The sequence below is a fragment of the Sceloporus occidentalis genome, unplaced genomic scaffold (genome assembly GCF_023333645.1).
Source record: "Sceloporus occidentalis isolate IW3139 unplaced genomic scaffold, rSceOcc1.0.p SCAF_4, whole genome shotgun sequence".
In the NCBI taxonomy this organism is placed as follows: Eukaryota; Metazoa; Chordata; class Lepidosauria; order Squamata; family Phrynosomatidae; genus Sceloporus; species Sceloporus occidentalis.
Genome location: NW_028316984.1, coordinates 197,630,047 through 197,765,627, shown reverse-complemented (window position 1 = coordinate 197,765,627; position 135,581 = coordinate 197,630,047). Strand labels below are relative to the sequence as shown.

General features: G+C 42.6%; 2 protein-coding genes across 6 annotated transcripts; one reads left to right on the top strand and one right to left on the bottom strand.

Moving 5' to 3' along the window:
* Positions 1 to 15,905: 15,905 nt before the first annotated feature.
* AP5M1 (adaptor related protein complex 5 subunit mu 1) lies at positions 15,906 to 41,459 on the bottom strand. 5 transcript variants are annotated; one of them, XM_089522834.1, is made up of 9 exons: positions 41,361 to 41,456; positions 39,929 to 40,171; positions 29,349 to 29,997; positions 26,775 to 27,002; positions 23,685 to 23,824; positions 21,302 to 21,387; positions 19,626 to 19,741; positions 17,815 to 17,911; positions 15,906 to 16,084 (listed from the first exon to the last, which is right to left on the bottom strand). In XM_089522834.1, exons 2-9 carry the CDS (start codon positions 39,994 to 39,996, stop codon positions 16,002 to 16,004), a joined length of 1,467 nt encoding a protein of 488 aa, XP_089378960.1. In that variant the 5' UTR covers positions 39,997 to 40,171; positions 41,361 to 41,456; the 3' UTR covers positions 15,906 to 16,001. The 5 variants fall into 5 exon arrangements, 4 of the variants coding, with proteins under 4 accessions (XP_089378960.1, XP_089378961.1, XP_089378962.1 ...); XM_089522835.1 differs by having other exon boundaries at positions 39,929 to 40,132; positions 41,361 to 41,448; XM_089522836.1 differs by lacking the exon at positions 41,361 to 41,456 and adding an exon at positions 40,726 to 40,964.
* A 72-nt stretch (positions 41,460 to 41,531) lies between these two features.
* Positions 41,532 to 80,612, top strand: EXOC5 (exocyst complex component 5). Its single transcript, XM_089522833.1, has 18 exons — positions 41,532 to 41,675; positions 49,141 to 49,235; positions 52,632 to 52,779; positions 53,675 to 53,869; positions 63,576 to 63,640; positions 66,737 to 66,765; positions 66,888 to 66,997; positions 68,503 to 68,547; positions 68,954 to 69,094; positions 70,313 to 70,395; positions 71,525 to 71,734; positions 73,120 to 73,267; positions 74,434 to 74,542; positions 75,065 to 75,185; positions 76,226 to 76,312; positions 76,603 to 76,711; positions 78,149 to 78,364; positions 78,652 to 80,612. The coding sequence occupies exons 1-18, from the start codon at positions 41,532 to 41,534 to the stop codon at positions 78,838 to 78,840; spliced, it is 2,244 nt and encodes a 747-aa protein (XP_089378959.1). The 3' UTR covers positions 78,841 to 80,612.
* The last annotated feature ends 54,969 nt before the right edge of the window (positions 80,613 to 135,581 follow it).

Below are 135,581 nucleotides of genomic sequence, written 5' to 3'. Positions count from 1 at the left end.
TGTGCAGTTGCCATGGTCCTGATCTGGCGAAGACAGAAGCGGCTGCAGGCCACCCCTTAGGATGGTCTGTTCAACATCTGAATCCAGGTAAGACGGATGTACTTGTTATAGGAAACCCAAGCCCAGGTATGGAATTATGTCAGCCAGTTCTGGATGGGGTCACACTTCCCCTGAAAGACTCTGTCCGCAGCTTAGGGGTGCTCCTTGACTCGTCGCTTCACCTGACAGTTCAGGTAGATGCGACAGTCAGGAGCACTTGTTATCAGCTTCGGCTGATACGCCAGCTGCGCCCCTTCCTGGAGCAGGGAGACCTTGAAACAGTTGTACATGCGCTGGTCACCTCTCGATTGGACTTCTGTAATGCACTCTACATGGGGCTACCTTGTGCCAAGTTCAGAAACTTCAACTTGTACAAAATATGGCAGCCAGGTTAATTACAGGTACTCGTCGTACCGATCACATAACACTGGTTTTGAAATCCCTTCACCGGCTGCCAATTGGTTTCCAGGCAAGGTACAAGGTGTTGGTGATTACCTTCAAAGCCCTACATGGCTTGGGTCCAGAATACTTAAGAGATCGCCTACTTCCATACTGTCCGTCCCGCACTCCAAGGTCCTCGGAGAAGAATCTACTTCAGCCAATAAAATCTAGGCTAACTTCAGTCACCCAGAGGGCCTTTTCCATCGCAGCTCCGAAGCTATGGAATGACCTGCCGAAAGAGATCCATGACATTTCTACTCTTACAGCCTTTAAGAAGGCTCTTAAGATGGATCTCTTCCAGCAGGCCTTCCCTACCTAGTTCTACTCCCCATTTATTGTGACTTATGTCACTCTGTCCACCAATTCTTCTCTTAAATTTAATGAGAAGAATTAAATTAAAATTAATTAAAATAAAATCCTTGCCTCAAGAAGAAGAGCCCTCCCTCCATGACATCATCATCAGACCTGGGAGGGAGTGAAAAAGAGAGGCCCAACTTCCATCAGGCCTAACTGTGAATGTTCTCACTTCGCTCTCTTTAATTTTATTGTATTTTATTTATTTATTGTATTTTATTTTATTATCTTTATTTTTACTGTTGTAACCCGCCTGGATTCCTTGTGATTGGGCGGGCTATTATTATTATTATTATTATTATTATTATTATTATTATTATTATCTAACTGAAAGAAAGAAGTTAGCAGCATGAGCTTTTGTAGACTTCAGTCCACTTCCTCAGATCTTTCAAGCCTGATATAGATAGTGGTGTGAAAGTTTCAGCCTGGTATAGGGTTCGATTCCCAGCTTAGCCATGAAACCTATTGGGTGGCCTTGGGCAAGTCACACTCTCTCAGCCTCAGGGGAAGGCAATGGCAAACCTCTTCTGAATAAATCTTGCCAAGAAACCCCCCCAATAGGGTCACCTTAGGGTTGCCATAAGTCAGGAATGATTTGAAGACACACAACACACACAACCTTAATAGAGGATCTTGGCCATTGTCATGGAATAAATCAGTTATAGGTCTGGTTCTGCATGGATTCTGCAACCAAACATGAAAAGAGCGGGACTAAAATGTCCATGACATAGGAATCAAAAGAGCTGTTGGATGTTGATGAAGAGAGGCATTTTGTATAACCTGCAGTTAGGCTCTTTGCTTGGACTTCTATCAAGAAGTGGGTTCAGATTAGGGTGGCCAATTTCCCTTCAACAGAATGGTAGTCCTCTTTTTGAAGGTCTCCTCTTTTCGAGGAGGGATTGTGAAGTTGTCCATTGCAGATGGCAAATTCAATAGCTTCCAAGTCTTTGGGCTCCAGGTTTTGTTCTGAAATTTAAAGGAACTATCCAAAGTGCATTCCCTATTTGGAGGAGAAAGGGTTCAGCAGCATGAACAGCAACATTTGCATTAAATGCCTAAGTGGAATCACCCATCCACCCTCCTTACTCGAGAGAGATGTACTGTAATTCTGTTAGGTGCTGTCTGTTTGATTTCCACAAATAATTTCTCTATCAGCATCAATCAGCACATGCTTTTTATGAAAATAGGAGGCCTCCCCCCTTTCTCTTTGAGCATGTGCCCTTTGCTATCTTTGTTTTGTGATCCAAAGTGACAGTGCTCCAAAAACCTCATCCATATAGCTCTCCAAGAAGGTTTGTTGTTTTTGTTGTTGTTGTGTACCTTCAAGTCATTTCTGACTTATGGTGACCATTTTCTTGGCAAAGTTTGTTCAGAGGAGGTTTGCCATCTAACTGGGGAACCATCTGTTGTTGTTGTTGCTGCTGCTGCTGCTGCTGATGTGTGCCTTCAAGTTGTTTCTGACTTATGGCAACACTAACATGAACCTATCATGGGGGTTTTCTGGGCAAGTTTTGCTCAGGGGAGGTTTGCCTTTGTCTTTCCTGAGGCTGAGAGAGTGTGATTTGCCCAAGATCACCCAGTGGGTTTCATGGCTGAGCAGAGAATTGAACCCTGGTCTCCAGAGGTGCAATGCAACACTCAAACAACTCTGCCATGCTGGCTCTCAACAGGCATGTCTACCCAGAAGTAATTGCCCTATATTCAGTAGGACATTCACCTCCTATTTGGGGGTGCATCTACATTGTAGAAATAATGCAATTTGATATCACTTTAAATGCTGTAGCTCCATCCTATGGAATCCAAGGATTTTTAGTTTTATAGGGTCTTCAGCCTTCTCCTTAAAGAGTGGTGGTGCTTCACAAAGCTGCAACTCCAAGAATCCTGTAGGATGGAGCCATAAGCAGTTAAAATGGTGTCAAATTGGGTTATTTCTACAGTGTAGGTGCACAAACGTGTATAAAATTGCAGGCTCATTGAACCTGAGGATGGGGTGGAAGAGGAGCAGAAGGTAACTTTTTAGCTCCTAAGATGTGTGCATGATTGAAGAAGCTTAAAGTGGGCCAAGAGCTGTAACTAAAGGAAGACAGTTTTTTATTTAAAGAAGGGATAAAGAGGTTTATGCTTTTGAGCCCCTCAAATTACAGTCCCTATTCAGCTGGTACTTTTTTTTAACGCTAGCAATTCATAGACTTTACACCTAAATGTCTGCTCAGCTCTTGGCCAGTTTGCTTTTTGGACTACAATTCCCAGAATCCCCTGGCTGGCTAGAGGGATTCTGGGAGATGTAGCAAAAAAATAGTCACTATTGCAAGCTCGGCACTTGATCTGGCTCGCAGGCCTGTAGAAATTTCTGCTGGCTATGAGGAATATATAGATTTCAATTCCAGCCCTCCCAATTCCAATTAAAATCTAAACAGGCTCAATAAAGTATTGCTTGACATAATACAGTTTTGACACCGCTTTAACTGCCATGGCTCAATGGAATCCTAGGATGTGTAGTTTTGTGTCCTGGGGTTTACAGTTTGTTGTTGTTGTTACCTTCCTTCAAGCTTTGACTCATGAATGAGAAACCTCCAGGTTACCCTATCCTCAACAGTCCTGCTCAGGTCTTGCAGACTCAGGGCAAACGTGTCTTCCTCGATTGCGTCTATCCACCTGGAGGCAGTCTTCCTCTTTCTTTCCTGCCTTCTACCTTCCCAAGCATTATTGTCTTTCCCGGTGAGTCCTCTGTATTCTCTTGATATGAGCAAAGTACAACAGCCTCAGTTTAGACATTTTAGGAGCTTATCACTTGGTGTTTTAAATTGGCTCCAGCCTCCCGGGCTGCAGCCAGGACACAGGATGGAGGCAGGGAATTATCACACACTAAATTGCCACCAAATCGCCAGCCACCATCAGCCCAGGTCCCAGCCGGGTCCAAACTGTGCTCCGTCAGCACTTTTTAGAAGTTAGAAAGCGGAGTGCAGCTTGGACCTTGGCTAATGGCAGATGACAATTCAGCGGTGATTTAGTGTGTGATAATCCCTGCCTCCATCCTGTGTCCTGGCTGCAGCCAGGAGGCTGGAGCTGATTTAAAATGCCAAGCGATAAGCTCCTTAGATTACTATTATTATTATTAACCTTTATTTATAAAGCGCTGTAAATAAATAAATTACTTTATTTATTTATAAATAAAGCTTATTTATAAATAAATAACCTTTATTTATAAAGATTGTAGGGCCTTAGGGTTCTTATAGACTTAGGGTCACCATGAGTCAGAAATGACTTGAAGGCACATGCAGCTAATGTATTTGTATTATTATATGTAAGCTGCCTTGAGCAGGATGGGAATGGTCACTGATTTAATTCTCAAATGCAGAATGGCAAGGGCAACCATCTCTGAACAAATGCTTCCCCCAAAAAACCCGGTGATACTGATAGGTTTGCCTTGTCATTGTTGTGAATTGCTGTCAAGTCAATGTTGAGTTATGGTGATACTGTGAATTATTATTATTATTATTAAACTTTATTTTTAAAGCGCTGTAATTATACACAGCGCTGTACAAAGTCAGTAAAATTAAGGAATATATAAAAGCCTGCCCGAGGCGTACACTCTAAAATTAATAACAATTGGATAGAGGAATAGATAAAATTACAATATAGGAAAGAAAAAACAAGTTAAAAAACATCAGATATAAAAGCAAATCACGTCAAACATTATCAGACAGACAGATGACAATCACAAATTCCCTGAGAACGCTTCCCTAAACAATATGGTTTTCAGCTCAGCCTTAAAGCTGGTTAGGGAAGTGATGAGCCATGCATGCAGAGGAAGAAGGTTGCAGGAATGAGGGGCAGCAAGAGAGAAGGGACGGATCCGGGATGGGGCAAAGAAAATCCTGGGTTGAGAGAGGAGACTTTGGCTGCCAGAGTGGAGAGTGCGAGTAGGGATGTAGGGAGAGAGGAGATCTGTTAAATAAAGAGGGGCCAGCCCATGCAGGGCTTTAAAGGTGAGTAGCAAAAGTTTGTACCTGATGCGGAAAGGAAGAGGGAGCCAGTGAAAAGAAGACAACAGAGGGGAGACATGATCATAACGGCGAGCGAGTGAAATAATGCGTGCAGCTGAATGCTGAACAGAAATTAATGGGTGGAGGTGAGAGAGAGGAAGCCCTGCCAGGAGGAGGTTACAGTAGTCTAGTCCTGAGACCACTAAAGTCTGTCCATCTAGAGGTCAATCTTCTTCTCTTCCTACTGTCCTTCACCTTACTGAGCATTGTCTTTTCTAGTGAGTCCTGTGACGCCTGTCTTCTCATGATATGGCTAAAGTACCACAGTATCAGTTTAGTCCTCTTGGCTTCTAGGGAGAGTTCAGGCTTGCTTTGCTCTATGACCCAATTGTTTGTCTTTTTGGCCATCGACAGTATCCACAGAACTCTTCTCCAGCCCATTTGAAATGAGTTGATTCTTTTCCTATCAGCTCTTTTCACTGTCCGATGGCCTGTACCATCCTAATTTTAGTGTTCAATGATATATTGACTCTTCAGGATCTTGCCTAGTTCTTTCATAGCTGCCCTCCCAAGTCCTTCTTTTCATTTCATGACTGAAGTCTCCACTCTGATAATGACTGAGACAAGGTATGAAAAATCTCGAACTATTTTGATATCTTCTTTGTCTACGTTAAAGTTATCTAAATCCTCTGTGGTCATTATTTTTGTTTTCTTTTAACATTCGGCTGTAGACCTGCCTTTGCACTTTGAAGTGTAGGGAGGGTATATAGGATATTGCCACCTCAGTTACATTGGACATAGTGTGAAAGGGCTGCTGGTGAATATATTTGTTGCAAAGGCAACTCAGAGGAATTACACACAGGTGAAAGTATTACTGAGGATCAATTTATTCACTAGGGTTAGCCATTTTTCCAATGAGACTTGAAAGCAATGAGATTTGGAAAGTGTGCTCCTAAGAGGAATTGTTTCGAAATAAGCATATACATTTCCAGAAGGGAACCTGAATGCTGAACAGAACTGAATGACTGAGAATTTTTCACTCCATTAGGCCAGCCTTTTAAAATCTCTAGCATTCATTTCAAAAGTCTGTTTATTTTTAAAGTTTAGTGGTATCTTCTTAGATTGTACGCCATAGGCAGGTTTACTCTTTTATATTTGTTGTTTTTATGTACAGTGCTGTGCAAATCTACAGCGCTATATAAATAAATAATAATAATAATCTTCACTCTTACACTTTTGGTTTAGCTTTCCGTATTGCAGACTTTTGTTTTTGGGGAAAAAACCCCAAACCAAACCAAACCCCTTTTATTTTGTTTTTCGTAACATAGCCAGGCACTATTATCAGTTATACACATACACTTACTATGTCAGTCCAGTTACAAAAGAGTTGCAACGAATCAGTCCAAAATGACATATATTTTGATGGTAGTCCCTGGACAAAATTCCGTGTTATCCTTTTTCTGAGTCCATTTCCAGAAATAGTAGCCTGAATTATCTTTTGAAAAGGACCCTTCTGGTACTTTATCTATTTACGTATTTTGCCATTACGAGAGTGGAGCAATTATGAATATTTGGTATTTTTGGAGACCTATTGCTGTTTGGATTAGGGAGCCAAAAGGCTATACTAGAAGAATAGATTACACCTTCCTTACATTGGGGTGGGCAAATGTGGCCAATTTGCCCTCCATGGGCCATGCTCCCACATCAAGCTCAAATGCCTCTATTTTCCTCTTCAGTACCTCTGAAAATGGCACCATTGCATTTTTGCCACCATTTTAAGAAGGACTACAGAGGAAAATGGTAGTATTTGAGGATCTCATGGGGTTCTGGTTTGCTTGTGGGGAATTGGATGGGGTATTTTGGGATGCTTTCACATGTTCGATGGTCTTTCTGTGCCATTTTGGGGCAAGCTTTGCCTAAAAATGGCACAAACTTTTAAATTTTTTGGGTGGGTTGGGAGTTTGGGGCCATAGTAGTAGGGTTGGGCCACACTTTGCCCACTCCTGCCTTAATTGGTAAAATATATGTTCATTCCTATTGCTGGCTTTTATCCTGAGGTTCACGGCAAGCTTTCCCTGCTGGTGGCCAGCATCAAGAATGTCCCACTTCCTTCATCTTTTATATATCCGGCGACATGCTAGGCTATATGGCAGGTGTCCGATTTCCTAATCATCTTTTTCTTGACACTAAACGGAATTTACCCATTTCTGTCTCTAGAAGATGTCTGACACTTGCGAGACTCTGTGATGCTGGTACAGTTCATACTTGCTGCCAGTGCAAAGCATCTTCTCTCTCATATATATATATATATATATATATATATATATATATATATATGCAAAAAATAAAATGCCAAAGAATGGCTATCAAAGAAAATGAATAAAATCCATATTGAGATAATTTTTGAGAAAATGATTGAAGTTTTAACCCAAGAAAGGACTCTAAGAGTTTCTTATAGCTTAGAATAAGAACGTGTCAATCACGATTAAGCCTCTGGAATTGGAATCCCTTTGAAATGCAGCTGTTTCTTCTTTAATTGTGGCAGCGGACTCGGAAGAAAAGAAAGGTCCGGCCTTCGAGATGAGTCAGGAATACAAAATAGCTCCGGATTAGTTGGGGAGTTCAAAGGTCGGTAATTACACTAAGGAGTTCCCAGACACAGAGAAAACATTAAACAGGTCACCTACCAAACGGGAAACAGACTTTTGTCTTCCCTCCCCCTCCCTTTCTTTTTGTTTTGTGAAAGAAATTATCTTGGAAAAAAGGATAGGTTTCTAGACGGAATCAAAAGCAACCTTGGGGTGACTAGTGGATCCCTGGGGGAGGCAAAGAGGGGCGTCTTTGCCTCAGACGGGCCCAGAGTTGGATAGAGAGGTCACTAGGCTCCCTGCCCCTTCCTTCTAAAAATGCCGCCATTTTATTATAGGTGGCGTCAACCCATAAAGATGTCTTCTGCTTCCTGGTGTTCGCCCCGGATTTCTTCCCAAGGGGACTGAATTGGTGCTTTTTACACTGTTTTTGAGGTCTAAAGACCACAAAGGCACCAGATCTGGTCTGATGTTGGAAGCTAAGCAGGGTCAATCCTGGTTAATGTTTGGAAGGGGGACTGCCAATGAACGTTGAGAGATATATATCAGAAGAAGGAACTGGCAAATCCAGCTCTGACTATTCCTGGCCTAAGAAAACCTTATAAAATCCGTGAGGTCACCATAAATTGACAGGCAACTTGAAGGCACAACAAATACACTGCTTTGGATTTTATGTCACTCCAGACAAAATTGAAAGAGGCACCAGAAATGACAAGGCTTGAGGTGAACCAAAAACATAAAAACACTTTAAGGGTATCCCACACTGGAGGGCCAAATGTTAAAGTTTCCCACAAGTTTCCCACATGTGGCCTTGTGGTCTCTTCCAACTTTACGATTCTATGATTCTGTGATTCTGTGGGAACGCCAAACTAGACAATTGTGATGGGTCCAATAGTGAATTCCATGTCCTCCAACATTTTATGGATGAAAGCCAGGAAATGTGTGGGCAAGCAACAATTCAAAATCTTAGGAGTTTATCACACTGGGGATAATTTCAACATTAAAGTGCAATTAAAGCACATTTAAAGCATCCTGCAAATAAAGTGAAAATGACGAGTAATTGAGCGAATGATTATCACACACAACTGTGCTAATAAAGTGATATTGGAAATGCATTGTCGGTGAAATCCCAAAAGTAAAAAGATGTGTGTTAATGTTTCTTTGTGACCACATTAATGGCGGGTTTTGTGCAACATTGTGTGAAATCGTTTCATGTAATTACACGATTTTCCCGGGATATTCCCGGGATAAACTCCCAATCTCCTTCATGTGATAAATTCCTTAATAGATTAGAGAGCTGAGCCAAAACTATCAAAATGAATTTAAACGGGGAAAATATAGGTTACTGCACTTTATCACACTAGCGAGATCCTGCTGGAAAACAGGATTTAAACAAGAGTTAAATTAAATTCAAATTTAAACAGAATCCACAAATTTGGGGAGTTTATCACACTGAATTGCTGCTAAATGACGCAAAGTTAAACTGAAGTTAAAGCCGAGAAAAACACCACCTTTTTACTTTTGGAATTTCCTGAAAGTAAAAAGCTGCCATTTTTCTCCGGTTTAAACTTCGGGCATTTCTGGGTTTTCTCTAATTTAACTATTGTTTAAATCTCGTTTTCCTGCAGGATCTCGCTAGTGTGATAAACTAGGCAGAAAAAATGAAATGCACCGATATAGGATATGAGACACTTGGTTTGACAACAGAAAACATGAAAGGGAACTAGGAGCCCTAGTAGACCACAAGTTGAATATGAGTCAACAGCTCTATGCATATGAGCAAGTAGACTTTAGTCTACAAAAGCTCATGCTGCCAACTTCTTTCTTTCAGCTGGTCTCAAAGGTGCTACAAGAGCTCTCTACATCTCTGATTCTACAGACTAACACAGCTATATCTTTAAATGAGTCAACAGTGTGATGTGGCAGCTAAAAAGGCCAATGTGATTCTAGGCTGCACCGACAGAAGTATAGTGTCTAGATCAAGGGAAGTAATAGTGCCACTCTGTTCTGCTTTGGTCAGACCTCACCTGCAATAATACTGTGTCCAGTTCTGGACACCACAATTCAAAAAGATGTTGAGAAGCTGAAGCATGTCCAGAGGAGGGCGATCAAAACAGTGAAGGGTCTCAAAACCATCAAGCCCTATGTGGAGTGACTTGGGGAGCTGGGTATGTTTAGCCTGGAGAAGAGACGGTTAAGAGGTGATATGATCTCTTTCCTTGGAGGTCTTAAAACAGAGGCTGGATGGCCATCTGCCAGGGATGCTGTGATTGAGAGTTCCTGCATGGGAGGGGGTTGGACTGGATGGACCTTGTGGTCTCTTCCAACTCTATGATTCTATGATAGACCTGTTTAAATATTTGAAGGGATGTCACATTGAGGAAAGAGCAAGCTTGTTTTCTGCTGCTCCAGGGAGAAGGACACAGAGCAATGGATTCACATTACAGGAAAGGAAATTCTGCCTCAATGTTAGAAGGAACCTCCTGAGGGTAAGAGCTGTTCAACAGTGAAACACACTCCCTCAGAGAGTGGTGGAGTCTCCTTTTTCTGGAGGTGTTTTTAAAGAGTCTGGATGGCCAACTGTTGGGAGTGCTTTGGCCATGTCTTGCTGCATGGCAGAATGAGGTTGGACTGGATGGCCCTTGTGCTCTCTTCCAGCTCTATGAGTCTATGATCAGAGTATGGTACATCAGAGTATGGTCAAAATGGCAAAAATGGTTCATGAGGAAGAACACACAAGGCTAGAGGCTGCAGCAGTCTACAGAGAAAGGCAAGATTCCACTTCCTCTGCTCTCCTGTCTCCGCTGTGGAGCTAACTGAGTGCAAACTACTTTTGCACTTGGAACTCAGTTTGTAGCAACTGAAGTGAGCTGAGGACAAAGGGGAAAAGTGGAAGGAGGAAAGAAAACTGGGACATCTTAAAGGCAGCTTCAAAGATGGGAGAAGAGATGCTTAACCAGGACTGTGACAAATTGGGACAATTGGTGGATATTCAGTTCCAAGGGCCACATGGAATGCTAAAAATGCCCCTCCCAACCCCCCTAGAAATACTCCCAGTTTTGGAGAAAAAATGTATATAGCTGGCCCTCCATATCCACATATTCAATGGATTGACAATATATGAGGGAGCTGACCAGGCAGCCCAGCTCCATCAGGACTAGCCTGAAAGAAGAGACCCCTCCCTCCATAACTGTCATCTTCCGGCCTATGAGGGAGTTGACCAGGCAGGCCCAGTACCATCAGGGCTAGCCTGAAGCAGAAGAGCCCTCCCTCCAGTCCATCTGCCTTGGTCCAGGCCTCCGAGGGAGAGAAGAATGCTGGACCTGATCCCCCCCACCATTCCCTTCTCCTTTTGTGTCCTGTCTTTAAGATTGTAAGCCTGAGGGCAGGGAACTGTCTATTATCCCCTCTGTTGTAAACCGCTCGGATTCCCAGTGATTGGGCGGTATATAAATAAATCCTATTATTATTATTATTATTATTATTATTATTATTCCAAAAAGCAAACCTTATTTTTGCCATTTTATCTAAGAGACGCAAATTCAATTGTACCATGCCACTGTATTTAATTGGACTTGAACATCTACAGATTTTGGTATCCACAGATGGTCCTGGAACCAAACACCAGCAGATATCAAGAGCCCATTGTATTTGGAAATAAAACAGTACAAGGCATCCCTGAATCCTATTTAAAAGGCAATTTGCTCCTCCTGTAGCCGTCTGGGTGATGTCCTTTCAGCCAGAAAAACAATTGTCTGGGAAGTCCAGAGGAATTGAGGGCCACAAAACAGTCTTGTGGGCCCCATGATGTGGCCCATAGGCCATTCTATGTCCACCCTTGTTCTGGTGAGTTCTGCCATTTTAAAAGGTCAGTTCTCATTTGGAACAGACTCCGGGTGGTGGGGGTGGTAGGTGCCATGACAATGGTGCTACAGGCATTAAAACAAACAAACAAACATTGACTGACTGACTGATTGATTTTTATAATAATAGGATTGACATTTGGCAAAAGTGAGTTATGGAGTTTTGAGTAGGAAAGAAAGAAGAGGAAATTACAAGGGACTATGGCAGGCCATTCATGGGGAATCAGTCAAAAGGGACGCATCATGGGTCACAGCAGGTCAGGAAATACAGGTGTCCCCTGCTTTTCAACAAATTGATTTTTGCTGATCTGCTCTTTCAACGCTATTATATTATTACCAGAACCCATTTATTCGACATGTGATCTGCTCCTTCAACAAATATAAGCACAAATAAAGTATGAATGCTTGTGTAGCATTGTATTATTAGCACACAATGACACTGTGAATGATTTCTATAGTATAGAGTACACAGACTGAACAAAAAAATAAAAAGATGATGCTGAAATTAAAAAAAAAATGTATTGTGCAGATAGAAAAGCATCATGCAGTTGCCATCTTTTCATCCAGTCTGTGTACTGTATAATGGACAAGTCATTTGTAATGTTGTATAATGCTTACTACACTGTACATGTATTCATACTTATATTTGTGCTTATACATTCTGCATTTTGTGGGTTTTGTGGTTTTCCATGGCTGAGAGGGGAATCGAGCCTTGGTCTCCAGAGTCATAGTCCAATGCTCAAACCACTACACCATGCTGGCTCTCATCCATACATTATTTTAAAATTTAACCAATCAACCCTTTGCAGATCTGTCCACACACTCTATGGCCCAGTGTAGCACAGTAGTTCCACTTGTAGACCTATGATAGCCAGAGCCATATACCACCCCCCCCGGATTTACCATATACTCCCTCCCCAACAAAAAGCCATTCCATGCCTTGCTGGAGGCAAGATTTGAGAGCTATCTGGCTATGCCCCTATAGCCAGGCTGGAAATGGTTGCAGCAATGCTAAGACCTCCAGAGGCCCCCAATGGATCTCAGTGCTGATTTAATTTTGCATTGGGCTACAAGGATGTAGCCAGATGCTTCTATCCTGTTGTGCAGGGCAGCTTGTGGGGTTGTACAGCAAATGCAATTGAATAGGGAGCAAGGGAATACCAACCTCTGCAATATCCATAAAAAGGACAGACACAGGTGCGAGACAAACATATGCATGTGTATGCCACTAATAGGATGTCAGCCTTCCTGTATTATGTCTGTTTTGACCCTCATATTTGTTGTGCTTATATTTGTTGAAAGAAATTCTGTGCAATGAGGGCCTCATTACTTGCCATTGTTTTCAGAGCAGATGTCAGTCTATACCAGTTGTTCCCAAACATTAGTCCTCTGGATGTTTTGGACTTTAACTCCCAAAATTCCTGATTGTTGGCCAAGCTGGCTTGGGCTTCTGGGAGCTACAGTCAAAAACACTTCAAAGACCAAAGTTTGTGAACCTCCAAACTATACAGCTAGCAGAGGCATATGGTAGGATCTTACCTCCTTTGGCCCACAGGGACTATTGTGTTTGACTTAACCCCCAGAAGAATGAAGTACATCCCTGCATAGAGAAATCTAGCCTAGAACTTTCCCCAGCATGCCATCTTTCACGAGGGATTAACATATCGTGGAGAAAGCCAGGCTCTGTTTTCATTTCTGTGATATGGAGATGTTCTTGTGATCTCCAATGGCCCAGTCCGGGATCAAGTGTGGCACCATAGCTGTTGTGTGTGTGTGTGGACTACCCAAAACGAGACTGTGGGCAACAAAGGATTAGCTGAAATGAGTACACACACGCACGCGTGCACACACACACAAACCTTTTTCTTGCCACCCGCCTCTCCTTCACACACCCCTCTCAAAAAGTAACTAACGTCTGTGTGGTATCTCCCAGATGATATCTTGGAGAAGCAGGGGATTTTAATTTCAGCACACCCTGGCTGTCTTTTTAGAAGTTTTGCCAAGCAGTTTCAGCTGAACGGCATGGTCGGTGCTAATCAAGGTATTCTTTATGATGTTCGACCAGCTATTAGATTACTATCTCAACCTGGGCTCTTTTTCAAATTACACTTTATTTTACTTTTAAAAGTTCTGCACCGTACACAATCCCCCATCCTATTTAGCGCACAGCATACAATTAAACAAAAGTTATGCTTTTGTGCCAGATTATGAAAGATGGTGTTTGTCTTTTCTTTTGTGCCACTCTCCAGGTTCCTACAGTTTTGGCCACCTACCTTTCATAAATTTGCTCTTTTCCTGTTATACTGCTAGAAAGCCATTCCCTCTGTGCCTACCGATACTATTGAAGACAGATGAAAGAAATGCACAAACCCAAACAGAACAATTGTGCAAGTTCTCCGATTTCATTGCTCCTTAAAATTCAGAACAGTCTCTTTCTTTTGTTTGCTGGCTTGCGTTTGGAGCCGTCAGCAAATTTGCAAGTATTGTATGACTTTCTATTTTTAATATCCTTTAGATATTAAGCATTATTCCCAGTGAGCAGTGTTGGTTGTGACCTAGAAAACCCTTTACAGCTTCGGTGCAAACTATCTGAAAGACTATAGTTTTTTGTGGGTTTTTGGGCTATGTGGCCATGTTCTAGAAGAGTTTCTTCCTGACGTTTCGCCAGCATCTGTGGCTGGCATCTTCAGAGATCTGAAAGACTGTTTTCTCCAAGTATGTACCTGCCTGAGTTTTAAGATCTTTGGGAAAAGGCCTTCCCTCATTTCCAACACTATCACAGATATATCTGTGAGAACATAAGACAGGGTCTTCTCAGTAGCCGCTCACAGATTGTGGCATTCCTTCCCATGGGAGGCTTGGTTGGGTCCCTCTCTGCTCCCATTTCACAAACAGGCAAATCACTGCAGGTGAAACATTAGGAATAAACTCTTCCAGAATGTGGCCACATAGCCCAGAAAACCCACAGAAAACTATTGGCAAAGAAGTTGTTATTTAAGCAGCCACTACCTGTTAATAGGTTGTGACAAAAGGGTATTTTATGGCTTGTGTGCCTTCAAGTCTCCTTATGGCAATTTTGACAGTGTTTTGTTAGGCAAGTAACACTCAGATTGGAAAGAGAAACAGCAGGGTTGGAATTCATCCACAAACTACAGTCTATCAACAATGGGTTGAACAAAGATAATGGTTTCCTGGCACACTACACGTTTCAACACCAACCCCCATCCTCATGAGACCATCTTTGACCTGTTCATCACATCACTCTCTGTTTCCAACACTCATTCATTCTCACCTGCAGGCTACAGCTTCCACTGCCATTCTCCATCGTTAAAACTGGACTTGCCATTTCATTTCCAGAAATGAAATTTCTAGATGAAATTTAAATTGACATTGTCACCCACCAATGGCATATGCAGCTCTGTCCCTGGCTTTCCACTCAAAGAAATGCATCTTAGCCAGTAGATGTACTGTAAGTCTATGAAAGATCATGCTACCAACCTCTTTCTTTCAGTCTCAAAGGTGCCTCAAGATCTCTTTACTTAGATGGTTATTTGCCGTTGTCTTCCACTTGGTATTCCCTGGCAATCTTCCATCCAAGTACTAACCGGGTCTGATCCTGTTTAGCTTCTGAGATCAGATGGGATCTGATGCCTTTACGGTATGGGGTGCATTGACTTTTTAATCTCCTGGCTGTGTTTTAAATACTATTTTAAAATCATGATCTAAAAAACTGATGTTTGCCTTCAAGTCATTTCTGACTTATTGCAATCCTAAGGCAAGCCTATCATTGGCATGATTTGTTCAGAGAAGGCTTGCCATTGCCTTCCCCTGAGGCTGAAACCATGTAACTTGCCCAAGGTGACCCAGTGGGTTTCCACTGCTGTGCTGGGAATCTATCCCTGGTTTCCAGTCCAACACTAAAACCACTACACCACGCTGGCTCCTAATAAAACTGTTTAAGGGCTTTGAAATATATTATGTATTACGTTTCTAATCATACTTTGTTTAATCCACATTGTGACTTGGGGAAAAGTGGCATATAAATTGAGTACATAAATAAATCTAAAAAAAGCAGAATTTGCCATATATGCTTATCTATAAGTCAAGAAATTTATGCTCAAAAATTGACCCCTAAATCCCAGGTCGACCTATTTACAGGTCAGTATGGTAATGTGATAGCAGCTCTTTCAGCTTTCCCCATACAGCCAGAAGAGCAGTTTCTTTCTCTTTTGAGCCAAGCAGAAAGTCCTGGGTGATTAATTGCTTTTAAAAAACAACCAGAGTCCCTTTCCTGCCCATCCTGCTGCTGTTTGGGGAGTGAAGGATGAAATGAAAGCTGAAACAAAAAGCCTCAGTTAAAAAGCTTCTTGCCGTGGGCACACATACTCACACTGAAAGAGTCTCCAAGTTTTACCCTCAACTTATCCACGGGTCATGGCAAAATCTATACAGTACTCTTGACCCCCAAACCTGCCTTCGACTTATATATGAGGTTGACTTATAGTTGAGTGTATACGGTATATCATTTCAGTTTTGGTTATCTAAGGATTAAATAACAGTGCTTATATAGCCATGTCCTATCCTAAACAGTGCGGAAAGTAGGCGTTTCGAAGAATTACAATATATACGTTTTTATTGAATTGGTTGTTTTCTTCTCAAGTTGTAAATACATAGGTTAAAATATTTCAAGAAATTTATGTTTTCCTTTCTGGTACAAAGGTGAAGGGAAATTAGAAAAGTAATGTTCTATACACCACAGGTGCAGGGGCTTTAGAGTTCCAGATGTAGTAATCTGAAGCAAGCACCTCTCGAGCTAAAATTATAAGAAAGGGAAAGAGAAAATGAGCTCACAGATATTACTTTAAATACATGAAAGGTACAAAGAAGTCAACTACATATATGTAAGATTGTGAAACAAGCACTGTTCCTCACCCCATCCCATTACAATGAACAATCTTTGTCATTTATCAGCCAATCTATATCTATCTGAGGGTCCCTTTTATCACCTTCTGGTCACCTGGGTGTCCAACTTGTGACCAGTGGTAAAATCTAAACAGACATTCAAGTTGCCTGGCTTTTGTCTCCTCTTGGCATTCCCATCTGGGGTGCCACCTGAGATAACAGTGCCCCCCATATCTTTAGATTGAGGGTCCATTGTCAGCTAATCTGCATCTCTTTCAAGGTCCTTTTTATCACCACTTGGATGCCTGTGAGTAACAGATATAAAGCTTAAATTCCTCTATGTGTAAAGGCAGAGATGCCTGCTAAGGAAAAGCAGAAGATCTACAGATTCAGTCCTTATGAGAGTGTAACATTTTATCTGCCATATATTATTATTTAATTAATGTAAGATGCTTTACTTGTAATGTAATATAATGAAAGCAATATGTCTAGGCATTGAAATGTCTATGTTTCTTCCTAAGGGGAGTGTTTTGTAGTTCTGTGACTTCAAGTCACTTTCAACTTATGACGATCCTAAGATAAACCTATAATAGTGTTTTCTTGGCAGGATTTGTTCAGAGGTTTGCCACTGCCTTCACCTGAGGCTGAGAGACTGTGACTGAGCTGGGAATCGAACCTTGGTACCTAGAGTCATAGTACAATGCTCAAACTACTACGTCACACTGGCTCCCATTAAAAACATACTAACTTTGGCCTGTTACAGACTGCCAAAATAAAGCTGCTTCAGGTCTCTTTGGAGGTATGCTATTTAAATGATGCATGGATCCTAAGAGTCCGGAAGTCGCGCCAAAGCCACACTCCATTCCTAAGCACTGGAGTGCAGCTTTGGTGCAGCTTCCGGATTCTTAGCATGCATGCATCATTTAAACAGCATACCTCCAAAGAGACCCGAAGCAGCTTTATTTTGGCAGTCTGTAACAGGCCTTAAAAATGAAAAACTATTAAAAACATAGAAAAGCAAACACCCCAATAAGGCCTCGAGCCTAGAGAAGAGAAAGAAAGAAAATGTATTACATTTATTATTATTTTCTTGGCAAGATTTGTTCGGAGAAGGTTTGCCTTTGCCTTCCTCTGAGGATCCAGAGTCATAGTTGAACATTCAAACTACTATTCCATGCTGGCTCAAGAGGAGTGTATATGTTTGTGTATGTATGACTACATATAATAAATAGCCCAAAAGACTAACAGAGGTCCTGCTCATTTTCCCATGTAAATATTGTGTGATTCCAATACTTAAGAAAGCTTATTTGGAGTGTTGATGCTAACTCTATTTAGATAGATGCCAAGGTGACAAGAAGGTGAGAAAAGGGACCTCCAGATAGATAAAGATTAACTGACAAGGGACCCTCAATCCCTCAGTCTAAGGAGGCTGGGGTGGGGAACTATACCTGTTCCAATCATAAATATTTAATATCTCTTTTAAAAATATATATTTTTATGTAAGGCATAGTAAAATGTTACTTAAAACATTTCATTTAGAAATTTACAATCAACTCTGCATGCCAAGTTCCCTGGCCATATTATATATTCCTTAAAAACATTTTGTTTTAGTTCAAACTATCAGTGAGAGCACCTGCTCACCTGTGCTGATCTTTGGCTTTCCGGAGGAAAAGACCTGGATAGAATGCTGGTCAGTGTAACATCCAGTCAATGTGAAGTCCAGGATTCTAAAATAAAGCTAAAGATGATCAAGCAGAAAAAAGAGGCACACACATGAATTTTCAGTACCACAGAGGGAGAAAAAAAATTAGACTGTCAATTTACATGTGATTTTTGTACCTGAAGAGCAGCAGCAAACAACAATAAAACTGCAGTAAAGTTAAATGGACTGATTAAGTGGATTTTTAAAAATAGTACTGTTCTTAATCTTGTAAACTGCTCTTTGGGGATAATAATCTCCTTTCACAATGCCCTTACTCCATTTGCACAATGGCAGCCACACAATTCTGCACCTCTGGCTATAAGGGTGCAGTAGGTTGCAGTCTGGTTGCTACTGTATAGCTGGGACAAAAAAAGAGTCATCATTCCAGACTTTCAGTGTAAGGAAACTCCCAACAGTAAGGAAACTGGACCAGGCCAATTTCTGTGATTAGTTTTTACTTAGTAATCAATGTAAGAAATTTCTCCCCCTCGCAAATGATGGTTGGAAACCTCTATCATGGTGAACGTTACATAACTTTATGCATACTTAGCCTTGTAGCAGAGGTGTGAAGAAACCCTGTTAGTGAATTGCAAAGATGTGTAACAGGACATCAGCAAGTGTCCTGATGCATGTTGGCACTTCCTATCTGGTGTCCCAGTGCATAAGGGGACTGTTGTGCACTGGTCTTCACTGCTCATCAGTCATTTTTCTGGCTTCTCTGTGAAGTAATATAACAGCAGCCCTTTACTGGATACAGATTTTAATGAACTGCCCAATTCTAATCCCTGCAGACCTTAGTCCACTTATGAAGACATAAGATCCCAGCAGAAGTTTGGACAATAACTTCCAAATGTACTGGGTGTAAATGCCTATCTATGAGGTGTGTTCTTGTGATGGTGTACCTCTCACACAGGAAAAGCTGGAGAGATGACTCCAAGTGATCAGTAGAAGGATGCTTTATCTGTATATATTTTATTGTCTTCTTCAGAGGCTACACAAACACATAAAATATGCTTCAGAAATTTCTGCAGTCAAATTTCAAATCTGAACATACAGGCCCCAGTCAGTACTGGGACAAATATGAAAATGATTTTTCTTATGTATTATTACGTATGTTTTGTCATATAATTATGTGCAGTTCTTTTATATTTCCATTTCTATTTTTTTCTGTTTTAGCCCCCGAAGAAGGCCATAAAAGTATGCAGAAGCCAAAATGCATTGGTCTTTCTCTATAGTAAAGCAGCCATTAATTGAGCACTTTGAGACGTCTCTTTGACCCTTCCTGTGGATTCTATTGGGTGCTGTCTGGTTTTGTCTCTTTTGGTTACTTCTTGCAGCAACTGAAAGCTAAACATTGGAAAAGCTAATTTTTAAGACTACAGCTCTCAGATCTCCACAGTCAGAAGAAACAAAAAGGAGTACCTAAAAACATTCATTCTTGGGAAACAACCTACTTTCCAGGGGCTTCTGCAGCTGGACAACTAAGGCTGTATCTGTACTGCAGAAAGAATTCGGGCTGACATCACTTTAACTGCCATGGCTCAATGCTATGGAATTCTGGGAACTGTAGCTTATTGCAGCACCACAGCTCTCTGACAGAGAAGGCTAAATGTCTCACAAAACTACAATTCCCAGAATTGCATAGCACTGTGCCATGGCAGTTAAAGTGGTGTCAAACTGTATTGTTTCAGCAGTGCAGATGCAGCTTACGTTTCAGCTGCTTCAGCTTCTTTCGGAGATGAATGCTTACTTTGACATAGGCAGTGCCTCCGTTACACACAGGTTCAACAGGCTGCTCCTGATTTGCTGGACCAAAAGTGACAGTCCCAGTGAGGGAAATTTCCAACGTTTTGGGAAACTTTTGCCCTTTCAAAGAGATAAAGATGATTTCAGAATTATATGGCATAATCACAGCCTAATTCCAATTGTCTGTATCAGCTAGACTAATAATAATAATAAATAATAATATTTATTTATACCCCGCTCTTCAGCCAAGGCTATCAGAGCAGCTTACAATTTGTAAATTAGACATTTCCCTGCCCTCAGGCTTACAATCTAAAAAAGACAAGACACAAAAGGAGAAGGGAATGACAGTAGGGTAGGGGAAAAGTCCAGGAAATGCGCTCTCCCTCGGAGGCCTGTTGGAGCTAGCCTGTCTCTCTCCCTCAAGATGGCGGATGAAGGGAGGGCTTGTCTTCTTCCAGGCAGGCCTGTTGAGTCAGTGCGAACTTAAGTAAGGCTGCATCTGCTTTGCAGAAATAATGCAGCTTGACATTGCTTTAGCAGCCATGGTTCAATGCTATGGAATCCTGTGATTTGTAATCTGTGGTGGCACCAGAGCTCTCTGACAGAGAAGGCTAAATATACAGATCCCACAATTCCATACTATTGAGCCATGGCAGTTAAAGCAGCACACTTGAGTCTCACTGATTTAATAAGTCAACTCTCGATTGGACTAAAAATTGGATTGGGTGATGCAACTGCAGGCCAGAGTCAATGGCTACAGAGCCAAAATCTCAGACGTCCAATGCCAGGGGCATAACTTTAGGGAAGCTTTGGCACTCATCTGAATCCATATGTGATTTGCAGATAGTTGAAAGAAGAGCGGTGGTTGAGCAGTAGGAAGTGGGCTGTATTACTTCCTGCACAGAAAGGCTGATCTGCTATTAAGTACACAGTAACAGAATTTCTCTAAAGTCCCTGGTTAGTTCACTGCCTTTTAGGACACTCCCTCTGCCAAACCCCTGGACAGCAACTATTTACTTGATACTGGGGGAAATGGTGAGTCAGTTGTGATTTGTTATACAATAGGTTAGTTTTTGACTGGAGAAGGAAGAAATGATAACTTCAGGCCTATGAAACCACCCAATAGGGCTCATCTTTCTCAGATATGTGCATTAGAAGCAAGGAAAGCAAGAGAAGGAAATGAGGGTGATAAGGTAATGGTGTAAAGATGGTAAGGAGGAAAAAACGGGATGGGTTGATGGGAGGAAGAATAGCAATAAATCTTGCCCTTTACAACTGTATCTTTCCCTTATGCTAGCCAAGCCTTCCTTGTAATGTTCTTTTGAAGAAATCAGTATTGTTATCCACATATTACATGAACTTGGCCAAAGGAAACATGTTGGCGTCACGCAGCTCCTGGGCTCACTGTCCATACTCCGGGCCATCAGTTTGACAATAGAGACATAAAAGAAGTGCTTGTTGACACTGAGAAAAGAAATGAAGATCTCGCCTATCTCTGGGACACCGTTTTTGAAATACTGTTTCAAGTATGGTTAAGTGGTATACAAATTCATTAAATAAATTAATAAAGCCCCCTTGGTCAAAGTAAGGCAGTTCTTTCCAGGCAAGCTCCATAAGCTGTCCTGCTTCATCCTTGAAATAAAACAAAGAAAGGGAGTGAGTGAGTGAGTTTTGATTTACCTATGATCCAAACCAGTAAGCTTTTCTCTTTTGACACTTCAAGTTGGCCATAGCTGACTTTATATTCCAAGTGTGTAATGGGTCCCCTGTTACCAAGAGAAAAGCAAATCATGGAAATGTCACAGCAGCCAATACCTGGACCTGCTTTGTTCAACAACAGACAGATGAGGCAATACCACCCTCTTTCTCTATACAGTGTACTCAATGGGAATTAGTGGTTTACTGAGTGAGGTAAGGGATGAATGATGCCTAAAATGGAGCCTCTCTCACTTCCCTAGAGTAAATAGTTCTAGGTGTTGTAACAGTGAATATATAGGGACCTGTCTGATTAAGCACATGTGGACAATCCCTGGCATCATGAGCCCTGGTGGCGCAGTGGTTAAATGCCTGTACTGCAGCCATTCACTCGAAACCACAAGGTTGCGAGTTCAAGACCAGCAAAAGGGCCCAAGCTCAACCTTCCGAGGTCGCTAAAATGAGTACCCAGACTATTGGGGGCAAATTAGCTTACTTGCTAATTAGCTTACTTGCTGTTCACCGCTATGATCTTTGGAATAGCGGTATATAAATAAAACAAATTATTATTATTACCATACCTGGACTGGACTACACTCAAATATTAAGAAAACAACAATAATGGCCCCAGCTCAAACAGAAAGTCCACTCAGATGTGGGCCTCCTTGGGCCAAACACTCTCCTGCTTCTTGGGTTGGTAGAGGCCACTTCATTTAGGCCACAAAAACCAAATACACAGCTATACCATCGATAATGGTTCAGTAGTACTACATGTAAAAAAGATCTTGGGATTATTGTTGATCATAAACTGAACATGAGCCAGCAGTGTGATGCTGCAGCAAAGAAGGCAAATGCAATTTTAGCCTGCATTAAAAGACACATCATTTATTTGGCAAGGGAAGTAATAATACCGCTATATCTGTGCTGGTCAGGCCTCATGTGGAGTAATTTGTTCAGTTCTGGGCACCTCATTTTAGGGATACAGACAAGTTGGAGCAGGTTCACAGAAAGGCAACAAGGATGATAAGAGGTATGGAGAACAGAACATATGAGGAGAGGTTGAAGAAGCTGGGCTTGTTCAGCTTGGCGAAAAGAAGACAAAAGGTGACATGACTGCACTCTTTACATATCTCAAGGACTGTCACAGAGAGGAGGGGGCAGGTTTGTTCTCTGCTGCTCCAGAGCGTAGGATCAGGTCTAAATTACAAAAGGGTAGATTTTGATAGAAGGAACTTTTCAATTAAACCAAGAGATGGTGGGGTCTCTTTCTGTGGACGTCTTCAAAAAGAGGCTGGACAGCTACCTGTCGGGATGGTCTAACTGGATTTTCTGAATTATGAAGGGGGTTGAACTTGATGACCCATGAGACTACCCTTCCAGCTTTATGATTCTAGGACCAAAGGACATGCTCTGTCGCAGTAGAGCCCTGATGGTACAGTGGTTAAATGCCTGTACTGCAGCCACTCACTCACAAACAACAAGGGTGTGAATTCAATACTAGCTCAGGGTCAACTGAGCCTGGCATCCTTCGGAAGTTGCTAAAATGATTACCCAGCTTGTTGGGGGCAATTGGCTTACACATTGTAAATCGCTTAGGGGGTGCTTAAGTGCATTGATAAGTGGTATAGAATGTACTTGCTATTGCTATTGCTATAGGACAGGTGAACTTGTAAGAAAGCTGGCTGACAGTTAAGAAGGATAATTAGGTCCAGGGAACTAATTCATCAGGCCTGGGGGTAATTTTCTGCTACAGACTCCCTAGAGACCACAAGTACTTCCAAAAAACAAACCCAGATATTGATGGACATCCACTGCTAGTTTGAAAAGGAGATATTTACAGATGTTAAACAAACCAAGGGGGGAAAACACGAGGAGGTGATGCCAGCCTAATAATCAATGCAAAATTAAGCCCAGAAAACTGGCACATGAATGTGAATGTTTTTTGTATTATTAGTTTATTTAAGATTCACAAGATATCAATCCGTTGGTTGATGTGGGTGCTAGTTTTCTGGGCTTAATTTTGCATTGAATATTAGTTTGTCAACAATTCCTCATGTTTTTTTCTTATTCTCAGAGGTAAACACAGGGATGTTACATCCATTTTGTGCAAAGCAAGGGCCCACTTGTGATCTATTTAAAAGGTGAATTGCCAGAAAAAGGGCAGTCCAGGAGAATCAGATATGATATTTCCTTCTCTCTGTTAGCTGGGTTGCCTCTGCTGTTGAGAACTGATTTTTACAAAGGGAGATTTTCAAGATTATCTCCAGTAACAGCTTTCATCTCCACCCAGCCCAAAGGAAACACCCTTGCTGTGGTGTTTCTTGAAATACTACTCACAGGAAAGAGTGGAAGAAGATGTTATTCTCACCTGTTGAAAAAGGGAACACGGGCTTCACAGTATTCAAAAGCATTTTTCATGCTCTCATGGAGCTTCAAGTGAATGGTGAACTTCCATTGTGATTCTTCTTCTTTCAACTGGTAAAATCCCAAAATAGGAGGAACAGGGACCTAGGCAGAAAATTGAATATTTTAATATTGCTACTTTAAGATCATTTTAATGTATGTCTGTTTGTTTTAATCGACGGTTGGTTTCTGGTTTTGGTTATTCTATGAGCTACCCCAGGGCTTCTTTGGAGGTGTGTGATAAGAGTGCAGATTCTAAAATGAAATAAATTAAAATGGGATGACAGCTTACAGATGTCAGATATAAACTCTCCGATTGCTAAACAGTAAGATAATTAGGCAGAGAGTGCTTAATTCAGATGGAAAATAGGAATTAACAACTCATTTGCAAGCTAGATTCTCTAAACCACTGATCAGCAGGGTGCTGTAAACATTTCTAGGATGAAGGCCAAAATCGCACCCAGTGCCACATTCAAAGCATGTAATGAGCTGAAGGGCCATTGCTTACTTAGAGATGCCTATCAACATCCCAAAATTGAAGAGGGATCCTTCCATTGTTATAAGAGGCCAATTTATTCTACAGATAGGCATGGTGGCCATTTTGTCTTTTGTACCTGAAAATCAGAAAAAGATGAGCAGGCACACAAATTCCATATCCATTAAATACTTCTTTTCAAACAAATATTTTGACATAGGGAGTGGGTCAGGCAGACATTTCTTTGTTGCTTGATCCTTCACAAGCCTGTTAAGCGTATGCTGCCTGAATAATCTTGCTTCTGTATGGACGCCATGTAATTTATGTTCCTGTACTAGTTTTCAGTGTGATTTTATTTTAAGAATCTTTTGTAAGCCTCTTTGAAAGCCTCTGGGGACATGGATGTAAGTATTCTAAATTAAATTAAAATAAAAAAAATGTGTAAAAATCCTCTGTTCATCTTCCCATTCAACCCTCCTCCTCCTCGCTTTATAGTAGGTCATGTGATAAAATATCAGTGGACAGTTACTCCTTGGTGACCTTTTTAAGATGATCCACATCCCTTTCTATAAACCAAGCTGGCTAAAAGGCCTTGAAAATGCTCTCTCTCCTCCCTACCATGGAGGTGGCAGAGAATACAGGGTTTTATAAAAGAACATGTTAGCTAGTTTAATTTTTTTTAAAAAAATATCATCAGGTTTTTAGTTGTTATTTACAACCTTGTTGCAAGCCATCTTGGGTCTCCTGTTGGACAAAAGGTAGGATATAAGTTGTTGTTGTGTACCTTCCTTGTTCCAATTTATGGTGACCCTAAGGCAACTCTATCATGGGGTTTTCTTGGCAAGATTTGCTTAGAGGAGGTTTGCCATTGCTTTCCCCTGAGGCTGAGAGTCTGTGATTTGCCCAAGGCCACCCAATGGGTTTCATGGCTGAGCTGGGAAATTGAACCCTGGTCTCTGTCTAGAGTCCTAGTCCTAACAGTCAGGCCACCACACCACAGATATAAGTTACATAAATAAAAAAAATATTTTGCATTAAAGATTTCTAAATCAATTAGAGATTAGTAAACTAATTGAGAAGACTGCAAATATCTTCTTGCTACATCTGGTAGATGTGGACTCACATGAAATCCCATTCTTAGGAGGAGTTGGGAATCTTGGTCAGAAGGTAAGGTAAATGCCAAGAAGAATACTGTGTCATTTAAAAATAATATAAAATTATTTCAAAAACACAATTACAAATAATTAATATGCACACATATGCCATATGAAAACACTTTCTTACAACTAGTTAATTGCCAAATGCTGTTGGAAAATCCCATCTTAGCAGCTGAGTTGATCAGTATCTGCATTTCCAGATCAAGAGAAGGGAAACTTTGGTCTTCCAGCTGCTTTGGACCTCAGCTCCCAGATGCCCCTGTCAACATGGTCAATGGCACAGGAGTGTGGAAGTTCTAGTCCAAAACATCAAAAGAGCCAAAGGTTCACCCTGTCTGTTCTAGATGCTAAGCAGTGATGGGGATAAGATAGTGCCCAGTGTTCACTCGGAGTGGGTTCAAAAGCATGTTAATTAAAGCACTGGCTGCAGGGGCACTGGGGCAAGGCTCTCATTCTCCTCAACGCCATTCCCTGTCAACTGCTCCTTGTTTCTGATGCTACTGCCACTCATTTGCTCATCCTAGCTGTGACGAGCGGGCAAGTAAGCCTACAGGCAGTAACAGCAAGCAAGAGCTGTGGGGCCAGTAGCTTCCAGAAGCAGGCTCCCTTCTGGGTTGTTGACTTTGGGAACTATTTACCATGCTGGTCTTCTGATGCTGGTCCTGCCTGGTTAAAATGACCCATCACACTGCCTGTGACAGACTCACTGGGCACGCTTGGTTTCCTGACAGTCAATCACAGTTCAAGCAGACTGTGAGAGAAGGACTACAAATCTACAGCATTATATAAATGAAGCATAATAATAATAATAATAATAATAATAATAATAATACAAGGGAAGGAGAGGATATAAAAGCAGGAGTGAGTGACTTCAGTAGAGGTTCAGGGGGAGGTTCGAGTTGAGTCCCTGAGGGAGAGATCTTGAGAGAGGGTCAGAGAGGGAATCTGACTGGGCCTTAGAGGAAGTCAGACAGGTATTCTGACAAACCAGTAGGAGAAACTGGGAAGAGAGACAAAGGGTCTCAGTACAGTCTGATAAGGATTCTGACTAGATAAGGAAGTGTACTTGAAAGTAAAGAGGAAACTGTGAGAAGCCTGCAACTGTTATTTTAAAATAACCACACTAAGATAAATTATTTTAACTAAGCTACTTTCTTACTAAACGTTATTCAAAAAAGTTATTGTCTTTTTGTTATCACAGAAGTCTCTGTCTTAATGAATTCTAGAAATTATAGGCAAAGACAAACACACTAACTAATACACTGAATTAATTAGAGGAAGACATTTGGGACCCTAGCCTTTGTACATTGAGAGAAAATGTGTAAAGGGTGAAAGCAGGGAGGTGTCAATGACCAGGGACATTCGGTAACAAAGAGGTAAAGGACATATCAAGGCATATAAAAGTCTCATCACACTGCTTTACCTGGGAAGTATAAAAACAGAGATTGAACAGGTCTGGAGGAGGTATTAAAGGAAATTTGTAAGGTCCATTGAAAGCTGAGTCATCTATGATGTCAACACTACTGGACGTCAGGACAGCAGAGTCAAGGGATGTAACACAAGGATGAACCAAAATATCTTGGAGAGGAGAGCCATTGGCAGGGAGGTTCAAGCCGACAGTCACATTGGGAGCAGTGCCTTCTATATCACACTTCAAAAACAACAGAAGGACATCAAAACATTTTTATTTATACATTTATGTCCTTATTTATATATTTATATCCCACCTCTCCAATGAGCTTGCAGTGGCATACATGGTTCTCCCTATTTTATCCCATGAACAACCCTATGAGGTAGGTCAAGCCAAATGACAGAGTGACTGGCCCAAAGTCACCCACTGGCTCTCATGGTTCAGTGGAGATTTGAAACTGGAGAACCAAATCCCAGGCCAACAGAACAACCCAGGTCTAGGAGAGGTGTGGCTTTCCAGATGCGGTTAGATTGCAACTCCCAACAACATCTGAAGGGCTGCACTTTGCTCAGTCTTGGGTCAGAATGCTGGAATAGTCCACAGTTTCCTAGGCTGGCATCTTTTGAAACAGGGATAATGGCAAACTTTGGGATCTTTTTTCAGGGGCAAACCTGACAGGAGCCCTAGCTTCGTTTTTTATAGCTCAAAATAGAGAAGGCTGCAGAGGGTTAGCCCTGAAGGTGTATGACAGGGAAGCTCCATGACACACTTTCCAGTTTCAAGCTGTGAGGCTTCCTAGATAAAAAACAGGGTGCTCCAGAATTTGTTTGGAGTACAACTGTTATTTGTACCCTGCATCTCTGCACCCTATTTGGGGTCTGCATGTTTTCATACTTTCATATCTGGGTCCAGGCATGTTTTTGAGAGGTCACAATGACTTTAGGAACACCAGGTGGATTTCCCATGGGAAGGACATGGAGGCCCGAAGACATGTGGAACAACCTAGTTAATACCAGGACAACAGCTGAATGGGTGTGCTGATCACTCCTTGCTCTCCAACCCCAGGGTCCCTGAATATCCTCTTGCACAACAACAACAAAAAAAATGAGGGAAGACTCACTGCACCAAGACAAGTAAGCCAATGCTTCCTACCTACCCCCTGCTATGTTCTCAGTCAACCTACCTATCATTCATCTTGGGATTGTCCTAATCCAATCACTGTTTTTGTAACTCTGAAATTAAAGCCATCAATCCATCCAGAATCCCACTGTCGATTCATGGATAGACCATCAGGTCTTTGTTATATGGCAAGATAGCACCTAGCACCCCTTGAGGCTAGGATCTCAGATATAAGTATCAGTGCACAGACAGTGCACTCATGTGCACAGACAGTGCACTCACTGTGTCACTCTCAGACTTCATCTAAGCCACTTCTTGCTTTTCATGGCCTACACTTTAGGACAGGTAAATATTGTCCTCTACAACCCTGATGACGCAGTGGTTAAATGCCTGTACTGCAGCCACTCGATCACAAACCATAAGGTCCTGAGTTCAATACCAGCCAGGGCTCAGGCTTGACTTAGGCTTGCATCCTTCCATGGTCTCTAAAATGAGTACCCAGCTTGTTGGGGGCAATTAGTTTACAGTTGTAAACAGCTTAGATACTGCTTAGGTGGTATGAAGCAGTATATAAATGAAGTTGCTATTGCTATTGCTAAAAATCTGCTATCTGCTAAGCTTTGATTAGTTTTGTATGGTGTGTCTGTCTGAATTACTATCATGTGTTTGATTGCACTCTTGCATATTTCTGCATAAAAACCTTCTTAATTCACCCAGGCGTGGCGTTCTCCTCAGTTAGTACTGTTGTGGTAACAATCCTCAAGTTGCCCAGCCTTTCACTAGCCTCCTTGAGCTAAGCAAATTCCCCCAACTTTTAAGGAACAGCTGACACAGGGGTGAGGGAGACCCAGTCCCCACACTTTTCTTTGAATAACACAACTCTAAGCATTGGTTATGCTGGCTAGGGCTGATGGGAGCTTGATAATTCAGATAAAATGCCAGTTTAGCATGAACCATAGTTTGCAAACACAGTTCAAAGAATGTTGGCTGATCACAACTAGTAAACATAAGAGTCTGTCTATTCTGATACAAAGGCAAGCCACTGTTAAGCTTATTTAACTATGATTCGATGTCTGCACTGAGTCACTGTCTCTCAGCTTAACCTATCTCACAAAGCTATTATAAGGATAAATAATAAATAACATGAGGGTTGCCAGCTGAAAACTGTACAGTGAAAGGCGATACAGAAATGATAAAATATTTGTAGCAGCATCTTTCAACTCTTATTTAAGCCAGCAAAACGAGGAGCAAGGTATGCAAGAGCATAACCGTAAAGTGAGATTTTCCATTTTGGTTTAATTCACAAATCTAAAAAAAGCAGTATCCCCTCTAAGACATGCTGAAGCATTAAAAATATTAAGTTCAGCTTCCCCATATACCAAGATAAAAATGAGCTGAATTTTTGCTTTTCCAGGTGCATTCATGTGTCAAATAGGTTAGAGAGATTTGCACTGAAAATTGTCTCACCTTGCAAGTTACAGTTCCGTAAACCTGCCACATGTCAGCCACATCCCTTTTGTCATATTGCACAGACTTGACTTTTTCAGTGATACAGACATTAACGTGAGGCTTTCCCTTGTATGTGCTGGTTCTCCAAGCTGGTGGTTTGTGAGGGTGGCTACTTGGAGCAGCATGAATGTTTTCCAACAATGGACTGTTCAGATTTGTATCTAGTGGGGTACCCAGAGGACAGGTCTGCATAAGCAAGCCTGGGAGCTGGCCGGTCTTGATGTTTCTCTCTGCTTCACTTTTCTGACCAGAGCTCATGAAAGCCAGCAGTCCTGACAGTAGATCAAAAGCCTGAGAGATCCCGCTGATGTTGAAGAGAGGTGGACGGGGACTTACAGATTGTTCAACCAATGGGAGGGCAACATAAATCAATCCACTCTTCTGGAAGGCCACCACAGGCCAGAGGTCTCCTCCTTCAGCCTGCAAGGCATAGACAGAAGTCTTGTTGATTTGGGAACAGCCATCCCTTCGCTCGACAAAGTGTTGGTCTCCATCTGTCAGCCTCAGTTCAAAAAGTAATGCTTTGAGGAAAGGGACGTCTTCTGGTACGGGCACATAACTTGGCCCATTGAAGAATTTTGCTCGCTTTTCAACGGTGGGGTAATGCCTGCCACACAGAAACAGAAGGACAGGAGCAACATTAACATTCCATGGCTCAGATAATGATTCAGCAGATTAAACACTATCACTGACTGCTCAGAACTGGCCTCAAGTCACAACTCCTGTCAGGAGAAGTTCACTTCACATCTGTCTGCCACCATACTAGATGACATGGCATAGAGTTAATCCTACAGTGTGATGACACTACAATCTGGTTTGCCAAATTCAGATTAATTTCCACTGTCCAGCTTCCCAATATGCTGTTACTTGAGAGATTGGACTTCACTGGCACATACGGGTATTGTGTAACATACACCTTTGTGTTTCCTGCTCGGTCACAAAACCCACTGGTGTCCTTGGGCAAGTCAGATGCTCTCAACCTCAAGGGAAGGCAATGGCAAACCTCCTCTGAACAAATCTTGTAAGAAGACCCCGTTATAGGTTTGCCCTAGGCCCGCCATAGGTCAGAAACAACTTGATGGCACACAACACACTCACACCTTTGTGTACCACACACCCATATTAAATGACAACTTTGCACAACAGAGTCGCAACTGCAAATGGGCAGCAGAATGCATAGTCAAATGGGGGATATACATCCACGAGTCAGCCTATCTCCATAACCCTGACCTGAATGTAGAGATTCCTCATTGGACAAAAATGTCCAGCTGCTTCCAAAGGGGAATGTATGCATGCAGAAGACACCAAGAGGCTTCTCCCAATAGTATTATGTATGCCAAAGGGAACTGGCCCCTCTAAGCACTCAGTGATCCCTGAGGTCATGATCCCAAATTCCTGGAAACCAAAGAGCCTTGATTGTTTACCAACCTATTATCAATAAAACAGGCAAATCATTGGGACCTTAAGCCAATGTTCTTCACCTTCCCTTCTGAATCTGAGAAACAATAACATGTGTTTGTATGCTGAGACTGGTAGACTCTCAGCTCTCCTGCCTTGAATCCCATTGTGGGAGAAAGGTAGGATATAAATCCTTGAAATAAAATAAATAAATTGTTAACCACAGTCTTACACTTAATTCTGTCCTTGTTCAGAGGTGTAAAAGAAACGCCAAACCCTTGTAATAGCAACGGGAGGAGAGAAAAACCGTATTTTTTTTTTAAACAAATGGATTTAACTACTATGTTGTACACCAATTATTTTAAAAAGACTCCACTGTCAGAAATTAGGTTCCCACCCAAAAAATTAATTTAATTCCAAAATGTCAAGTTGACAGTGTCATTTTAAAGTACAGTAGGAATGAACAAAAGGGGATAATTGGCACTATGTAGAATCGATGTTTGAGCCTGGCATGGTGGAAGGTTTTTATTTGTTGTCTTTAATTCCCTTTTTGGCTGAAGGATGGCTGAAGTGCTCCCAAGTCTACAATGCAAACTACAATTTTTTGTTATACTGTACCTTGATAACCACCATCACAGTTTGTATACAGATTATAGTCTCTTTATGATTCTCTCTTCAATTATCCCAGTATTCACCTGATGGGCTCTAGCTCAGTGAATAGTTATTCATTTATTTTTATTTCATTTGTATATCATGTTGCCCCCAGAGTGGGACCCAAGGAGATTCTCAGGCAGAGTTGTCTACTACTACTTCTACTACTACTACTATTTATATTGCGCTTTGCCCCCACAATTGGGACACAATTGTCCATTTAAAAAAGTCACAATAAAATTAAATAAAAAAATTTTAAAAATTGAAATCACCACATAAAACTGCACAAAGTTATTTAAAAGACATACAGAAGTTAAAGATGGACAAAGAAAAGTTTCTAGTACAAAGTTCCACTGCTTACACATTAAAAGCCCATTTAAACAAAAAACTCTTTGTTTGCTGGCAAAAGGAAAGTAGGGAGGGGGAAAGCCTAGCCTCCTGCGGAGTGGGAGCAGCCACTGAGTAGGCTTTTTCTCTTGTGTCCTCACCAAACAAGTCTGTCATGGTGGTGGGAGGTAGAGATAGCCTTCCCCTGTAGATCTTAGGACCTTGCTGGTTGATATGGGGAGATAGGGTCTTTCAGATAGTCTGGGCTTTGCATGGAAAATGTCTCTGGTTCAATTCCTGACTGTGAATATTACTGTCTTAAACCCTAGACGGCTGCTGGCAATACTGAGCTAGACAGACCAATGAATTGACTCAGAAAATGCTCTGCTATGTCTCCAAAGCAGTGTAGATCTGCGGATGAAAGAACATGTTCTTGTTCACACATTCACTTGGTCTTTGCATACCGCAGGGTTCATAGCACAGAGAAGCAGCCTTTCCCTCCATACACACACACACCTTTTGAGGGGGCTAAATATGATTAGGAATCAACATGGCACACTTATGCCATATATGTATGGCTTATTGGGAAGGGTCTCAATTACCTTCTGTGATACAAAGAGCTAGAAAATTATTGAGTTACAACGGACCCAGACTCCAAGGCATGGTAGGAGAATAGCCGCCTGATATCAGAGCCAGACCACAGACACTGTTTAGCACGCAGACTGCTTAACTCAGTGCCTGATCTAAGCCACCATCATGCCATTTTTCCCCCAGTGGGTGGTATATTTTCCATGCCTACAATAACAAACTCAGAAAAATGGGTCTGGGGTCTACAATTTTGTTTGCTACTATTGGGTGTTGCCCTGCTTCCTTCTCTCCCTGTATGAGCCTACCCATGTTTTGAGATTTTTGGGTAAGAGTTTTCTCTTGGTCTCATCATGACTTCAGACACATTTGGTGAGGACATGGGAGAGACCCTCCTTGGTAGCTGCTTCTAGGCTGTGGGAACGGGGTCAGTTTCAAATGGCAGGCAAAGACCTTTTAACTTGTGCAGGCCTTTGGCTCTTATCTCATGTGGCAGAAGGCTTTTTTTAATGGGGTGTGCTGTGCTTTTATCTTTTTTAAAAATGAGATTTTAATAGAATTGTTTATTTAATTTTTTTAATTGTATAATAGGATTTTTAGCTGTACATTGTTTTAATTTGCTGGGTCCTGCAAAGGGTCCTGAGACAGAAATAAAATCAATCAGTCATTCAATGAGCTTATGCTTTCCTTCCAGCCTTGATGCTGAGGAGGGGGCAGGGACCATTCTCGCAGTGGCACTAACTTTGGGAAGCTCTTGGAAAGCTGGAAATGTGCAGCAATTGCACGAAACATCCCCCAGTCTCTTCCCCAGCTCCAGGTAGGGGAACTGTCCCCGTTCTTGTGCTAAATTTCAGAGGTACAGAGCAAGGTGAGAATGAGACTCTGCTGCTTGAGAGAAGAAGTTAGGTCCTGATAACTGGATTTTTGTGGGCTTTCTGTATGGGGTGAAGGCACCTCACTCAAATATAACAGAGAAGTAGAGTGTGATGACCACAGAGATCCTATATTCAACCTACAGAAATGAGGAAATCAAAATAGTTACAGAATCCCTGTATCTTGGATCAAACGCAGCTCAGAAAGAGAACTGCAGACAGGAAATCAGATAAAGACTAGGAATGGGAAGGGCATATGAAAGAGCTAAACAAGATCCTAAAGAGAAAAGATATACTAAAGAACTGAAGTTAAAATCGTACAAGCCATTGTATTCCCCATCACTATGTATGGATGTGAGAGCTCAGTAAAGAAAGCAGATGGAGGGAAAATAAATGTATTTGAGATGTGGTGCTAGAGAAGGTTGCTGAGGGTGCAGTGGACAGCCAAAAGGACAGACAAATTGGTCCTTGAACAAATCAAGCCTGAAATACCCCAAGAAGCCAAGACGATCTAGTTGAGGATGTCATACTTTGGTCACATCACAAAAAGGCACAACACATTTGAGAAGACAATAATGCTAGGAAAGGTGGAGGGTAGAAGAAAGAGATGAAGACTAAACACCAGATGGATAAATTTTATTAGGAAGGTCATGGGTATGAATTTACAGGACGTAAGCAGAGCAGTGGAGGAAAGGGGGTCTTGGAGATGTCTCATCCACAGGATCACTGTGAGTTGGGATCAACTTGAGGGCAGTTAACAACAATAAAGTGTGTGATCATTTGGTTCTGTTTATGGATTATATCAGCCTGGGCTGGGGATATCTGTCTGATATCTGCAATTCCTCACCATTGGCTATACTGACTGACTAGGACTGATATGAGCTGCAATCCAGCAACATCTGGACGGCCACTAGTTCCACTATTCCTGAATCAAGGAACTGTACATACCAGCAGGAAAAGGCGGCCTGGGGGCAGAGCTGGGGTGTGGCATCCATATGAAGCATGCCCCAGCTCTGCTGGAAGGCCAGTGTGATGCTGCGCACTGCACCACATGATGCAGCGCCAAAGGAGCACCATAAAGCCATGGCACTGTGGCTGTCACGCCCTTTGTGGTTCCTTTTTGCACCCTGGAAAGGCCAGATCATGGCCGTGTTGTGCGGTTGCCATGGTCCCAATCCAGCATAGCTGGACGCGGCTGCAGGCCGCCCCTTAGGGGCAGTCTGCATAACCTCCAAGTCATCATACAGAAGCTTGATTTTGAGAAGCCTCTGTATGAAATGCACAACATGTCTCTCTGGATGCCTGGAAAAAGGTGGTGCAGTCAAGAGAAGGAACCTCCTGTCCTGAGCATCCCTTTAGAGAAGTGGTTTCTAATAAATAAATAAATAAATAAATCTTTTATTTTTATCCTGCTTTTATGTGATGAGACAATCAAAGTGGCTCACAACACATTAAAATATCCACATTCAACATTATATCCCAAATTCCCCCCTTAAAACAGGATTAAATATGATACAATTAAAACTGGAGATTAAAATATCTATTAATAACACAATAAAAATGTAACGAAGACAGAGTGGTGGGCTAATACATGATGTGAGTGGCGATCATTCTGTGGCCGGATACTTTTATTCAGGAAAGGCCTGCCGGAAGAGATCCGTTTTGACAGCTTTTTTAAAGCTGTCTAAGTTGGCAATTTGACAGATCTCGTCCGGCAGGTCGTTCCATAATCTGGGAGCAATTGCAGAGAAGGCCTTTTGGGAGGTAGCAGTTAGTCTGGTTTTTAAAGGCTGCAACAGATTCCTCCCAGAGGACCTGAGTGTGCGGGGCAGATTATATGGGAGTAGGCGATCCCTCAAATAGGTTGGACCCAAGACATGTAGGCCTTTAAAGGTTATAACCATCTTGAGGGGAGAGAGGCAGGCAAGCTCCAACTGCCTGCCTGAAAGAAGAAAAGCCCTCCTTCCAACCACCATTTTGGGGAGAGAGAGGCCTGGCCTGAAAGACTAAGAGCCCTCTTCCGACCACCATCTTGAGGGGGAGAGAGGCCTGTTATGTTTGTTTGTTTGTTTGTTTACTTTGTATTGTACTTCCTGTTGTACACCGCTTTGATCTAATTTGGAAAAGCGGTATATAAACAAACATGATGATGATGATGATGATGATGATGATGATGATGATGATGATGTCTGGAAACTAATAGGCAGCCAGTGAAGAGATTTTAGGACAGGTGTTATTCGGTCACTCCTAGTTTTTCCGGCGACCAGCCTGGCTGTCATATTTTGCACTAAATTGGGTTTGTGTGTGCTGCACTAATTAAATAATTTTAAAACTTCTCCTCATTAACCTAAAATTCCCATTCATTGCACAGTTCATTTTATTTTACTTGCTGGGGTGGCAGAAGGGGAAGAGTGAGCAGATGGGTGCTAGTCCTGCCCCATTAAGTGCGAGTGGAAATTTACACAGAACAATTACTGCCACCCTGTGCAAGACTGCCTGCTGTGTCTCTGCATGAGTCACTGCTCTGGCCTCATTTTCTCACAATCAGCCTCTTGCATTGGGCACAACTGAATAAACCATACACTACTGAGATGCAGAATTATGCTTTCCCTTATGATAGGCTGCTGGTTGTTGTGACTTTGCGTAAGTCACTAATCTTAAGGTCCCCCCACTCATTCAGCCTGCACCAGAAGATAGTTCTGCTAAACTGAATGATACATTTGTTCTAGAGATTTACCTATCCCCAGGGACAGGCTGTCAGCTGCATCTGACTCTGTGCTTGCTTCTTGTGACTCATGCAGAAACAGGAAGGGGACTCCATTAAGGAAGGCCTTTTTTTTTCATTGTTAAACTCAGGTGTGGCATGTGGATCTAGCTGCTGGCAGCAAATTAGAAAAAAAACTGCCTCAGCAAACCAAAGTTTGGAGACTTTGATTTAAACTATACAGCTCAACCATTCAAACGGGCTGAGCTGATAGTTCTTGTTTGTAGCACTGCATTAGCTCTGTTGAGGAGTTTGCTGTCTGCAGGGTTGATTAGGGTTCGAAACCAGTATTGCCAATTTCCAGGGAATTCCCCAAAATCTGGGGAATTTAATTAATTTCTTTCTGGGGATTTTGACTGAATAATAATAATAAATATTGGGGAATTCCAGGGATTTGAGATTTTGGTAAAACATTTCGGGGAATATCTTTGAGGCAACACTGTTCAAAACACACTGCAGAAATAATCCATTTTGAGATCGCTTTAACTGCCCTGGCTGAGTGCCAGGGAATCCTAGGAATTGTAGTTTATTCTGGCCCTAGGGCTCTCTGACAAGAGGCTAAATGTCTCACAAAACTAGTTCCCAGAATTCCCTAACACTGAGCAAAGGCAGTACAAGCGGTCTCAAACTGGATCATTTCTGCAGTGTTTTGGACCTAGATATACCTTGCTATCTCCTCTGTACTTAAACAACACAAACTCCAGGACACAGCAAAATGAGCACATTATGGATAATAAAGCACCACAGAAGGGGCAAGTGGTCTAAAGGCTATACTGTATATACCAAGTGAGAAAGCTCCCTGTGGCGTCTTCGTCATCATGCCAAAGCTGTTGTTGTTGTTTTTGTCATTTTCAACTTATGGTGACCCGGCCTAAGGCGAACCTAATATGGGGTTTTCTTGGCAAGTTTTTTTCACAGGGGGTTTGACATTGCCATCCTCTGACAGACTGAAATCCAAGGTCACCCAGTGGATTTTATGGCCAAGTGGGGATTCAAAACCTAGGCGTTTATCAGTCAGGGTTTCTGCAGCTGAGATCTGGGGCTTCTGCGGATTGGGCAATTTGCATTGACGTGTTATCCAGAATGTAATATAGATCTACCCATTGCAAAAAAATGTGAATTGACAGAGAAAAATAATTAAAAAAAATAAAAACCAAAGGGAAAGTTCCCTGCTGGAGACCAGAGCCTTGCCTTGCTCTGGCCCTCTGACCTGCCCTGAATTGACCCTGTCAGTCACCCCCTTTTTGCCTCTTGTCACCCTTTTGCCTCCTGTCAGATTCCCCTTTTTTGCATTCCTCCTTCGGCTCTTTCCTCTCCTCCTCCTCTTTCTCATTCTCGGATGAAGGGGAGGGAATGCTCTGACCTCTATCCCTCCCTGGATTTGCCCCGATCATGATAAGAGAAGGCAACTGCTACAGAGAACTCCCAGAATTCCATAGCACTGAGCCAGGACAGTTAAACTGGAGTTAAACTGGATTATCTCCCCGGTGTGGATGCAACCTAAGAGAAGGCAACTGAATGACAGGAGGATGGGGCTCTGACATTGAATTTCGCTGCCAGGGATGGGAAACTAGAAGGGAGAAAGAAAAAAGGGGAAGCTGTCATTGACATGAGGCTAACATTCGCATGAAAGTGGAGGCAGGCTCCCTTCTTGCCCCTGGAAGTGCAAAGGTTCAGGATGCCTTCAGGGCCCCATTGGGCATGTGAAAGGGTCCCAATTCGAATAGTTGGAACCCCCATGTTATGCACCGGTGTGGAACTACAATTTGCACTCACTCCGCTTTGCCTGAATCCGCATCACGTGACTTCCTTCAATTTGATTTCCCGTCAGTCCGGAAGGGTAATGTAACAGCAACCAGGTATGAAAATACATTCTCATTATCACGTCAATGCGAATGGCCCAATCTGCAGAAGCCCCAGATCTCAGCGCGTCTGATAAACGCCCTAGTCTCCAGTAATAGTCCAATGCTCAAACCACTAACATTATCATATATCCACCAGGCTGGTCAATTTGCTTTTTTATCTAGCTACTGTATATACTCATGTAGAAGTCTACAAATTTTGGTCAAAATGACCCAAAAAACCTGAATTGACTTTTCCATGGGTCAATGTAGGTACTGTACTTTAACTCTCATTTTTTAAAAAGGGAAGCATCCCCTGGTGAATGGAAAGGGTGTAATTTGTCCTGGAAGCACTGACCTCCCTCTATTCTCTCATCCATCCAACCTTTAAAGTGAACACAAAGCTATGATTCCTGGAATTTTGTAAGTTCTTTGGCATTGTTTTCCTTTGCTTCGTCATTTAGATCCTTTGTTACATGTCCCTATGTTTTACCCTTGACTTATCCATGGGTTATATAAAAATCCATAACTTTGGCCCCAAACCTGCCCTCGACTCACACATGAGGTCAGCTTATAGTCAAGTATATATGGTACCTCTGACACACTGATTTTAACATAATTCCAATTATTATGCCTTCCCCCTTGTAGCATCTTGAGATCTGTAGTTCAAGGAAATACAGAGACCTCTGTGTCAGAGAACTGCAGCATTTGGAAATTACAATAGTGTAAATTTGTGGAAGAACAATTATTTTAAGCAAAGGGACATCTGTATGTTATCTGTGCTGTGTTTTCAGATGTCTCGGCTCAAGGGTCATGACATGAAATCATAACAGAAGTCCCTGTTACTGGACTCCTCTGGTACAGAATACTTCAACCTAGTTGGGTCATCTTTAGAGCCTTTATGTCATACTAGCAATCCAAGAGGAATCCAAGAGGAAACTGTATTGTACAAACATACAAACAGTTGTATTGTACAAACAGCTGTTAAGTTCTAGGACATTATTTCTTTAATAGAAAACTTTGTGCCAGAGGTAGAAATAACAAAGAAAGACCAGGGATAGGTTCCTAAACCACAAGAATGGAGAGCAGTTCAAGATGTTTGGGTAAATTCATGCTTGAAAACCAACAGCATATATCTGTGAAATGAAATAACTGGATCACACAAGCCTTGCATAGAATCATAGAGTTGGAAGAGACTGCAAGGGCCATCCAGTCCAACCCCCTGCCATGCAGGAAATCACAATCAAAGCATCCCCGACAGATGGCCATCCAGCCTCTGTTTAAAGACCTCCAAAGAGGGAGATTCCACTACACTCCGAGGAAGGAGTGTGTTCGACTGTCGAACAGCCCTTACTGTCAGGAAGTTCTTCCTAATGTTGAGGTGGAATCTCTTTTCCTGTAGCTTGCATCCATTGTTCCGGGTCCTGTTCTCTGGAGCAGCAGAAAACAATATGACATCCCTTTAAGTATTTAAACAGGGCTATCATATTACCGCTTAACTGTCTCTTCTGCAGGCTAAACATCCCCAGATCCCTAAGTTGTTCCTCACAGGACATGGTTTCCAGACCTTTCACCATTTTAGTCACCCTCCTTTGGACACGCTCCAGTTTCTCCACATCCTTTTCAAATTGTAGTGCCCCGAACTGGACACAGTATTCCAGGTGGAATACTATCTGCATGTAAAGCACATGCTCTACCACTGAGCTATGGTCCCACCACTAAATAGTGGCTGATGCTCACTATGGTCTAAGACACACTACACAAATAATCCAGTTTGAGACTGCTTTAACTGCCCTGGCTCAATGCTAGAGAATTCTGGGAACTGTAGTTTTGTGAGACATTGAGCCTTCTCTGTCAGACAGCTCTGGTGTCATAATAAATTACAATACCAAGGGTTCCCTAGCACTGAGCCAGGGTAGTTAAAGTGGTCTCAAACTGGATTATTTCTGCAATGTGCTTTGGGCCTGAGCGACATTCCAGCTATTCTGCTTCATCACATGGACAGATACAGGTAGGAAAACCACCCCAGGATTCCAGTCCTTTTGGGGACTACAGAACAGTGATCTCATAAAGGTTGAAACAGGCAGCACAATCCATTACCTGGAAAAGAGCACAGTGCCATGTGTCCCTTGTTCGTGGCCGATGAGCCACAATCCCCTCAAAGCCATTGCAGGCTGCTAAGGAGTGACAGCATCACGACGTCCATGACAGTTTCACAGCCAAGAAGCCTCCTGTTCCAGAGATCATCTTTGTGGGTGATCCTCACCAGTTCTTTCTCCTCCTTGAGGCCAGGACTAAGACCTGCTTTAGGATGGACAGACAGCTCCACTGATCCTTTTATTTCTAAACCAGAATTACAAACAGATCCACTGATCCTCTTATTGCTACACGGAATTTATCTTACTGGTCAGGGCACAATTTTATTCTTTCAGTTATACTCCTGTCCTGGTCTGGGGGTCGACTGGATGCCTAGTAGCCCCCCAACTCTTTCCTCCCAAACATAGACCTATCCCCCCATTGCAGAGAGTTAACACTCTAAGCAAAACAAAAACAAAACCAAAACCCTGTTTTGCAGATCGGCTTCCTCCTGCTCCCCAAAGCAAGAAGCCCTTGGGTTGGGGTCCTAGCATTAAGTTGGGGACCCTCTCCCCAAATACTTTGCAGCAAGCAAGGTTTTCAGCTACCAGGCCTAGCCTTTGCTGAAGCTAGCACCCCCTTGCTTTGAGAAACAAAAAGAGTGTGTTTAGAAACAAGGGACTATAGGCCCCAAATACAGAAACAAGGGCCCTGTCCTGCAGCAGATGCCCCTATAGCTCCCCTCTCTTTCTGCAATACATAGGGCTCCCACCCCAAAATCTGAGAGCATGGATTCTGCCTCCCCTTTAGCAAAGACACACCTTGAGCCAAAGGCTGTGATCAAGAGGGGGATTCCTCCCCTCCCAGCAGGAGCCCTGACCCACAATTTCACCTCTTTGGGGAGGGAAATGCAGCCCATGACTCCTTTGGCCAATTGTTCGTTTTTCCTTCTCACACCCCACACCCTCAAATATCATGGATCAAATCCTCTCCTCTGGGGCTGAATGCACCACCAGCTCCTTCTTCCCCACTCAGAACTCGCTCCTAAGTTCCTTAGGCTGACAGGCGAGACCCCCAGAGGCCCCCCCCCTTTAATCCCCTATTAAAATACATCCCAAAGGCCCTCTTCCTGGGGGTAAATAAGCCCCCTAAAAATGGGTCATAAGGCTGACACGCGCCCCCCCCCCTTAGCCTGAATACCCCCCTAAAAATGGGACCCCAAGTCCCTTAGGCTGATAGGTAAGGCCACCAAAGCCCCCCTCAAGGGCTGAATAAAGCTACTAGAAATGCACCCTCAAAGCCCACCCAGGAGGGAATAAACCCCCTAAAATGCACCCCAAAGCCCCCTTCGCTTCGTGGCGCCCTGCTCGGGGTTGGAGCCCTCAGCCTGACAGGGCCTCCCTCCCTCCCTCCGCCGCTGCCGGCGCCTTCGCTGGCCCTGAGGCTCGGGGCCTACCGGGCGGCGGGAGTACTCTCCATTGAAGCAGGCCTCGCTCCCTGCCTGGGAAGAGGAGGAGCCGCGGCCTCTGGGCCTGCTCCGTCCTGGGAGTCGCCGGAGGAGGCGGAGCTGAGGCCTGCTGCTGCTGCTGCTGCTGCCGCTCGAGGGCCCAGGCTGTCTGGGGCGGCCATGGAGGAGGCCTGGGGCGGCGGCGGCGGGGGGCGGCGGGCGGGGGTCCCGCGGGGGCGGCTGCTGAGGGACAAAGACCGCGACGGAGGAGGAGGAGGAGGAGGGGGCCTGGCCATGGCCGCCGTCACGCCGGAGCTCTTCGAGGTGAAAGCGGCAGGAAGCGGCGAGGAAGGAAGGAAAGAAAGGGGCTCTCGCACACTTTGGGGCCCCCTCCCTCCTCCAGCCGAGGCTCTCCAGGGGAAGGGCTCTCGTTTCGTGGGGCACGGCCCCCTTCCAGGATAGCCCCATTCGGCCCTATGGAGGGGAAGGGGCTCTCTCTCTCCCCCCCCCACATATATATCCCTCCATTTTGTGGGGTGCACCCCCCAAGTATAGTCCCACTTGGCTATATTGAGGGGAAGGGGGTGTCTTTCTCTGGCCCCTACTTATATCCCTCCATTTTGTGGGGTGTATTCCTCAATATAGACCAGGGGAAGGGGGTCTCTCTTCTTATCCCCCCCCACATATCCCCCCATTGTGTGGAGTGCAGACCAGACCTCCCCCCTATATTGAGGGGAAGGGGTCTGCCCCCCACAGATATGTCTCCATTTTGTGGGGTGCAGCCCCAGTATAGTTCAACATGGCTATATTGGGGGATCCCTCTCTTTCTCCCCCTCCCCACATATTTCCCCCCATTTTGCAGACCTCCCCCCCAATATAGCCCAATTCTGCTACATTGAGGAGAAGGTGTCTCTTCTCCCTCCCTCCCTCCCTCCCCAGATATATATATATATATATATATATATATATATATCCCTCTATTTTGTGGGGTACAGTCCCCTCAATGTCGTCCAGTTTGCTGATATTGAAGGGGAAGGGTCTCTCCCCAATACATCTGTTCTTCCATTTTGGTGGGTGCAGCCCCCCAATATAGTCCAATTCGGCTATATGGAGGGGAGAGGGGGGTCTCTCTGTCTCCCCTCCCCACATATTTACTTTGACAGAGGCCTTTGAGGTAAAAAATAAAAAGGGGGGCCCTTTCCATCTCTTCTTGTTAGGGCCCCATGAGGGGTTTTTTGGAGCTGTCAAGGGGAGAGAAAACCCACCCACTGATGCAAGAAAGCCCTGAGGAGGGAGTTCGGGGGGTTGTCAATATTGGGGGAGGAAAAAAGGGGGAAATCTCAAGAGCTGGGTTGAGGGGGCAAACGATGGGGAAGGAAGCTGTCACAGGGTGGGATATATGTGGGGAAAGACCCCCTTCTCCTCAGGGGTGTCCCTGCTGAATTGGACTGTATGGGGGAGGGACTGCACCCCACAAGATGAAGGGCAGGGCAGATGTCACCCAGGTATGCTTTGGGGGGGGGGTCTACAAAGTCTATGTGGGAAAAGAGGGTCTTTCTGCCCCCCCCCCCCCCAATCCCTGCATTAGGGAGACAGGAGGGAGAGAGATATCCAAGATGATGATAATATTAAGAACCTGATGTGTTGAACTATATGGGTGGGAAAGAGCACCCCATAGGATGGAGGGCAAGCCAAATGTCACCCCTGTGTGTTTGGGGCTATAGCCTCTGTGTGGGGAAAGAGGGTCATTCAGTCCCCCTTGGATTCCTGCAGAAGGTGACAGGAAGGAGAGAAATAAGAATAGATAAGAGATGATGATGATAATAAAAAGAGCCTGATGAATTTGATTAAAAGGGTGGGGAATAGGACCCCATAGAATGGAGGGCAGGGCAGATATAACCCCTGTGTGGTTTTTTTGGGGAGGGTGGGGCTATAGCTTCTGTGTGGGGAAGAGGATCATTTTGCCCCCCTTGCCTTCAGCAGCCAGGAGGGATGGCAATAAAAATACAGGGAAAATGATGATAATAAAAAGGCCTTGCGGAATTGAACTATGGGGGAGGGAGCCCCCATAGAAGGGAGGGCAGGGCAGAAGGCATCCCTGTGTGTTGGGGGAGGGCTGTAGAGTCTATGAGGGGGGAAAGGGTCTTTCTGGCTGCCTTAGGGAGACAGGTGGAATACAAATCAAATATGATACAGGTTGAGACTCCCTAATCCAGTATTCTGAAATACTTCAAAATCCCAACCTTTTTCCCCCTGGGAGGCTGAGATAGTGACACCTTTTCTTTCTTGTGGCTTAGTGTTCACATGCACAATGTTACTAAAAACAGTGTGTATAGCATTAACTTCAGGCTCTGGATATAAGGCAGTGATGGCAAACCTATGGCACGTGTGCCAGAGGTGGCACTCAGAACACTCTCTGTGGGCACATGTGCCGTCGCCCCAGCACAGAGTTTGCCAGAGTTTGTTACTGGAAAGCCAGAGGTACATGGCACTTTGCAATAAATAAGTGGGCTGTGGGTTGCACTTTGGACACTTGGCCTCTAAAAGGTTCACCATCACTGATATAAGGTGTAGATGAAGCATAAATAAACGTTGTGTTTATGCCTGGGCAAATCACACTCTCTCAGCCTCAGAGGATGGCAAGGGCAAAAGCCTTCTCAAGAAACTTGTCAATGAAAGGGTTGCCATATGTCAGAAATGATTTGAAAGCACAAAACAACAACATCAACCCACCTCCAAGGTATCTGTGTACATATATGCAAATCTGAAACCCCAAGTACTTCTGTTCTAAAGGATTTCAGACAAGGGAGACTCAACCTGTAATGATAATTAGGTTCTGTGAGTGAGGGATGAACCGAGAGAGTGGCAAATGCATGAGGGACCCCTCCTCCCAATTAGTTATAATTCATCTTTATTTCCTGTAGGGGTCAAGGGGGGGGAGATAGGGGTGTCTGTTAAGATCAAAATGGTCTCTGAGGTAAATAAAGGGAAGAGGAGAGCCTTTCCTTGACAATGGGACATGGACATAGTAGGGAACCAAAAATGAGGATAAGAGAAAGTTGGTAACAACTTGAAGGCACACAACAAGAAGTGTGTAGAAAGTTGTCACTGACACAACAGGAAAATATGAGAAATGTGGGACCAAGAAAGAAGACAACAGGAAGCCTTAAGGGAGGAAGAGGGGTTTTTGGGGTGCAGTAGGGATATGCAGTGGAGATAATTTCTTTGGTTGGGTTCACAACTAAATTTCTTTTGCATCAGATGGAGGGATTTTAGGAAGAGCCACGAATATTTTGTTGACAGCCATTCCAGAACAGATGCTGCTGTTGTTCCATAACTGTTTATTTTTATATACTGCTCTGACTCTTTTTATGAGGAGGGGAGAAAGTGTTAGTACTTCTGTCAATAAATAAACAGCCTCTTAGCCGTTGACTAGCTAGGCCCCAGCCTTGGGTTCTGTGAGGGAACTTGAAGCACTGAAGCTAACCAGAGTTGCTTTGCTCTCTTCTTGAGATCCCCATTTATTACATCCATGACTTGCTGTTGTGTGCCTTCAAGTTGTTTCTGAGTTACCTCGACCCTAAGGTGAACCTATCATGGGGCTTTCTTGGCAAGATTTGTTCAGAGGAGGTTTGCCATTGCCTTCTCCTGAGGCTGAGGGCACATGACTTGCCCAGTGGGTTTCATGGCCGAGCTGTGAATCGAACCCTGGTTTCCAGTCATAGTTCAACACTGAAACCACTACACCTTGCTGGCTCCCAATAAGACTGTGTAATGGCTTTTAAACGTATTATGTATGACATTCTTAATCATACTTTGTTTAATCCACATTATAAGTCACCTGTGGTGACTTGGGGAAAAGTGGATTTCATGGTCTCCAGAGCCATAGTCCTACTCTCAAACCACTACTCCACAAGATTTAAAATTTCTGATTTTTGTGAACAGTTTATCTAAGTTTGATCCCAGGGCTTCAAGGTTGACTCAGCCTTCCATCCTTTCGTAGGTCAGCAAAATGAGTACCCAGCTTGTTGGGGGCAATTGGCTTATATATTGTAAACTGCTTAGATAGTGTTGTGTTCACTATTAAGTGGTATAAAAATGTAAATGCTATTGCTAAATGCTGTTGGGCTTGCCACCAGTTTCTTTTCCTGTACCCCACAACAGCTGTGTGTCAAATAGTAGGTAAATTGGCATGGTGATGGGAATTCATTTGCTAATTTTGTTCTCATCCTATAGTGGTTCAAGACACAGGAGGCTTACTAGGAAAAAGTGGCAGTTCAAATTTATATATTTGGCTGGAGAAAGAACAGTGAGCTTTAGACTCAAACTGAGAATTAAATTATATAGCTATCTTTATATTACACACTGCTTTTGTGAAGGATAATATGGTGTAAAACTCGGCTATATCTTTGAATGGTGTGAAATGGTGCAGGATGCTGTGCAATATGCAGGATGATGGACTATACATCTGTTATAACTGAAGGATTTAGAAATGGAATCTCAGTGGGGATGGGAGTCTTTTACATTCATGGAATTATAAAGTACTGTGAGTTTACTTTAAATGTGGTGTATTCATCCTGTGGAATTCACAACCTGAAATGAACATCATCATTCCAGCCTACTGCAGTTGGGCCAAAACCAATATCCAGAGTATAGACCAATGATTCCTAAACTGGTCCTCCAGGTGTTTTGGAATTCATCTCCTAGAAGCCTTAGCCATCTTGGACAGTGGTCTGGGATTCTGGGTGCTGAAGTCCAAAAACACTTGGGAGGCCAGAGTTTGGGAATCACTGATGTAGACCATGGGCATCAGGCTATCCCCATTCAGGCAGGCTCATAGGTGGGGTGTCAGACAAAGGTGGTAGCTGGCACTCCAAGCCAAATAGGCTGCTTACGCCTTGATGCATTCCAAAGCCATGTACTTGTTCCTCAAGAGGAGTGTGGTCTGTGTCTTCATCAGGTTCAAATTATCTCACCTGTACCAGTGAATTACCTACCAGCAGAGCTTGCAGACTGAGCCTTCGTGTATTTCCTCCCATCTGGTTCATTACTAAGGCCAGACACTAGTTCAGCTCTTCTCTGGTCAACACCTGCTAGAGCTGAAAAGAGGTAGAGTTGCATGTCATCAGCATATTGGTGATATCAGCAGTATCACATTGCACATCTTTTCTCCCTCACCTGTGTAAAATGGGTTGGGAGTCCAACAGGTATATGAACTATTAGCCAATAACAGCCTATCCAGCTGATCTTTTATAGTGGATCTTATAAAATTTCCTACACCTGATTCAACAGTACAGAAACAGACAACGATTTGGCTATGTTAATGATTGTATTACATCTCGGCGTGTTTTAATTGATTATTTTATGTATTATGGTATTGTGTAATTGTATTGTTTGATTTTATCGGTTGTAATCTCGCCTCGATCCACAGGGAGAGGCAGGAAATATAAATTATTATTATTATTATTATTATTATTATTATTATTATTATTATTATACTGTAAATGGGCCAGTGGGGTGTAGTGGTTTGAACGTTGGACTGTGGTCCAAAACACACTGCAGAAATACTCCAGTTTAAGACCACTTTAACTGCCCTGGCTCAGTGCTAGGGAATCCTGGGAATTGTAGTTTATTGTGGCACTAGAGCTCGCTGACAAACAAGGCTAAATGTCTCACAAAACTACAGTTCCCAGAATTCTCTAGCCTTGAGCCAAGGCAGTTAAAATGGTCTTAAACTGGATTATTTGGACATATGGCACTGGAGACTAGGGTTCCAATCCCCCCCTCGGCCATGGAAACCCGTTGGGCGACCTTGGACAAGTCACATACTCTCAGCCTCAGTGGAAGGCATTGGTAAACTCAATCTGAAGAAACGTGCCAAGAAAACTCCATAGTAGGAGTGCCTTAGGGTCACCATAAGTTAGAAATTATTTGAAGGCACCCAACAGCAACAAATGTACATACCAATTTTCATGGTGATTTCATTTGTCAAAACAGCATATGATATAAGTTGCCATTTCCCGACTGAAACAATTTTGAAGGTCAAAATAGGGTTTTGAACTTGAGGTGTAGAAGTTTGTGTTGACCACATATAATTTTATCTTAATATCCCACAGTCTCACGTAGTACTTGGCAGTTGCACTAAGTTACAGGATGATAAATGGATGACTTAAAAACCAAGGTTTTATATATCAACCAATCTTGCCGTACCACTTGGTTCAGTGTAGGTGTGAAGAAACTTGTGTATCCTGTAAGGTTATGTGTTTCAAGATTTTATGTCTGTCATTGATATTAAAATGCCCAGAGCTGAATTCTACCATAGTACCTGCCTCTAAACCCACTGCATCAAGAAGTCTTAATTAATCTTAATGGACTATTTGTAAAACCTCATGTTTCCTTCGACTAGATCAGATTTTTATATTAGGTAGAAGAAATAATACTATTTTACCATATTTCTGCTTATAGGGTAATTATAGTAATTCCTCTATTGAAAATGTTTTATATTGCTGTAAAAAAACCCCTTCTTGACAAACTGTACAGCTTTACATGGAAATGATCTGGCTAATTTACTTGGATATGTTTTATAAATGTAAGAAATAAGTAACCTTCAAAGAGAGCACATTAAAAAAAAGATTTTTGTATAATACAAACAGTGCATCTTGTGTTGTGGAAAGATGCAGTTTTCCTTGTGGCTTTTTCATCTACATAAATTTATTGGGGCAACTTTTAAAAAAGCACATACTACTTCATGCAAGCTTTCGAGCCTCCACTGGCTTCTTTGTCAGACAAAGATGTTAAAAATCATACAGGAGAAGAAAAACATGATCGCTACATTTTGTCACAAGATGTTACCTCTTATAAGATGTGGATGCATTCAGGATTTGTAGTTTATATATCAATAGCAGGGGGTGAGAGTGATAGGATGAGGATCACAGCAGTGGAGAAACATGGATGGCAAGTTAACTGGTGACAAATTGTTTTTGAAATGGGATTTGCTGAAGTATCTGGCTCCCTGTTCTTAGAAGCAGTGGGCTATGGACTATATGGACTGTTTGTATGCTACAGTGACTTAGAGGAACAGGAGGAGGAGTGTGTGCAGCTGCCTTGTATTGAAAGAGATCATCTAACTCACTCTTTACTCTGAGTAATGACAACTCTCTGAGATCTTGGGGGGAGAATTTTAACTCTGCTATCTAAGATCCTTTAAACTGGAGATACTGAAGATTTTACCTAGGCATGTGTGAATGCAAAGCATAGAACTTACAGCAAAGTTCTGTCCCCTCTATCCCTAAAGTGTAGCATGATGAAAAGGAACAAGATGAGTGTGGGAAGGGCATAGCAGAATCCTATGAACTTGAGAAATGATTTGAACATTTCCTTGCCCAATTCACACTTTTTTTTGAGCTACTGGATGGGAAGGGATCTGTGTGCAAAACTTCAGCATCATCCTTGAGTGACAACTCTGTTGAATTCTTTCAGCATATATTATGACAGAGCTTTGAAGTAAAGGATAGGCCTGGACAGTAGAAGATTAGAAAACACAGCTTTTTCAACATACGGTAGTTTTGAAAGCCTTGGATGAGATGTTCTCTATTTTTAAAATAACTCATTTTTACATTTGGTGCACAAAAGTGAAAAGTGCTGCTGGATAAAAAGTGCCTTTATGCTTTATAAAGCATCTGCTGCAGAAAAAGCTTACTGCTATCTAGGCTGACATGTAATCAGTATGTATCTTGCATGTCTCACTGCTGCTTCCTTTAAAAAAGTATTTTCCTTCTTGTGTGGGTAGGAGCCCTTTGTGGCAGATGAGTACATTGAACGCCTGGCATGGAGGACTCCCGGTGGAGGTTCCCGAGGAGGCATGGAAGCCTTTGATCCCAAAAGGTAAAAGTAGCAGCATAATCCAACAAAAGAATGAGTATTTTTTATCATCTCTAACATAAAGAACAAGAATTCAGAGACATTGCCATGTTCGTCCGCAATAGCAGTACACAAAGGGATCTTGAAGCACCTTTGAGACAAGCAAGTTCCCTTTGCATAAATAACAATTATCATGTGTATCAAATAAGTATCCATAAGCTGTGAGAGTTGCTGGTTCTCTATGATTACCCTCTCCCACCCCCATCATCCATGGAAGCTCCTAAGAAAGTTTTCAGTACAACAAATTGAATATGTAGAAAGGAGAATTTATTATTATTATTATTATTATTATTGTTATTATTGTTATTATTATATAAATTAAAAGGCCATATAGAAGATCTTCTGAAAGCCCAGATTGGGGAAGGAATGAGTTTTTGATCAGGCATTTTCTGGCAGATGCTACAGGTAGCATTGAGGACCTGATGAGTAACTTTGGGAAAATCTCCTGGGCTCCCATACACCATCAGTTCTTGTAAGTTGCTAGTTCAGGATAGAATTCAGGATGACATGCTTGTTGATTGTGTATGCAGTTAGAGATGTGAAGGTACAGAAAACAGCTGGGAAATTGTTTTCCCCGTTTACTCCAAGGGCAACTTTTTGGTAAAGAAATTCTGATGAAACATGTTCTCTTTACTTGTTCAAAATGCCAGATAGTGCGTAGACTGAACACATGTATGCTATGACTGGGTTGTCATTTTAGGCCTCATTCACATGTCATTTTTTTATCGGACCGATGCAAATAAGCTGACTCATGCATTCTGGGTTTGTTATTCACACCATGGAATCGCATCTTTCTGGGAATCGCATCGCTCCGCATCTCTGTGAGGTTGGTTGGTCACATGTGCGGGCACACTTCCTTTGTTCCTGCACCTGCTGGCAGTCCTCAGCTGGACAGAAGTGGGGCAGCATTCTTTTTTTTCTCCTCAGTTTCCCTATCTCTTTTCTCAGCAGCTGTTACACTGGGGAAGGGGTGGCACTTTCTCAACCATGTGGTCTGTTGATGATGCAAATGCATTTGAAACCCATTAAAAGCATGTAGAGTTTTATCCTGAGTCTATTCAGGTCTATTTGCATTGTTGTTCACACAGCCGATGCAAATCTTTTGTAAAAACTCAGGAAAAAGCCCAATATCGATTATTCTGGGGTAAATGGGGTTTTTTGGCAGCCCCCTCCAAACCCCCTTAATTGAGTGCATTCGGGATGCTTGTAAACAACAAAGATTCATCCCGAATTCATCCTGGATTACTTTCATCATGTGAATAACCCCTCAGTGTAAGGTGCATACAGGAAATCTACATTACATTTGATGATATTACACAATTTAAGAGCTCACTACTTCAACACTGAGTTAAACTTGATTATCTAAATATTATCTCAGCCTAGTTCTTAAAATTGTGAATCCATGGGATTGTTTCTGTCCTGTATACTTAATTTTATTACAGAAGGTCCATTCATTTCCAGCACTCTCTCTACTAGATCAAATTTGCAGATGACACCAAATTAGGAGGAGTAGCTAATACCCCAGAGGACAGGATCAAGATTCAAAATGACCTTGATAGATTGGAAAGCTGGGCCAAGGCTAACAAAACAAACTTCAACAGGGAGAAATGTAAGGTACTGCACTTAGGGTGGAAAAAAGAAATGCACAGATATAGGATGGGAGACACCTGGCTGAATGAAACTACATGTGAAAGGGATCTGGGAGTCCAAGTAGACCACAAATTGAACATGAGTCAACAGTGCCATGCGGCAGCTAACAAGTCCAATGCAATTTTAGGCTGCATCAATAGAAGTATAGCATCTAGATCAAGGGAAGTAATAGTTCCACTCTATGCTGCTCTTGTCAGGCCCCACCTGGAATATTGTGTCCAGTTCTGTGTCCAGTTCTGGAACATGTCCAAAGAAGGCAACTAAAAAGGTGCCCTATGAGGAACGACTTAGGGAGCTGGGGATGTTCAGCCTGGAGGTTAAGAGGTGATATGACAGCCCTGTTTAAATATTTGAAGGGATGTCATATTGAGGAGGGAGCAAGCTTGTTTTCTGCTGCTCCAGAGACTAGAACGCGAAACAGTGAATGCAAGCTCCAGGAAAAGAGATTCCACCTCAACATTAGGAGGATCTTCCTGACAGTAAGGGCTGTTTGACAGTGGAACAAACTCCCTCAGAGTGTAGTGGAGTCTCCTTACTTAGAGGTCTTTAAACAGAGGCTGGATGGCCATCTGTTGGGTATGCCTTGATTGAGATTTCCTGTATGACAGAATGAGGTTGGACTGGATAGCCCTTGCGGTCTCTTCCAATTCTATGATTCTAGCCACAGTTTTGTTTGAGCAACGCTAAGGCTGAAGTCCTGTTGGTCCACTAGCTAGTGTAGCTACATTGGTGTAGCAGCAGTCCCAGGAGGAAAAAGATTGCAGGTATAGTAGCCATGAAGGAAGCAAGGCATTGGAGGAATAGGCAGCTCACAACAAGCAGATTTGTCAGTTTTCTCTGCCACCATTGTGTGACCCTGGAAAAAGTACAACTGTTAGTCTAGTGCATGAACAGGATTCCAGCTATTGGCTTACATATGTTAATTTTTTTTAAAACATGACAAATACAATTCTACGTGATAAGTTATAAATGAAATATTTAATTTAAAAGCAGTAAGTACATTTAGGCTAGATAGGAAAATGAGTGCTGCATACAGTTCAGTTATCTCCTCCCCGCTCTCAATTGTTTCCACACACACAAAAAAAAGAATGCCTCCCATGGCTTCAGAATTTCAAGAAATTTTGCTATTTCATACACAGAATTTTACCTGTGGGTTTTTGTGTTTTTAGTTGTGTTTTGTATTTTAACATGCTGTACCCTGTCTCGAGCCTTGAGGAGAGGCAGGAAAGGTTATGTCGTGAAGCCTGCTGGGGCAAATTTCCCTACCTACTCTGTTTATATTGGTGCTGAAACATTATGGCTCTTAATTGGTCTAATTTTAGGCCAAAAACATGCTACAAAAGTGTCCTATGATGGGCCAAAATGAACTTTAATATGTGACTACAGAATGATGTTCAAGAACTGTAGGGGAAGAGAGTAGAATAGAAATGCTGTTGATATAATGATGATAAAGTTAGCATTTTTTTTGAAATGTATATTACTTTTGAATACTTCCATGGTGTATCTGTCTTCTATACTCATTTATAGTTCTGAAATAATACTGTATTTTGCAACATCATGTTATGATTTTAGTGTTACAGATAAAGCTTTTGCATAATAAAAGCTGCCTTTTCAAACATCTATCTATCTATCTATCTATCTATCTATCTATCTATCTATCTATCTATCTGTCTATCTATCTATCTTATCTATCTATTAATACCTCATCAGATTGCAAGAAGAATTTGTAAATCACATCAATGAGCTGAAGTTGCTTGATGAACGAATCCAGAGAAGGGTGGAAAAGTTAGAGCAGCAAGTCCAGAGGGAAGCCAAGGAATTTGCCAAGAAAGTTCAGGAACTGCAGAAAAGCAACCAGGTAGGCTGCCAAAACACAACCCATTTCTTGTACTGATGCTATTTGACTTTACAGGAAAATCTCATGTTGTACCCTGAGGTTCTTTGTCACATTCACTGAGCTAGGTTTTTTGTCTCCTGAAAGTTTAATCTGGGAGTCGTAAAGTCGTATTTGAGCACTCTCATAGCAATTACCTCTTGCTTCTCGCACATCTAACAACAAACAAAATCTGAGGGAGAGGTATCTATTCTTTATAGTTATGCTGGCTCATGGTGGTAGTCGAAGGCTTCAGCTAGTCAAAGGGGGCACCCACATTTGCAGTGGAATCAACCGCTTATCTTTCATCAGACACCATCAGGCAGGAATGGAAGATGAGATACAAGAACTCAATTTACCTTGTCATCTATGTTAAGTATTTTGTGGAAGTGGGTATCTGTATGTGCATGTGTTTTTCCCCCATTTGATTTGATTGCATCTGTTGGTTGTGCGTGTGTCTGCAACAGTGGGACTAGACATTGAAACTATCAGGGTCAGTGATTAAGACAGAAAGCCTTGTATATAACACAAATTGCATCTTAAAGCTGAATGATGTGAAATGCTATGAAATATTTTGTACATTTCACTAAATCCTTAGTACCAATCTGCCTGAGTGTTTAAGCACTAGCTGAATGAAGTCAGTGTGATCATCCTTGCCATGTCTTAGATACCAGTGGAATTACAGTTATTCACATTTTGTCAGCTAAGGCCCTGATTTTTCATCAGCTTGCTTTGGATTTTCCCGGAAAGTGGCTGAGTGCTGTATCTTCCAATGTATTGGCTTCTCTGTGTCTTTTTGTTCTTTTGAATGCTGGTTTAATAACTTTATTTAATTACTGTAAACACAAACAGTATTGCTTTGTTAATATGCTTCTCCCAGGTTGCCTTCCAACACTTCCAAGAACTTGATGAGCATGTCAGCTATGTGGCAACTAAAGTCTGTCACCTTGGCGACCTGCTAGAGGGGGTAAACACGCCGCGGCAGCGGCTAGTGGAGGCTCACAAACTGATGAAGTACTTTAATGAGTTTCTAGATGGAGAGCTGAAGTCTGACGTTTTCACCAACCCTGAAAAGGTAAGACCCATCAACAGGATTGAAAAGTATTGCAAGCAATAAGCTGAGTTGCCCTAATTACAACTCTTGCAGTAACTTTTCCACAGCTTTGGCTCCCCAGTGAGCAACTTGTCTGAGCACCATTGTTCTGGAGTGCAGATTAACTTCATTTACCTGCAGATTCAGCTATTCTGAATGTGGTGGCAATGCTGCCACATTTTCATTTTGCAAAATCATAAGCGACTTGGAAGAATGCTGAGAGAGTAACTCTTTAGAATACCTTGGAAAGCTCTTGTGTTCTTTTCTTTTTTTCTGAACATCTCGCCCTAATTCTTCTCACTTATGAATGAGCATTTTTGTGCCTATATAAACTCCATGAGAGATCTCTCTTTACAGAAATAAGTATTGTTAGACTATCTTTTAGGCTCCACATTTTTTTAATATGCTGCTTTGTTTTTTCCTGCATCTGTATAAACTGCAATGGAATCTGAGGCACATTGTTCAAAGAAATCCTGCATATTTAGGAATAGCTCTTTCTGCATTTGACTTCATAATTCTGAACCACGGTCCCTGATACTGAGATAGATATAATTGTTTGCTAAACCAGTTTCTCACGATTATGCATAAAGTACAGTTTCTGAATTCACCCATCATGGAATTAGCCTGTTGTAGCACTTTTAAGTGTTTAATACAGTTAGACCTCAATTAACAAATTAATTGTGTTCCTGGTTATTGCTACTTTAACAGAAAGTTTAGTACCAGAGATTGAGATAACATGAAAAGAATAGGAATAGGTTCCTATACCACAAAAAAGAAGAGAATTTAACATGTTTCAGCAAATATTTTAGTCAAAACAAAGAATATGGGTATATGAAATGAAACAATCAGGTCATGTGAGTCTTGCATCAATTAAACAAAACATTTTAACTTCCTCCACACCATGTGAAAGTTTCTCCAGGACATCCAGGGAAGAATATTTCTTACACTGGCTCCCACTTTTCTTTTGGTTTCCATTTTGGTTGTCAGACTTAATGCTTCCTTAACATAGTGGCTTGGGGAGATGGTGAGGTGGGCTTTTCTACTTTCCCCCCTTTCTCTGTTTTGCTGTTCATGCATGGTCAGTAAGGGATTCTGGAGAGAATGCTGTTTATCTTGCTTGTTGTAGGCAAGCGCACACAGTTATAGGACTGGCTAGAGTAATTGCTGCTTTTATTGTAGCATTTATTGCAGACACACTGCAGTCAGCTACCAAAATACCATTTCTCCAGCTCTCCATCATCCTTCCAGTACCAAAGTTGCTAAAAGAAGAAGAAGAAGCTTTCAGCTAGACAGAGGAGGAAAAGGGGACTGAGAGATACAAAAAAGACTTTGTAAAATGGAGGTTCTTTTGTCAGAGGGTTTGTTAACTGAGGTATGCCTATATAGAGTATACGGGTTTACCTTCTTCAAGACATATTTCTGAGCTTTTCCTCTTAACAAGTCCTGAAATTACTCTATAGGGGGTTGGACTGGATGGCCCTTGTGGTCTCTTCCAACTCTACGATTCTTTGAATCTATAATTCTAATACATATGTTAGCTTTTTTGACACATTTGTCATAATTTATACATCTGTGATAGTATTTTCATGTCTGTAAATATATTCTTCTATATTCTGTAAAGTTTCTCATCCATATACATGATTTAACAGGTTTCTAATTTAAAGGTAGTACAGTGGACCCTTGTTATACGCTGGGGTTTGGTTCCAAGATCTCCCGTGGATAAAAAAATCTGTGGATGCTCAAATCCCATTAAATATAATGACATAGCAAAATGGTGTCCCTTATAAAAAATGGAAAAACGAGGTTTGATATTTGAAATTTATACTTTTTTTGAACATTTTCAAACTGTGGATGCTTGAATCTGTGTATAAAAAAGTCCGTGTACAAGAAGGGCCGACTGTATATCTCAGAGTTACAGTGGTATAGTGGATTGAGTGTCAGACTAGGACTCTGTGAGTCCTATGTGTGAATCCTCACTCAACCATGGAAACTCACTTCATGACTTTGGGCAAGTCATGCTCTCTCAATCTCAGATCTTGCCAAGAAAACCCTGTGATAGGTTCATTGTAAGGTCATCATAAGTTGGAAATGACTTGAAAGCACACAGCAACAACATTTTTCTTCTCTTACTTTCTTAATATGCATGGATGAGTTCATATTTTTTTTCCACTCAGGTCCATATATTTATTAATTCCAGAAGGGGTGCCCATTTTAAAGCACCCAGTCTTCCACAGTCCTTTGAAATTTGGATTGGATATCTAGGGAGAATTACTTGGAGATAATTTGTTTGTTGTTGTTGTTGTTGTTGTTGTACTGCCCTTGTGTTTACCCATAGCAACCCCGTGAATGAGACACCTCCAAGACCCCCTATCCTCTGCTGCTCTGCTCAGTTCCTGCAAACTCATACCTGTGACCTTCCTAATAGAGTCCATCCATATAGCATGTGGCTTCCCTCCTTTTCTACTTGCCTCCACCTTTTCCCGGCATTATTGTTATTTCCCAATGATTACTTATCTAAATTTATCTGAAACAATCAGTAAGGGAATTACAGTGAATTCTTTCCATATCAATTATAGTCTGCCTTTAGATTTTCAGTGCAGCAGTGCTGGTAATGGTATCCTGCTAAAAGTTTTGAAAGCTACATCCTGCCTTTTTCAAAATCCAATTCAAACAACTTGTGTTATTAATATAAAAATAGTTAGGCTATCCCTTTTTCCTTGCTATTTTTACATAAAGGCTTTAATTCTAGCAAATCAGTGAAAAGAATAGGACATGGCACATCATGTCCTTTCCTCTGACGTACTACGTGGACTCACAGATTTTCCCTTTGGGGTTAGGCAATCTTTGGTAGTTCCCTTTGGAGTTGAACAGTCTTTGGCCCGTTACAGACAGGCCTAAAAGTGCGCGCTCTGCGCGTGCTAGGGTTAGAAAGGAGTGTCTTTTCCGGACACTCCCAACCCTAGCATGTGCGGAGCGCGCACAAAATGGCGGCGGCTGTTCCACCTGGCCGCCGCAATTACGACGTCATGACCAAACGAGGCAGCGCGGACATGACGTCCTTGCACCGCGCGAGAGCGCTTAGAGCACCCTTACATGGCGTAAGAAGGAGCTCCGAAATGGAGCTCCTTCTGGAGTTTGCATCGCTGGCGTAGCCTTCAGACGGCTGCGCGAGCGGCGCAGAGGAGAAAGGGGCCAAGCGGCCCCTTTCTCCTCCTCCCTGCTGCCGCGGGGCGTCCTTAGGGCTTGAAGCCCCAAGGACACCCCTTTCCTGGAAAGCGCCTGGAAAGCGGCGGATCGGGGCCTCAGAGGCTGCCGGTCTGGCAGCTGAGGCCCTGATACAGCAGGGAAAGGGGCGGGTGCAGGCCGCCCCAAACGGGCGGTCTGTAACCCGCCTTTGTGCTGATGGCTGCAGATGAATGAAGAAGTTCAGAGAACAAATTGCCTACTGCCTTATAAGAACAGAGACACTATCTAGGATCTAAACCATTATTTTGATGTCCCCTACTAGTTTTGTCTGTTCACCAAGGTTGGGAATCATTAAAAAAGAATCAGTTTATCTAACAAGATTGTCACACTACATTCTTAAAATGCTGCTAGGTTGCTTTAACTGCTCTGTCTGCTTCCTGTTGCACTTTGAGGTTTGTATTTCAGTGAAGCTGAAGCTGAATATTCTAAATGCCCCTTCCTAAACTACAAGTCCCAGAATTTCAGGGGGTTGGACTGGATGACCCTTGTGGTTTCTTCCAACTCTATGATTCTATGAATGCAACAGGAGGCAACCAGAGCACTTAAAGTGACTTAGCCCCATTTTAAGAGTGTAGTGTGATCATGTGGTAGATCTGACTTTAACCTTTTCATCAGATCTCCACAGTTGCTTTTTCTAGTATAATAAACAAACTAATTCTTCTGACTTCTGAAATGAGTTTCTTCTTAATGATCCAGACTTTTCCAGCCTCATGTCCTAGACTCATTTCAGACTTCAGAAAGTACTAGTTTGTTTATTTTATTAGATAAAGCAACTTGAAACAACATGGCCACCATAATAATAATAATAATAATAATAATAAAATTTTATTTCTATACCGCTATTCCAGCGATCACAGCGGTGTACATCAAAGAGTAAGACAATTGAAACATTAGCATGAAATAATACAAAGTTAATAATTAAGAACAGTTAAAAAAAAAGTTAAAAAAAAAACAAAACCTAACAACACCCTATACAAGTGGCTGTGTAGAATGGAATACACAAAAACATTGCCACGGGGAAAAGAATGACCACAACGCTCACGGGGGGAAAGCCTGGCGGAACAAAAAAGTCTTCAAGTTCTTCTTGAAAGCATCGAGGGAGGTGGAAGTACGGAGCTCATTGGGGAGGGAGTTCCAGAGCTGAGGGGCTGAAATAGAGAAAGCCCTCTGAGCTGATACATATCGAGCGTCTGGAACTCTTAAAAGATGTCTTTCACCCGACCTGAGAGTGCGGGGCGGATTGTATGGGGAGAGGCGGTCCTCCAAGTACCCTGGGCCCAAGCCATTTATGTTGGATGGGTGAGGTACAAGCTGTAGTCCTAACACATCTGGACCGTGTCAGGGTGGGGAAGGCTGTGTTATGATATCAAATGCTGTAGTTTTGTTGTATAACCTGATATTTCTTTTAATTAACAATCTGGTTGGCTAGGAAATAAATGACTTAAGGCTCGTACAGACAGTCCAAAATAAAGCTGCCACGGGTCACTTTGGAGGTATGCTGTTTAAATGACACACACATCTTAAGAGGCCAGAAGCTGCGCCAAAGCTGCACTCCAGTCCTTAGGAATAGAGCGTGGCTTTACCATGGTTTCTGGACTCTTAGGACGCATGCATCATTTAAACAGCATACCTCCAAAGTGACCCAAAGCAGATTTATTTTGGCCTGTCTGTATGGGCCCTTACTTACTCATCTTTTTAATGTTGTTTTCTAAAATTTTGTTCTTTATAATAATTTTTTTATAAGTGGGGCAGGTGTCTCTGAACTTAAACCAAGCTGGTTGCAAGAAACAGCCCTGCCTAGTTCCACAGGTGGATTCAGTTTTATGTATTAAATTGTCATTCACAGATATGCAAGCAAGTAGGGCAGTGATGGAGAACCTTTTAGAGACTGAGTGCCCAAACTGCAACCCAAAACTTACTTATTTATCGCAAAGTGCAGCATCCCTCTGGATTTCTAGTGAAACTCTAGTGAAGTCTGTATTGGGACGATGGTGCGTGTGCGCACAGAGAGGGCTCTGAATGCCACCTCTGGCACATGTGCCATAGGTTCGCCACCACTGAAGTAGGGTTTGCATATCAATTTTCCCTGCTTTTAATCCATGAAGGACATGTTTCTACTCCATTCGGTCAAATGCTTTCTTCCACAAATGAATGATTTTTAAAATAAAAAAATCATTTTACATCAGATATACTAACACAAACTTTGTTCTTTGAGTGCTAGTCCTTATGTAGCCAAGGGAAGTATCAGCAGGCTTTAGACCAGGGGTCGGCAACCTGCGGCCCGCGGGCCGGATCCGGCCCGCCAAGGCCTTCCTGCCGGCCCCTGCGCAGTCCTGCCGCCGATTGCCGCCGATTTCCCCCGTTTTCGCGCCGCTGTGGCCGCCATTTTGTTTTTCAAAATGGCGGCTGAAGTCTCGCGTGACCTCAGGATGGCAAAGGTCACGCGAGACTTTGGCCGCCATTTTGAAAAACAAAATGGCGGCGCCCATTAGGAGGCCTGGTGCAGCCCCTGGAGCACTCCAACAGGGCTCCAGGGGCCACAGCAGGCCTGCATCGGGCTCCACCTTGCCCTCTGCCCTCCTCCTCCTTATGAATAGAAGAGCAGGGAAAGGAGGAGGAGGAAGGAGGAGAAGCCAGCCGGCCAGCAAGAGCAAGCCAGAGAGAGGTTGGTTGCATCCTTAGGGGAGGGGGGTTAGCCTTCTATTCTGAATTGCATTTTAGTAGTAACTTGTTAATATTATTATTATTTATTTGCCCTTGGTGGTCTCTTTGCAAAAACTCCTTTCAGCTCCTTGTGCTTTTCTGGGTTGAGACAGTGGTGCATGCTTTTCCCCTTCTATTCTGAATTGCATTTTAGTAGTAACTTGTTAATATTATTATTATTTATTTGCCCTTGGTGGTCTCTTTGCAAAAACTCCTTTCAGCTCCTTGTGCTTTTCTGGGTTGAGACAGTGGTGCATGCTTTTCCCCTTCTATTCTGAATTGCATTTTAGTAGTAACTTGTTAATATTATTATTATTTATTTGCCCTTGGTGGTCTCTTTGCAAAAACTCCTTTCAGCTCCTTGTGCTTTTCTGGGTTGAGACAGTGGTGCATGCTTTCTCCCTTCTATTCTGAATTGCATTTTAGTAGTTTCCATGCTAGTAACCTTTATTATTATTATTATTATTATTATTATTATTATTATCATCATCACTCCATGGGCGGAGCATGCGGCCCCACCCCTGGAGGGTGGAAGCTCCACCCCCAGCATGTGGCCCCGCCCCCAGAGGGTGGAAGCTCCACCCCACTGCTTCGGCCCCCCAGTTGTCCGAGGGACAGCAACCCGGCCCCCGGCTCAAAAAGGTTGCCTACCCCTGCTTTAGACAAACACATAAACAGAACAAAATGCTAAGTAGAGGCTGGAGACCAGATCTAGAAGCAGCCCAAGGAGGGACTGTGTATGCTCAGGAACAATTGATTGCTGAGGGTCAAAGTATGGGACAGAAAATCAGGGCAACAGAGCGTGCAACATTCTGTCTTGTACCTGTACCTGTTACTATACTTTGATATATAAAAGGTCTGTTCTAGAACATGATTCAGATGGATATGAAAATAAACCATAGGATTGGATCCAGATTTAAGCAAATTAAGCTGGGTTGGCAGAATCAGTCCAATCATAATCTCTTCTATTGTGTTGTCAGACACCCCTTTTATGCTGTGATCCCATACATGTCTACTCAGGAATAGGTCCAGTTGACTTTTAACCCAATGAGTATGGCAAACAGCTAGCCTAGAAGTGGACAAAGATCTTTCCAATAGCCCTGTGAGTTTCTCCCACCAATTAGACTGAATCGTATTTGACAGCTCTCCAACCATGACATCCAGAGTGACTTGACCCTATACAACTACTTTTCCAGCTCTGGAACAATAGGAATGTAGGAGATGGGGAAGATCATTTAACATACCTAAATGCATCATGTACCTTTGTCCAACTAGCCACTGTCTCCCACCCTTCCTTCTCTCTAAAGAAACCCTCACTTGAAAGCCTTGGAGTAACTTCAAGAAGGAATGCACAGGCAATCTTTCTAAGGCAGTTTAAGTGGGTCTGGATTATATTATGACATCTTTCTTTCCACACTATTAAAAATTACTGTTGTCTTGTATTTATGCTATACCTTTAGCATGATTTCTTTGCAGTATGGATGACACTTAGCTCTAACATTGGTGTGTGGAGGATCTTACACCAAAGGCCCAATAGTTTACCCCTGCCCCTTACTTAAAAGCACAGGTGGCAAAACTGGATCTTAGGAAGAACAGCCCCCTGCGTCCTCATTCAACCCTCCATGTTTGCCAGATACAAGGTACCTGTGCTCGGGGCCAGTCTGCTGGACTTGCTGAAGTGAAGCTGGATGGGAAAAATCTCGTTCCTTCAATCTCCCCATCCCAGTTGTTTTTCAAGTTTTCCTTTTATTGTGAGGTCTTGCAAGGATTTTCGTCACCACTTCCTGTAGGCTGCCCTGTAGTTCCTTGTCTGCAACAAATGCTTGTATGTCTCACCATGTTTCCAGGGCCACTTTATACTTCAAAGGGTTTTGATTGCCTGCTAATCTTGGCAGTTTTCAAAACTGTAATTTTTGCCTATTTTTAAACCAGCTTTGCAAATCTCACTTGCCTGGGTGATAAGACCTGCTCAGCTACCCTTGCCTGTCATGACAAGTAGTCATGAAAAGACAGATCTTTTCACTTCACTGTGGCACCACGGAGACTGAAACCCTTTTATGCACCCTAAAACTCTTTTAGTGTACACTATGCCACTAAAAATGTGCTTGGGAAACAGGGGAAGATTTCCTTCGTACAGGCCCAAGACAAGTACTAAACATTTAAAAATTGTACCTCTTCATTAAGGGCTGCCTCTTGATTTTTTTTATTTTTATTTTTGGCAGTTTCTACTTCCCAAAGAACTTCAACATACACTCTCTGTTTAGCTTCCCGGCCTGTTTTCTTTCCCCTTTTTTTCTCAAAACAGAAAAAAAGAGCTCAAGGCAGTTGTTATGTTCTCCCTCTATAATATCATGCAGCAACTTTGTGGGGTTGCTGAAGTGCCCAGGGCCTTCTAATGAGGTATGTAGTAAATTGACAGATATTACCTGAGGTCCCGTATGGTGAGCATAATGTAAGAATTCTGCTCATGGGACTCTGCTGCAGTGCCCCTGTCATCACAATAGGATGTGATGTGCTGCGATAGCAAACCTCTGTCCCTGCCATACCATTGCTGGTAAAGAGTGGAAGGGACTAGAGAAACATCTGTCTCTATCCCCAAAGCCAGACACAGACAAAGGACAACCAAGATATGTTGCGGTCCTCTGGATGTCTCAGTGAACAGTGTCATCTGTCTGTATTTGGTTTCGGGGACATAGCCAGATACTTTTCTGATCCCCTCTGCTCTTCAGCAGCAACAGACTGGCTTTGGGAGAGAGGTTAGCATAGTACAGCAGTAAGTCTGGAGTGAGGGGAGCTTTGGTTGTTGTAGTGGGTGAAAGAGAATACTGACCTCTTTAATGATCTAAAAGACATATGCAAGGATAAGGTGGACTTACTCCTGCTTATGTCACTAATAGGACGCCACTATTGAGTCAGATGTATTTGGCTCAGTGTTGCTTATACTATACCGAGTGGCATTCAACTCTTCCTAGACTATTAGTAGCCTTTCCCAGCCTTACAATGCCAGGGATTGAATTTGGGAAATTCTACATGTAAAACATTTGCTCTGTCATCCATTATGAGCTGTGGGGGTTGGAGATGGAGGAGAGTAAGGTGTAACGTGGGTTGGAGGATTTGAAATTTGAGGGCCTGTTTCAGATTTCTTGTCTGTATTAGATACATTATGGAAATATTGCTCAGAAGTGTTTCAGATTTTCAATTACCGTATATATACTCATCTATAAGTCTAAAAATTTATGCCCAAAAATTGACTGCAGGTCAACTTATTTACGGGTCATTGTAGTAATGTGATAACAGCTCTTTCAGATTTCCCCATGCCTTGACAGAGGGGAGTTTGTTTGTTTCTGGAGCCAAGCAGAAAGAGTCCTGGGTGATTGATTCACATTGCTGTTTAAGAGTTGCTCTCCCACCCATGTGTCTGAAGTTGAACGTTGAACCACAAACCCTCAATGAGAGCCTCTCTTGCCATACACACACATGCACACACTGAGGGAGCCTCCAAGTTTTACCCTTGACCTATCCACAGGTCATGGCAAAATCCATAATTTTGGCCCCAAAATCTGAGCTCGACTTATACATGAGGTCAACTTATAGTTGATTGTATATTATAGTTGAGTGTATACAGTGTATCATTTCAGTATATAAAGAATGACACTGGTAAATGCTTTTAGTTGGAAGGAGAAAGTGATCAACTTAAATAATTGTTTTTACAGTAGATTGTATGTCTTTCCCCCCCTAGATCGAGGAGGCAGCTGATATTATCCAGAAGCTGCATCTGATAGCGCAGGAATTACCTTTTGACAGGTGAAGTATAATTGACATTTATAAACTGTTTTTGATCTTTGTCGCTTTCTTACGGATTTCAACTGACTTGGTGGCTTTCTAAAGAAGGAAAATAGTAATTAATGACCTGCAAGCCTAAGGACACAATTTGGATCAAGAAATAAACTTTATTTTTAAAAAACATATAGCTTGTTTGAGGAGCATAAGTCATTGTGTGCTTAATGGTGTTTTGTGTGACATATGACATGATAGGAGATTTACAGTGCAGTCCTCTGCCTATTCACTTATAAGTTAGTCTTGCTGTGTTTTGTAGGGCTTTCTTAAAGGTAACTGTACACATGAGTGCATCTTCACTCCCTCAGCCAGTAGGAGGCAGACTTTACCCGAGATACTTGAAATTAAAATGTTTTTGTCCTACTATATTTTTATTAACTTGCAGCATTTTTGTCCTGTCTAGTCTCTGAAGCTTTGCAGGCAGTGCACAGTATAAGCTAAACATTATAATACACAGATAAGATACAACTTGATAATGAAATTAAAACAAGTTAAAGCAAACGCAAAACAAAACTGAGCTAAAACTGAAAGTGCAGGACAACAGAAATGGAATGTCCTAGCAACACATAATAAGTTATACTGTATCATCCAGTTCTAGTTAACATCTACACTGTTTGACCTATCTTAAGTTTCCAAGCCACTTTCAAAGTACAGTGGGACCTTGTTATACGCTGGGGTTTGGTTCCAAGATCCCCCGTGTATAACAAAATCTGTGTATGTTCAAGTCCCGTTAAATATAATGACATAGCAAAATGGTGTCCCTTATAATAAATGGAAAATCAAGGTTTGATAATTGAAATTTATACTTTTTTGAACATTTTCAAACTGTGGATGCTTGAATCCATGTATAAAAAATCCGTGTATAAGAAGGGCCAACTGTAGCCTCACATGGAAAACATTGCAGCAATCCAACAGGTAATTTATTAAACTATAGCAAGGCTACCTCTATCCAGATAGGGTTGCTGTTTATATGTTTGCCTGAATCAGTGATGGCAAACGTTTTAGAGACTGAGTGCCCAAACTGCAACCCAAAACCCACTTATTTATCACAAAGTGCCATGTCCCTCTGACTTTCTAGTAACAAACTCTGATGAACTCTGTGCTGAGATGATGGTGGGTGTGCCCACAGAGAGGGCTCTGAGTACCACTTCTGGCACTCATGCCATAGGTTCGCCATCACTGACCTAAATTAATGTTTAAAAAGTGCTCTTGGGCATTAGTACCTCCAGTGACAATGCTGGATCCAAGAACACTTCAGACTGTGAAGTTGGTCCTTTAGATGGACTGAAACCCCTTCCAGTACAGGTTGAACACCAGCCATCCAGGGAAGAGTCTGTTAATTGGTTCTCATCCAGTTTATTACTACATGAATGAATGAATGAATGAATGAATGAATGAATGAATGGAAATTACATAAATGAATCATAGAATCATAGAGTTGGAAGAGACCACAGGGGCCATCCAGTCCAACCCCCTGCCATGCAGGAAATCCAAATCAAAGCATCCCCAACAGATGGCCATCCAGCCTCCGTTTGAAGACCTCCAAGGAGGGAGACTCCACTACACTCCGAGGAAGGAGTGTGTTCCACTGTCGAGCAGCCCTTACTGTCAGGACGTTCCTCCCAATGTTGAGGTGGAATCTCTTTTCCTGCAGCTTGCATCCATTGCTCCGGGTCCTAGTCTCTGGAGCAGCAGAAAACAAGCTTGCTCCCTGCTCAATATGACATCCCTTCAAATATTTAAACAGAGCTATCATATCACCTCTTAACCTTCTTTTCTCCAGGCTAAACATTCCCAGCTCCCTAAGGCATTCCTCATAGGGCAAGGTTTCCAGACCCTTCACCATTTTAGTCACCCTCCTTTGGACACGCTCCAGTTTCTCAATGTCCTTTTTGAATTGTGGCACCCAGAACTGGACACAATATTCCAGGTGGGGCCTGACCAGAGCAGAATATAGTGGCACTATTACTTCCCTTGATCTAGACACTATACTTCTATTGATGCAGCCTAAAATCGCATTGGCCTTGTTAGCTGCCGCATCGCACTGTTGACTCATGTTCAACTTGTGGTCTACTTGGACTCCTAGATCCCTTTCACACGTAGTTTCATTCAGCCAGGTGTCCCCCATCCTATATCTGTGCATTTCATTTTTTTCACCCTAAGTGCAGTACCTTACATTTCTCCCTGTTGAATTTCATTTTGTTAGCTGTGGCCCAGCTTTCTGTCTATTCAGGTCATTTTGAATTTTGATCCTATCCTCTGGGGTATTAGCTATTCCTCCTAATTTGGTGTCATCTGCAAATTTGATAAGTATTCCCCCAAATGTTGTCTTACTAAATTCTCATTGGTTCAGTGTGTCAGCTTTAGTTGGGATTTACAATTAGATTTAGGATTTCTTTGCCAAATTGAATCTTTTTCCATTTTGAACATGGAAATTGTTATTGGGGATATAATTTTGCTAGTCATTTTCCACCTAGAAGGTTGCTTTCATAACTTGACTGGGAAACAGAACCTTGAATGTATGAAATCTGCTGGGAACCAGCATGACCATAAATTGTTTTTCAGCCTGGTAGGAGTTTTATGCATCTCCCAGTGATGTATCTGAGTCCTCACTGTTAAGTGCTTCCCCTTACAGAGGATGAGTAGAAGGTTAACAAGTGTGGGAATAATTGTAAAGACAAAGAACTGACGTTTAGCTCTAGTGACTTTCCCTTGACTTTCTGTTGGGAGTCCATGATTTGAAATGGTAATTGAAAGCTAGTCTCCCAGGTCCAGCTCTTTGTTGACAGGATTATATTGGTTCGCTTCCTACTAACCTTGTGCATGTCATGCTCTGGGATGCTGTAGTTTTATGTAGAATAACTTGACAGGGCATGCCACCCAATTTTATGTTCTGAGAAGGTATATGTAAGTAGTCTTATATGCCAGAAAATACAGTATATGGTATTATGCTCTACATTTGAGATGTGTGTTTTAAAAAGTGTAATGTGTAAAATGGCTCTTGATTGTATGGTTAAAACTCCAAGGCATGGATTTTAACTCTTGATATTTATTTGTTAACAGATTCTCTGAAGTAAAATCCAAAATAGCAAGTAAGATTCTCTCTCTGTTATCCTTGATTTGTTTAATCTGAGTGAAAATGGCTCTGTTGCTTTTGCTTCACCAATGCTAAAATGTTACTTTTTATTTTATCTACCCTCCTCTTTGCTCTCAGGTAAGTACCATGATTTAGAGTGCCAATTAATCCAGGAGTTTACCAGTGCACAAAGAAGGGGGCAAATCTACAGAATGAGAGAAGTAGCTGCAGTCTTGCTTCACTTTAAGGTAAGAAGCCATTCTTTGTAACTGCAGTCCCATGTACACTTAGGTGGGAGTAAGCCCCAGTGAAAACAGTGGGACTTACTTCTGAGGAAACATCCATACATTTACAACTGTGCTGGGTACAATTTGAGGCAAGGTTTTTGACCTGTAAGCATCTGAATGATTTTGGCTCAGAATAGGGCGTTCCAGTGGCTGTTCTTTTCCTCCAGGGACTTTGCAGCCATTGTTAATCCACCCAGATGATTTGGCTCCAGCAGGCTGGTTCCTGGCAGAAAAATCAATATATTTTGCTGCTGGAAAAAGTAGTTTCTTTCCCCCCTGTAAATTAGACTCCCATGCTGTTTATTGTATGGATGGTAATTGCACTCATGTTAGCAGGCAACAGTGAATGGCCACTGTCAGGCACATCACCTTCTTATCTGTGCCATTTTGAAAACTTCTGTATGGTTCTCTCCCCAGCCCAGATGGTAGAAACCCTTGCTGTTATGCCCCTTTCTGAAAAGGCCATTCCTTAAGAGCTTGTTTCCACCCTCTGTCTTACTGTGATCTCTGCAGTTGATTGAGAACCTTCTATTTGAGTCAAACCCCTGTACGCAAGTTCAGACTGCAAGAACACATAAAAAGGAATTCTCAGTGGCTATCCTACAACTGTGGATGCTTTTTCTTCTAGACACTCATTTTTTAGGACTCAAAACTGAGTATCTTTTACATGTTCTTGTAAGTGCACAGTTTGGCGGTCATGGAAGGAAATGCTATGTAGACCTGTAAGTTTAAGGATACGTGTCATTTTCTCTTTAAGATGAAGTGGCCATGTCCTAAATGAACCGAGCAGATCCTTTAGTACCAATTTGGTCAAGTCAATAAGGGGTCTGAAAGCCTGTTCAGCTGGCAACTTGAATTACCATATCTCTGCAGTCCATGTCATAAATGTGAAAGAGACATTTCCTGAGGGACTGTTGAACTGATTAAAAGGTAGCTGTGTGATTCCCGAGTAGAAACAAAATTTAGGGTTGAACAATACCTTTGTTAGATTGTTAAAATAACATAAAGCACACTTTTTGAGTTCACTAGAACTCTTCTTCTTTAGATCATACAAAATTTGAGGTACTGGAAAAGGAGTAAAAAGTCCAAAAATCTGGCTAGATTTATTGGCCATTGTTTCTGTAGGCAGATTGACTTGCAGTATGGAGTTGAGTTTTCAGTTTATGATTGCTATCTTCTCTGTAGACAAAAGATTGGCTATAACCCTTGCAGGTCTGTCAGTTGCCCTAGCAGAAGCACACAAGCTCCCAGATGGCTTAGAGCAAAATCTATATAACTTTTTGTCTATTTTTGTTCTCCTGTTGTTGTCTTTGCTGGTAGTATAGAGCTTCTAAGGGGCTGAGGAAGAACAGGAAGAGCCAGGGGGAAGTGCTTCATGCCTAATGCTTTTACTACAATGTAACTTGACAGATTCATTAACAGTAGTAACAATATGACTGACCTGCAGTATCTTTTCCCTCCCACAGGGCTATTCCCACTGTGTTGATGTGTATATAAAACAGTGCCAAGAGGTAAGAGTTTGCATGAAAAAAACATGTCTGGATGTATGCAGGAAATATCCAAAAGAAAATTTATAAAGGATATGTAAATATGTTATTTTTGCAGATATGGTTATATTTATTTAGGAATAAAGGGCTCTCAACATGATGAACAAATAAAAACAATTAAAACAGTGCTAAAATAAAAATATTTTAAAACACAGTAAAATACAATGTAAAAACTTTAAAAATGATGTAAGAACTGTATTAAAATACAATTTTAGCACCATTTAAACAGAGCAGTTTTGTACATCAGAGGCCATACAGAGCAGCACTGTTTTGACTGTCTGTGAGAAGCTTAAAGAAGATGGTGTCATCCTGATTTCTTTGTTACAGAGAATGATGGTAGAACCTCACGTCTAACTTTTCCAATATTCAGGGTGCCTACTTGAGGGGTGACATATTTGAAGATACAGCAATTCTCTGCCAGAATGTGAATAAGCAGGTTGGCGACATATTCAGCAGTCCAGAGACTGTCATGGCCAAGCTTATCCAGAATATCTTCGAAATCAGACTTCAGGTGACTTGCAAAAATCCATGCTTTTAAAAGCCATTTTCTCAGTCTTAAGTATTGTTTTGATTTAAAAAATGGATTGTGGATTTAATTTCTTCCTTGTTTGTGTAGTACTTACCTTTGAGCATTGTAGGTTGAAGGATGTATCATGTCTGTTACTTGCCATGAAGTTCTGGCTCTGTACTGTTTGTCCCTCACTTTCCATCTCTCTATGCCAGAGTAGTCCTGGGTGGGGAATATTAATGTGACACTTAGGTGTCACATTACAAATTCTTAATATGAATATAGTCATACTGAGCAGTATTGGGCAGATATTTATTATATTATTAGTTGTATATTTCTGTGCTACCTTTTCTCCGAAGAGCTCAAGGTAATGCAAATGGTTGTTTTCCTTCACATTTTATTCTCACAATAACCTTTTGCAGTGGCTCAGGATGAGAGAAAATGACTGGCCCAAGGTCATCCATGCCATTTCATTGGGGACTTGCACCTGGATCTCCTAAGGTCTCAATTACCATACCACCTTTCCACTTCATACCAAAACATCCTAAACTACACATCTGTACTTGGCCAGAATCCTGCTCAGGCATTTATTGTGGAATATTTTTGCTGTTAAAATGGAAAATTGCATGAAGCATTTGCCCAATGAGCCCTTTATGCGGCAGAAGATCTACTTCTGCATTGCATTGGTTAGCGTGATATTGCCTGCTGCCTTTCCTTATCCACTTGTGAACCGCATTGTTATTTTACCTCTGAGACCTGGGATTTTCTTTGACTGCACACTTGAGTGTAGTAAAGAACAGAAGAACAATGTATGAATACTAGGTTGCAGTCTTATGCCTGTGATGACAGTCAATACTTATCTGTACTTATTATCCTAGAGCAACATTCTGATGTACTGGCACTTCATTTGTATTGGGATATACATCGATTAATACATATAGTTTTATTAATGGAGACAACTAGAACAAAAAGAATAGTGGTAGCAAGAACTCAAGAGCTGTAATTTTAACAGTGGAGAAAAGAAACCATGGTAGATGAAGATAGCATGACATCATCAGTGATTACAATGGAAGTTTTCCATTTTTAGAACCATAATTGACTTGGATCAGAAGTATCCCAAAACTGGATTATATATATGCGAATGTGTACAAAATGCATGCATTCCTAAAGGTGATAAAAAACAAAACGAAAAACAAACAACTGCTGGCCTTCATTTCACAGGGTTATATAAAAGACCAGTTGGAAGAACATAAGAAGTCAGATGCGGAACAGTATCTTCAGAGCCTCTATGAACTGTACACAAGGTTGGTGCTGTTTTTTTAATTCTTCCAAAATCATAGGATGAGAAGAGCAGAGGCCCAGTTCTGCTTTTTTAATTCCACTAATTTCTCAGAAGTTTTACCTAGGTATTTTTTTCATAGATGCTGCCTTCTCACAGGACAGTGGACTGTTGTCTGAGTGCACATTTGTTATATCTTATTTGGATGGTGATGCCCTACTTGGGGCTGCCTTTGGAGAGTGTTTGGAAATTTCAGCTGGCCCAAAGAGCTGCAGCCATACTGTTAACTGGGACCTGTTGCAGAGACCATACTAAACCCCTGTTAAAACAGTTCCACTGGTTACCAGTTTGTTTTCAGGCACACTTCAAAGTGCTGGTAATGACATATAGAGCCCTATACAGCTTAGGTCGTTTTTTTTGGCAGACTATAGCTCCCTGTATGAGTCAGCCCGGGTTCTGAGATCATCAGGAGAGGCCTTTCTCTCAGTCCCACCACCATCACAAGCTCAGTGGGTGGGAACACGAGAGACAGCCTTCTCTGCCTAGCCAAGGCTCTGGAACTCCCTTCCCAGGGAGACCAAAATGGCCCCCTCCTTGTCCTTCTGTTGGCCGGCTAAAACCTTTCTATTCCAACAGGCTATTAAACAAAGTTTTTAAAGAAAGTGCTTTAACTTGAAGCTTGAATTGTTTTGATACTGCAAACAACTCTATTTTAATGTTCATTATTTTTATGTTTTTAATGGTATTGTTCTTTTAAATTGTGAGCTGCTTTGAGACACAATTTTGCAGAAAAAAAATAGTGGTGGTGGTGGTGAGGAGTGTGAGGATGAGGATGATGGAGAATGCAGTGTGGCCCCTATTGGTTCAAGGGGGTGGGATTCTGAGCATGCTACTATTCCTGCCTTAAAGGAAGATGAAGATACGATTTACTGAACGAAACTTGCAGCTCTTATGTGGGCTTTTGTAGTCATTTCAAATCCAGTGGACTGACCATGGTCCCTCTTGTTGAGTTTTGACAATGCTGAGACACTAAATGCACCCAGTGCCTACTCTGTGCCCACTAAGAAATGAGCATTGCAGTTGCTTTATACCTGTCTTTCACCTTCTACAAATTCATTGCTTCCTTCTCTCCCCTTGCCCCCAACAACATAAAGGACTACTAATCTTTCAAGCAAATTGATGGAGTTTAACTTGGGCACTGATAAGCAGACTTTCTTGTCTAAGCTTATCAAATCCATCTTCGCTTCCTACTTGGAGAATTACATTGAGGTAGAAATTGGTTATTTGAGAAGCAGGAGCTCCATGATTTTACAGCGCTATTATGACTCAAAAAACCACCAGAAGAGAGCCATTGGGAGTGGAGGGTAAGTTATGGCTTTCTCTCTTTTTACTGTATTCTTACCATTTTAAAAGTGCAGTGTTCTTGAGTCTGCCTTAAGGACACCATTGTTGTTTACCAAATAAAATTATAAAGGGATGCCTAGCCCTTACTGTAATGTTTGCTTGCATATGTAAGATGCATTCTGAGAACTCTGTAGAGACATTCTGTGCACTTATTTTACATAAACAATAATATCTTCCAGCTGAAACAACTTATTTAGTCTCTTTTGAATTGTGTACTTAGGTGCCTGCTGTGAATGTCTTGTGGAGAAGGAATAAAAACAAAACCTTTTTATGCATTACAGAATTAGTGGGTATGGCACATGCATACCATAATTGTTGTGTGTGTGTGTTTTTTGCCATATGGATTTTACTATGATGATCCCATGGCAGGAGAGAGGGGTTTTGCTGTTAGTGGAACATCCACCAAGATTCACATTAGTGTCTACCAAGACCATCTCTTTTTTCTTGCCTGCCTGCTGTAGATAAGATGATGATGCTAAGGCCAGAGACAACCAGTAAGTTTTAGGGAGAAAAGGAAGGTGGGACAGGTTAAGCCTCTCTTATCTGGAATCCGAAATCATTATTGAAAACTCCAAAATCCAAAATTGTCTACATGTGTGGCTGAGACAGTGACATCTTGCCTTCTAATGGTTCAATGTACACAGACTTTGTTTCATGCACAAAATTATTTTAAAAATTGTGTATTAGGTGCATATGAAACATGAATGATTTTCATGCTTAGATTTGGGCCCTATCTGCAAGATATCTCATTATGTATATGCAAATATTCCAAAATCTGAAAGAAATCTGAAATCCAAAACACTTCTGGTTCCAAGCATTTTGGATAAGGAAGTCTCAGTCTGTAGCACAGAACTGTTGTTGCCTGCTATGGGCACTTTTGCATCTTTTGTTTTACAGTTATCTCCAGTCGAACAGGATTTGCTGTATTTGTGATGCTTGATGACTGAGCTGACTGTGAAGCTTGATGAAGGAGGGCAAAAGAAATGGTTACATATCCCACAAGCATCTTTGCTTCTGCAGTACTGTCTTCAGCTATTTAGATGTTTGTCTTCAGCTGAATAGAAGTGCTCTTGGTTATTTTGGTAGATAAGGATGAAGGATCACGGGGGAAGTAGTTGATTTCACTTACTGGTAGACATGTGGATGCTGGATACTTTTGTAGTGAAACTTCCCCCTGCCCCAACAGTTTTATTGATATGGAATTTGTTGGTATTCCTCAAGAATTCAAGGCATTTGTTTGCTTCATGTAATATATAACATTGCTAGAGATGGTCCTTATGTGACTGAAAAATGAACCACAATAATACTTGATTTGAATGTCCTTGTTTGGTGCATCTCTTTCTAGCATTCAAGATCTCAAAGAGAGGATACGGCAACGGACAAACCTACCATTGGGCCCAAGCATTGATACTCATGGTGAAACATTTTTGTCCCAGGATGTAGTGGTTAATCTCTTACAAGAAACAAAGCAAGCTTTTGAAAGGTGTCACAGGGTGTGTATATGCCCAGTATCTGAAAATGCCGCAGGGGTGAGGGAAGGTATAGCCCCTGATGCCCCCAGACCACCTGCTCCTACAATTTGGAGTTTTTGGGAGGCAATTTTTCACTTCACGATTACCCCCACAATTCACAAAGCTCCCCCCCCCAGGGGGAGAAATGCAAGGGGGGGGGTGTTTGAAAAATTATCTGAAAGTTGATGTAACTTTTGGTCACTTTGAGCACACTGGTCCCATGCAGATTGTGAAGTAAGTGAAAAATGGCAACACACAGAATATAGGACATGTGTGCAACACAACTGTTTTAGGGCACAGTTTTATTTCAGTGGTTTTTTTTTTTAATCTTTTAGATTTCAAATTAATTTTAAATGTTTTTTTGTGAACCATGTTGTGAATGGTTTTTAGTAATAAAGTTATAAAATAGATGGATATATGTTTCAGTTTTTTTCCTGTCAGGAGCAAAGTGAAGTTGATGGGAATGTGAAGGTAGTATTTTTGGAGGGTGGTAAGAATCCCTTGTGATATGGATGTGTTCCCATCCTCTGGCATTATACCAAGGTCCCCAAGCCCATCTTAGAGTTCAGCATTTTGAACTGAATTCTGAGTACATTTTCAGAAATCGTTGAAGGAAAATATGATAGCACTGAGCACAGAAAGGGAAAAGTGCACAAATGAGAGAGACAGAGTGGAATCTAAAAAAACAAAGAACAGAAAATGTTATTTTGTAAGAGCTGTAAGGGAGTTAATGCAGGGCTGTGGGGAAGAATGTAGAATAGTTCTGCAGATGTTTTCACACTGCAGGTTCCATCAGTTCAACCCAGCATGGGCACTGGCGAGGAATTGTGGAGGTTGTAGCCAAACAACATCTGGAAGGCCACCCATTGCCCAGTCCTATTTTGGCAGATGCTTCCCACACATGCTCAAGTACTGCTACAAGAGCTGTTAATTCATAAAAATGATGCCAGGATACATAGGTTGCCATTTTCATGTTGCCCTACTTCCCACAGTTAGTTACACTGGCTCAATTAGAAATTGTACAATCAGCAATGTGTCCCAGCAATTCTTCAAATCTCACTGCTAACAGGTGCTTCTCTCTCCCTCCTTCCCTCCCTACCTCCTTCCCTCCCTCTCGCTCTCTCCTTTATTTATTTTTTTTAAAAAAGCTTTCCGATCCTTCAGATTTGCCAAAAAATGCCTTCAGAATTTTCTCTTTGCTTGTGGAATTCTTATGTATTGAGCACATTGATTATGCTCTGGAAACTGGACTGGCTGGTAAGCACAGTACTACCTTTGTGTGACAACTTTTGAAAGGAATTTCTAAAAGCAGTAAATAACTACTGAGCTATACGCCTTGGAAAAGACTGGAAATACTTTGTTTCAAGTTATTCAGTATTTAATATTCGGTGTTTAGTAAATAGCATTTATATTGGGGCTGAACATTAGTCTAACTTAACATATTTTATGTCTAACATTTTGATTTTTAGCCTTCAAATAGGTAAGTGCAGTGTAATGAGCACCCTCCTTAAAATTACTGATAAAAGCAATGTGCTGCTTAAACAGACTGGACTAGTTTCATGCTTAACAAATTTTTTTTAAAAAACAGTTTATTTATAAATAAAGATATATATACAGTCTGAAGTAATTTTTCTTACTCTCTTTGGTAATGAGCTAGTTGGCAAAGGTTACTTTGGATTCCTGATGTTAAGGTTATTTAGGACTGCTAATGCTTTTGAAGTGGATTGTTTCCTTAGCCCCTCTCAGATATTTTTATCATTACTATCAACTTGCTTCCAGGTATTCCTTCTTCAGATGCCAAGAATGCAAATCTTTATTTTCTGGATGTTGTGAACCAAGCTAATACCATTTTTCATCTCTTTGACAAACAGTTCAATGACCATCTGATGCCATTGGTTAGGTAGGTCATTTGTTATGTATTTGAGACAAGAAAGCATGTGGAGTTTGTCCTTCTGACTTGCCAGTATTTCTTCAAAAGTTGTTGTTGGTGGTGTTGGGGGAGAATGGGAAATCTCACACCAGAATTATCTCATATAAAAATAGCAAACAGCTACCTTTAGTATTCAGGATGCATTACAAGCCCCCTTTGCATTTTGAGAACCAAGATTTGGCTTCACTGTCCACAGCCTTTTGGTCTATTGTTAGAGTCTAGACCTTTTCTTGATGATCTCCAAGTTTTTGATAACAGAAGACCCTGAGAGAATTTCTGTCCATTTGTGTACATTTGCTATACAAACAGAAGTGCTGAAGGATTGAAGTAAAGGCAGGTAGAAACAAAGGTGCTATGGACATCATGGAACATTGGATGTGGGACATGCAGTGTTGGGGTTTCCTTTTCCTTGACTTACCAAGAAGCTCTGTATCAGTTTCTGAGCCCTATTTTCAAATAATTCCCCTTGCTCTTTTAAAAATGTATTTACTTGGTTTTATATCGTGGAGAACTGAGTAATCTCTGATTTTGGGAATAACAAAATGAATCAGTCAAATTATTGGAACATAAGACTATCAATTGCTATAAGTTGTGATGACTACATATTTCTTACAGGATCAGTGTCAACATGGTTGTGAATACTAGTTTCTAGAGAACAAAAGCCTGCCTACTGACAAGCTTCTCACAGGTATCTGGTTGGCCACCACTTGTGAAAGAGGATGCTGAGCTAGATTGGAAGAGTTCTTCTTATGTCTTGATGGCTATGCAAAGCTTTCCATATTTGACTTCACACTGGAACACTTCCCATAGTACACCCAGGTTTCCCCATTCAGATGTTAGGTTGCTGCCTATGTAACTGTGATGTGAAGGTTTCTTATGTGAGAACTAAGTATAAAAGGGAAAAGGAGGTGGAATGTCCTTGTAGGTCAAGTTTCTTGGAATATAGATAATTTGATGGTTACCCTAAGATGAATACTGGTAATGAGTACTTATGTCTTGATTTATCATAGCTCTTCTCCTAAGCTCTCTGAATGCCTTCAAAAGAAAAAAGATATCACAGAACAAATGGAGGTGAAACTGGACTTGGGCATTGATAGGCAAGTGTAGATTTCGTCATTCAGTTTCTGCTTCTGCGTCATCTGTTCATTGTCTGGCAAATAATGAAAAAAATTGCTTGTGCATGTGTTTGTGTGAGAGAGTTATAGTGTTTCGTATATTCTCCCCTGTTATAAAATGATCTTTGATTCTCTCTAGTGGTCCACTATTTTTGGAAGGCCACTTTAGCACAAGTTAGCAATTGCTTTGATAAGGGATCGCATTGGCTGGGGCTTTGCAGTATGCAGAAACACTCTCTTTAAAACAGCCACCTGGTATTTTAACTTTGAAGGACGCTGAATTGCATGATTGGGCAGATGAAGCACATCTTGGCGGCTGAACAAAAGAAGACCGATTTCAAACCAGAAGATGAGAACAATGTTCTGATTCAGTACACTAATGTGAGTAACTATATATAGATTAGTCAGTGACAAGTGGCACAGCAAGTAATTGGACTGCCGCTGGCACTTTTCCTTGTGGGCTGCCGAATCTGCTTAGCATATACGTTTTATCACACGTCTGCCTCATTTAATAGTTGAGTTTTCTTTCATTCTTCTAGGAATTCTGACACATTTCTACTGTGTGATTTCAACTGAGGGGAACAATGACAATTCCTGAATGCTAAGCATCTTTAGTTGTTTGTGACCTGTTGTGCTACTTAGAATTTTTTTAAAAAAATGTATAATTGATTTGGGGGGAGATCTACAAAAATGTAGTTTTTTTCTGCAGTAAAGCTGTTCCTTTTACAACATTGTTAACCACACTATTCACTACTGTGATTAAACATTTCCATACTGCCAGCAGCCAAATTGTGGAATAACTCCTGGTGTCTTCACTATAGTAGCGTTTCACTAACAAGGAGCAGTGAAAAAATATTTCCAAACTCAAAGGGAAAGGAGTGTGTTCTAATCAATGGAGTCACAATATATGAAGATACTGAAGTTGTGTATAACCTCAAATATTAAGCACCTATTAGAATATTCAAAATTAGCCTTATATTGCTGAGTAGTGTGTTTCAAAATGTATTAATTTTATTGCATGTATTAATTTTATTGGTTCACTTGCATTCAAATTCCCCTTTGTGCATTATACACAATAAATACAGTACAGTTCTGTGGTTCTGAATGGACTTGAGAGCAGCCAAAGTGTTTGGATAAGTGCAGTACATGCCATTTCTTTGAAGTGGGTATGTGGTGAGCTGGAAGGGAGCACACAGAAGAGCACTGCAGTGGCTCCCAAGCTAAGCCTGCAGTCTTAAACAGAATTATTTAGTATTATAGTTCCTCTGGAATCAGTAGGTTTTACCTCTTGGTAAACTTTGTGTATTGAGATGTTGGGTTACATTAGAGATATGAAATTAATAAAGTGGTTGTTTTACCATGTCTCCAACTATGTATGCACACAAACATTTGGGCTACATAGATTTTTTTCCACATCGTGGAAAATTTATTAAATAACTTGTATTCTTCTTGAGAAAAATAGTTGTCAGTTCGTAATATTTTTCTACTTCATGAAGATGAAGAGAAATGGTATGATCATAAACGCTCAATAATTAAAATTTTTTTATATATATTCAACAAGATAGGGTGGTTTTACTTTGTAGTAATGCAGTATAAAATTATTTTACTGGTCTCCTCTGAGGATGGCAATCTGATGACTGGAAAAAGGAGAAGTGCCCTGATTTTTGATTCAGTACGAAGGTTAAACGTTCAGCATGTGAGTCTGAAGTTTAGTCCAGCGAAAGATGACGCCTTACCTGTTGGGCCCTTTTCAGTTGTCCAGGATCTCCCTTTTTAGTTTTCAGTGGTTTTGAAATCTTTCCCCCATTTTCATTGCAGGCCTGTGCCAAAGTCTGTGCCTATGTCCGAAAGCAAGTGGAAAAGATCAGGAATTCTATGGATGGCAAGAATGTGGACAGTGTTCTGATGGAGTTTGGTGTTCGTTTCCATCGGCTCATCTATGAGCATCTTCAGCAATATTCATACAGCTGCATGGGTGGCATGCTGGCAATCTGTGATGTGGCTGAATACAGGAAGTGTGCCAAAGAGTTCAAGGCAAGTGGTAGTTACACTGAAACCAGGTGCAACATGGGATACAGTCCCTTGGCTCTGTTTTTAACTGCAAGACCTTTTGTAAAGCTGCAGTCTTGTATTAGTAAAACAGAAATAATGAAATGACCTACCTCCCAGGTTTGCTGTGCGGATGAGCAAAACAGAGCCCATGACAGAGCAGCTGTGGACATAACTTACTACTAATCGTTTCTGAGCTAATCTCAGATGTCTGAGAAGCACAGTTTGACATTTACACTGATTTTTTGCTTGTCTTTTCCCCATTGCCACAGATTGCGTTGGTACTGCAGCTTTTCGACACGCTCCATTCCCTTTGCAACCTCCTTGTCGTAGCTCCGGATAACTTGAAACAGGTCTGCTCAGGAGAGCAGCTGGCTATTCTGGACAAGAACATCCTCCATTCCTTTGTACAGCTCCGTCTTGACTACAGATCTGCTCGCCTTGGCCGCCACTTCAGCTGAGAGCGCACCATGGAGCAAAACCAGGCATTTGCTGGGACTCGGCTTACTAGATATCACATTTATAGTGGCTTTTGAGGGGGAAATGGAGTAGGGGTGAGGAGTGGTCAGAATGAAAATGGCAGCCATAACTGAAACTGGGTCTTGTCCTCTTTTTCAATTTCCTTGTGACATAAGCGGTCTCCAGAGATCAAGCTAACAGCTTTCATTTATCAGTTTGTGATGGCACCTCAAGGCTGCAAGGCAGCAAACAATGCATCAAAACTTTTTAAAAATTCTCTTCTGAATGGAAAAGCAATGAAATTCCCAGCATTTAATGAAATGGGATTACTTGGACGTTAGTACTTTTCAGTGCAAACAAAATAGATTCTTGTGCTACCATTTTTTTTTCTTGTGACACATGATAACACTTTATAGTCACCCAGGGGGCACGAGAGGGTGCAACTCTCTCAGTGATATTCTTTAAATAGCTTTGTGCTATTTCAGAATGAAATACATAATGGAATACATGTAAAAATTGCTCTGCTTAAACCTGGAATCTTGTGAATGAGGTTGTAAAACACTGGGGAGGTAAATATTCTTGATGGAGAGCTCTTGTTCTACAACAGGCTCCTCAGGAGTGGGCAAAGTGAGACACTCCAGATGTTACAGAAGTGCTGTTCCCACAATCCCTCCCTAATGGCTGTGCTGGCTTGGACAGAAAGAAATTATGGAACAGTAACATTTGGAGGACTGCACTTTGTTGACTCTTGGTTTTAATGAACAAGTCTCTTCCTGTGCTCCTGTTCTGAAGTAGGTGAGGTTCTCCCACTCCTGTCTCTTAGTTGAGAGATTGAAGGTTTTTGTTGCCTTATGCTTGTCAATCTGTATTTAGCCAGAGTTCCTTAGAGTTTACCTTTTTGGTCACCTAAGCTCCCAAGGCTGTTAACAGTATTGTCCAGCAGGTAGTTCAACATGAACAGTCCCCTCAAAATCACATAACCGCTGGGATTTCAGGAAATGTATATGACAGGGGAATGAGTATGTGGCTTTATCTCTTTTCTATTTCACCCTTCATTCCATTCCCTTTGTCCCCCTCCTTTTGCGCCTGGAATCTCATTTCTTACAGTCCCCTTTTCCTTACAGTTTTGTGCCTGTGTGCTTTCACCTGACAAATATGTGGTGATGGGGCTTGATGTATTGGAAGCAGGTGATAGCAGGCACAGTTTCTCCTTTTTTTCTTTCCCTGGCAGAGTTCTTGTGCCTTTGACAGCTGCATCATGGGCAGAAATTCAACAGCCAAGCCTTTTCCAGACACAAGAGATGCAGTGCTGGGGCTGGGGGAAGCTTCACAATAACCAGTTAGTGCTTGATATGTGAGCGTTAAAAAAGATGTGACATTAAGAAGTTAGCGGCATACAGATTGCAAAGTGGGGCTGACATTCCTGAAGTTGGTAACACCAACTTTTTAAAAACACCATCTTGTTTGTTTGAAGGCTTTGGAGGTCAGGGTAAGAGTATGTCTGCACAGAGGCCATTTTGTTGGCTTTGTATCTCACTCAGTTCAAGACAAGGGTCTGTTCCTTTTTAAGAGGTCTGAAACTGGACAAAGTTCAACTTGGTTTTCTGGTTACTGCAATTTTGTAAAAGCAACTGCCTCTGCAACAGGCAATGGTGACTCTTCTCAGAGTTGTTGAAAGTGACAGAACTTGTGGTCCTTTCAGACTACGGACCAGGGATGCATCTGTATAGTATCTCCTTTAATTTTTAAAATGGTATTAAACTAATAAACTTGACTGAGTTTTCATGCTTTCCTGTAAGATTAAGAAATATCTAATGAGACATTTCTTAGGATTTTTTCCCCCTGATAGACCCATGTTTGTTGGGGAGCAAGAAATAACACAGCCTTGATTTCTGGTACTTTGAAATCACGTTGGCCCATAATTTAAGGCAAAGCCACTACATTGGACTGTCTCCCGATATTCTAAAAGTTGGATGAGGATGGTGAAGTCAGTGATGATAATGATTATGGTGGTGGTTATTGTTACACAAGTGTCCCTCACTTTTTGGCGACTCACTTTTCAACAACCTGCTCTTTTGACCATTCTAAATTATACACAGGACATGTATATTCAACACATGCTCTAGAGTAGTCTCTGACAACACTGGCTCTTTGGCTTAATAACAGGTATGAGCACTGCTTCCTGTGGTCAGATATGACTTGACAACCTTGTCAATGGGACCTTTACATTTTCCACTGTTTTGACCAGGTGTGGAAATAATGGTTCTGGTTATACAGTACCATATATACTTGACTATAAGTCGATCTCATGTATAAGCTGAGGGCAAGTTTTGGGGCCAAACTTAATGGATTTTGGTATGACCTGTGGCTAAGTTGAGGGTAAAACTTTGAGGCTTCTCAGGTGGCTCTTCAGCATTTCCCTGGCAGTGAACAGAGGCTGTTTCTCTGCCTCAGGGAAGAAGCACCAAAGAGCCTTGGCTGCAGCCATTTTTTTCCTTTGAGTGAAGTTAAACAGTCACAGGTGCCCTCTGCCCCTTCAATCCTGCCATGAAACCTACTTTTACAATAGACTCTTCCCGGAATAGAAGCTCTTTACTGCTGGCCCATCCACAGTTGTTTGCAGTGGCCGGCTTGTCTTCTCACAGAGGAGGAGGTGGGGGTGAAGAGTCAGTTGTGGGAGAGCCAAACGTAAAAGGAGCTACAACAGGAAGGGGGAGAAAGTGTGTGTGTGCGCGTGCGCACATGCTGGGCTGGGGAAAGTGGGGAGGAAAGGGGGGCTGTTTGTGACTGGATCAGCTGTTGCCTCCAAAGAAATGAACAATCACCTTCACTCTCTTCTTTCAGCAGCCCATTCCCTTGCAGGAAGGGAAAGTGGGGAAGAAGGGGTGTATGTGTTTGTGACTGGATCCGCTGTTGCTCCCATAGAAATAAAAATCGTTCTGCACACTCTTTCCTTCCAGCAGCCCTTTCCCAGGCACAGAGGGAATGTCAGTAGGAAAGTGTGTGTGTGTTTGTCACTGAATGAACTTCCATCATCAGCATATTGACCCATATATGTTGACCCAGGATTTTGGGGTCAATTTTTGGGCATAAATTTCTCAATTTACAGATGAGTATATACAGTAATTTAAGAGAGTTGAAAGAGTAGAGGTGGGGTCTTGCATACGTAAGACATAAGAGACAAGCCTGATGGATGCTCTGGCTCCTTTCTGCTGTCTCCTCCCTTGCCTGGGGAAGGACCTAGGATGTTGCTCCTATTCAGAGATGGTGGCCGTGAGGAAGAGTGTATGAGCCTGTACCATTGTGGGGTATGCAGGTGGGGTTGGAGAGACAAAAATACCATCTGGGTTCAACGGAAGGGTTTCTTTCTCTGTATAGTCAACTTCAGAAGACTAAGAATGAGGAGGGCAGCTATGAAAGAACTAGAAAAGAACTACGATCCTAAAGGGTTATCAGTGTGTGAACTAGGTTATCACTGGCTAGGACTAGGTTATCTCTGCCCAGGACAGGTCATAGCTGGCACACTAGTCAAAGCTGATACCAAGTGGTCTGAGCTACAGAGTCCATTTGGGCCTCCTATGACAAAGATGGATGCAGGAGTACTTCGAAGCTGTTTCTTCAAGGGGGAATGTAGGCTCATTTGGAATAGGCTGTTTACCTGAACTCAAGAATCAACAATTCATAGATCCTTCATCTTACTGGGATTCAGCTTAGATACAGTGTCATCTTTCGGCCTCTGAGGGAGAGAGTAGGCTGGCCCAGTTCCATCAGGGGCTAGCCTGAAGAAAGAGGCTCCTCCCTCCCCAACTGTCATCTTTCGGCCTCTGGGGGAGAGAGTAGGCTGGCCCAGTACCATCAGGGGCTAGCCTGAAGAAAGAGGCTCCTCCCTCCCCAACTGTCATCTTTCGGCCTCTGGGGGAGAGAGTAGGCTGGCCCAGTACCATCAGGGGCTAGCCTGAAGAAAGAGGCTCCTCCCTCCCCAACTGTCATCTTTCGGCCTCTGGGGGAGAGAGAAGGCTGGCCCAGTACCATCAGGGGCTAGCCTGAAGAAAGAGGCTCCTCCCTCCCCAACTGTCATCTTTCGGCCTCTGGGGGAGAGAGAAGGCTGGCCCAGTACCATCAGGGGCTAGCCTGAAGAAAGAGGCTCCTCCCTCCCCAACTGTCATCTTTCGGCCTCTGGGGGAGAGAGAAGGCTGGCCCAGTACCATCAGGGGCTAGCCTGAAGAAAGAGGCTCCTCCCTCCCCAACTGTCATCTTTCGGCCTCTGGGGGAGAGAGAAGGCTGGCCCAGTTCCATCAGGGGCTAGCCTGAAGAAAGAGGCTCCTCCCTCCCCAACTGTCATCTTTCGGCCTCTGGGGGAGAGAGAAGGCTGGTCCAGTTCCATCAGGGGCTAGCCTGAAGAAAGAGGCTCCTCCCTCCCCAACTGTCATCTTTCGGCCTCTGGGGGAGAGAGTAGGCTGGCCCAGTACCATCAGGGGCTAGCCTGAAGAAAGAGGCTCCTCCCTCCCCAACTGTCATCTTTCGGCCTCTGGGGGAGAGAGTAAGCTGGCCCAGTACCATCAGGGGCTAGCCTGAAGAAAGAGGCTCCTCCCTCGCCAACTGTCATCTTTCGGCCTCTGGGGGAGAGAGAAGGCTGGCCCAGTACCATCAGGGGCTAGCCTGAAGAAAGAGGCTCCTCCCTCCCCAACTGTCATCTTTCGGCCTCTGGGGGAGAGAGAAGGCTGGCCCAGTACCATCAGGGGCTAGCCTGAAGAAAGAGGCTCCTCCCTCCCCAATTGTCATCTTTCGGCCTCTGGGGGAGAGAGAAGGCTGGCCCAGTACCATCAGGGGCTAGCCTGAAGAAAGAGGCTCCTCCCTCCCCAACTGTCATCTTTCGGCCTCTGGGGGAGAGAGAAGGCTGGCCCAGTACCATCAGGGGCTAGCCTGAAGAAAGAGGCTCCTCCCTCCCCAACTGTCATCTTTCGGCCTCTGAGGGAGAGAGAAGGCTGGCCCAGTACCATCAGGGGCTAGCCTGAAGAAAGAGGCTCCTCCCTCCGTAACTGTCATCTTTTGGCCTCTGAGGGAGAGAGTAGGCTGGCCCAGTTCCATCAGGGGCTAGCCTGAAGAAGAAGAGCCCTCCCTCCGGTCCATCTGCCTTGGTCCAGGCCTCAGAGGGAGAGAAGAATGCTGGACCTGATTCCCTCCCTCCCTCACCATTCCCTTCTCCTTTTGTGTCGTGTCTTTTAGATTGTAAGCCTGTGGGCAGGGAACTGTCTGTTATCCCCTCTATTGTAAACCGCTCGGATTCCCAGTGATTGGGCGGTATATAAATAAAACCTATTATTATTATTATTATTATTATTATTATTATTATTATTATTATTATTGGTCCTGATCCAGCATTCGGGCCTTGGTCCATGTTTAGCTGCATCCCTTTCATAACTGACATGAGACTAACTCTTATTTGGCTTTAAGAAAACAGAAAAATGGCCTGTGAAAATATTTATAGAAGTTATAGGTTGAGTCTCCCATATCCAAAATGCTTGAATGGTTTGGGTTTTGGAGTTTTTCCAATTTTGGAACATTTTACATATACATAATGAGAGGTCTTGCAGATGGGCCCCAAGTCTAAACATGAAATTTATGCTCTGTATATACTTTGTACTACAGCCAGAAGGTAATTTCATACATAATATTTTTAAAAAATAACTTTTGTGCATGAAACAAAGTTTGTGTAGATTAAACTATCAGAAAGCAAAAGTGTCACTGTCTCAGGCATCCATAGGGACAATTTTGGATTTTGGAATGTTTTGGATTTCAGAATTCTGGGTGAGGGACATATACAGCCTGTGTATAGAAAAGGTGACTGTACCATGATCCACATATAATTTATAATTTAGTTTTCTATGAATTTTAAAGATCTCCCAGCAAGGCAAATATGCCACGCCATGGCTCTTCCCAAATGTCTTGCTCAGTCTGAGCTAGAATTGAACTCTTGCATCATATGGCAGGACTTAGATAGTGGTGGACAGATGGATCAAGAGAAGTAATAGTGCCAATATTCTGCTTTGGTGAGACATCACCTGGAATATTGTGTCCATTCTGGGCACCATCATTCAAGAAGGATGTGGACAAGCTAGAGCGGGCCTATGAGGAGTGGCTGCGGCAACTGGGTATGTGTAGCCTGGAGAAGAGAAAGTTAAGAGGTGCCATGATATCCATATATAAATATTTGAAGGGGTGTCATATTGAGGATGGAGCAAGCTTGTTTTCTGATGATCCAGAGAATAGGAACAATGGATTCAAACTAGAGGAAAAGAGATTCCACCTAAACATGAGGATGAATTTCCTGATGGTAAGAACTGTTTGACAGTGGAAGACTCTGTCTCAGAGAGTGATGGAGTTTCTTCTTTGGAGGTCTTTAAACAGACACCGGATGGCCATCTGTTGGGAGTGCATTGATTGTGTATTCCTGCAGGGAAGAATGGGCTCTCTTCTGTGGGCAATTCAAGTTTCCTAAGGCTTCATTTTTTTAGAAAACAAAAATATTTAAACACTAAAAATATCAAAGCAATCATATTAAGATCTAGCTTTAAATCAGCAGAGTAGCAGTGGATGGTTCTTTGTCTTAAGATGCTTCTCTAAGAAGTGAAACTGACTTGAAACAACACAAGTAGCTTGCAGTTTAAACAAAAGTTTACTAATCGATTGAATCTACATATGCATAGATGCTACATCCTAACCTAGCAAATGAATAGATCAGATAGAAGAAGTAATCCTTATCTCACCATCTTTCTGAGGTTAAGTTAAGGGAGGAGAAAGATGGGGGACTGGATAGAACAGGGGAACCTCTTTTTTTGTTTGAGAGAAAAAATCCTAAATGAAAAAGGCCTGAATCACACAGTTTGTTTACCATTTTACAAAGATATTTCTTGCTCTGTGCTTCAGTAGGAGCAAATGCGATATTTGAATGAGGAGAGACACCAGAATTTGCATGCAGGAAAATCCTATTTATCTGAGGAGGGGGGGAGAGAATGGTGAAGTTTTCCAACATCTTCCAATTCTGTGATTCTATTATTCTGTAACTGTGGCATCAGTAAGTCAGGAAAAGCCTGTGAATTTCTTCCCAAGCTTGAGAATAAGAAACCAGCCAGGACTAGATGCAACCGGTTAAAGTCAAACCAAATGAGATTTAGGTTGACTCATACACAAGGGTATGGAATGCTCCGCATGGCAAAGCTGCAAACTGCCGTTCTGTTGGGGGTCTGTTGCTTAATCCCACTTGGATTGCCCCCAAGGAGACAACTGGTGTATATTTTCTTGGTGCATCTTACAAGAGGCTTTCTCTCTCTCCATTTTAAGCAAGCAGTCTGCTTTTGACATTTCAACCTACATGTATCCTCCCGCACGCTTTTCAATATCTCCAGGCCCAGCTAAGTGAGAGTGCGATTTATAATGCTCTAGATTTAAATCCCCCCCTTAAAAAGCCAACCACCAACAAAATGAGCACCGTATTATAGTGATAAAAACCAGAGCGGGAGAAGCATGCCAAGCTTTCTCAAGCATTCTGGGAAAAGGCCTGCTTTGTTCAATTGCATTGCTCTCTTCGTCGGCCATGGCAGAGGCACAAAGGCTTCTGTGGACACTGGAGGAGGCGCGTGCTGTACGGCTGCCATTTTCCAAAGCTGTGATGTGGATTCCAAGCCTACCTCTCTGATACCTCTGAATCTTAGAGCCAGCTTTTTAAAGAAGTAGTTTTCCTCACCATTATAAATCTTTGTACAAAAAAGTGGATAGGGAGGGGGGAGAGTCCATTTATAGATTTCAAAATGGCAAGCAAGTTACATCTGGCATAGTCGTAAACTGGCAAATGGCATCAGAAGAATACTTCAAAACTCCTTGTGTTGTACCCCCCACCGCTTCTAAAAAGTTTTCAACTTTATAGATGTTCTTTTACTCTGTTTCAGAAGGGTTATTCCCCAACTCCATGTTTGTTGCACTTCTCTGTTATAATCCCATGTAAAAGAAATGGGGACAGAGTTAAGAGATGCATGGCTTCTTTCAACCAGGCATATGCCCAGAGTCACCCAGAGAGTGCCCCTCTGGTCATGTTTGGAGTGGGTTCAGAGAAGGGCAACAAGGATGATAAGAGGTATGGAGAACAAAACATAGGAAAAAAGGTTGAGGGAGTTGACCATGCTCAGTCTTGGGAAGAGAAAACAGTTGCTATGACTGAGCTCTTTAAATATCTAAAAGGTTTGTTCTCTGGTGTCCTAGGGGGTTGTTGTTTGTTGTTAGCTGTCTTCAGGCTGACCTCGACTCATGGCAACCCTGTGGATGAGACATCTCTAAGACTCCCTGTCCTCCACTGCTCTATTTAGGTCTTGGGTTCAGGCCCATGATCTCTCTAGTTGAGTCTAACCATCTTGTGCATGATTTTCCTCCCTTTCTACTACCGTCTACCTTTCCCAGCATCATTTTCTTTTCTAATGATTGGTGCCTTCTCATGATGTGGCCAAAGTATGACAGCCTCAGTTTCCTCATCTTGGTTTCCAGGTAGGGTTCAGGCTTGATCTGTTCTAGGGCCCTTTTGTTTGTCTTTTTGGATGTCCATGGTATTCCCAGATAGTAGGGCCAGGTCTAATGGTTTTAAGTCACAGAAGGATAGATTTCAACTGAACATTAGAAGAAGGAACATCTTGACGGTAAGAGAGGTTCAATAAAGAAACCAGTTTCCTTGAAATATGATGGGTCTTCTTCTCTGGATGTCTACAAAAAAAGGCTGGGCAGCTACCTGCTGGGGATACTCTAGCTGGAGATCCAATGCTGAAGGGAGTGGGTGGCAGGGTTGGATTCAATGGCCTATGGGGCTGCTACCAACTCTGTGATTTTTGGATTCTATGGTCTGGACATGACCTTGGTCCCTGGAAGGCAATACCAGTGGGATACAAGCTGTGTCAGGTTTTACCAAGTTCGTGAGTTGTGGAATGTTATTGCGGAGTACCTGTTTACTGTCCAAAAACCAGTCTAGTTAAGTAAAGGGGCAGCCCTCCAATCAGAAGAGGAGTGTGTTGACTTAAAATTTAATTAATTTAATTAAGTAACTAACTTCAGCTAACGCAGCAGAGGGGAAGAGGAGAGGAGGGGTGGAATGTTTCCCTTCTCAATAGGCTTGGGCAAAAGCAAACTGAGGCAGCCTCTCCTAGATTATATGTGCTTCTGCTTTATTAACATTTGCCACAATTGGTATTGCTTGGCCACATGTGTCCTGGTTTTCATTTGTGAAATGTTGGAGGGTATGGACCCAAGCAAGAGGGCCTAAATAACCTAAAGGCACATGATTCTGTCTAATCTTGGGAGCTAAGCAGGATCAGTTCTGGTTGGTAGTTGTATGGGAGACGATCAGGTGCTGCAGGTGATATTTCAGAGGAAGGAACTGGCAAAGCCACCTCTGGATATAATTTTCCTAAAATAAAATTTAAAAAACCTATGAAATCCATGACTTGATAGGTGACTTGAAGGCACACACACACACACACACACACACACACACACCCATGGCATAACACACCTGTTCCTGAAGTTGCAGAAACCTATAGGTGGAAGATACACCAAGGGCCATCCAGTCCAACCCCCAGCCATGCAGAAATACACAATCATGCACCCCAACAGATGGCTGTCCAGCCTCTGTTTAAAGACCTCTAAAGAAGGAGACTCCAACACACTCCAAGGGAGTGTGTTCCACTGTCGAACAGCTCTTATTGTCAGTAAGTTCTTCCTAATGTTTAGTTGGAATCTCTTTTCCTGTAACTTGAATCCATTGCTCTGGGTTCCAATCTCTGGAGGAGCAGAAAAGAAGCTTACTTCATCTAGGGTTGCCATAATTTGCTACCACCAAACCGGGACAAAACGTAGAAAAAATGTAAGACACAATGTAGGATAAAATTTGCCCCAAAATGTAGGACATTCAAGAAAAATGGAGGACACAACCAACTAAAAGCCAGAAACATTAATATTTTTTAAAAAATTAATATAAATCCTTATTTTTTTTAAAAAAAAATCAAGGCGATTTTGACACTAGACAGAAGGCACACAACAACAGATATAATGAAAAATACATATGTACCAACCTATGAGACGCATCTGCCGCTGCTGGAGGACACCTCTGGAGGATTCCTTGGCACAGCGGCCTCTCTGTAGAGCCCAGCCAGCTGGCTAGGCCCCTTACAGAGTCGTGGCTCCCTCGAGTCGCAGGTGGCAGAGCTGCTGAAGGAGACCTCGCCATGGCAAGACCTCCTTCTTTGGGACCTAGCCAGCCAGCTAGGCCCTTTGTGGCTCGCTTGCAGAGTCGCCGGCAGCGAAGCCATTGAAGGTCTCCTTCTTTGGGGGCTAGCTGGCCAGCTAGGCCCCTCGCAGCTCCCTTGTGGCAGCGGTGGCGGCAGCCTGGCCAAACCCCGGGAAATTTTAAAAAGCGGGACGGGACCTTCCCAACCCCCTAAAAGCCAGGAAAGTCCTGCCCAAACCTGTGAAATGGCAACCCTAACTTCATCCTCAATATTATTTAAATAAGTGATCCCCACACTCTGGGCCTCTGGGTGTTTTGGACTTCAGCTCCCAGAACCCTCAGCCATCTTGGCCAATGGTCTGGGATTCTGAGATTTGAAGTCCAAAACACACAGAAGATTAGAATTTGGGAATCACTGATTTCAGTGGTCTCAAGGTGAAACTACTTAATGCCTATATAGGTGAAATGATGGCAGTGATCAGACTTGAGGGGAAATAGAAATTCTTGCCAACAAATTGTCCCTAGAAAGAACAAGTGTAATTCCAAACCAATTGTTCAGGGGGTCCAATACACCTTGTCTCCTAATGCTGCAACATTTGCAGGTGTGTCACTTGTCCTATAAAGACTATGCCTCACTTCCTACTTATGTCATCTTACCGTTGAAGCAATAAAAATATTAAGGAGAGGCACAGTTCAGTTGGGATTTGCATTTTAATGCAATTTTACCTAATTCCACTTTCTTGAGCAACTCTAAAAACTAAAACATAGTTATATTTGGAAAGTTGCATTTTTCCTGATTTTTGCAGTGCTGTTCTCTAATTAAAAATTGGGTAGAAAATTGCACCTAGTACAGGACAGAATGCACAAGAAGAACAAAAACAGATTAGGGCAAAGTGCTTGCAAAAAGTGCTTTCTTGGGGAGGAATGCACATACAAAATCTGTGTTTCAAAAATGCCAGTGAAAGTGTGTAACTTTAAGCCTGATGCAGGAATGGGATGAAATAAACTTTAGATAGAACATACCAAGATATTAGCAAATCTAGAAAGAATTGTGAGACAGCATTGCTTAACATTAAGAAGGTCCCATTTTCAGTTTTTGGAATCTCCAGCCCTTCGGCTAGTAAAGATGAGACAAAAGACGTCCTTCTTTGCATACTGGAAAACCAGTAGTCATCAGCCTAGCTAATCCTGGGCTAGATACACCAACAATCTGACTCTAAGACTCCATCTACACTGCAGAATTAATGCAGTTTGACACTGCTTTAACTGCCAGGGATCAGTGCTGTAGTGGGACTGAGAGAAACCTCTCCCCCAAGGGCATTATGATTTGGGTAGGCTCATATAGCGCACGATTTGTAGTTTTGTGAAATATTTAGCCTTCTCTGTCAGATTGCTCTGGTGCCACAACCACTACAAATCGCATAGGATTGAGTCATGACAGTTAAAGCAGTATCAAACTGGATTAATTCTGCCCTGTAGCCAGCAGTCTCTGCCTATGGAAGCTATGAAGTTAAGAAAAGACTATCATACTCTGAGAGACAACATAGTTTAGCAGTTTGACTGTTGGACTTGGATTCTGGGAAACCAGGGTTCAAATCCCTCCTCAACCATGAAAACATACTGGGCAAGTCATACTCTCTCAGCCTCAAAGGAAAGCACTGGCAATCCTTCTCTGAATAAATTGGGTCAAGAAAAAAAACATGATAGATTTACCTTCAGGTCATTTTAAGTTGGAAATGACTCCAAGGCTCATGAAAACAACAGCGTGGTACAGTGGTTTGCGTGTAAGACTGTGACTGGGGTTGGGACCAGGGTTTGAATCTTTGCTTGGCCATGGAAAGCAACTGGATGACTGGGCAAATCACACTCTCTCAGTTTCAGAGGAAGGTAATGGCAAACCTTCTCCGAAGACATTTTGCCAAGAAAACCCAAGGAGCGGTTCAACATATTGGAGCCAGCACATAATAATGGTCTGAATGTTGGACCAGGATTTCAGGGCATCAGGGTCTGAATCCCCACTCAGTCAGAGTGACTTCAGACAAGTCACATTCTCTCAGCCTAAGAAGGCAACGGCAACCCCTCTCTGATGAAATCTTGCCATGAAATCCCTAAGTTAGGGCTGGCAAAATCAGAATTGGTTTGTCAGGCATATGGCAACAACAGTGTGCTCTTGTAATAATGATAAGTACAGATGTACAGTCACTGTCATTAATCAAAATGGAGATGACAGTCAAGAAATTAGAAGGCTAGGGCTTGGAAGAGCAGCCATGAAGGAACTAGGTAAGAACCTCAAGTGAAAAGATATATAATTGAATACCAAAGTCTATGCCATTGTATCTCTGATTTCCATGTATGGTTGTGAAAACTGGCAGTGAAGAAAGGTGACAGGAAGAAAATCAACTCATTAGACATGTGATGCTGGAGGACAGTTCTAAAGATAGCGTGGGCTGCCAAAAAGACAAATGAATGAGTCCAAGAGCGAACAAAGCCTGAACTTTCTTTACAAGCCAAGATGATTAAACTGAGATGCTTGTACTTTGGACATATCATGAGAAGACTTAGCTCTCTAGAAAAGGCAATAATGCTTGGCAAGGTGCAAGGCCAATGTGATGTAGTGGTTTGAATGTTGGACAAGGACTCTGGAGACCAGGGTTCGAAACCCATTTGGCCATAAAAACCCAACTGCTGGCCTTGGGCAAGTCACATGCTCTCAACCTCCTCAGGGGAAGGCAATGGCAAACCTCCTTTGAACAAATCCTGTCAAGAAAACACCATCATAGATTCACCTTAGGGTCACCATAAAAGGGAAAGGACTTGAAGGCACACAACACACACAAAGTGGAAGGCAGTAGGAAATGAAGGAGACCACATTCCAGATGGATAGACTCAGTCAAGGAAGCCACATTGCAAGACCTGTTGATGATAGAGGGACTTGGAGGTCTTTCATTCATAGGGCTGCAATATGTCAAAGTCAACTTGAAGGCAGTCAATACCACCACCGTAGATGTGTTATAGTTGCCCACTAGCCAGTCAACATATGAAATCATTTTACTCCAACCAGTAGCATAAAATCAAAATTCTCTCCACTAAAACAGAACATCTAACTACTAAACTGGGCTCCTTTAGACAACAAGAGTCTGAAAGTCTTGGCTTTTCCTGCACTTCAAGGTGGAGACATCATGGTCTTCTGAAGGCTGTCCAGGATACTTCAGCAAGGATGTGAACTGTTGAGTTCCCTAGTCCAAATCCCAATGCCTTCTTGCTGTCTTCTTTCCTTATTTCTAGGGCCAAGACGCCCAACAATAGATCGGAAACCACTCTTTCCCCCATTTGAACAAATCTACAAAAAATTATTTGGAAAACAAAATTTGAGCTCCAGCGATGGGGGCTTTTAAAGCTGCTGTGCATTTCCAAGTATTATAGCTATTACGGCATGCAATTTAGGCAAATATTTCCAGTAGCACTTCGATATAATTTAAGTACTATCGGCTGCTAAATTTTTTAAAAATGCCTTTTTTTATTCTTAGGTAATGAGTTAAAAGTGCTGCTTTTCTAAGGCTCCTTCTTCTAATGGTGGTGTTTAATGAGTGGCAACCAAGTGAAAGCTTGAGAGGGGGAGGATGTGTGTATGAGTAATTATACGCCTCCCAATTGGTTAAAAATGGGAAATTGCCAATAGGGTGGAAAATAACACACACGATTTTTTTAACCCCCTTTACAAGTCCTATAATTTTTAAACACAACTTGGTATTTGTATTCTGTTTGCCTTGCAGCAAAAAGGGTAATCATAATGGGAGCTCAGATGGGGAGAAGCAGTTAGTTCCTACTCCATCATGCAAGCTACAAAAAAGAAAGGGAAAAAAGTCTATATTGTGAAGGGGAACGGAGGAGGGTTGTGGAAAAAGAAAGATATATTTAAATGCTTAGAAACAGGCTGCTGGAAAGCCATGAAGGATGAAAGCAGCCGTAACATTTTAAAGAGGACAATGGAACCGCTTTGATAATTTTCTTGTTTTCCTCAAAACACAAACACATCACATTTCTTTGGACCTGGGATGGGGGGGGGGGGTTGTTTGCCTTTACTTAATTTTTCCTTTCTGAAGCTGTTTTGTATTGTGGTCATGACAAGCTGGGATTTGCCATGGTGGAAGAATGTGCATCTCTCTAGCAGTTGGATGATAACTCCATACCCTTCATACCCTTCAACAGTCCAGATTTGGTAGGGATAATCCCCAGTTAATTCTCTGCTGCTTATAAAATGTCCCAATTTCTTACTCTTCCTCCCACTTTCACCCTTTCGTCATGGCTTCCTTCAACTGCTGCAAACTGAATTCAAAATACCAAAGTTATTCGCACTCAATTAGCTCAGAAAACTCTCTTTCCACTGGCAGGCATTGACCTTTCATTTAAGCAGAAGGTTTGTTTCTCACTTAAAAAGGGTCTTCATGCTTTTATCCATTTTACTATGATTTCATGTGTCTTAAATTTCTTTTAATTTAGTGTTTTAGTTCATGATTTAAAAAAATGTCTATCAAGTACATTTTAATAAAATAAATAATAAATAAAATAATAAAATTTTTATTTCTATCCCGCTTTTTGCCAAGCAATCAAAGTGGCATACAGCAAGTTAAAATACAATTATATATACACAGTACACCGCCCCTTAAAACAAGATTAAACAATATAAGATTAAAAACCAACTAATCCAAACAAACAAACAAAATATCATCATGGGCAGAGTCACTAGATGGGAAGTCTTGTCCATGGCCGAGTATTTTATTCTGGGAAGGCCTGCCAGAAGAGATCCATCTTAATGGCTTTTTAAAGCTCTCTAGATTGTTAATATGACGGATTTCGTCCGGCAGGCCATTCCTTAAATTGGGAGCGGTTGCAGAAAAGGTGAATTGTTTGTAATTTGTTGTAAGCATAAATCAAATGGTTGTTTGGATCAAAGAGTAGATGGATTAGTAGATTGCTGTTGTTGCTGCTGTTGTTGTGTGCCTTCAAGTCATTTCCAAGTGATCACCCTAAGACTTTGAATCTATCATGAGATTTTCTTGGTAAGGTTCTTCAGAGTGGTTTGCCATTTCCATCCTCTGAGGCCGAGACTTGCCCAACGTCACCCAGTGGCATTTACATGGCCAAGCCAAGGTTCAGTCTCTGGTCTCTAGAGTCATAATGCAATGCTCAAACCACTACACCACGCTGGCTCTCAGATGGGTAGATAGATTTTAGTATTTCGAGCCAGGGTTCTGTAGTATGACGCTGCAGCAAAAAAGGCAAATAATATTTTAGCCTACATTAATAGAAACCTAGTTTCCAAGATAAAGGAAGCAATAGTCTCACTATATTCTGTGCTGGTCAAGCCTCATCTGGAATACTGCATTCACTTCTGAGTACCTCATTTTTAAGATGGATGGAAACAAATTGGAGTAGGTTCAGAGAAGCGTAATGAAGATAAAAAGAGATCTGGAAAACAAAACATATGCCAAAGGTTGACAGAGTGCTGCATGTTCAGTCTGAGAAAAAGAAGACTGAGGTATGACAGGATTGCCCTCTTTAAACATCTAAGGGCTGTCAAAAAGAGGAGGGGGTAGGTTTGTCCTACAAGGCAGGACCAGGTGTAATGGTTTTAACATACTGAGAATAGATTTCATAGAATCATAGAGTTGGAAGAGATCCCAAGGGCCATGAAACCTAACCCCTTGCCATGCAGGAAATCACAATCAAAACATCCCTAACAGATAGCCATCCAGCCTCTGTTTAAAGACCTCCAAGGAAGGAGAATCCCCTACTCTCTGAGGGAGTGTGTTCCACTGTCAAACAGCCCTTACTGTAAGGAAATTCCTCCTAATGTTGAGGTGGAATATCTTTTCCTGTAGCTTGCATCCATTCTTCTGTGTTCTAGTCTCTGGAGCAGCAGAAAACAAGCTTGCTCCCTCCTCAATATGACACTTTTCAAATACTTAAACAGGCTATTATATCACCTCTTAACCTTCTCTTTTTCAGGCTAAACATACCCAGCTCACTAAACTGATCCTCATAGGGCACTGTTTCCAGACCCTTCATCGCTTTGCCCTGCTCTGGACACGCTCCAGCTTCTTAACATCCTTTTTGAATTGTGGTGCCCAGATCTGCAATTGAACATTAGAAGGAACTTGTTGATGGCAAGAGAGGTTTGGCAATGGCATCAATTCCATAGAGAGGTAGTGGGGTCTCCTTCTGTAGATGTCTTCAGAAAGAGGCTGGAGAGCTACCTGCTGGGGATGCTGTAGTTGGAGATCCTGCTTTGTGTGGGGTTGGACTCCATGGCCTATCAGCCCCTTTCCAACTCTATTGACTCCACTACGTCAATGGTGATAATACCACTTGCCAATACTGCTGCTGGAGGTAACTTTAGGCTTGGGCACTCTGACTACTATTCAGTATGTGGCTCAGACATTGTAAGACTGGCCAAACCATATGGCCATCTGTCTGGAAGGTGATTGTTTTTATTATTTATTTTCCTTGCAACAGTCATTTGACTGTAAACAATTCATTAAAAATAACTTGCTAAGTCTCACACAAGTGGATTTTTGAAGGTTGCTCAATCTACTTACTTATCCGTCCAAAGTCAATTTGAGTATGAATGCGGTGCATTGTGCCCGTAATGGCAAACAGCTTCTCCGAAGAGACATTTATTCCGCCGGAATGGATTCCAACTAGACAGCAATGATGCATTACAAATATATAATTATTTGCACTAATATTTGAGCAGGTGGAATGGATTAGTACACAGTCAACAGTACGGTGCTGATAACATGTATTTTTCTATATTAATATGTACTGTGCAACATGTATTAAAATTGTCAATAATTCATTTCCACAGAGTTAGCAGTATTTATATTGCTGTGTTCTGCTGGCAGGGGGGACCATGCAACGGAGGGGGCAACAGAACAAATGGGGGGAAATGGGCAAGTCGGCTGAACTTTTACAAATATTGAAAGTTTTCCTACTGGGTGGGAGAGGAAGAGCTAGCCCTGCCGATAGGCATGGGGAAAATATTTTGCTTCTGATTTGCTTTGAACAAGGATTTCCCTCACCATATGTGATCACTAAGTGTAGTGTGTACATTGAGGGAAGTAATGGTATCATTCTGTTTTGCCTTGGTCAGAAATCACCTGGAATATTGTTTCCAGTTCTGGGCATCACAATTCAAAAGAAGGATATTGACAAGCTGGAACATGTCCAGAGGAGGGCAACGAAAATGGTAAAAGGTCTGGAAACCATGCCCTTTGAGGAGTGGTTTAGGGGGTTGGGGTATGTTTAGCTTGTGGCAGAGAAGGTTAAGAGTTGACAGGATGGCCATGTTTAAATATTTGAAAAGATGTCACATCGAGGATGGAAATATTTGAGGGATTCATCTGTCCTGGAAGCACTAACCCTCCTCTACTCTTTCATCTAATCTCTTTCTTTGAAATCTAATCTCTTTCTTTGATAAAATTACCAGCTTGTTAGATGAAGGGAATGCTGTGGATATAGTATATCTTGATTTCAGTAAGGCCTTTGACAAGGTTTCCCATGACATTCTTGCAAACAAGCTTGTAAAATGTGGGCTAGACAAAGGAACTGTTAAATGGATCTGTAATTGGTTGACCGGCCGAACCCAAAGGGTGCTCAACAATGGCTCCTTTTCATCCTGGAGAGAAGTGACCAGTGGGGTCCCACAGGGCTCTGTCCTGGGCCCAGTGCTATTCAACATCTTTATCAATGACCTGGATGACAGAATTGGGAGCATACTTATCAAATTTGCAGATGACACCAAATTAGGAGGAATAGCTAATACTCCAGAGGACAGGACCAACATTCAAAATGATCTGAATAGACTAGAAAGCTGGGCCAAAGCTAACAAAATGAAATTCAACAAGGAGAAATGTAAGGTATTGCACTTAGGGCGGAAAAATAAAATGCACAGATATAGGATGGGTGACACCTGGCTGAATGAAACTACATGTGAAAGGGATCTAGGAGTCCAAGTAGACCACAAGTTGAACATGAGTCAACAGTGCAATGCGGCAGCTAACAAGGCCAATGCGATTTTAGGCTGCACCAATAGAAGTATAGTGTCTAGATCAAGGGAAGTAATAGTGCCACTATATTCTGCTCTGGTCAGGCCCCACCTGGAATATTGTGTCCAGTTCTGGGCACCACAATTCAAAAAGGACATTGAGAAACTGGAGCGTGTCCAAAGGAGGGCGACTAAAATGGTGAAGAGTCTGGAAACCTTGCCCTATGAGGAACGCCTTAGGGAGCTGGGGATGTTTAGCCTGGAGAAAAGAAGGTTAAGAGGTGATATGATAGCCCTGTTTAAATATTTGAAGGGATGTCATACTGAGGAGGGAGCAAGCTTGTTTTCTGCTGCTCCAGAGACTAGGACCCGGAACAATGGATGCAAGCTGCAGGAAAAGAGATTCCACCTCAACATTAGGAGGAACTTCCTGACAGTAAGGGCTGTTCGACAGTGGAACAAACTCCCCCGGAGTGTAGTGGAGTCTCCTTCCTTGGAGGTCTTCAAGCAGAAGCTGGATGGCTATCTGTCGGGGATGCTTTGATTTGGATTTCCTGCATGGCAGGGGGTTGGACTGGATGGCCCCTGTGGTCTCTTCCAACTCTGTGATTCTATGATTCTATGATTCTATCCATCCAGCCTTTAGGATGAGCACAAACAGTTTTGACTGCTGGAATTTTATAAGTTCTTTGCCATTGCTTTCCTTTGCTTCATCCCTTATATCTTTTGTTTCATGCCCCTAAGCTTTACCCTCAACTTATCCAGAGGTCATATGAAAATCCATAATTTTATCCCCCAAACCTGCCCACGATTTATACATGATGTCACCTTATAGTTGAGTATATATTGTACTTGTAAATGTTGTTCATCTGCACCTGTTGTCTCAGTTTCTTCTGCTGTACTTTTGGGTGGTACCACCAATGAATGCCATGCAAGTTTTCCAGTGGTTTTAATATCCTCATTACATTTCTAGTTATCAGACTTGAACATTTTATTTTCCTTCTTTTTACAATGATAGTGCTCAAGGGATATAGCTTTTTATTACTTTAGCACTATGGCTTTAACATTTTTTAAAACTGTGTGAGACAGGGGTATGGATATTGTGGGAACAGCATTGGAGGAAGGTCTTGAGTTCATGGAAGGGATGGCAGAGGATGGAGGGAAGTCATGGACACACCACTTAATCACAGCTCAAGAGTAATAAAGTGTGGTTGAAAAGATCTGCGCTAATCAGAAGTAGCACTAACATTTGTTACAACCAGCAACAAATCTGGACCAAACATCTGGTATTTTAAGGCATCACTGAATGCAGGAGTAGACTAGAAACCACTGTGACAGGACACTGTGTGTGCCTGTGCCTTCAAGTCACCAGTTGACTTATGGCAACCTCATGAATTGCACAGGGTTTGCTTAGGCATGGAAGGTCAGAGGAGGTTTTGCCAGTTCCTTGCTCTGCAACATACCTTACAGCACCAGATAATCGTTGGTGGTCTCCCATCTTACAAGACCTGATCTTGTTTAGCTTCTAAGATCAGAGAGGATCTGGTGGCTTTAGGGTGTTTAGGACCTCTGACAGGTCATTAGTATCGTGGGTAGTTCCTTTGCCTGACTGCCCAGTAGTTCCAGTAGTTGTTGATATATCTTGTTTTGAGATTTTACACATACTAATGACAGAGCATTGTTGTTAACCACCGTCAAGCTGACTTTGACTTATGACAATGTACAGTACCCAAAATCCATAAACGAATGATAGATAGATAGATAGACAGATAGACAGATAGATAGATAGATAGATAGATAGATAGATAGATAGATAGATAGAGCTGTTATTAGGCCAACCAAAATTAACAAAACACATGTTGCAAGTTTTCAAAACTCTACTGACTCCAAATAGGGTCAGCCTTCTGGTTAGCACTTTTAAAGTATAAACTAAAACATAGATTGGATTCAATGGGTCACTGATAAAGGAAATATCAGCCAGTACTTCTGCCTTTCCTGCTACCAGCCTATATCAGGTTTCAGATCTACCATGCTTTGCTTGTGATGCTCCAGAGTGGTGTGGCCTATAGGGGAACCACAAAACCAAATTTTGAGGGAATAGCTAAGTGTTTGAGTAGTCTTACACTGCTGTCATTTGTACTACTTTTTTTAGTAGTTGCAAGGAACTTGTGATTTAATCCTATGCCTTTAGGTCAAGTAAGCTGGAACCGATTTGAAAGCACACATAACAACTGCAACAACAGCTTCCAAAGGGTGGGGTACAAACGAAAATACAGGCATGCCTTGCTAATATGGCAGTTTAGGTTCCAAACCACTACTGTAAAGTGAATATCATCATAAAGTGAATCAGCCTTTCCCCCCTGCCCCACTGTTGTGTGCTTTCAAGTCGTTTCTGACTTCTGGCAACCCTAAGGTGAACCTATCATAGAGTTTTCTTGGTAAATTTCTTCAGAGGGGGTTTGCCATTGTCATCCTCTGAGGCCGAGAGACGACTTGCCCAGGGTTACCCAGTGGATTTCCATGGCTGAGTGTGGATTTGAACCTTGTTCTCTAGAGTCATAATCCAATGCTCATATGACTACACCACATTGGCTACAGTGCATACAGAAGCCTAAAACCATAAACTGTGCATGGGCAGCAAAAATGGCACCATTTGACTTTTTCCTATTTCCTATTAAGAATTTCCCCCAAAAGCACTCCTCTTCCCAATGTCCTGCATTCTTTGAATCCCAGGAACACCTCTCTGCAGCTGTACATCCATCCCAATACACCAGGCCTAGTCTAATGTGGCTACACTATGGCTTGAGGCTAACTTTAACATGGCAGAGGGAGCCTGGAAGGGCAACCGTGACACCCGTCTTTCTCCCAAAATGAGATTCAAGGTGGCAAACAGACTTTTGATAAGCTCACCCCCTTGCCTTCATGGCAGCCTCCCAGAAGTGGAAGGAAAAGGTGGGGAGAGGAAAGAAGAAAAGAGGAGTGTCGGAAAGACAGAGAAAAATAGTAGTGATTTTTCCACTACTATTCAGGTCAAGGGAATGCAGTCCTTCAAATAAAAGGTCCTGCCACCTCCTGCAACTTGAATGTTAGATTCTTTATTGCTCCTATTTTAATTTGCTTTTAGTGAACATAAGGGGATGACCACAAGGTCCAGAGCACACAAAAATCCAGAGATGTTGGCCTGCATCCTATTGATTTACCTGGAGTACAGCAGGCCCATTGAACCAAGTCTTGAATGGTGAGTACAGGTAAATCCCATTGATTCAATGAGGTCTACTCTAGTTGGGTCTAAAAATAACTGGATTTGGGCCATTGGTTTGTTTTTGTGTTTTGCTGAGAACTACAGTATGTTGCAGCAGTTTTGAGTCTGAAGCCCACGACATTCAGAAGGCTGACGTTTCTGTACCCCAATCTAACTGGTAGGGCAATGTAACTGTGTTTCCTCAATAACACAATGTATAATGGTATCCATCACCACCACAATGTACAGTTGCCCCCTCCCATATCTGCATGCATGAATTCAGCCATCCACAGCTTGAAAATATTCACACATTCAAAAAATTCCAAAAAGCAAACTTTAATTTTGCCATTTTATAGAAGGGACACCACTCTACTATACCATTGTATATAATGGGACTTAAGCATCCTTGGATTTAAGTATCCACAGGGGGTCTTGGAACCAAACCTCAGTGGATACTGAAGGCCCACTCTATCCCTCTTGCTAGATCTAGCAGGCCCCTCACTGTGCCTTTCCTGAGCCGAAATGATCAGGTCCTCTTAAAAATAACACAACAAATAATGCCCTGATATCCCATTGCAATGTGATCTTCTGAGACGTGTATTTTCTGAGATGCAGCTTCAACCCTGTTCTCTGGAACTTCATTATGCAAAATTGATCCCAGTGTGTTTGAAAAGCTCCTGCACAAAAAAGAGAAAAGAACAGAAAGAGAAAATGAGAAAGGAAAGGTAGAGGTGGCCCGAGACTGCTACCAAACTGTCGTCAGTGTGAAGCAAGAACCCCGTTGAGACAAAAATTAAAGACTTAGCTTAGCCGCGGCGAATTATCTTTCAGAGCCGGCATTCTTCTCCCTCCATTTGAGAAGGGAAAGAATAAATAATAATGAAGAAGAGGCCCTTTTGCCTGAATTTAAGAAACCATGGAGCAGACCAGTCTGACCTGGCTTCCAGTTTAGACAAGATGGAAGCTGAACTTTAAAGGAAGGAGATACCGGTAAGATGGTTTACTCATAAACCAGAAACTTTTAGGGGGAACAAGGATTTAACAAGGGCTCAGCTAGGCTGTCAAAAAAGCCTTGGGATTTGGTGGCGATTGGTCCTGTAGGGTTTGGTTTTTAAAAAAATAAAATGGAATTGATGTGAGACAGGAGGGAAACAGTTGTAAAACCAACCCTTTTGCCAAATGGATTTTCCAGGGCAACAGTACGGATGGTTTTATGACCCTCTCCCATGCTTTTATGACCACTTCTCTCTGACATCATGCACAGAAGCAAGCAGAAAGACGCTTCTGTTTCGCTGTGTCTTGTCTTACTTTTGTAATGTGATAAGGCTCTTAGTGATTTAGTGTTGGAGCATTGGACTACAGCTCTGGAGGCCAGGGTTTGCATTCCTGCTCAGCCATGTAAGTCTACTGGGTGACCTTTGGTAAGAAACACTCTCTTAGCCTTAGAGGATGCCAAACCCCTTCCGAAGAAAATTGAGAGGTTCATTGTAGGGTCATCACGAGTTGGAAATAACTTGAAGGCACACAATAACAAAGGCTCTTAGTAACCAGAAAAATTAGGGGTGCATCTACACTGTAGAAATAATGCAGTTTGACACCACTTTAACTACCCTAGTCCAAATTGCTTGGGACCAGAAGCATTGCAGAGTTGTGATAGTTTTTCAGAATTTGTAATGCACAAGTAGTGTAGTACATAGCTGTACTGTATTTGTCAGGCTGGTCAGAGATATGAAGATCTATGAAATGGTGGAAGGCATAGGTTCACACTAACTACTGTGTTTGGATTCCTGTCACTTAACAGATCCTGTGTCTGCTTCTGCCTGTAAGGAGGCAGCTGTGGCACCTCTGCTCATTTCTCTCTCTTAAGTCTCATGTCCCGTTCATTTGTTACTTGTGTCGTGTAAGAAACAGGATAGAGACTGAAGATCTGAGAGACAAACAAGCAAGAGTGCCACAGCCTCTATCTCAAAGGTGGAAGCTGGCAGCTGGTGGCAAAATATTTTGGTATTTGGAGGTTTTGGGTTTGGATTTCTGGATTAGGGATGCTCAATCTGTATTGGTTTCTCCCACATTCAGGTTATTTTTCTTCCTGGTAATCTCATTGAGTTCTTTCCATTCCAGATATGAATCTTTGTTACATTTTGAAATTGCAGGGACTTTTAATGATTTTTTTTAAAAAAAAGGAAATAGGTGGGAACATTCCAAAATGGTATCATCTCTCTCCTTTGAAGTAGTTCGTTGTTGTTAATTGGCATTCAGTTGACTTCAATTTATGGAGACCCTATGACTGTGAGACCTTCATGTCATCCTACAACAAAATCCCAAGCCCACAAAACAGTGATATATTTATTGCAGTGATTCTCAAACTTTGGTCCTCCAGATGTTTTGGACTTCAGCCCCAGAATCTTTGACTATTGACCAAGCTGGCAGGGGCTTCTGGGAGCTGTAGTCCAAAACACCTGAAGGACTAACGTTTGGGAGCCACTGCTTTATTGGATCCACTAAAAAGCAAAACATGCATCATGTAATCTTCCAAAGCTGCACTGGCTTTTTCATCAGGAGAAGCTGTTAAAAATCATACAGGAGGAAGGAAAAAGTGACAGTTTTAGAGCCACATGTTGTCTCAGATGTTATGTTTATTGTCAATTAAGATATCAATGTGTTTTAAGTCATTCTGTTATGAACAACCCTGTTCGGGTCTTGCAATCTCAGGACCATGGCTTCGTTGACCAAGTCTATCCCCCTGTAATGCAGTCTTTGCCTTCAGCTTCCCACTTTACTAAGTGTTACTGTCTTTTCTAATGAGCTACACCAGGGGTAGGCAACCTGCTGCCCGCGGGCCGGATGCGGCCCGGCAAGGCCTTGGGACCGACCCCAGCCCTGTCCTGCCACCAATTGCCACTGGAGCCTTTGGCCTCTCGCATGAGTGCAAGGGGCCTTTGGCCTATCAGGAGGAGGTGGGCATGGGGGGGCAAGCGGTGGGCAAGGGGGGCAATTGTCTATAGAAGCCTCCAAAACATGCATTTATATTAACATTTTTTTTAAATCAGCAAAAATTTTTGCGTGTCCTCCACTTTTAAAAAAAAATGCCCTCCATTTGAAAATTTTGTCCTACATTTGTCCCGGTTTATTTATTTAATTAATTTTTAAAAAAATATTTAATTATTTATTTTTTGGCTTCGGCCCCCCAGTTGTCTGAGGGACAGCAACCTGGCCCCCGGCTCAAAAAGGTTGCCTACCCCTGAGCTACACCATCTCACGATGTTTCCAAAGTACAACAGCCTCAGTTTAATTATCTTCGCTTCTAATGAGAACTTGATTGGTTCTTGGACCCATCTATTTGTCTTTTTCGTAGCCAATATTATCTGTAGTACTCTCCTTGTGCATCACATTTCAAAGGAGTGGATCCTTTTCCTATCAGCTGTCTTCACTATCCAGTCCATTAATGGCTGGTGGCTTCCATGTCACTGGCTCTGTGAATATGTTCTAAATTTTAGTCTTAACCATCCATAGCTATGGTACAGTTCCCTTGCCTCAGTCTCTTCAGGAGACTGTTTTGAACATTCATCTGATTGTGAACAGTGCCAGCTGGTGACTCAGTGCAGTGGTGAATCAACACCAGGTTTTAGACCAAACCTGGTCTGAATAGATATGTTTAAAGGAGATATCAGCAAAGATATACAACTTCCACCTGATCTTTTATAAGACATATTCTTCTACCTCTTTGACCTAGATTGAAACATCTCTCTTCTCTTTTGCTTTGATAGTATTGTTTTTAATTGTTCTCTATTTTTATATTCTATTGTACTATTTTGCTGTTTTATTGTTGCGATTTGTATTTGTATTTGTATATTGTATTGGGTTGTAATCCCGCCTCGATCCACCTGGGAGAGGCAGGAAAATACAAATAAAATTTTATTAGTATTATTATTATTAAACACAAAAGTCAGAATCATACAAGCAATTGTATTCCTCATTACTATGTATGGATGTGAGAGATGGACAATTAAGAAAAGGGATAAAAAGAAAATAAATTCATCTGAGATGTGGTGCTGGAGAAGAACGCTGAGGATCCCATGGATGGCCAAAAAACAAATAAATGGGTCCTAGAACAGAGCACACCTGAGATCTCCCTGGAAGCCAAAATGATCAAAGTGAGGCGGTCATACTTTGGCCTCATTATGAGAAGATATGACTCTTTAGAAAATGCCAGGAAAGGTGGAGGGAAGGAGAAAGAGAGGAGGACCACATGCTAGATAGAAGTCACAAGTAGGAATTTGCAGGACCTCAGCAGAGCAGTGGAGGACAGAGTCTTGGAGATGTCTCATCCACAGCATCACCATGAGTTGAGATCGACGTTAGGGTGGTTAACAAACAAACATACAAAGGAGATATCAGAGGCGCTGGACCTTATCCCTCAAATGGTTCACCACCTTGTGTAGCTCTAGTGTGTAGCCAAGAGCAAAATGAGAGCATTGACCCCCCCCCCAGATGAATTCTCTCCCACCAAAATGAATTTTTCCTTTCTTCCCCACATTTCCAGCATTGTAGGAAGTGAGACACTGAAAGTCACTCAATGTCCTATTTTCTGTGTTCACTTTCCTTTGGTCACTTTACCTGTCCCTTTTCTTTGTATGCCTAAAGTGAATTTCTAAATGCTCAATTGAAGATTTAAGTAATGTGGCAATGTTGGCATTATGTACTCCATAACCACACCTCCACTACACTGGGTGAGGGATTCTGGGAATTGTTGTCCCCCAAAAGTATTATTTCCTAGGCAATATAGTTTTTCAAGGTCTGGAATTGTATTGCCCTTCAAACATTGGACTGCAGTGGCCAGCAGCTCTAGCCAGCACAGCCAGGGGTTTTAAAATGTTGGGAGTTGCAGTTTGTCAACATTCAGAAAACCACAGAGTTTCCACCGCTGCTCGATGTGCAAAGGCTTTCTTGACAGTAGGGGATTTGAAATATCCACATTTAACCCGCTTCAGATAAAACAGAAACATAAAAACCCAGCCAAGGCGAATTATCCATTTTGGAAATGAATAGTGGAAGCTGTGTTGCTGTTAGCAGGGCTGAGCTGCTCTCCAGAGACAGAAGGAACCACAGGGAAGTGAGCAAATATTCCAATAAAGACTGTATATTTAGATGACACACAGAAGGCCTCAGTTAAAAGCAGGAAGGTGAGAAACATTCCAAAAAGAGAAAAAGCCCACTGTGAAGCCCACTATAGGAGCAGCATTACCATCAGGAAAAGACACAATTCTCCTCCAATTGATCTCTGTGCAATTTTGAATTCCTCCCCCCTTTTTTGAAACCCCAGAGAAGGTTAAAACAAATCACACAGTTAAAGCTGCTGTATATCTGCTTTCCATAGGATATTAGCAATTTGTACAGCAAGAACCAGACCCTCCTGTTCTTGATTTCATTCTCTTACCTTCTCCTACCTCTTACCAAATGGGGAGCAGTAATAATGGGTTCAGCGTACCAGTGTGCACCTCCTACCTTGGTAGAGTTGGCAGGTCAGCAGCATCCCATCCCCTAAGATTTCAGGGCTGAACTATCTGATTTATTTATTTATATGTTTGATTTATTTCCCACTTTTCTTTTGAATGGGACTCAAAGTGGCTAATCATTTCAATTTGAAACAGAACGTCTAAAACAATATGGAGCAAAAAGTTAAACTATTAAAACACTACTTTTAAGACATTAAGAATTTAAAAAAATTAAAACGCTTGCAAATACACATAGCATACCATGGCTCTTTATGGCTACATGTACACTATGGAATTAATGCCGTTTGACATGGCTTTAACTGTCGTGTCTCAATGATATGGAATTCTGGGATGTGTCATTTTGGAAGAAGGCCATCTCCTGCATTCCCAGCTAATTACTGGGAAAGAGAAAATACCTCTCCAGAACATCTATAGACTTGAGCAGGCCCATATAAGGAAGGTGGCTCTTAAATAACATTGATCTGACTGAGCTGCACTTTTTAGCACTTTTTATTTTATTTTTAGTAAATCTTTACATGCCCTCCATAGGATGGAAATTTCAGGGCTGCATTCTGTGAGCCAGCATAGTGTAGTACTTTGAGTGTTGGACTATGACTCCAGAGACCAGGGTTTGATTCCCTGCTCAGCCATGAAACCCAGTGGTGACACTCTCTCAGCTTCAGAGGAAGGCAAAAGTAGAACTCCTCTGAACAAATCTTGCCAAGAAAACCTCATGATAGCTGTGCCTTAGGGTCGCCATAAGTTGGAAATGATTTCAAGGCACACAATAACAACAACAACAACAACAACAACAATCCTATTGGCAGCATGAGCTTTCGTAGATTCCAAGTGATTAAGCAGAATATAAATACATGTTGTTGTTATTATTATTATTATTAAGTCTACTTCCTCAGATGCATAAATTAACATGTTGTTGAAATAATCAGATGCTGTGCTGAAACCATGCATTTGGGCCAAATGCATCTGAGAAAGTAGATTTAAGTCTACGAAAGCGCATGCTGCCAACTTCTTTCTTACAGTTAGTTTCAAAGGTGCTATAAGATCTCTCTATGTACCGATTCTACAAACTAACACGGCTATAACTTTGAACAATCCTGTTGTTGCTGTTATGCATGTGGAAGTTGACTTTTTTTTATGCCAGAGCTATTATAGGGTTTTCTTGACAGGGCATCTTCAGAGAAGTTTTGCCATTGCCTTCCTCTGAGGCTGAGAGTGTGTGACTTGTCCAAGGTCACCCAGTGGGTTTCCATGGCTGAGCAGGGATTCAAACCCTGGTCTCTCAGATTCCCAGTCAAACACTTCAACCATGCATTGTTATTATGTGACTACAAATTGTTTCCGACCTACAATGACCCTAAGTCAGGTAGGTAATACTATGAATCAGTGCTGTGCAGCTGGAAGTGTGTGTGTCTATTTACATTTCCCAGAAGGCCTCAGAACACGGCTACACCAGAGGCATTAATGGAAATTAAAATGACAATTTTCAGACTCAAACAGGTTTTGGAAAGAGAGCCCCACAGCCATCTGTTTTGCTGTGTTGATGCCATGCTCTCTCCTCCTCTTCTTCCACTTTTCCTCTCCTCCTCCTCCAACTCCTTCTTCTTCTTCTTCCTCCTCCAACTCCAATACCTTATTCCTTATCCTATGCCTACTCTTTCTCCTTCTCCAACTCTTTCCTCCTCTCCTTCTTTGTGAAGTCAATTGAATATAAGGGAGGAAGGGAGCACCTTTTTGTGTGCATTTTGCAGAACACAAGTCAAGAGAGAGTTAAGTCTGTTCAGCTGAGTAAAGCAAAAAAAATATTGCACTTATTAATTAAAGATTCATTTAAAATAATAATATTAATGGAAGAGAAAAAAATGATGGCTGACATTTTCGAGAGGGGTGGACAAAAGACGGCGCAAAGACTGGCTGTTCTAGGTATGCAAAAAATGTTTTCTCTTTTCATACATATTGACAGCTAGAGGGGGGTTATTATTGAGAATATGGGCCAAGTTGCTGCCAAGGTTCCGCTGGTACTCATGTTTAAAAAGAAACTATGGAAACCAGGACTAGGAATATTAATTAACTCCAAATTTGGAATTTCTTTGCCAGGAGTAGCTGCCTGAATTCAATGAAGCAACCTGTTGAGCCTGCCATTCACAATGGTGTTAGCAATTTAACCAAGTGCCAAACTCCCCCCGCCATAAATTAACATGTTGTTGAAATAATCAGATTAAAAGGTGAGTTGTTGATAGGACTAGATTTATTTTCACTCCCCCCCTCTTGCCCCCTTTGCTTAAACAACCAAAGTGGATTTATTTTCCTGTTATCTTTATTCCAATCCCTTGAAGAGGTTGGCCTTTAAGGATCAATATTGTGTATTTCCCATTCATACATACATAGTATTCCGCATTTCTATGTTTGGTTATGAAAATTGGACAGTGAAAAAAACGGACTGGAAGAAAATCAACTCATTTGAAATGTGGTGCTGGAGAAGTGTTCTGCAGAAACTGTGGACAAATAAGTGGATCCTACAGCAAATAAGAAAGCCAGCACAGCGTAGGGGTTTGAGTGTTGGATTATGACTCTGGAGATCAGGGTTCATTTCTCAGCTGGGCCATAAAACACACTGAGTGATCTTGGGCAAGTCACATTCTCTCAGCCTAAGGCAAAAGCAAACCTCCCTCTAAACAAACCTTGTAGGGTCACTGTGAGTCGGAAAGGACTTGAAGGCCCACAACAACAACAAAACAGCAAATAAAAGCCTGAACATTTGCTGGAAGCTAATGACTAAACTGAAACTGTTGTACTTTTGGCCAAAAAGACAAACAGTTGGGTCCTAGAGCAACTCCAGCCTTAACTCTCCCTAGAAGCTATAATCACTAAACTGAGACTGTCAAACTTTGGCCCTATCATGAGAAGACATGACTCAGTAGAAAAGATAATAATGCTTGGCAAGGTTGAGGATAATAGGAAAAGAGGAAGACTGTATTCTAGAGCAATAGATTATTATTATTATTATTATTATTATTATTAACCTTTATTTATAAAGCACTGTAAATTTACACAGATTAGATCACAGAAGCCATGGCCATGAATCTACAAGACCTGAGCAGAGTGGTTGAGTAAAGGATGACTTGGAAGTCCCTCATTCATAGGGTCGCCATAGGTTGAAGTTGACTTGAAGGTAGTTAACAATAAAAATTGTCTAAAACCTGGAGTGGCATAGCTTCCATTTAAAGACTCTTATGCCATTGAGACATCAGTACTTATGGGCTGGAAGCCTGGTGGTGTCAAACACTTGTGTAAACTCTCTGACACAGGTGCTTGCACTTTGGGGGCTGTTTGCAATTATTTTCAGGATTGTCTATGTGGAGTTTCACATGTCTAAGCATTTGTTTGTTGTTATTTGCAGTTGACTGACTTATGGCAACCCTGTGGCGGAGAAACCTCCAAGATCCCTGCCCATCAGTTGGCTTGCTCAGCTTTTGTGAACTCGGGGCAGCCATGGCTTCCTGGATGGAATCAATCCACCTAGATTGCAGCCTCCCTCTTTCCCAACTGCAAAGCATTATTAACTTTTCCATTGAGCCATGCCATCCCATGATATATCCAAACTACAACTGCCTCAAATTAGAGATGTAGCCCTGTGAGTCTGGAATATCAGAATGCAAAGAGTTTTTGCAGCACCTTTGAGACTAACTGTGAAAAAGAAGTTGTAGCATGAGCTTTTGCAGACTAGGTCTATGCATCAGAGGAAGTCGACTTCTTTTGAGCAGTGGTAGAATTCAAAGATACAGCTGTGTTAGTCTGTAGAATCAGTAAGTAGGTTTAAAATGCATCTGAGGGAGTAGACTTAAGTCTATGAAAGCTCATGCTACCAATTTCTTTCTTTAGTTTGTCTCAAAGATGCTACAAGATCCCCTTTACTTACTTATATTCCAGACAAACATGGCTAAGTTTCTGAATTCTAGTTTCAAGCATATTAAAACAGTAAAAAGTATATATAAAAAAACATAACATGATCCATTCATGTTCTCTTCAAATCACTACATGAGCAGCATATCTCTAAGGGGCAACCACACCACAGATGAACATGGAAAACATGAACATGGAAATCAGCCTAGACCTGCTGAGGGAAAGAAGAGAGAAAGTGTGCTATACAATAGCCACCCTTTCAGGGCTGAGAATATGGAGACGGCTTCCCTCTTTCCATCCCTTGTGAGCTTCAATTCCAGATGAAAGCTAGGAAGGCAGATACAAAAAATAGTTGCACTTCCTTCTTGTGGTAGAAAGGAGGCAGCCTTGACTCAAGCAAGAGGATTTCTGGGCCATAGATGATGCACATAATCCAAAATGCACAGTAGGCAGAAGTTAAAAGGAAGTGTGTTCTCTCTCTCCCCCTCTCTTAGGTTTTTAAAAACTATATCCCTTAATCCCAGGCAATGATTGACAATCATGATTTAGAGAGCACAAGGTTTCCCCTGCTCTAATCCAGCAAGTTTGATGTTACATACATACATATATATATATATGCCTCCCTCTTGTGTGGTTTTATTCAACTCCCAGCTAAAGGAAGGACTGGTGCAATTGATGCTACGTCACTGAGATACTTTCTGGACCGGGAATCTATTTACAGATTAGTACACGAACAACAGTATCCATCTGACAGAGCCATTGTGGAAAAACAAAAACCACACCAAACAGGTGGTGAGGGGGTCATTTAAATACAACCCTCCCTTCGCTTACAGTTAAAAGGTTCTATGCAGGTTAGAAAGAATCTTAGGGAATGGGAAAGCGAGGAAGACATTTTGACAATTTTGCGTCATTGAGGAAAGAGGCAGTATCTGAATCTTAATTATAGACTCTATCTATCTATCTATCTATCTATCTATCTATCTATCTATCTATCTATCTATCATCTATCCATCCATGTTGTTTGTTGTGTGCCTTCCAGTCATTTCTGACTTATGCCGACTCTAAGGCAAACCTATCATGGGGTTTTCTTGGCATGTTTCCTCAGAGACGGTTTGCCATTGCCATCCCCTGGGGGTTTAGATGGCCTAACTGGATACATGCACACACATACACATACTGTACACACACACACACACACACACAAGAGAGAGAGAGAGAGAGAGAGAGAGAGAGAGATCCTGGTGTAATGGTTTGAGCATTGGACTAAGACTTTGGAGACCAGGTTCGAGTCTCCTCTTGGCCATCAAACCCATTGGGTGACCTTTGATAAGTCACATGTTTTCCACACCAGACCTGCCTTAGGGTTGCTATAAACTGGAAGTCACTTGGAGGCACACAATAACAATGTGTGTATGTGTGCGTGCAAAATAACCTTTACAGATGCTTGTATTTTCTGGCAATTGGAACAACTATTGTTCATTGACTTTATGGTACTTTTATAATGGGACTTATAAATTTCATGGGACTTATTATATGAAATGTGGTGCTGGAGGATTGTCCTGTCTCAGATATCATGAACGGCCAAAAGTCAAAGAGCAAGTCAGGCCTGAATTCGTAATAGAAAGTAACAACATGGCTTCTGCACACCAACTATAATGGAAAGGGTAATGTTAGTGGGGACTGCATTGCTTAAAAGGCAGGTCTAGGAGATATTATTGCATGGTTGGAATAGGATTCCAACTTCAGAAATAACCAGAAAAGTAAGTTGGCATAGCATATGTCTTAACTTGTGCCATCATAATTCACTAACTTAGAGCCAGCCTAGAGATATAAAATCTCCAAAAACTTTGAAGCCATTTAAAAAACACTTTTTGGAGCCCCCCCCCCCCCGAATATTTTTTGAGATTTCCATTTTTTAAAAAATGCATCATAAGCTCCCTTCACATATTGAATATTAGGAGCATAATATGTATTTGAGTTGATTTGGCAAAAATCATCATGTCTGATATATTTCTTCTGTGGACCACCTTGGGTCCCAGTCTGGGAATGGTATGTAAGTGAAGTAAATACCGTGGACCCTTCCCATCTGCAGAGTTTGGTTCTGCACCCCCATCATAGATGGGAAAATACCTGGAGACTCAAGCCCTATATCATTCAATGAGTGATGATGGCCACACACCTATGTCAGGACATCCGTTAGCATGCACTACCATTGAATAATGTTTGGTGTGGCGAGCCGCAGATGCTCCAATCCGTGGATAGCTAGCCCACCGATCTGGCAGGCCTGCTAAAATAAAATAAAAAAATATTAAACATTGTGTCTGGCATTGCGTTAGATATTCATGGCATTGTAACCTGATGTGCAATCACATCAAGGTGAATCGTGATGTTGAGCCATGGTCATAAGGCACTCATTCATATCAAAAGCAATGAGAAAGGAAACCCAAACCAGGGATTCCAGTGATGTGAGATACTATATATTGCCTTAAAAATTTGCCTGCTATTCATTTTAAAAATAATATGGGGGGGGGGGGGAATAAAAGTATGAAAAAGTTGTCCTAGGTCAAAAAAAACACTGCAGACACAATCCAGTTTGAGAGCAATTTAACTGCCCCGGCTCAATGCTAGGGAATTCTGGCAACTGTTGTTTTGTGAGACATTTAGCCTCCTCTGTCAGGGAGCTCTGGTGCCACAATAGACTACAGTTCTCAGAATTCCCTAGTACTTAACCAGGGCAGTTAAAGCTGTCTCAAACTGGATTATTTCTGCAATGTATTCTGGACCTTAAATAGTTTATTTATCATCTTAAAAAAAAAGCCCACAAACCCCCTTTTAATTGTTTTCCAGGAGAAATGGAGATCAAAGGGAAATAATGGGAGGGAGATTTTTTTTCCTGATTTCCCCCCGCTTTCCCCCCAAGTCTTCACATCTGTATGCTCAACTCCACTTCTGTACCCTTGAACTTAATGTGGACATCCCACATTGGAGAAAACCGTCTTACCACATCTAAAGGGAACTTTGTGTATGTATGCTCAAGGCAACAACAGAATTCTGGTCAACATTGTCCCTTGTTGCCCTCCTGCAAGTAACTCATTGCAGATAACAGTTGGGGCACGTTCCTTCCAAGCTCTGTGCCAGAGTTACTTCTATCTGCAGCCCTTTCAAGAACTCTTCTTGCACCTCAGCATGATGGAACCACTTATGCAGGAAACATGATGTGCTTGGAATAAGATCTTCCACAATTTGCTGTCTGCAATGTGCTGGCATTGATCTGCTGGTCTCTTTGAACACCTTCAGGCAATATGTGCAAGTGGCATTGTTTGAAAACAAACCTCTGCAAAAGCCTTCTTTGAGTAATTAAATGTCACCAGGCACAGAACAGTTTAAACAACAACACCACAGTGCCTCTGAAATAAATTTGGAAAGCATCCCATATATCTAATATCGAAAGCTGTACCGGGGCTGGAGTCCAGTTGCAGTTTTACAATGGTGTGTCATTAGCCAAGTGGTTCCACTTGTAGAAGGATTGTGCAAGTCCTGTTACACAGGTAGAAAGCATTGTGTAACCTATTGCATGGTTCTGTAATTGTGATCCTTAGTAGTGGATGCAATGTTGGATTGACTGCTGTGCAACACCAAAGTGCATGGCTCTATCAGCTGTTCTGTGCTGGTGTAAACTGAAGACAGGGGAGTTTATCACACTGAGGTTTATGCAGCTCAGAACCGGGGTGACTCCTGGTTCAGCTATGTGAATTCACATCGTAACGTGACTGTGTTATCACACCTGGTTGCCCTTCCGTTGCCCTTCCGAATCAAGGGGGAATCGAATCCAAGGCAAGTAACGTGATGCAGATTCACGCAAAGCCCAGTGAGTGCACATTGTATTACCACACTGGTGCATACCATGCAGATTCAACTATTCGAATTGGGACCCTTGCACATGCTCAGTGGGTGGTCTGAATGCATCCTGAACCTTTGCACTTCCGGGGTTAAGAAGGGAGCCTGGTTCCACTTTCACATGAATGCTAGCCTCACATGAATGACTGCTTCATGTTTCTTTCTCCCTTCTATTTTCTCATCCCTGGCAGCCAAATTCAAATGGGTCCTCCGTGTTAGAGCCCCCATCCATTTCAGCCACATCGACATCTATCCTCCTGTCATTCTCCTCATCTATTTCAGCCACATCTATATCTATCCTCCGTGTCAGAGCCCCCATCCATTTATTATTATTATTATTATTAAGGAATTATTATTATTATTATTATTATTATTATTATTCACTGAAAAATAATAAGTGTAGAAGCTGCATGTTTACTTGGAAGTAAATTCTTTGGATCTGAATGCTAGCCTCACATGAAAGATTGCTTCATGTTCTATGGGCTCTTGGCACCCAAACTAGCACTCTTTTTTGGGAGATAGGCTCCATCTTGGCACTCAAACTAGAACGCTTTTTTGGGAACTCGGGTCCGTCTTGGCACCCAAACTAGAATTCTTTTTCTGGGAGATCGGGTCCGTCTTGGCACCCAAACTAGAACTCTTTTTCTGGGAGATCGGGTCCATCTTGGCACCCAAGCTAGCACTCTTTCTCTGGGATATGTGGTCCTTTTTTCCAGTCACACAAGCAGCCTTCTCCAGCGGCATCGGAAAGAGCCGCTTTCCCCCTCCTCTCCAGCATGTCTCCTGTTCACGTTAAAACGTGAATACATTCATTCCCCAGTACCTCTCTGCCCTTTCCCCAGCATTTCCACTGGGGAAACCGCATTTCCCCTCAGCAGCAATGGAAGTGGGGGGGGGGGGGGGATACCGGAAGTAAATGGGGCAAAATTGCAGCACAGCATCATGGGAAATATGGGGCCTTGGAGGTTTGGGGGGGATGTACCAGGACGGAAGCAAAGATGCATTCCACACCAGACCAATTCAGAGTGAAATCGGAGTGAGCTTGAATGCGAATTCCGTGAATTCACTTTTTTTTCACGAATTCATCAAAATGAGGAGTCACTTTGGATTCACTGCGGAAGTGCCACGGAAGGAGCCCCCATAGAAAGGAATCGTGTCTGATAAAACATTCACGTTATAACGTGAATTCACATCGTTGGACCTGCCTTCACGTCGGATCTGAGCCGCAAAACCCCCAAAAAACCTCCTGGGGTGATATACTCCAGGGAAAATGAAACACTCCAATTTAGGATGGGTGATACCTGGCTTGAAAGCAGAATTTGTAAAGTAGTTGTAAAGCCTAGGAGATCTAAGCAGACCACAAGCTAAACCTGAGTCATCAGTATGATGCAGAGGCCCCCAAAGCCAGTGCAATTCTGAGTTGCATAAACAGAATCATAGGGAAGTAATTGTGCCACTCTATTCTGCTTTGTCCAAACTTTGCCTGGAATACTGTGTCCCAGTTCTGGGCACCACACTTCAAGGACATTGACAAGCTGGAACGTATTCAGAGGAGGGTGACCAGGATGGTAAAATCAAGCGCTGGGAGGAATGGCTTGGAGAGCTGGTTATGTTTAACTTGTTGAAGATGAGTTTGAGGGGCGACATGATACATGATAGATACCTTTAAAAATCTTGTAGAATGTCATGGAAGACAGAGTGAGCTTGTTTTCTTCTGGTCCAGAAACTCAGTCAAACCAATGGATTCAAATCACACGAAAAACAATTCTACCAAACCATTTGGAAGAATTTCTTGTTTGAGAGCAGAAAAGACTGCCTTGGAGGATGGTGGAGTTTCTTTCTTTGGAGCGCTTAAAATTGGTTGGATGGTCACTTCTCAGTAAGGCATGGCAAGGAGTTGGAAAATAAGGCCTTGTGGTCTGTAATTCTATATTTCTGTGATCTCATTTTATGCTATGTAGGCAGTGAATGGGATCTCAACAGCTGTATTTAAAAAACAGCATTTTGACCAGAGTCTACTGTAATAACATTTCTCCCACTGATTCCACGGGCTCAAGTCATTCTGTCTCCTGTTGCTCTTTCCAAAGCCTAAAAACATGCTCCACAATAGGAATGTGACAAAAGCTCATTGCTATTTGTTAAACATGTGGAGGCTCATGTATTTATGAGCTCTGTAATTTGGCACCTGCTCCACTGAGAATTTGCAAATACTTCATTTGCCAAGGAAGTAACGTGGCAAGCATTTCAGTGGGAAATTTGGTGTTCAGGATGTGTTTTTGGTGGTTTTTTTTTTTTTTTTTTTGGCATAGGTAATAAAAGTACCAGTGCCCCAGTCATTTATTTTGATTTTGTAAGCCTCAGTCAAGGCAGGTTGAATTAATCCATTTGGCTGCAGGAGGGGAGGGGAAGAGGGAGGAATTCAATTATAAAGATAAACACAGGCTGTCCTTTGTTAGACACTATGGAAGGGAAAGTTAGGGAGTGTTTTTGGTGCTCACCAGTCACCAACAAAAGATCCATTATACAATGCGCCCGCATTATACGTGGGTGTGGCTTATGTGGCTTCCAGTATATGCTGGAAGCCTGCGCTGGAAGAAGCCTTGGTGCACCAGGAAGAGATAATGGGGCGCGCGCCGCAGGCACGAACCCCATTACTTCTAATGGGGCTTGACCATACACGTTTTTTCCTTATGCGTAGGAGGGGGGGTGGAACCGATCCCCGCATAAGGGAAGGGAGCACTGTAGCTTCAGATCATAAAAGAATACATATGCATGTGTGTTTCACATGCTACTGTACATAAACATACACAGCAGGTTCACTTAAACTGTATAGCCCCATCATTGTCTGACAGCTGTCTTGCAGTGGATGCGCCATCGGCATTTGAAGCTCAACATGTCCAAGACGGAGCTTCTTGTCTTTCCTCCTAAGTCCACCCTTCAACACTTCTTTTCTGTCTCTGTGGACAACATTTCTATTCAACCAGTCCAGCAAGCCCGCAGTCTTGGTTTTATCTTTGATTCTTCTCTGTCGTGTGTGCCTCAGATCCAGACCACAGCCAAGGCTTGTAGATTCTTTTTGTACAATATTGCCAAAATCCGACCTTATCTCTCCTCCTCTACTGCCAAGATCCTGGTTCATGCCCTAGTGGTCTCACGACTTGATTACTGTAACATCCTCCTGGCTGGGCTTCCTCTTTCTCACCTCCGTCCTTTAATTTCTGTCCAGCTCTCAGCTGCACGCATTATCACATCCGCCCACCGCTCTGACCATATCTCTCCTGTGTTGGCATCCCTTCACTGGCTCCCCCTCCCTTTCCGCATTCAGTATAAGCTCCTGCTGTCGACATTTAAAGCCCTCCATGGATTGGCCCCTCCTTACTTATCAGACCTTATTTCTCCTCACCTTCCCACCAGGGCCCTCTGTTCAGGTAGTCAAGGTCTGCTATCCCAGCCCAGGATTTCCTCTGCCCCATCCCGGATTCGCCCCTTTTCACTCGCTGCCCCTCACTCCTGGAACCTTCTTCCCCCCCGAACAAGAGCCATCACTTCTTTAACCAGCTTCAAAACGGAGTTGAAGACCATCCTGTTCAGAGAAGCGTTCTCAGGCCTTGCTTAATTGTCGCTTGCCTCCCTGGATGAAGATTAACCATCCATTATGAAGCCAAGCCCTCCCTCCAGTCCACCTGCCTTGGTCCAGGCCTTGGAGGTAGAGAGGAACTGCTGGACCTCATCCCCTGCCCCACCACTACTCTCTTCTCCTTTTGTGTCATGTCTTTTTAGATTGTAAGCCTGAGGGCAGGGAACCGTCTAATTAAAAAGACTGTATGTACAGCGCTGTGTAAATTTACAGCGCTTTATAAATAAAGGTTAATAATAAGGTTAATAATTGTGTATTAATAGAAACTCCTGTTAATACAATGACAGGGCCACTGGTGGGAGAAGGACAGGATAAGCGTGGAAACAATGAGGACGGGGTAAGGACAGGAGCAATCCCTCCTTACCTCATGTGATAATCTCCAGTCAGGCAAATACTTCAAATAATATTCTAGAGCAAGAAGGAGTAACTGCAAAAGAGTTGGGCACCAATGCCTCCTTGCACCTCCTGGTTGGCCACACTTGCACAATTCAACACGACAGAAGTCAATCCATTGCTCCAAGCCCTAGTCTCTAGAGCAGCAGAAAACAAGTTTGCTCCTTCTTCCATATGAGACCCTTTCAAATATTTAAACATGGTTATTATGTCACCTCTTAACCTCCTCTTCTCCAGGCTAAACATACCCAGGTCCTTAAACCACTCCTCCTAGGGCATGGTTTCCAGACCTTTCATTATTTTGATTGCCCTCCTCTGGTCACCCCATCTTCTTTCTTAAATCTTTCTTGAACTGGATACAACTGGACACAATATTCAAGGTGAGGTCTAACCAAAGGAGAATAAAGTGCTGCTATTACTATGGTTTAAGTGTGGTGTTATGACTCTGGAGAACAGGGTTCAAATCCCTGCTCAGCCATAGAAACCCACTGGTGACCTTGGGCAAGTCACAGTCTCTCAGCCTCAGAGGATGGCATGGTAATCTCCCTTTCATAGAATCATAGAATCATAGAGTTGGAAGAGACCACAAGGGCCATCCAGTCCAACCCCCTGCCATGCAGGAAATCCAAACCAAAGCATCCCCAACAGATGGCCATCTAGCCTCTGCTTAAAGACCTCCAAGGAAGGAGACTCCACTACACTCCGAGGAAGGAGTGTGTTCGACTGTCGAACAGCCCTTACTGTCAGGAAGTTCTTCCTAATGTTGAGGTGGAATCTCTTTTCCTGTAGTTTGCATCCATTGTTCCGGGTCCTGTTCTCTGAAGCAGCAGAAAACAAGCTTGCTCCCTCCTCAATGTGACATCCTTTCAAATATTTAAACAGGGCTATCATATCACCTCTTAACCTTCTCTTCTCCAGGCTAAACATCCCCAGGATGGGCAAGGTTTTCAGACCTTTCACCATTTTAGTCGCCCTCCTCTGGACACGCTCCAGTTTCTCAATGTCCTTTTTGAATTGTGGCGCCCAGAACTGGACACAATATTCCAGGTGGGGCCTGACCAGAGCAGAATACAGTGGCACTATTACTTCTCTTGATCTAGGCACTATACTTTTATTGATGCAGCCTAGAATTGCATTGGCCTTTTTAGCTGCCGCATCACACTGTTGATTCATGTTCAACTTATGGTCTACTTGGACTCCTAGATCTCTTTCACATGTACTTTCATTCAGCAATGTGTCTCCCATCCTATATCTGTGCATTTCATTTTTCCACCCTAAGTGCAGTACCTTACATTTCTCTGTGTTGAATTTCATTTTGTTAGCTTTGGCCCAGCTTTCTAGTCTATTCAGATCATTTTGAATGTTGGTCCTGTCCTCTGGAGTATTAACTATTCCTCCTAATTTGGTGTCATCTGCAAATTTGATAAGTATGCTCCCACTTCTGTCATCCAGGTCATTGATAAAGATGTTGAATAACACTGGGCCCAGGACAGAGCCCTGTGGGACCCCACTGGTCACTTCTCTCCAGGATGAAAAGAAGCCATTGTTGAGCACCCTTTGGGTTCGGCCGGTCAACCAATTACAGATCCATTTAACAGTTACTTTGTCTAGCCCACATTTTACAAGCTTGTTTGCAAGAATATCATGGGAAACCTTGTCAAAGGCCTTACTGAAATCAAGATATACTATATCCACAGCATTCCCTTCATCTACCAAGCTGGTAATTTTATCAAAGAAAGAGATCAGATTTGTCTGGCATGAATTCTTTCTCTGAAACCCGTGTTGACTTTTTGTGATTATGGCATTGCTTTCTAGATGTTCACAGACTCTCTGGAGATTATCGCACTGCGTTCTGAGAACGTTCTCATCACGTGATGAGAACGGAACGCATTTGAGTATACCACACGTATGTGTTCCAATAGGGTTCTCAGAACGTTTAAATGTGTTCCAAATGTGTTCCAGGAGGGTACAGATATGAATGTGTTCCCAGAGAGCTGAAACGTGATGAGAACGTTCCAACAGAAGTGTGTGCGATATTCTTATCTGTTCTCAAATCCGTTCTCTCATTCCTCCGTCTCCTGATTGGCTGAAAGAATGACAGGCAGGGAGGGAGGCAGGCAGGCGAGCGACTGCAGTGAGGGAAGGGGTGTGTGTGTGAGGGGGGAAAGAAGGAGGGAGGGAAGGGAGGTAAGTTGGGACAAGTGAGAGAAGAGGAAAGAAGGGAAAGAGAGAGAAAGAGAGAGGGAAACAGGGGGGCCAGAGCAGAGAGCAAGAGGGAGAGGGTCTGGCTGCTTCTGCGGGGGCCTCTAGTGTCATGTCCAGCAGGGCTCCTGTGCTGGCAGCCTGCAGGAGGCAAGGATGGCAGGGATGCCCAGGACCTTCTCCTCCTTCCCTCCAGGAAGGAACCCACAAAAGCTCCTCTGTTTGGAGCAACACACAAAAGCAAGCAAACAACTCCCAGAATTCCATAGCAAAGAGCCAGACAAGAATTAAAGCGGGGAGGGAAGCTCACAGGCCCCACCTGGAATATTGTGTCCAGTTCTGGGCACCACAATTCAAAAAGGAGCATGTCCAAAGGAGGGCGACTAAAATGGTGAAAGGTCTGGAAACCATGCCCTACAAGGAACGACTTAGGGAGCTGGGGATGTTTAGCCTGGAGAAGAGAAGATTAAGAGGTGATATGATAGCCCTGTTTAAATATTTGAAGGGATGTCACATTGATGAGGGAGCAAGCTTGTTTTCTGCTGCTCCAGAGACTAGGACCCGGAGCAATGGATGCAAGCTCCAGGAAAAGAGATCCCACTTCAATATTAGGAGGAACTTCCTGAGAGTAAGGGCTGTTCGACAGTGGAACACACTCTTTCCTCAGAGTGTAGTGGAGTCTCCTTCCTTGGAGGTCTTTAAGCAGAGGCTGGATGGCCATCTGTTGGGGATGCTTTGATTGTGATTTCCTGCATGGCAGAATGGGGTTGGACTGGATGGCCCTTGTGATCTCTTCCAACTCTATGATTCTATGATTCTATGAAGGCACACATTACATGCGCACACACACAGGAGGCAAAAGGCTGACAAGCAGCCAAAATGGGGAATTGGGATGACAGCAGAGGACTCTTCTTTTCTAACCGGTTTAAAGAGCTGCTATGGCTTCCGGGGCTCTGCCCTTGGCCCAGTCCCCTCCCTGGCAACTTGCTTTTCTTCGGCTTGAAGAGACCTGCATGGAGCTCCTCCTTCTTCCCAGCCTTGCAAAGGAGGTTTGGGATGTAACTTGCAAGGCTCATCTCTCCCCATTTCTCTTTCTCCCTGCCTTCCTCCCGATCCCTCCTTCTTCCCTCCCTTCCCTCCCTCCTCCTTTCCCCCCTCTCTCTCTCACACACACCCCTTCCCTCACTGCAGTCGCTCGCCTGCTTGCTTTCCTGCCTCCCTGCCTGTCATTCTTTCAGCCAATCAGGAGACGGAGGCGGCCTTGGTGGAATATGTTCTCGGAACGGTTTCAGGAATCGCTGTGCGGTAAAATGCAGTTCTGATCACGTTCTGATCACGTTCTAGTTTACTAATGCAGTAATATCTGTTCCAGGAACGTTCTCATCACGTGATGATAGGAACGTTCTCAGAACGCAGTGCGATAATCTCCTCTGTTTAATGATCTGCTCTAGAATCTTTCCTGGTATTGATGTCAGACTGACTGGACGATAATTGTTGGGATCCTCTTTCTTCCCCTTTTTGAAGACGGGGACAACGTTTGCCCTCCTCCAGTCTGCTGGGATTTCTCCTGTTTTCCAGGACTTCTCAAAGATTATTGCCAATGGCTCTGATATTACATTTGCCAGTTCTTTTAATACCCTTGGATGTAGTTCATCTGGTCCTGGAGACTTATATTCGTTTAGGTTGAACAGGTATTCCTGTACTATCTCTTTACTTATTCTGTGCTCAAATTCCTCTTTTCTGTCCTCTGCTCCATTATCGTCAGGTTGAGTTCCCTTTGCCTTTTCTGAGAAGACTGAGGCAAAGAAAGTGTTGAGTAATTCTGCCTTTTCTCTGTCTTCTGTTAGCATTTTGCCATCTTCTCCATGCAGTGGCCCTATCGTTTCCTTCTTCTTCCTTTTGCTGCGGACATATCCAAAAAAGCCCTTTTTGTTGTTCTTAACCTCTCTAGCAAGCCTGAGTTCATTCTGCGCTTTAGCTTTTCTGACTTTACCCCTACACATGCCTGCTATTTCTTTGAATTCCTTTTTCGTGATTTCCCCCTTTTTCCATTTCTTATACATGTTCTGTTTCAAACTTAGCTCGGTTGAAAGTTCCTTTGTCATCCATCCTGGTTTCTTGAGACACCTCCCATTTTTCTTTCTCACTGGAACTGTTTGAAATTGTGCCTTCAGTATCTCTCTTTTGAGAAACTCCCATCCGGTCTGAACTCCCTTCTCTTTTAGTATTTCTGACCATGGGATCACCCTCAATACTTCTCTAAGTTTACTGAGGCCTGTTACAGACTGCCAAAATAAAGCTGCTTCGAGTCTCTTTGGAGGTATGCTGTTTAAATAATGCATGTACCCTAAGAATCTGGAAGCTGCACCAAAGCTGCACTCCAGTGCCTCGGAATGGAGTGTGGCTTTGGCGTGACCTCCGGACTCTTAGGACCCATGCATCATTTAAATAGCATACCTCCAAAGAGACCCGAAGCAGCTTTATTTTGGCAGTCTGTAACAGGCCTGAAATCCGCTCTCCTAAAGTCTAGAATGCGTGTTTGACTATGCCTGGCTTCTCCTCTCCATTGTATAACAAACTCCAGGAGAACGTGGTCACTTCCACCCAAGGATCCCACCACTTGCACCCCATTAACCAAGTCATCCTTGTTGGTTAGGATCAGATCCAAAATAGCTGACCCCCTTGTTGCCTCTTCCACCTTTTGGACCATGAAATAGTCTTCCAGGCAAGTGAGGAATTTGCTTGACCTTGAGGATCTGGCTGAGTTTGACTTCCAACAAATATCAGGGTAGTTGAAGTCGCCCATCACTACTACATCTCTCTTTTCTGACTGTGTGGTCATCTGTTCTAGAAAGGCATCATCTAATTCCTCCGTCTGACTTGGGGGTCTGTAGTAGACTCCCACCATAACATCCTTGTTGTTTCCCTCCCCTTTGATTCTTATCCAGATGCTCTCCACCTGGCTTCCATGATTGATGTCCTGGATCTCTTCACTGGTGTAAGTATCTCTGACATATAGTGCTATTCCTCCTCCTTTCCTGTTTGGCCCATTTCTTTTAAAAAGGTTATACCCCTCTATTTCCACATTCCAATCATGAGACTCGTCCCACCAGGTTTCAGTGATGCCTATTATATCATATTTGCTTTGCTGTACTAGGAGTTCAAGTTCATCTTGCTTATTTCCCATGCTCTGTGCATTAGTGTAGAGGCATCGCAGACCACGGGTCCCATTTACTTTTTGCTTGTGCAAGTTTATTTGCCTCCCACTGTTGAATCCTTGCACTTTTTTTCTTGTTTCCTCTATGTCTGTTTGACTATTTTCTCCAGCCCTTTCGCCTTCCTTAATATTGTCTCCCTTCCCCTCGGAACTCAGTTTAAAGCCCTCCTGATCAAGTTCTTGAGACTGTTGGCAAAAACATCTTCCAACTGGTTTGAGATGCAACCCGTCCGTTGCAAGTCGTCCCTCCTCATGGAACCGCAGCCCATGATCAAAGAATCCAAATTGTTCTTGGCGGCACCATCTGCGAAGCCAGTTGTTCACATCCGCTATTTTCCTCTCCCTTCCTGGACCGTGCCCTTCAACTGGCAAAAGAGACGAGATGACAACCTGTACATCCATTCCTTTCAGCTTCCTACCAAGCGCCTCGTAATCCCTTTTGATGTTCTGCAGGCTGTGTCTAGCAGTATCATTGGTTCCCACGTGGACCAAGAGGAAGGGGTATTGGTCAGTAGGCTTGACCAGTCTTGTCAGCCTCTCTGTCACATCACGGATCTTTGCCCCTGGGAGACAACACACCTCTCGAGACATCTTGTCAGGCCTACAAATCACTGCTTCTGTACCCCTCAGCAAGGAGTCCCCCACTACGACCACACACCTCCTACGAGATTTAGCAGCAGCTGTTCCCTTGGGTGGGACGCTCAGGCTTGTGTGCTCTGTCCCTGAAGTCTGTCCATGCTGCTCTTCTTCATCCTCCTTGATAAGGGAAAGAGCTTTGAATCGATTCTCTAGCTGCAAGCTCCCCGAACAATCCCTTCTTGGCCTACTTCTCTGTGTGACATTCCTCCAGCTATCTTCCTCCTGTGTATGTGAAGTGACCTCCTTGGCTCTAGCATCTTCCTCTGCATGGTATTCGTCCAGGATTGTTAGTTCTGTTCTGTCCAGGAAATCCTCCTGCTCCCTAATATGCTACTCTGGACTCCAACTGCTGCACTTTCTCCTCCAAGAGGGCTACCAACTTGCACTTGGGGCATGTGAAGTTCTCCACTTCTTTAGGTAAGAAGACAAACATCCCACAAGTGTTGCAGGTGACTGCCGTGATTCCGTCTGTGTCCATACTGAAAAGTCTTAGGAAATTACTGGAACAGGACTGTGGGCTTCCTCCTGAAAAAAAGAATCCTCCAGAAAACACCAACGCTAAGCCCCTGATGCTTCAACAATTTGTGGCAGTGAGCTCGATCAATTCTGCCTTTGCTGTAGATTTCCTTGGATTAAAAAAAATGAAATAAAAATCTGGGAGAAGAAATAAAGAGCTAGTCTGCTAGCTCCGCCCCTAGTGACTCACAGGTGTGACTCACTGAAGATGTGACTACAAGCACACTCTTCCTAGAGTTTAAAAAACAATTAAACAGTCACCACTTACAATGGCTGCCCAGCTACCTCTCTCCTCCTCTTCTCTGTAGCCAAGAAGAATCTTGCCAAGAAAACCCAAGATGGGTTCTCCTCTGGGTCACTATAAGTCAGAAATAATGTGAAGGCACACAACAATAGCAAATTACTTATTTCAGTCAAGACACTATACTCTTATTGATGCTGCCTGGAATCATATTGGCTTTTCTAGCTGCTGCATCACACTGTTGACTCATGTTTAGCTTGTAGTCTACTTATACTCCTGGATCCCTTTTGCATGCACTGCTGTCAAGCCAGCAGTTTCTCTCTCCTCCTCCCACTTTCTCTTCTTTCTCCTCGGCTTACCTTAATTGCTGAAATTGAGTTCAAAATTCAAAAGAGGTTTAACTCACTATGGGAGAGAAGAGGGGAGGGGATCTTGTCCTTCCCAGTAAGTTCAGGAAAAGCAACCTGCTGCAACCTTCCCTAACTTGTGTACTCTTCCTTATTAATAATATTTGCCAACTTGACCACACTCTGATATTGCTTGTCCGAACATGTCCTGATTTTCATCTGTGAAATGTTGGAAGGGACAGGAGTGCTTTCAGTGAACATTGGTGGCAGCAAGCCAAATGAATGTGATTCCCATGCATACTTGGAAAGGTATGAACCACCTAAGGGTGAGTGTCCTACATTTGGGCATCTGTGTTCCTCACAGTTGTTTCTAGTTGCACTTGGAAGGGACCTCAAATGAAAAATATGTTCCGAAGCACATTCCCTGGTACATTCCCTCTGGAAAAACTGATCCTGTCAACTCACGCCAGAGCAGTGCCAGGATTCCACCTCCTCCTGACTTGGAACTGAGCTGCAGCAGCATCCCTTATAGCTGGCTGGAGGAGAGAGGTCTCTTCTGGGGATTTGGAATGAGAGCCAAGGCAGGCTGGTGGTCACACCAACTGGTCACTGGCTTTGTTCTCACAGATTGAGTTTTCAAGGTTTTCCTGGCAGATAAAAACATTGGTTGGAATTTAGTACAGGACTTACGTCTAAAGAAGTGGACCTATGTTGTTGTTAAGCACTCCTGCATACCCCCTATTGTGTTTTGGGGTCCTCATATTTTCACATCTCGTATTTGGAGATAGCATGTTTTTGAGAGATTGATGACCTTTCAGGAACACTAGATCAGGTTCTCAGGAAAGAAGGGCCATTTCTCTGAGGCATGTGGACATCCAGGTAAACAAAACCATCAAATCTAGCATGCTTCTTCTTTCCCCAAGTAATCCACATTTCCTCCTGAAGCCTGAGACAAAAGATGTCTTCACACCTAAAGCAGTAAACTCTGCCTATCCCCTGTTGTGTTGCAAGCCAAAGTTCCCCATCCATCCATCTCGGGGAAGTCCTTATCCAATCACTGTTTTTGTTACAAAAGAATTAAAGCCATCAACCAGTCTGGAATCCCATTGTTGATTCCTGGGACAAAACATCCAACCTTTGTTACCTGACTAGATATCCTATTGCGTGGGGCTAGTTTTAAGGTATAAATATGGTTCCAAATCCTAACCTCTGTGCACACAGCTGGCATAAATACCCGCACTCTGTGTATGTTCTGTGTCACCTTTGGACCTCCCAGTCTGAGTCACTCCAGCTTTCCAGAGTCTTCCCATTGGACTTTGCTTTAGTTCAGAGTTAAGTCGGGTTAAGGGCAAAAAAGCATGGGTCCTTCCCAGAAGTACCATACATCATCAGGACTGCCAGCACTGGATTTGGGCTGAGTATGGCGGTCTTCACCAGTGTAGACCCACTGGTGATCTTGGACAAGTCACGTGATCTCAGCCTCAGGGGAAGGCAATGGCAAACCTCCTCTGAATACATCTTGCCAAGAAAACCCCATGATAGGTTTGCCTAAGGGTCGCCATAAGTCAGAAATGGCTTGAAGGCACACAACATACACAGACAAGTCCTGAGTCTAGGCTTATGTTACGGCTCACTTTGCAGGAGGCAATACCAATCCTGTGCCATAGCGATAGAGAACTATTGTCCATATCCTATATGAGGCTTATGTAGTGTAAATGTGTACACATGTGTTTATGAGGTGGTTGCTTGATTCCATTCTTCTGATGAATACCAGCAAAAGCAATTGATGGAGGCCTGCTTCTTGTCCCATTGTGCAACAGAGACACTGAAATTCCAGTGAAAAATTTGGTGCATTGAAGTTATGAACAGTTAACACATCATCTGAGAATGCATAACTTTGTATGGAATGGTTCCACTTGTGGAACTCTGTTTACATAACTATGAACAGAGTATGTTCGTGGCATAACATGAACATGATTACATCCAAAAAAAGGACAACTGCATGTGTCTGTATGATGCCAAGAGGATTTCAGCCAACATATGGTGTGTATGTGTGTGCATATATATGTGTGTAAACATAGGTGTGTGTGTGTGTGTGTGTGTGATATTGTGTGCCTTCAAGTCATGTCCAGCTTCCTCTGAGGCTGAGAGAGTGTGACTTGCCCAAGGCCACTCAGTGGATTCCCATGATTGAGCAGGGATTTGAATTCTGGTCTCCTGGAATCCTAGTCCAGCATTCAAACCACTACACCATTTTGACTCTTCAAGGGTTCTCTTGGCAAGGTTTATTTGGAGGAGGTTTGCCACTGCCTTCCTCTGAATGAAAGAGAGAGTGTAACATACCCAAGGTCACCCAGTGCGTTTCTGTCGTGGAGCAAGTATTAGGACCCAGATTTCTCAGAAACCCTGTTCCAGCATTCAAGCCACTTCATCACATGACTCTCCTAGGGTTTTCTTGGCAAGATTTCTAGAGTGCAGTTGACCATTGCCTTCTTCTAGGGCTGAGAGAGTGTGACTTTCCCAAAGCCACTCAGTGGGTTTCCATGGCCAAGCAGGGATTTGGTTTCCTAGAGGCCAAAATTTAAATCCTTACGCTGGGCCTGCACATGGGTTTGTGTACACACACACACACACACACACACAACTATATATATGGTACCCTGAAGTGTACAAAAATGGATTTGCAGGAAAACTCTAAAATATGCTGTGAGGGAGAGCAACTATAATGAAGCTGAGGACTGCTTTTGATCTTGCTGAAGATCTTAAAATACAATCTGCCTAAATTCCCTAGAGCCATCAGATCCTATTTGACCCATTTGATCTTGGAAGGTAAGCAGGGTCAGCCCTGGTTAGTGTTTTGATGGGAGGCCACCAACATATACCAGGTGCTGTAGGCTCTATGTCAAAGGAAGGAACTGGCAAAAGTACCTGAGTCTTCCTTGCCTAAGAAAACCTCATGAAATTGATGGTGTTGCCATAAACCAACAGGGGACTTGAAAGCAGACACAGACACAAAATTAAAATACAGTAGGATGAAACGGCAGCACACACTCAGTACATTACAGTGTAAATTTTTGGTGTTTGCTTCACAGGATTACTTGGCTAAGCCCTTTGTTTTGACACAAAATTAAGCATTCTGTTAATTGTGGCGCACATGAGGCCCTGCCTAGGAGTTGATGTTCTTGAAAGCCAATTTCACGTCCTAATCCCACGTTGGGTCAAGGCTGCCCAGTTCATCCTCAGATTCTCCCCCCGCCTCACCCCCCTTATTGCTGTCATTTCTGTCCTGTTAATTTGAGCAGAAACTGTAATTAGATGTAAGTGGTCTTGTTCCCACAGAAATGAATGGCAGCATCTGGAGCGAAGCAACTGTTCCAAAAACTTTTGGCTCCCAGCTTTCGACAAGTTTAACAGCGGAGAGCCGGAGCCAGAATCCAGACTTTTGTTGGCCTAATTTGGTAGCTGTGGAACCACAATACTAAATCCTGCAAAAATAAAAGGGAGTGTAAGATAGGATGCAATCTAGGTACAACTCTTCCAACCCTCCTGGGGGGAAGTATCTCTGGCTAGGAGTGTGGACTGATCTGGATCAGACCAACTACAAACTGCAGTTACAATCGAGTGAAGATATTGTTGTTGTTATTATTATTAATAGCCAGAATCCTATATGACTTTTTACGTTATGTGACTTCAGCTATGTAACAGAGGCTCTAAGAAACCCCTTTACTGAATTGTGAAGATGTACCAACAAGAGTACACAATGTGCATTGATGCCCAATGTATATATTGTGCATTGGTCCCATTAAGCATTGGTCACCTTGCTGGGTCTGCTTCGTAGTAACGTAACAGCAGCTCCTTAATGGATATGGACATTACGGGAGTGCCCAGTTCTAATTCCCACAGATATAAGTCCGCTTACACAGATGTAAGACCCCAACAGGAGTCTGGCCATTTATTATTATTATTATTATTATTATTATTAAAGTTGGCCCTCCATATCCAATCATGGCTTGAAAATATACACCCCACCAAAAAGTCTAAAAAGCAAATATTGATTTTGAGTTGTTTGCTATTTTATTTAAGGGGCATCATTTTACTCTGTCATTGTATATAATGGTATTTGATAATCCACAGATTTTAATATCCTCAGGGGTCCTGGAAAAACCCCAGAGGATACCGAGAGGTCAGAGTTCTTTCCTCTGAAATAGAGCCTAGAGTACCTGTTATTCATTGGCAGTCCATATTACTATTAACCCAAATCCTCAATCATGGTACAGTATATGTTACATAACTTTATGTGTACGCAATCTATACTTAGCTATGTAGCAGAGGCACTAAGAAACCCTGTTAATGAGTTGTGAAGTTGTGTAATGTGATACTGGCAAGAGAGTCCCAACATATATCAGGAGCCCCTAGCTGGTATCCTGATGCACAACGGGACTAATGCACAATGCAACCGACTTGTTATGCATCTATTCCATTGTGCATGAGTCCCAATGCACACTGGTCATTTTGTTGGCTCCTCTACATAGTAATATCATGGTAGGATAGCAGTATTCCAGACATCTCTCTCTCCCTCCCTCCCTCCCCTCCTCCTCTTCCTCCTCCTCCTGTATAGTCTGCCTTTGATTTAATTAGATTAATAGTACAGCTTTGTTTAAATAAGGCCTTGTTGAACTTGCCTACGATAATTTAATTTTTAAAGCTATTTTTGTGCATCCCTTGATTTTTTAGTTATTGAAACTCAACTGTTGCACGCACCCCAACACCACCTTCCTTTTTTCTGTTGAAGCTGGCTCCCAAATTTGTGTCTTAACTAGAGACTTGACTTGCCAGTATCTAACAAGGACGTGAAACTCGACTTGAGACATGAAGGTAGAGACTTCAGAGTTGACTTGAGACTTGGAGTAAAAGACTTAACGACATCACTGGAAATGATTCCGCCACTGACACCTTCAGAGGAGCCTAGTGGATCTCTGCAGGTGATTTTGTCTCTGGGTACTGCGATAGTTGCTTCTCTGATCTCCTTCCACAGTTCACTAGGCATGGAACAGCCATGGGGGTGCTATTGTTGGTTTATGGCAGTAGCACAGTTCCACATGCTGAACTACTGCACTGTGTTGCATACAGGATTGTGTATGTTGTGGCCAAAGAGTGTGCTAGCAGAATTGTGTGTGTGTGTGGGGGGGGGGTTGTACACTGGGAAACCAAATGCAAATAGAACAGGAGAAAGAGGAGGATAGAGACAAAATCCTATTCTATGTGTGTAGCTAGATGACTGTTGATGCATTTCAGAAGAGGAAGGAGGAGGAGGAGGAAGAATAGGCATGTATCTTTGTTTTAAGGATACAGATTTGCACATTCTAATGCAAATGAAATGGATGGATGAACTCAGTCAAGGAAGCCACAGCTCTGAGCCTGCAAGACTTGAGCAGGGCTGTAGATGAGAGGGTGACTTGGAGCTTTCTCATTCATAGGATCACTGTAAATTGATGTGGACTTGATAGCAGCAAAAACACTTAAAATGTAAGAATGAACATTTAGGAAGAATGACTAAAACTTATAGAGAAACAGAGCATATATCACAGTTGTGGGAATGATAATACAATCCGCCATACAATCCGCCCCTCACATTTAGATCCTCTGGGAAAAATCTACTGTAGCCAGAAAAAACTAAGGTGGCTGCCGTTACCCAGAGGACCTTCTCCTCTACCGCTCCCAAGTTATGGAATGGCCTGGCAGAGGAGACCCACTATATTACTAATGTTGACAGCTTTAAAAAGGCGGTCAAAACAGATCTCTTCCGACAGGCCTGAGATTAGGATCTCAGTCGCCTCCTACTGATTACCTTGTCTTGCCCATTTTAATAATCTTAACTGTATTGTTTTATTGTTGTTGTTTGTTGTTTTGATTTATTGGTTATGGTGGGTGGGTGGGTTTATGGGATATTGTATTTTATTGTATTTTAATGCTTTTCCATACTGTTGTAAGCCGCTTCGATCTCACTGCAGAGGCATGGTATAAATAAATATGACGATGATGATGATGACCAGGTAACTTGAGCATCTGTTCAGTCTGCTATCTAGGTTCTCAATGCTGTTGGGAAATTGAAAACACCTGTTTCCAGGGGCATCACTACATGGGGGTGGGGGATGCAGATAGGGTTGCCATAAGTCAGGACCTCCAAACCAGGACAAATGTAGGACAAATGTGGGCCACATTTTCAAATGTAGGACATATTTTTTAAAAAATGGAGGACACATGAAAAAATTGATAATTTTTAAAAAATGTTAATATAAATGCATGTTTCTTCGGCTGCTCAAAATGGAGGACATTTTGGCATTATTCCCAGACAGATGGCAGAAATGTACTTCTCTTTCTGGCCAAATACCCCCCCCCCCCCCGCCCAATTCTACAACTATATGTCCCACTTCCAAGCAGGCATAGGATTTGAAAGACCACAGGCACCCCCTTTTGCCACTGCAAACTACAAGTCCCACTCCCAAGCAGGCATAGGATTTGAAAGACCACAGGCTCCCCCTTTTGCCACAGCAAACTACAAGTCCCACTCCCAAGCAGGCATAGGATTTGAAAGACCACAGGCACCCCCTTTTGCCACTGCAAACTACAAGTCCCACTCCCAAGCAGGCATAGGATTTGAAAGACCACAGGCACCCCCTTTTGCCACTGCAAACTACAAGTCCCACTCCCAAGCAGGCATAGGATTTGAAAGACCACAGGCACCCCCTTTTGCCACTGCAAACTACATTTCCCACTCCCAAGCCTTCTTAGCAATTCCCCCCTTCCTCCTTTTCCTTGCCTCCTCCACCCCCCCAAAAACTCCTTGCCCCCTCTTTTTCCCCAGCTTTGTCTCAACTTAGGGGGGATTTATGGGTCAGATCCCTTGCAAAGTCTTTTTTCTTTTGTAATGGGGGCAAAGCCTTGAGAAGCCCTGGACCCCTGAGAAGAAGAGGAGGGGGGCTTAGAGAAGGGGGGTAAATAAGGGGGCTAGAGGCAGAGTTGCCATAAGTCAGAAAGGAGTTGGGCACACAACAACAACAATAACAACAGCAACAGCAGAGGAGGAAGGGGGAGGAGGAGAAAAAGGGGGAAGGAGAAAGAAGAAAAGGAGGAGAAAGAAGAATAGGAACAAAGAGAAAAAGACGATGACGAGAGGGAAGAAAGGAAGAAAAAGGAGAGGAGGAAGAGGAGGGGAAGAGGAGGAGAAGAAAAACAACGGAATAACAAGAAGAGAAGGAGTGGAAAGAGAAAGAGGGGAAGAACTAAAAGCAGCTTGCCTGAGTGCAAAGCCCTCCCTGCTTGGAATTGGAGCATGCCCAAATAAGGAAGCAGAGGGCTGGCCAATAGGGGCAGGGCAGAGCAGCAGACCCCGCCCCCTGCTAGCTCCAGCTGCTGCTGCTGCTCCAGACATGCTGCTCAGCACTGTAGGAAAGGGAGGCAGCAGCCCTGGGAGCCCTGAGTCAGGCAGCCACCCGGGAATGGGGGGAGGGCGGGGCGGGACCGGGCACGCCCCCAGGAGGCGGGAGAGTCCCGCCCACTGCCGTGAAATGGCAAGCCTAGATGCAGACCACACTGGGTGACACCTCAGAGGAGGATGGCACCCAGTATGTTGAGAGGAAGGGTTGGATGCCTGGTGGGAAAGTGAATGCTCTCCCTTGGCCATCTAGCCAGCAGTTCCACCAGACCTGGAAAGGCTGTGGGGTGGCAGGAACAGACCACCCCCACCAGTGGCCACTGGTGGGACTGGAAAGCCTTGCAGATCCAGTGGCTCAATAGGATGACAGAGAATCATCTCACTTTTCCAGGGCTGCCAGATCTGGAAAGGCTCTGGGGTGACAGGAGCATCCCATCCCCACCTGTGGCCACTGGTGGGACTGGGCTGGTCCGGCCAAGTGGCAAAGAGAATAGCCTCCTTTTTCCACCTGGCCAGCAGCTCTGACAGACCCAGGAAAAGCTTTTGAAGAGAGACGGGGGGATGTTTAAGAATGATCTACACCAGGTGTCAAATATCCTAGGTACACCACTTCTTGTTTCCCCATCCAAGGGCTTTGGATTGCTAAACTGGTGTAAGAAAGGCATCAGGGAGAGCACATTTCCAACTGGAGGATTTTCCTCTGTAAAAAGAGACACACCTTATTTTTAGCTGATTAAAGCATGGTGTAGTGATTTGACTAGGTCTCCAGGAGACTATAGGGCCCCATTCCCACTGTCTTATAACACGGATCAAGAATCGGTGCATCGTTCCCATTTGAGTGTGCATTCGATCCTCATTGCACTGATTTCGTTCCCATTGGAATTCGGATCTGATCCCCATGTATTTGATTTTTCTTTGGAAAACCCGAATTAGTGGTGGATAAACCGGTTTTAAAATGGTGCAAATTTTAGAGTTTTTTTCTGTGCCTCCTGAGTCCGATTCGGGGCAAATGAATGGGAACGACAAGGGTGTCTGATTCGGGAACTTGGGGATGGGAGGAGCAGTGCTCAAGGGGCTGGCCTGGGGGTGTCACCCACTTGTTCTCTTTCCTGCATTGCCAGTGCCATTTTCTCCTGTTCGCATAGCCTTTCCCCCGGTGCCTGCTCAGTCACCTCCCAAACAGCCCAGGGAGCAATGGGGGAGGCAAAGGAACTTGGGGGAATAGAGGCTCCCTTTCCCCTTTCCCAGAGGGAGTCTGGGGAAACACAGGAGAGCCAGGGAGGCAAAGGGACATGGGGGGAATAGAGGCTCCTTCTCTCTTTCCCAAAGGGGAAAAGTGCCAAGCGCTCGACGTCATAGCCAATCAATCGCTTAGGTGCTTGATTGACAGCTGCTTTTTAAAAAAAGAGGTTCCAGAAGGGCAATGGGAACGGGGAGCAAAAAAGTCCGCTTCAAATTACAACCGAGAAAATTTCAATGGGAATGAGAACATGGGTCAAAAAAACCCGAGTCCGTTTGACCCCTTTCGTAATGGGAACGAGGGAGCAGATTTGAATACGACGCGGAAAAAAAATCCGAGTCAGAATCGCGGCAATATAAGCCACTTTTTTTGCCCAATGGGAATGGGGCCTAGGGCTTGTATCCCAACTCAGTGGTGATGTTGGGCAAATGCCACTCTCTCAGCTTAAGAAGAAAGGAACGGCAAACCTCCTCTGAATAAATCTTGCCAAGAAACCTTTAGGATAGAGTCTATATCAGTCTCAGTCAACTTGGAGGCACAGTACAACAATAAATGTAGCAACTGAAGAGGGATCTTTGTAAGATCACCATAGCAAGATGGCCATAGGATCAATGTGGTCTCCGTAATCTGTAGTATCATTGTCAGAACCTATCCAGGATCATTAAAGTATTAGTACATGTTTATCATTAGTACAGATGAGAATCAGCATCTTGTGCAACCCGAATGCAATACACCTTTCCTTCGGTGTCTATGGCATAAATCCTGCTAACTGGCCAGACTTACTGAATCAATGGTATTTATCTGTGTTTTTATTCAATAATTTAATTTAATTGGGCATATCAGGCCAGTCTGTGGCATTTTTTTTTTAAAAAAAAGACAACTACACATCAAGAACCCTTGTGGGATTATTCAGATTTTTAGGATTTAGGCCTCTAGTATCTCAAAGACAGTAAACCATTTCAACCAATCTAATCTGCTTTGCAGAAATAATGCCGTTTGACACCCTTTTAACTGTCATGGCCCAATGCTATGGAATGCTGGGATTTGTAGTTTCGTGAGATATTTAGCCTTCTCAGTCAGAGAGCTCTGGGGCCACAACAAACCACAAATCCCAGGATTCCATAGGATAGAGCCATGGCAGTAAAAGCGGTGTGAAGCTGCATTATTTCTGCAGTGCAGATTAGACCTATATTTGATAAAGAATAAAGGTGAAAAGTGGATGGTTCTGTAGGCCTGAGAGCAAAGAGAGGTTCCATCTTGAGCAGGGTGACCAGATGTCCTCCTTTTCCAGGACATGTTCTACATTTCAACCTTCTGTCCAGGAGGAATGTCAAAATGTCCTCTATTTTGAACATGAATAAGAAGCATGAATTATCATTTATATGAGTGTTTGTAGCTTTTATTTGGTAAGGTCTCCATTTTTCTTGAATGCCTCCCATTCTGCAGTGCCTTGTCCTCCTTTGAACTCCTTGTCCTCCACTGAGGAACAAATCTTGCCAAGAAAACCCTATAATAGGCTTGCCTTAGGGTCGCCTTAAGTTGGAAAAAACTTGAAGGTACACAACAACAATAAACTTATTGAAAAAGAGCAGGAGACCTTCCCCATGAAGTGGGGTCTGTATTAATTGTTAGAAAAAGGGGAGCTATTTCAATCTTTCCACTTCAGGCACTGCGGCCAGCTACTCTTGCGATTATCATTTATCTCAGGTTTTAGTGACGTATTTCATCCTATAGACATCAAAATACCCCACAAACTGAATAAAATAATGACAATACATCAACTATTCTTACTTTTTATCCTTTGGTTATTGTAATTACAAGTAATTTTGCAAAGGATTTTCTATTTTTAAGAAATCACACTTTTGTACTTGATCCAGCTAACAGGATTTTCCTACATTACTTCATAAAGAGAGCCATCTTTTAAACTTCTAATGTTATTTCTTATTCATTAGTACATATGGCTGGAGGGTATGTTCATAAATGGGTTAAAGTTACAAAGTTATGCTTATAA

Coding starts and splice junctions, on each gene's coding strand:
- EXOC5 (XM_089522833.1), top strand. CDS start 41,532: ATGGAGGAGGCCTGGGGCGGCGGCGGCGGGGGGCGGCGGGCGGGGGTC. Junction 41,676..49,140: donor TCACGCCGGAGCTCTTCGAG/GTGAAAGCGGCA, acceptor TTGTGTGGGTAG/GAGCCCTTTGTGGCAGATGA. Junction 76,712..78,148: donor TTCTGATTCAGTACACTAAT/GTGAGTAACTAT, acceptor TTTTCATTGCAG/GCCTGTGCCAAAGTCTGTGC.
- AP5M1 (XM_089522834.1), bottom strand. CDS start 39,996: ATGGCTTTGAGGGGATTGTGGCTCATCGGCCACGAACAAGGGACACAT. Junction 23,825..26,774: donor TCTGTTTTTATACTTCCCAG/GTAAAGCAGTGT, acceptor TTTTCTGCCTAG/GTCCCTGTTCCTCCTATTTT. Junction 19,742..21,301: donor CTTACTGGTTTGGATCATAG/GTAAATCAAAAC, acceptor TCTCTTTGAAAG/GGCAAAAGTTTCCCAAAACG.